The sequence below is a fragment of the Aethalodelphis obliquidens genome, unplaced genomic scaffold, assembly GCF_003676395.1.
Source record: "Aethalodelphis obliquidens isolate GAN/ISIS:26980383/991018 unplaced genomic scaffold, ASM367639v1 scaffold6, whole genome shotgun sequence".
Taxonomy (NCBI): domain Eukaryota; kingdom Metazoa; phylum Chordata; class Mammalia; order Artiodactyla; family Delphinidae; genus Aethalodelphis; species Aethalodelphis obliquidens.
This window is the reverse complement of record NW_020837950.1, coordinates 1,898,033-2,022,582: the sequence shown is the minus strand read 5'-3', so window position 1 is coordinate 2,022,582 and position 124,550 is coordinate 1,898,033. Positions and strand designations below refer to the sequence as shown.

Sequence of the window (124,550 nt, the reverse complement as noted above, 5' to 3'; positions counted from 1 at the left end):
GAAAGAAAGAAAGAAAGAAAGAAAGAAAGAAAGAAAGAAAGAAAGAAGGAAGGAAGGAAAGAAAGAATTGCTTTGCTTGGCTCTGTAAAAAAAAAAAAAAGTAACATACCAAAATGAACTCTTCAGTAATTATACCTTGGGTGATTTTTGTTTTGTTTTGTTCATTATAATTTTTGGTATTTTCTAAATTTTCTACAATAAGCATCTTTACTTTTAGAATCAGAAATATAAAAACTCTTCAAATTACAGATTTGGGCTGTGTGAGACTATACTGAACATTTTTGGTTCTCTTTTTGCAGCATCGTTCCTCCTTCTTCTGTTGAGAGGACCTCGGTTTTTCTTTGAGAACACAGTCCTCCCCATTCCCTCGTGATGTGGATGAAGTGGGCCCCCAACCCTAGCTCCAGGGATGGGCATGTGACCCAGGCCTGGCCCATCCTCATGTTCCATCTGTTTGGCCTCAGTGACTGGTTCTAGATGGGCATGTGACTTAAGCCAAATCAGTACTTCTGCAGGAGATGTTCCTGAGGGCAGAAAAGCTCTGCTTGCATTGGTACTAATGAGCTATAAGTCTAGAGCTGCATATGAGGTCAGGGAAGCAATACAGGAAAGCATTGCTGAAGGATGGAGATGAAAAAGAATCCATGTGTGTTCACACACACACACAAACACACACACACCCCACCTTCGAGTCTGATGACTTTGAGCTCTCAGAACTAGGCAAGTCTGGGACATTATCACCCCTTGACTTTCCAGTTATCTGGGCTAATACAGTTTAGGTTTCTTTGTTTGCATAAACTAGTTTACAACTTCTACAATTGCAATCAAGAGTTCTCATTAATACAATTACAAAAACAATAAAAATACATAAAGTATAATCCATGAAAGGGTCCAGGGCCAATCACAAAACAGAGTACAGAACTGGTCCCACAAATCATACCTGAGATATAAAACATTTCCATTATTGTAAATGTTTCTACTGGACATGATCTAAAGTATAGTTCATTCCCCTGGAAGTTCACTCGTAGCACCTTCTATATGCCTCCTTTTAGTACATAGCTGGCAGGGGGTACTATTAAAAATAGCTAATAACCCTAAAGCCACAAGGACTGGAAGCTCTCTGTTGTGCCTGTCATTAAACCTTTAATTGCTGGATCTGGGGAGATTTGGGGTATCTCAAGGGGGGAGTTGGAGTGAGAGGGTACTAAGGTGTTTAGGGAGGTAGGTTTTTTTTCCAATCAGTACAGAAAGATTTCAATATTCTACCAACCGATGTGGCCAGCCTGGGTATGTACAGGCTGAACACGAGCCCTGTTAACAGATATTATAGTTTCTTATTTGGGTATCTGTTTTTCCTCCTGGAACAAGAAACCCTCTAGGTAGAGACTCTGTCTCACTGATTTTTGTATCGTATGCCTACCTAGGTGCTCATAGGTGTTTTTGAATGGTGAACATGAATGATAGTCCAGCATTGTATAATTCCCTATTGTTTTTTATTTTTTTTTCTGATAGACGTTTCCTGCCTAGAATTAAATTGCAATATGGTCTCTTTTCAGCCACTCTTCTGAAGACTTGTTATCCTCTCCAATATCAGTTGATTGAAGAAGAAAATTGTAAATTTTCTTTCAGGCAAAATGTTGATATTTTTAACACATAGTGATTTTTTCCCCCACTACGAATGATTTTAGAAATAAGTCAAGATCCTAGAAACTTATGATTGCTTTGCATGGTAGGTTTTATCTCTGTCATTTTAAGAAGATGTGGTCTGATGGTCCTGAGCACAGAGCCCTTTAAATTTCAGTTCTCCCACAGCTGTGTGCCTTGAACCATTTGCTAGGACATTGGGGTGTGGGTTCCCACACTTGACTGTAAGAACTGTGGCAGGACCCACACCTGTCTATGAACAATGGTCCTCCCAGTGCCTAGCCCGTCCTCGTTCACAGTAGACACTTAGATGCTTATTGAATGAATAAATAAAAACATTTAAAGAGAGGCGATCGTATATATTGATGAAGTAGTGATAATTTTTAAGTGATTAGCTTTTTTAAAAAATTTATTTATTTTATTTATTTATATTTGGCTGCGTTGGGTTTTCGTGGCTGTGCGCGGGCTTTCTAGTTGCAGCAAGTGGGGGCTACTCTTCTTGTGGTGCGCAGGCTTCTCATTGCGGTGGCTTCTCTTATTGCAGAGCAGGGGCTCTAGACGCGCGTGCTTCAGTAGTTGTGGTTAGTGGGCTCTAGAGCGCAGGCTCAGTAGTTGTGGCGCATGGGCTTAGTTTCTCCACAGCATGTGGGATTTTCCCGGGCCAGGGCTCGAACTCCTACCTCCCCTGAATTGGCAGGCGGATTCTTAACCACTGCGCCACACCAGGGAAGTCCAAGTGATTAGCTTTAAAAGTCACTTTTCTTAAACCAATTTAGGTCCTATCAACATCGAACAGGTGAGCTTTCAATATTAAATAAAGGGGGTGGCAGAGAATTGGTTAATTATAAATTTTGGCTGCTACTTTAGAGAAGAGTCTAGGTGTATCTAAATTATTCCATAGCTTTTTCTTATGGGCACTTCCCATTTCTTTTCCATTCTGAAGATTTCTGGAGAGGTGTTTACTGATTTATTAGAATGCACAGGGAAAGCTCATCATACCTGGGGTCAGTCTTATAATGACTGGGTCTCCCCTCTTTTAGCTGTGTGATCTTGGGCTACTTTTAGAATTGAAATAATATACATATCTGTTCCGCGACCTCACAGAGCTGTTACTGTGAGCATGAAATAGCATTCAGCCTAAGGAGGAACTATAAAACCCCATACAGATACTGTTGTTTCCTTGGGTAAAGCACTTCCTAGGCCGTGAAACTTGGCTTAAGAAGATCATTTTACTATTGTTTTGCCTTGGTACAGGCTAGGGCAGCTAAGAAGAACACAAGAATCCCCACCCCTGTAACTGTCGTCTGATAGAGAGGCAGAGAAACCCTACAGGAAAAAAAAAAAAGGCGCCCAGAAGGCTTCCAGAACAACGACTTTGGGGCAAATGGATTTAAAAACTCGGGTTCCCAGAGTAAACTTCTGAAGGCCCCTTCCCACCCCAAAGCCCCAGTCTCCAGAAAGGTCTCAGCAGGGGCTTGTTGGGCAGAGGCCACACCGACCAATAGAAACCAACTGTGATCTTACAGGTTGAGGAGCAGGTGGAGAAACAGAGCATTAATAATTACCCACGCCTGGGCTCAGCTTTTTACCGCGGCGCCTGGCGCCACGCTTGATCCCCCTCGAATAACAGGAATAGAGAAGAATGTCGGGGCCCAATCCCATCGCCCCCCCCCCCCGTTCCTGTCCCCCGCACCACCTTCCACCACTAGCGGCGTCCAGCCTCCTCCCTCGGGAGCGTGCTCGAGGGGCGGAGGCGGACCTTTATTGTCTGGGGAGCACCTGCCAGGTGGCGGGCCGGTCCCCTGATGTGCGCGTGGCGCCCAGCTTCACAAAGCGCGTGGGCAGCGCCACTCTCGTCCGGGAACCGCCTCTGGCAGCCCTACTATATCACAGGAGAGAAGACGTGGAGAGATGAAGGGGCTCTGGGGTCAGGAGCGGGCGGTGAGGGCCGGTGTGCCCGCTCCCTACCCGCGGGCTCGGTCCCCCGGGATCAGCTCGTCGAAGGAGCAGAGGTCAGACGCCGCAGCCAGGGAGCAAGACCCTGGAGTGGGGGAGGGAGGGAGGGGAGGCGAGGAGGGGCGCGGAGAAGGGGCGTGGCCAGCACGCAGTGGGAGGGCGCTGGGAGGAGGGGCCGCTGCTCGGCGCTCGCAGCTCTGGGGGCCCGGCTTTGCCGCGCTCAGTGCACTTGGGCGAGAGCAGGAACGTGGAACGGAGCTCCGCTCCCAGCGCAGCCACCGCGATGAGAGGCGCTCCCGGCGCCTGGGATTTCCTCTTCGTCCTGGTGCTCCTGCTCCGCGTCCAGACAGGTGGGAGGGCGCTGCGGGCACCCGGACCGCGTCCCTCGGCTCACCCTGTGCCCCCGTAGGGCCCGAACACGTTGGGGTGTGTCGGGAGAGGTGGTTGCCGGCCCTTTGGTGCCGGGGCATTTCAGCCTCCGGGAAGATTCGGGGCGGCCCTGGGACTCTCCTGCGCCCTGCCCTGCTCACCTGCGCAGGGAGCCCCCTGTCGCTGGTGGTGGGCGCACTGAGCCGGGGGTCTTCCGGGAATGGGGGCGGCGAGGGGGGCTTAGGCTGAGCGAGGTGAGGCTGAGGGCAGCGGGTTGCGTGCGAGTTTGGGGATGCTTTTGTGCGGAGGGTGAGCGGGCGCAGAGGCGGGCGGCGAGGTGGTTCGCATGCAGCGCGTTAATCTCCGCCTGGCGAGGCGCGACCGCTGCTTCCTTTTGTTAAAAGTTGTGCGTGTGTGACCGGCGCACCGGAGGACCGGCCCGCAGGTTCTCAGCCGCGCGGAGGGCGAAGTTGGAGGAGAGCCTTTTCTTTGCTCTGCGGCGGCAGCTTTCCAAACCGCGGCGCTCTTTGTGCCCCAGAGCAGGGGACGGACCCCGCTGCCTCTTCTGCTCCAGGCGCCATCCTGGACCCGAGTCGAAGACAGCGTTGTCCTCGGGTCCTCCGGTTATGCCTTTTGCACGGGGAGCGTGCCGCGTGCGGCTCTGTGGCCGCGAACCTGGAGGTGCGGCTCCGGAGACAACTTGGGTAGGGCGTGTGGAAAGCAGCCGCTAGGTTGCAGACTTTTTGCTTTTGTAGATTCTGTGCCCGAGGCTCGCCCCTTTCTGCCGGGTGCCGTTTCTTTCCTGCAACGCGCCTCGGAGCGGCTGAGGGCTGCGTTTGCTTCCTGCTCCCGGGGGAGGCGGGGACGGTCCGCCGGCACCCTGCGGTTCCTGACCGCAGCCGCCATCCACGCACGGCCGGAGTACCCGGCCAGGCTGGCAGGGCTCTGCAAGCCCCTCTACACGGTGTCTGCGACCTGTAATCGCAGGTCCCTGTTTTCTTTGGGAATTTTGAGATTCGCAACACCCCCCATATGATATCTCTACTGAAGAGCTGCCTGAGGTGAGGGGTGGGAGATGGAGTGGAACTTTCTGCAAATCTTACTTATATCTTAAAGCTGTTATGAAAATCCGTTATATCTGCGCGGGAACTTGGGTCTTCAGGTGGAGGAGGATTTGCAGGCTCCTGGAAGCCCTCAGATTCCTGCCCCTTCTCTTTTTTTCTGGGCGTCGCTGGTGCGCAAGCGAGTGCAGGTCACCCGACTAACCCCTGAAGCCCTGCTTTTTCCCAGGTCATTTTTATTTTTTTTAACCTTTAAGGCTAACTTGATGATGTAAGGATAGAAAGTGAGTCTGAACTGGAATTCAAGGGCTCCAAAGGAAGCATCGCTGTGACTATTGTGGGACTCTATCTACTGCTGATCAGTTTTCCCATAAAGTCTTAAGATGCAGCCTTCCCCTTCCCGGTCTTATAAGGCATTGTGAGGGCTTTCCTGTGGGGGAAGAGAGGTAGGAGGGATCATGAATGAGTGTCCGGATTCCCGTGGCGGATTTGACTGCCTAAGCTTCAAATTAGACGTTTGGTCCTTTCCATCTTTGTGCCTTGACATTTTAATTTCAGTGAAGGGGTGTGCAGTGGACCCATCGGGCACACAAGAAAGGTAGACTACACATACTATTTCCCATTTTTTAAATTAAATGAATCCATTGCTCCCTTATTCCTCATAATTAGCCGGCTCCATCGAACAGATTTTTTGGCAAAGGGGATTTTAAGGTCTGGCTCCTGGGGGGCAGTGTGGTGTAGTGACAAAGCCTTGTGCTGCCTTTCTGTTTCTCCTTTTCTCAGCTTCTATTGGCTGTGTGCCGTTGTGCCAGTCCCTTAAATCTGTGGGAGCCCGGGGTCCTCAACAGGGCAGCAAGGGGTCTGCACCATGAAGGATCCTTTGGGTCCCAAATTCTCCTCTTCCAGTGTTATGAGCGTAGACTCTACACTTCTTCTGAACTCTTTCCCTGAATCCTTCCTGCCTCCTTGAAATTCCACTGCCTCCTGGTCACAGCGACCGCTTGGTGGTGTCCTGCTGGTCTGCCTCTGGTTAAAGCAGGGAGATGTGTGTTTCTCCAGTCCAAACATGCTCCCCTACAGTTTCCCTTTGAGGCCTAGGAGGTGCCAACTCTGCAGGACCCTCCATCGTCACCAGGCCCGCCCCGCCCCAGTGTTTACAACTCCTGTGCCCAGCAGGATGAACCTGCAGTGAATAGTGAATCATACCCTCCCCTCGTTCCTGCAGGTGTGAGGCTAGAGTCATCCCCAGCAGCTGGACACATAACATTCTGAATGACTGTCCTGCTGGAAATAACATGATGGTCTTATAAAAGGGAACCCAGATAATTCACTTATCCACTTTCTGGTGTTTCCCACCCACCCACACATTTTTTCTTCAGACTTTATAAACCATTCATGCTGTGCTATTGCAACACGTTTTCTAGGGTGCCTCCAATTTCACGTTAGTGCCAGACCCAATGCTGGGGCCTTTGCCTGCAATTTCCAGTCCTCTCAGCAAGCCCTGGAGGTAGTCTTGTTACCATCCCTACCATTAAAGCTGGAGAAACTGGCTGAGGATAAGCGAGTTCCCAGAATAATCAGGGGTGAAGCCTGAGGTTGGCCCCATATGCCCAGCTGTATTTCCAGTCACATGATTTCTAAGAATCAGTTATAAATTGAGATTTATTTGAAACTGTTCTATATCATATGCCAGGCATTGTTGGAGGTTCTGGGAATATAGGATGGCCAAGATCATTACTTTCCCATTGTTGGTGAAAAAGACCTAGGTTTCCTGTCATACGATGTCTGAGTTAGTGTTCTCAATTTGAGGGAAGTATTCATTGAAGGGGGAGTCATTCAGTGATAGCTTCCCTGAGGCGTTTGTAGGCATTTGACGCTGGGTATGAGGGCTTTAGGTGTTAGCTGTCCTATTCCAGGTAGGGTCCCTCCAAAATGAAGATGCACTGTCTCTAACGTGATGGTGCAAGTTAGTTGAAATTTTTTTCCATCCCCACTGCAAAAAACTAAAAGTGGTCTTAGCATTATATACTTGTGGGGTACCTGTGAGAGAGAAAAGCCCCAGTGATGGGTGACATCATTGGCTGTTTACCCTGGACGAGCACAGTGAGATATAATGGCAGCTCAACACTCCAAGCCTTTCTTTTTCCAAAACAAATGCTCATCAGAAATGTGCCAAGTTATTTTGTGGGCTTCCCTTGGAGCACGTTTATGTACAGATGTTGTTGTGATGGATTTTGCTGCTGTTGTTGACGGCCCTTAGAAGTTGCCCTGAGGATTTTGACTCATTTCCTCAAGTCTCTCCCAGCTGATTAAAGAAGGACACCAGGAAATGAGCCGTGGTGTCCTGAGCGGGAATTCTTGAAGCTGGACTGCAGTGCAGGGACCCCTTCAAAGGCAGCGGTCAAGGCTGCAGCGGCATTTTCTCCAGAATGAATTTAGTTTAAACAGCTGATGGGCTAGGGAAGTGCTTAATGTTGCTTCATTCACATATGGGAACTTTTTTAAAAAGGGGACTGAAGGACGTTTGAAGAAATCCTAAGCATGCAAAATTTCACCTGCAGTCTCTGTAACTTGAATAGATATTTTCGTGGCTGCAAATCCAGAGTGAAGAGGGCCTGCAAGGGAGTCACCAGAGGAAAAAGTTTGAATCTGGGCCGAATCCAGTGTAAATCTTTGTTGAAAGCAGAGGACTTGTGAGGAAGCCTAGCCTGGCAGCTCTTAGTCTCTTGACATTTTGGACCCGAGACAGCCCATCTTTTGACTTCAGACTCTTAATTGCAAACTCATAGCCCTTGCTTGGTTGTGTTTCGTTTGGCCCACCTGATGCTTTTTTAGAAAACATTGGGGCAGTATTTAAAATATGGAGAATTTATATCAAGATCTAGGTTTCTTTATTCTCTCGAAGAATCGAAAACTCCCCATCTTTAGATGGGACCTCTACTCTTTCCATTGCTCTAGACAGTACCACTCTATACTGCCAGTCAGGCTTTTAGGCATTTAGCCTTGGGTCCCGGTGAGCACAGGTGGGACCACGCAGGTACTTAGTGGAAGGAGCACAGGCCTAAGGAATGAAAACAGCCTTGTATTAGTCTGCTGGCTCCATGACCGACAGCTTTGTGACTTCGGAACAAATTGCTTACCCTTGCTGAGCTGCACTCTTTTCATCCTAGTTTTAGCTGTGTGACTTTGGGAAAATTACTTAACCTCTCTGTGCCAGTAAATGTGTGGCTACATATAAAGTTTTTAGAATGGTACTGCCCGGCACGCTCATGGTATAAGCTCAACACATGTCAAGCTCTGTACATATTTATTATCTGTAAATTAGGAATTATTGCTGTCCCTAAAATGGGAATAATGCCTTCTCTAATATGCGTACTCTAAAGATTAGAAACAGATTCTTGTAAAGATACTTGGCACAGGGTCTGGGATGGCATAGGCACCTAACAAATGAAGAAATTCCATGAGTATGTAGAATCTGACTATTTCTCTTTATAATCCTTGCACGCAGATACCAATAGGTACTAACTTGACAGCTTTTAAAATGAAATAAACTTTAATTTTTGTCTTGAGTTTTACATAGCTTTTGACAAAACAGTTGGGAATCACTAGTGTTAAAGAGTGAACAGACCTTTGATTATTTTTTCCGCGGGGGGGGGGGGAGAAAAACCCAGAAGATTTTTTTTCAACATCTTTATTGGAGTATAATTGCTTTACAATGTTGTGTTAGTTTCTGCTGTATAACAAAGTGAACCAGCTATATGTATACATATATCTCCCAGAAGATTTCTCTAGTGGAAACATTCATACCTTCTAATTTTTCCATTCATCTTATGCTTTAGCCTTAATGCTTACATTTTGGTTATGAAATGTGTTGGTTAGGTATTTTCCGCTGCATACCTTTCTGACAGTTAGGTTTTTAAGGCTTTTGCAAACTTTAAAGTTTAAGCTAAATTGTTATTCAGGGCATGAGGCATCAGAGTTAAGAGTTTGGGCTCTGAAGTTGACAAGTTTGTCCAGCTTGGCCTCTTGCCAGCTCTGTGACCTGGGACGAGACCCTTAAGCTTCAATTCCTCATCTGTAAAATGGGGATGATGGCATAGGCCTACTGAAAGGAGTAAATTAGATCATGTATGAAACACACTTTGCATACCGTCCCTTACAGGGAAGGCATGGGGACTCCACCATCAGGCTGATTTTATGTTTCTTTTTCAGCGTTTGTCTCTTAGGAAAGAAATTTGGAAATGGTTTTAAACCAGATTATATAGAGGGGTTTCTTTTAGTATTAAGATGAAGCTTATCCATTCAATGTCTAGGTTTTTAAAAGGTTCACAGTTAGTGTTAATGCATACTTCTCTCCCTGGTTCTTTGTTTAACCTTATTCACAGGCTGCTTTCCACCAAAGGGAATATAGCTTTCTGGATAAAAGTTTAGGAGGCGAAAGTTCTGTCAATGGCCCATTTTCTCAGTGAATAAGTAAGTGTAGCTCACAGAGGGTCCATGAACCCAATATTGCCTTGTAAAGTGGCATTGAAAGCACCTTGAGAAGGGAGTAGCTTTTCCGTGACTATATGAGGCCCTTCCCTAGCTGTGAGGGACCAAGCTGAACTTGTCCGTTGCCATGGGCTGGACACACAGCAGTGCTCAGGCAGTACTGGTTTAACTTCTCTCCTGTTCTCCAGCACTTGTACAGAGCTTTGAACTAGTGAATGCTGAGCCAACATTTCAGATTCAGTTTAACAAAGGATGATCAATCCTTATGCCTTGGTCCTTGTAGGGACTATATGTGTGGGCTCTGGGGGTGGGGTAGGAACAGAGTAAGAGCAGAGCCAACAATTCAAAGAGAGAATTGGTGTCATAAGAAGTGCAAAGTGCCCAGGCCATATTTCACAGGAGAGGAGTTTACGTCTTGGTGGGCATGTGATAGAGATCAGGGATCAGTCCACATGGGAGATAATATTTGACATTAATTTCTAAACTTTAAAAGAGGGTAGAATGTCTGTAGTTGAGGCTTGTGTTGGAAAAAGCTCCTGAAACAGGGAGCAAGAGATTAAGATCTTATTTGAAGATTTTCAGATCTTTCAGTTGGTGTTAGGACTGGGGGTAGAGAATTGGAGGCGAAGAGGCTGGAAAGGTGGACTCTGATTAGCCTCAAGGAGCATTGGAGGGAGAGGGTATATTTAGTGTTGAGTTTGGTCCAGATTCTGAAAAGAACTTTGAAGTCAAGGCTACGGTAGACTTGACCCAGTAGTGGCCCTCCCAGCTTTGCTTGCTGGTCCAGGGCTGTTCGCTCTACTATTCTGTCCTGTTAAGCGCACTCCCCAACCTGCTCCAAAAACTTGGACATCCTCTTGCTGTGGGCAGCCAAAACTAAGGGAGACGTGTGTGTGTGTGTGTGTGTGTGTGTGTGTGTGTGTGTGTTTAAATTTTAGTAAAATGCACATAACATTAAATTTACCATCTTAACCATTTTTTTGGTGTACAGTTCAGTGGTGTTAATTGCATTCACATTGTTGTGTAACCCATGTCCAGAACACTTATATCTTGCAAAACCAAAACCCTCTCTACCCATGAAACGCTGAGCCCCTGACAGCCATTATTCTACTTTCTGTCTGTATGAGTTTGACCCTCTAGGGACCTCATTCCGTATTTGTCTTCGTGACTGCCTTATTTCATTTAGCATACTGTCCTCAAGGTTTATCTGTGTTACAGCGCATGTCAGAATTTCCTTCCTTTTTAAGGAAGGCAGTGTATGTATATGTATATGTATATGTATGTACCGACCACATTTTTTTCTCCATTCATCCATCGATGAACACTTGTGTTGCGTGCCCCTTTTGGCTATTGTGACGAATGCTGTTATGAACATGGGTGTACAAATATCTAACGGAGAGTTTCTGAGGGGCCTCTGTTAGGATGGTTAGGCCCACAGCTGAGAGCTACGTGTTGGTGGGGAGCTGGGCAGAGAGAGGGACCTTCGGTCATACTCTTTTTTTTTTTTTTTGTTTGCGGTACGCGGGCCTCTCACTGTTGTGGCCTCTCCCATTGCGGAGCACAGGCTCCGGACGCGCAGGCTCAGCGGCCATGGCTCACGGGCCTAGCCGCTCCGCGGCACGTGGGATCTTCCCGGACCGGGGCACGAACCCGTGTCCCCTGCATCAGCAGGTGGACTCTCAACCACTGCGCCACCAGGGAAGCCCGATCATACTCTTTAGATGGTTAGGTGGTCTCTGGATGAAGGAGTGAGTGCTTGCGTGTTGGGGTGCATGCTCTGGAAAGAAGGGGGAACACTTAAGAGACATGAGGAAGATAAAGGTGGCAGACTTAGTTACTTTGCTTGGCAAATTTACAGGCATCTTGGATGTGCCAGGCACTACGAGATTGTGGGGAAGGGGAACAGGAACTATTGTGGGTGTGGTAACGGAGATCCGGGGGTGCTGTGGAGTTCACAGAAATAAAGCCAAGAAGAGGAGCCCGTTTGAAAGAGGCCATAAGATGCTGGACTCCGCTATGTTTGTTTATTGATTATTTACAGGCTGCATTTACTTGACACTTAATTTCACAGACACGATGATAGATATAAATGAAAATCTTCTTAGGGTCATGTCCATGTTAAAAACTAAACCTCAAAGGTCACAGACCATGGCTCTATAATATTACAGTAGGATTTGGGGATCCTAAAGAATTGTGTGTTGTGTACCCATCGTGTAATGAAAAGTAAATTTTCATGAAAAGAAGTCGATGGCAGGAAGATAATTCTTCATTTAGTCTCTGCATGAGACTATTTTAAAAGTCTGTTTATTGGTTTTCTCAGAGAACAAAATGGATGTTTTAGGCACAGAAGAGGACGTAGAGTTGATTAAAGCTTTGGGAAATAGGCCCTTTGAGGGCAACTTAAAGAATTGGATTTATGAAGCCTGGAGAAGATAAGGTAAAGGAAGGTTTAGTGAATGACAGTCTTCAAATATTTGTAGTATGTGAGTGAAGAATGGGACAAAATGAGAATAGTTGAAATTGCCCCAGAAAGAAATTGAGGCTTTTTTTTTTTTTTTTTTTAGGGAAAATTCTTTGATTGGAAGGGTTGGAAAAGACTTTATTGTGTTACCAGAGTTATAGGGCCTTGGCTATAGGTATGAGAAAAGCCAAAAGTAATTGTCATTCTGAAATGGTTAGGTCCTGCCCACCTCAGTTGGCTTGATGACCCTTTAAGGGCCCAGCTGAAATCTTTCTAAATAAAATAACCAGCTGTTTTTCTCTCTTCACTGCCTCGGCTGTGGGCTGGACTGTTTCTTATAAATTCTGGGTAGACTCTAACACGACCCTTACAGTTTTTGGTTATATTGAAAATAGCCAATAAAGAACTCACACCTAAAAAGGGGTTATTGATCGATCTATTGGAGTTGGGGACAGTGGATCTAACCACAGAATGAATTGTGCAAGTGCACGATAGCTTAAGCTGAGTGCCAAAATAAGTGCCCAAAACAAGGAAGTTCGAGGTCCGGAGAAATCTATAATCGACCATAATTAGCCCTAACCTAAGAATGACTGTGCTCTGTGATCACCCGACTGACTGTTGATTCTGAGACACAGCCAGCCATGCTGCATGTAGGCTGACAGATCTGTAAGGGTGAAGGAAGTCCTTTTCCCTTGATTACTCAGGGATGGACTGTTCAGTCTGGGGTTTACCCAGCACCCTCACTTCCCTTCCCACCTGTCCCTTCCCTTTGGTCATTTCGTGGTCATGGCTCAGTGGCACGTTAGATCAGCCAGTGGTCCAGCAGGGGAAGGTGGTAGAAATGAAATTGCAATTGGGCAGTCTCTAGTTGATTACATCATTTCACTTGTCCTGTTAACATGCATGATGATTTCTGAGATGTGATCCCTGCCTTCAAGGAGCCTGGGATCTGTGGAAACGTAAGTGCTTGGTGTAGATGTTAACACAGTTAAGATTTGTAATAAGATTTAAATACTTGTGCTGGTCCTGAAGCCAGGACACATATTCATTTGCATTGGGTTGGAGGAATGAGCATCATTTCTTGAGTAGAATGGCTGATTCCAAGGAAGATCTGGGACCTGAGTTAAATCTTGAGGAATGGGGCAGGAATTGGTCAAGGTGTGAACAGCAGAAGTAGAGGTTTACAGTCAGCTGAAAGACTCCCATAGAAAAAAACCTCTGTGGAGACTAGCAGAAGATGAGATAGGATAATTTTTAGGGCACCTGGATGTTTCTTCAGTAACTGCAGTGTCTCCTGCGGTACCATATGTGATGAGATTTTTGTATGTGTCATCTGGTCAAGTAGGTGCTTACTCAGAGAAATAACTTTAAAAAACGGAAGAGTATAGGTCTCACTTTTTTTTTTTAATAGGTCTCACTTTTGCATGATATTACATATATGGTATGCACAATGCAAATCCAGAGAGATCCACGGATGTGTACTTTGAGTTGCTTTTAAGTCCAGGGCTAATTACCCTCCCCTACCTCCTACTCGCCCCCCGCCCCAGCCAAGATCACAGGTTTTGTAGGCTCAACATCTGATAGTAGCAAGAGATGATCTTTGAGTCTCTGCTTCTTAACAAATTTTAAGTATTTATTAAAATGATAAGTCAGGAATGTACAGTCTGCATAAATTCACTTGTTCAACCAACCAACCAACCAACCTGGCAACAAATGAAACCCCCAAGCCTGATAAGAGTCCTGACTGGCTTAGGCCATCTTGGGATTCTGCTGTAGGTTCCCTAGCCCTGCGTTTAGAAGGTCATTAAAAGGTAATGAGGGGTGCTGGTCACTGCCCTTCCCAAAGCAGTGAGCCTTGGGGAGGAGGTGGCTGTTTGTGGCGGGCAGAAATCTTATCACTTAAGGAAAGAGTGTGAGTGATGGTACTTTCCAGGGAATGCCTTGTTCTTGACCTAATGGATTAAAAAATAATAGGGAAAATGAAAGAAGGAGAAATCCTTACTTTTTCCCTTGTGTCTCTTAAGTTCTTCAGTGAGGCAAAACATCCCACTTCATTTGGGTTTATCCCAGGTGACTCACGTTATTTCAAAGGGTGTTATAAAATTCTTGAAAGCAATCAGGGCTGCCAGTAATTTAAATATGATGGCCTATGCAGACTCGTTAGCAGAGGAATTGCTTTGCAGGGTTAGAACAAAGGTGGCGTTGTCACAAAGAACTTTGGAAATTATTTGGTGTCTCTTTTTATTGGAAGGAAGTATTTATAGAAAGGGATCTAATGTAGATGTGACTTCTGAGGAAAACATTTACTAGCGATTTTGCGTGGCATTTGGCTGTTACTCTACTTGGCTAGTGCATGCTTAAAAAAAAAACAAAACTACGGGCTTCCCTGGTGGCGCAGTGGTTGAGAGTCCGCCTGCTGATGCAGGGGACACGGGTTCGTGCCCCAGTCCTGGAAGATCCCACATGCTGCGGAGTGGCTGCGCGTGAGCCATGGCCGCTGAGCCTGCGCGTCCGGAGCCTGTTGGCTCCGCAACGGGAGAGGCCACAACAGTGAGAGGCCCGCGTACCGCAAAAAAAAAAAAAAAAAAAACACTACTGTTTAAAAAATTGAAAATTATACTACTTGGAAAGACTATGGGTACGTTATAAAGTGATAAGTTTTAAAGTTTATAAATGTTAAAATGCATTTCCATCCTAATTTTCACAATGTAGATTTCTTTTTTAACGGCTGATGGAAGATTTGCATTTCAAGGAATGGTCTGGTAAAACTGCATGGACTGGTCTTTCGGCTTTTCGTCATTGTTAAGTCAAACCAGGATTCTTACTCCAAAAATATGTCATTAGAATCACCACTTGAAAACAGTTAATTGGGATGTTTAAAGGTTTTTCTCCTTATTTTAGTATAGTCAGTATATTTACTACAGGGAAATAGTAGACACGTTTCTAGCTCAAGCAAAATGTATCACTTTCATGAAAAAGAACCCCCCTTTCCAGCTTTTTAAAATAAACTAGCATATGTAGAAGGGTTTATGAATTTTTTAGGAAATCTGAACGTGTAGCCTCATTTCCATTCCAGTCTTTTCAAGGGATAGTATTTTAAACGATCACCTTCGTTTCAGAATGACTGCCTTCTAAGAAGGAGCTGGCCAGGATGCCGAAAGAGCTCAGGTAGTGAGTGGCATGCCATCAGGTGAGGACAAATCCAGGGCAGGTGCAGATGGCTTCTCTCTCCATTTGGAAAACTTGGAACAGCAACTCTGGGCATAAAGCTGTAGTGCTTAAGATTTACAGTTTCATTCTGTTAGTCCCTTCAGTATCTTTTAAACGGACCCTACACCTACCAGGAATTTATAGATTTGTTCACAAACAATTATTGATGCAGTAGGGGGGCGAGTGGTATAGCTGTAAACACACCAGGCAAAAATCCTTGTCCTCTTGAGGCTTATGTTCTAGTGAATTCTTTTTCTTTCATGAGTCCAGGTCCGCAAAGAGCCCAGAAGGAAGAAAAAGTCTAGAGTCTCTCAGAGAAAGCGCCTTCCTTTAGATTTATTTCAGTTTCTTATTATGGTCAATTAAGGAAGGATGCAGAGAAAAGCAAGGTTTCTCAGAGGGTTGGGGGACGGGGTTCACAGGGAAGGAGGGACCAGAGGACGCAAAAATGAAGTTAGGTAGGGGTGGGTTGGGGAAGGGCCTGGGTCGGGGCCGACTCAGGAGGAGCTCTGTGAGATGTTGGTCAGTTGAGTCCTGTCCGCCCCGCCAGTGCCCTTGGAAGGGCTGAGCATCACACGCCAGCCTTCCAGCTTGTCACGGCTCCAGTCTTTGTAACTTCAGCCTCTCCAGCAGGTATAAGGATGTACCGATGAAGGATGTACCGAAGGGGGTGGCAGAAATGTCTGCAACGCCGGGGGAACACAGATAGGTGTCTTCACTTTCAGGACTTTGTGGAGCCTTGAATGTGCCAAAGTGCATCGTCCATCTGTGGCTTTAGAACCGTTTTTCCCAGAATAGACCAGAATGCTTTTTCACAGCTGAGAGAGGATGCTTCAGGGGTCCAGGCTGAATGCTCTCCAGTATGTCTCCAAGCACTGGAGGCTCTGCACCTCCTTTTTTTTTTTTTTGCTGTACGGGGGCCTCTCACCTTTGTGGCCTCTCCCGTTGCGGAGCACAGGCTCCGGACGCGCAGGCTCAGCGGCCATGGCTCACGGGCCCAGCCGCTCCGCGGCATGCAGGATCCTCCCGGACCGCGGCACGAACCCGCGTCCCCTGCGTCGGCAGGCGGACTCTCAACCACTGCGCCACCAGGGAAGCCACTGCACCTCCTTTTTAAATTCTTTCATCTGTTTCTTGTTGAAATCTGACCACCTTCAGTTTTTAATAATACCTGTATTTAACTAATGGCACTTCTGAGTCTGACAGAGCGCCATTTAGCCACCGTCTGTTATACTGGGCATGGTGTGTCAACTCCCGTGTTGCTGCAGCCAGCCTGGGTGAGGTGACAGGGTGACTTCATCTGACTTTGCATTTTAGCCTTAGGGTGGCCTTTCAGAGTTCCATGAGGTGATAAGCCCTCCAGCTTCAAATCGGGGACTCCCCCAGATGAGAATTGCCACTGTTTGTGCCCAGAACTGGAAAGTTCCTTCTCTGTCAAGTCTTAGGCCTGGAGTAAGACTCGTGCTGCCTTTAGTATTGATCCTCAGGAAGGAATCCAAGATAAAGACTGTCCAGGGACAGAAAGTGGTACCCTCTTGAGTTATGGGCAGGAAGGCATCCACTGACCACAGCTGGGATTGAAGGCATTAAGGTAGATACTCAGGTGCCTGGCACCATGTCAGTTACCAATTTCGATGAAACCAACAGCTTTAGGTATACAAGTGTGGATGCTTCATTATGAAATCAGTTGCCTTAAAGCACTTGGTTTAGATTTGATGAAAGACTGTAGTGTTTCTAAGCCAGAGAATTCTTTTTATCTGGTGTCATCATCATTGGTTAGCACCTATTGTTTTGGGTGAGGATTTCAGGGCCTAAATTTAAATAGACCCTGTTTAAGTTTGCTATCAGTTGACTAGGAAAGGATTTAAAGAAAAAGGGGGGTGTCCTTTGACTTCTAGGCTGGGTTATTTGAAAACCTATTAGCAGCCATTTTATTTCAAGATGGAGGAATTGAATCTCACATTAACTTTAAAAAATATGTAACTTTAAAATACATAGAAATGTAATTATATATATATTTATCATGGGACCACCTCACACACGGAGAATAGTGAACGAACCCTCATATACCTGTCATCCAGCTTCAGCAGTTGGATCAACACCAGTCTTTCTGCTTCACCTCTACCCACTTCATCCTCCCATTTTTTTTTGGCCGCCCCACGTGGCTTGTGGGATCTTAGTTCCCCGACCAGGGAACGAACCCGGGTCCACAGCAGTGAAAGCCCATGTCCTCACCACTGGACCGCCAGGGAATTCCCTCCACCCTCCCATTATTTTGAAACATAAGCATCATAGAATTGCATCTGTGAACATTTTCAGTATGTAGCTCTAAAATAGAAAGGTTCCCTTCCCTAAACATAATGATAATACCAATGTCACAGCCTTCCAAAGCAATAAAATTCCACAGTGTCATTGAGTAGCCAGGATTCACATTTCCCTTATTGAAAATAAATATAAAGACATATACGAATATATAAATATTTGATAGACTCTAAGCAAGAGCCATATATGGCAGTTCGTTGATATGGCCTTTTAAGTCATTTCTTATTTATAGGTTCTATTCTCCAATGTTTGTTGAAGAAAACTGAGGATTAGTCCTGTGCAGTTATCCACAGTCCGAATGCTGCTGGCTGCATTCCTGTGGTGCTGTTGAACATGTTCTCTGTTCCCTGAATTTCCTGTAAATTGGTCATTTAGAGGTATGATCATACTCAGGTTTGATTTCTTTTTTAGTAAGACGACTTAATAGATGGTGTGTTCCTCTACTATTCTATTTTCTTTCCCTTTTTTGGATATACCGTTGGGTACTTAAAAAGATTTGTGCTTTGTTCTAATGGTTGCGTTTATACTTATACCTTTATATGATACCCTTGGTTCGCTCTTTCTGGGGCTCTATTTTCTATTGGTTTCCTTCTGTGAGTAACAATTTAAATTAGCTAGTAGCCTGTTCTTTCCTCTCCCTTTTCTCCCCTACTTGGGATTTGAAGTAATAGCCTTTTACTATAAGGCCGTCAGCAAGCATATTCTACTTTGCAGATGCTCTCCCTCCCCTAATTTTTCTGATAACTGCACCAAAACTACTTTATCAAAATATACAGCAATCACATACTCTGCTGTCTCCTTTGTTATCACCATTTAATCTTTTTTTTTTTTTTTTTTTTTTTGCTGTACGCGGGCCTCTCACTGTCGTAGCCTCTCCCGTTGCGGAGCACAGGCTCCGGACGCGCAGGCTCAGCGGCCATGGCTCACGGGCCCAGCCGCTCCACAGCATGTGGGATCCTCCCGGACCGGGGCACAAACCCGTGTCCCCTGCATCGGCAGGCGGACTCTCAACCACTGCACCAGCAGGGAAGCCCCCACCATTTAATCTTAGTTCTACAAGTAAATATATGTTTAATGCTTGCCACTAGTTCTTATGTTCTGTCTTTCCTGACATTTTGGTTTTCTGAAGCTCATCCTCTAACAGATACCTCAGGAAGCATTCATGGGAAGTGCTTCCTGAATTATGTTCACAACAGCTTGTCTGTAGCCTTCGCTTTTATACTTAAAAGTCAGGTTGTCTGATATAAATCCTTGGCTCATCTTTTCTTTGCTCAAGGATCTTTAATATTTTACTATATTGTCTTTTGCCATAAAGTGTTGTCAAAGTCTGCTGGCAATCTGATTTTCTTTCCCTCATATTTAACTTGGTATGTTTGCCTAGATACCCAAAGGCCTGTTTTTTTGCCTTTATTCTTTGAAGTCCAGTAATTCTGTAGTGTTAGATGCTCTGGGTTGATTTTTTCAGGGACATACTGTGCTACTTTAGTAAGTACAGTATCCTCCCATATCTGCAAGGGGTTGGTTCCAGGACCTCCACGGCTACCAAAATCCTGGATGCTCAAGTTCCTTATATAAAATGGCACAGTACAGCCGGCTCTCTGTATTGTGGTTGTGGAACCTGCAGACACAGAGAGCTGACTGTAATTTCTTGTAGTGTAGCTTTTGCTGTTTGTTCTAGTCTTCTTCTTGGCTTTTGGAACTCCCATTGTGTGTATGTTAGATCTTCTTTGCCTGTCTTTTTATATTGATCTTTTTCTCTCAAATCCTTTTAATGTTTTCATAAGTCGTTTGAATTAAAAAATTTTTCTCCTTTCCATCTTCTCCTTCTTTTGAGACATTATTCATTTTATTTGCTCTTGTGTTCTTTTTATTTACCCTTTATTTCTGAAATGATTTTTTTCTTTCATTTCTAATTCTTATTTCTTTATCTCCATTTTCAAATCTTCGTTTTCTCCAGTTCATTTCTTTTTTTCCTTTTTTTTTTTTAAAATTGAAGTATAGTTGATTTACAAGGTTGTGTTAGTTTCTGGTGTACAGCAAAGTGATTCAATTACATATATATATTCAATCAGCTCATTTCTGAGTTTTAAAAATTCTGATTTAGGCTGTTCTTTATACCTTCTTTTTATTTAATTTCTTTTAGCTCATTTTTGAAATATTAGGTTATAGTTTTCATTTTTTTTGTGTCTTTCTGGCATGATTTTATTTTCTATACTGGGGATGCCATTCTATTCCTTATTTTTTCTTTAAAGAACGTATTTGGAATTCAACTGCTATTCTTTTCTGTTGTTCGCTATGAGTTTTCGTATACTCTTATTAGAGCCATTATAGCTTTTCTAGCTTCACAGTTCTAGAGTACCCACTTAACATTGTTTTCACAAAGTGGTGAAAAAAATGGTCTTTACTTTTCTACACCTAAGATCTTACTTTTTTTTAGTCTCCGTTCTCAGCCCCTACTTATCTGAACCTTTCCTTTCCTTTGCCTATTTAACTCATCTTAGATTCATCCTTAGCAGTTTCTCCTCAGTGTGGGGCTTTGACCTAGTTTGTTAGTTTATAGGGATCAGACCTCTCCCACCCCAGAACATTCCAGCCCATTAGAAATACATGGGTCACAATCCCCTCTGTACTTCCTAGGGAAGTTGGAACCTGCAGAGTCCTCTGCCAGCTTCTGTGGGTGTCCCCAGAATGGCCCTCTGAGCATTGTAGTGCGTACCTAACGGCAGTTCTTGAAGCTGTTGGTAGTTTGTCCCCACCTCCTTCATACATAGGAGGGGGATATACCTTATCACCTGGTTTTGTGGCTAGGGGATACCTTATCACCTGGTTTTCTTGTAGATGCTATCCATAGGGTTTTTGGTTCTGCTCTATTTGTTTTTACGGTTAGGGTGAGTTGGGGATATTCAATAATTATGCTTCCACCACCATCTTGCCAGAATCTATATGGGCATTTTAACATAAAATTTGTAGACCTTTGGGTCTACCAAGTCGGGATGAAAGTAGCAAAGTCTTGAAACATTAAATCAGTAGTACCTGCCTTTAAAAATAATTTTCTTCCAAAATATAAGAAAGTAGAGAGGAAACTTAATGGTTTTAACTATCTGAAAACTGGCCACTTTATGGGCGACCTAAGCCATATTCTAAGCTTACTGTTTCGTTTTGGTTTTGAATTTTATTAATTTTTTTATACAGCAGGTTCTTATTAGTTACCTATTTTATACATATTATCGTATATATGTCAATCCCAATCTCCCAATTCATCCCACTCTAAGCTTATTGTTTATGACAAAATGTAATAGTTGAAATCATCTGAGTACCAGGAAGCCCATATCTGAGGAAAAGGTGTAAAGAGTGACACACTTTTGCCATTATTTGTTTGGTTTGATATTCCTTGAGTTCTGAAGGAGATAATGCTATTTTATAGTTTTAAAAGGGTTCGACCACATTTACACTTTTAATAACCATCTAGTAAAGATAAAATCATTACTTAATTAGGTGCATTTTTCTCTTTCAGCCTTTTTTTCCCCCAGTGAAGCATTTGCATATCTCTAATTATAGTCATTTGAAAAAAAAGTGCTGCCAGAACTTGACATAATATTAATTCAGATTTCCAAAAATACTAAATTTCCTTCCTCCAACTTGAGTTTCCTCCAGTTGGCCATTGATTTAAGTTACATACTAAAAGGTGACAATTTTAGAATTGGCCCTTTTTTCCTCCTGTATTTAGGGATAGCCATTAATCTAAAGCCATAGAAGGAAGAAGTAAAACTTTCTCAATGGGTATATTGGAAACTTTTTTTTTATTCTGGAAAATAGAGTAAATCATTTTCAGACATTCCCTCTGGTTTTCTACAGAGATTGAGAAGAAATCAATTCAAAATGGGGCTGGTCATTAAGAATTCTTTGTAAACGGGTAGCAGGCTTAATGTATTGCTTGAAGTGAATGTCACCCAAGAAAAATTAAGGGAAAAGTCAACACTCATTAAGCAAATTGACCAGCCAAGTGTTTTGATGAATGTTGCAACAAATTTGAATAAACGAATTTTGTCCATTTAGTGTGCTTTTAGACCAATGTGATTGTTTTGGTCTAATTATTTTTTATTTTGTGTATTCAAATGTAGAATGGCTGCAGAATTTACGATTGCAGCAATTATCTGATCAGCAATTTAGAAAATTGGTGAATAGTATCTGACTACTCACCAAGAAATGCCTGGCATTTGATACGGCTGGTGCAGGACCACATACAGTCCAAGGAGCAGCCTGTGCTCTTTTCTCTGGTTCTCACCCACTGCAGATGAGAGCCCAGAGGCCGTCACTGGCTTAGCATGGGCTGTGGACATGGGCTCAGGGCCCTCGGATGTCATGCACCAGATTGAGGTCTGATGTGCTACAGAAGTTGTATTTGCCACCCAGTGTCACTATTCCAGAGTCCTGTAGCTGTGACTGGTGAATTCTGCAACATTTCCCACTTCTCAAGCTTGGGGATTCGAGAAATCTGTGCCCGACTGGCTGCCAAAGCTTGTCAGGGGGACCCAGTGTGAGGCCGATTTCTAGGTGTAAAAGCCAGGCAGATTTGCTCACTCAAGAAAATCTGTTTTGCAGGTTTGCTTTGAATTCCAAGATACAGATTCTGGTAAAAAAAAATTTTTTTTGCTGCATTAATGCCACGGGTTTCTCCTGATAGCTGCCTGCCTTGTGGGGGAGGGGATAACTGGTCCTCTACGTGGGGTCCTGGACCCGAATGCAAACTCTCCCTTCCCCTCCAGACCAGGGGGCGGGCCCAGCGGTCCCTTTTACCAAGCTGTCCAGGTGATCCTGGTACAGACTAAAGTTTGAGAACCTCCAGTCTTCAATGCAAAAATGATTGGGTTGTGTCACAGCGTTGGGCAGTGATCGTTAAAAATATTAAAGTTCGTGTGACCTCTTGAATGTCAGGCGAGGGTGCAATTCTCAGTTATCTTTCTGTGGCACTAAAAAGATAGATAGGAGTTTCAGTTGGTCCAGACAGGAAAGCAGACAATTGCAGTACTGTGGGACAGTGCCTCGCAGAGGCTGCAAGGGGCCTTCAGAAAACACGCGTGTACCAGGGGGAGGGGTGATGGGAAGGCCCCTCTTGGTGATATTTTAAAGGAATAGATGTGATCGTGTCCCTCTCTGACTAAAACCTTTCAGAGACTTCCCAGTGTTCCTGGAATAAGGTCTGTCCTTGTAGATCCCATCCCACGCCTCCAGTGTCTCCTCTTGATCTCCATATTGCAGATTTCCTGCCTCATCCTTCGCCGTCCGTGCTTTCTTCACTCCTTAAAGATGTCCTTGTTCCTTGGAGCTGCGGGAGCCACCCTGCCCCTCTGCCCACTGCCAGGGGCACTGTGTTTCTCCCTGGTCTCTTAGTGCACCTCAGACCCCAGCTCGCATGTTTCCTTTGCAGTCCTTTCTGACCCCCCCAGGGTAGGTCAGGTCAGCGCCCCTTGTGTACAGTGCACTTCTCCACACTCTGCACATGGTAATTATATAATTGTATAATTATTGGTTTACAGCTCACCCGTGGAGCTAAATATAAATTCATATACGTTCCACGAGAGACCCTGCCTTGTTTCCCTGCTGCCCAAGGGCCCAGCCCATGGCAAGCATTCAAGAAACATTTTTAGTTGAATGCATGAATGTGGGGGGGGGCCAGTCCCATTTTTATCCCTAGGACATGTGGGCTGGTGAATGTATGCAATTTGGATGGAGGCGTCACCTAACGAGAGCGTATTTGTCACCATCATCTAATCCTCCTCTAGAAAAGTGAGTCCCTTGCACAGTGGCAGCAGAATCTTATGATTTGGTTCTAATTTGGGATCTGGCCTGTGGACCCCCCAGGAGAAGTTCTTGAGTATTATGCTTCCAGGGATATGGGAAAGGAGGGAAATCCTCTGACCTTGGAGATGTTCATAACACCCAGGCCGGAAGCCAGCAGCCCGAGTGGTAAAGGTGGCACCTGCGAAGTTTCCAGGGAAATGACTGTTGTCCCCAGTCCCCTCAGGGCTTCCTGCAAGAGCTGCCCGCTCTGCTCCTAGAAGATGATCTTGGGGCAGCTTCTTTCTCCCCACCCACTTTCAGATCTAGTTGGTGGAAGAACAGAGATGCGCTCCTTTGCCTCATTTTGGTCAATTTGTCCTGACCTGGGTAAAGCCAGGGGTTTTCATTCCTGTTCTAGAAGGTGACAGCATGGGAGTTACTCCCAGAGGCGACAGCTTCAAGGTGGGGGGCATTTTACCTCCAGTCAGAAACTACGTAAGCCTTACACTGATAATTCATGGAAGGACTGGCAATGGCACACATGGGTGTAATTTATAAAAATACACGTACTGAGAGCAAGGGCTCAAATTCTTTTTAAAGATGGAGATTTAAGATCTAGAGTGGCTTGCGGGAACCTTGCTTTTGATAGAGGAACTGATAATCTGCTATTTGCCAATTAATTGTTTTTGTTTTACATTTGGGGCTCAGCATACTCTTTTCCATTTTTTTTTTTTTTAATGTGTTTGGCCGCGTTGGGTCTTCATTGCCGCACGCTGGCTTTCTCTAGTTGTGGCGAGCGGAGGCTGCTCTTCGTTGCGGTGCGCTGGTTTCTCATTGCGGTGGCTTCTCTTGTTGCGGAGCACGGGCTCTAGGCGCGCGGGCTTCAGTGGTTGTGGCTCATGGGCTCAGTAGTGTGGCTCGTGGGCTCCAGAGCACAGGCTCAGTAGTTGTGGTGCATGGGCTTAGTTGCTCCGTGGCATGTGGGATCTTCCCGGAGCGGGGCTGGAACCCATGTCCCCTGCATCGGCAGGCGGATTCTTAACCACTGTGCCACCAGGGAAGCCCCTCAGCATACTCTCTTATACCCAGTGTAAACTCTGTTAGATTTAGTGAAACATAATAAACACAGTAAGTTTTGGAACGAACATCATAAACACTATTTCTCACTTGCAACCATTTATTGGACATAAGGTAGGTATAGGATTTGGAGATAATGTATGAATCCTGATGTATCTCACCCCCAATTTATAGATGTCAAAACTCTGAGGCTTGGGCTTCCCTGGTGGTGCAGTGGTTGAGAGTCTGCCTGCCGATGCAGGGGACGCGGGCTCGTGCCCCGGTCCGGGAAGATCCCACATGCCGCGGAGCGGCTGGGCCCGTGAGCCATGGCCGCTGAGCCTGCGCGTCCGGAGCCTGTGCTCCACAACGGGAGGGGCCCCAACAGTGAGAGGCCCGCGTACCGCAAAAAAACCCCAAAAAACAAAAAAACAAAAACAAAACTCTGAGGCTTGGAGAGGTCAGGTAACTTCCCCAAAGTTTCACAACACTCAGCTTGGAATCTGCAAAACGTACACCTTTTCCATTATATTCCTGTTGCCTCCCGTGCTCATCCAAGCTCAGAAAAGCACCGTCGATCTCCAGTCTCTGAGCTTGCTTCTAGACTTTAAAATATTGCTGAATAAAGTTACAGAAGTTGCAAGATGACTACAAAGAACTTCAGGATACCCTTCACTTAGACTGCAATTAACATTTCCCCACATTTACCTTGTCCATGTATATACATATTGGCGTTTCTGACCCGATTAAGAGTAAGTTGCTAACATGCTCCTCTGAAAACCCATCTGGGCCTCAGCCTTAGGTTTGATGAGAACACTGAGGCCCCCCAGGCTGAATTCCTTCTTCTGCCCCCCACCTGTGTGGTCTTCCCCCTGGCCGCTAGGCTGAGGCCTGGCTCCAAAGAGGGACACTCAGCTCACTTTTGCCCTCAGCCCTAGTCCCAGTCCTTTAAATTTAATTCAGAGGCTAAAACCCATCCAACTCCCTTTCTGGAAATTGGCTCTCTCCAGCACCTAACAAACGGAACCTCTTCTATGGCAGGGTAACACAGGCAAACAACAGGGGGCTCCCTGTTTCGTGAAAAAGTGGGAGACCAGGGACTTGCCGCAGCTTGTTATCCAGGGCTGCAGCTAAACTGTTTGGCCCCTGCTAATTCACCTCTCTTTTCAAGACAGTTACCAATTCTGGTAACCTTTTGTCTGTCAGCTGCTTCAGATAAAATTGCTTTTTTTGTTTGTTTGTTTGTTTTTAATTAATACTTTTGTTTTTACTTCCTTTGTTTTAAACCAGCCCAGTGGCTATAAAACAACATTTTGAAAGTGGAACAGAAGGAAAAAACATTCTCTCTGCTCCATGTATGGGATGGAGGGGAAAGTACAATTTCCCTTAACTGACAGTTGTATTAAAAGCAGAATTTAGTATATAATCACTAGTAAAATGTATTGATTTACCCATTATGGTGAAAATTAGCTTAAATATCTATTTAAGCCAAGTATTATTCCAGGCATCTTTCAGAACTAGAAAAGCAGAGAGGCCTTTCAAAAATGTAGGTCACATTTGAAGACAGAGTTTAAAAACCGCCTCAGGAAAACACCTCAAATATCAGGATAAATGGATAAACTAAAATATGATATTTACATACCGTGGAATACTGTTCCGCCTTAAAAAAGGAAATTCTGACCCATGCTAACAACACAGATGAACTTTGGAGACGTTAGGCTGAGTTTAATAAGCGAGACACAAAAGGGTAAGTATTGTATGGTCCCACTTACACGTGGTCCCTAGAGCGGTCGGATTATTGAGACAGAAAGTAGAATTGTGGTCACCAGGGGCTGAGGTGAGGAGGTGATGGTGGAATGGGGAGTTATTCTTGAATAGGTACAGAGTTTCACTTTGGGATGATGAAAAAGCTCTGGGGATAGATAGTAGTGATGGTTGCACTACATTGTGAATGTATTTATTGCCACTCAAAATTTGTATAATTAAAAACGTTTAACATGATATTATGTTATGTATATTTTACCACCAAAAAATGTTTTTTAAATGCCCCAGTTGGCATATATTTATGTTCGCGAGTGTAAAAATATTGACCAGACAATCTCTTGCTTATTGGTGTTACATTTGATGTCATTAGAATGAAATGCTATAGAATTAGAACCAGAGCTTATGGGTGTCGCATATTTTTATTTCTTAAAGTTTTCATTTGCTGCTGACACAAACTCATTTCCCCTCCTGAGCCTGGGAATTGGCATGTTGAGGAATTGTCAATTTCTTGGTTGGAGGAAATGGCATAGTGATTACAGGCCCACACTCCACCACACATGTCCAGGACAGCGCTAACATGAAGGCAGTTTACGCCTGACAGGTCCTTCTGCAGGTCCTTTCAAGGGTCTAGTTGTTGCCCTCTGTAGAGCGTGCAGCCAGGAGGTCTGCTTGGAGGTGAGACGCGCACGCGTCTGTTTTCCTTGGTACTTGGTAGGTCTGGGGTGAAGCTGGCCTTTGACTAGCGAGGCCGACCTTCCACGCTCTTCTTGCCGTGTTCCTTTTCACTTGGCTGTTTATTGTTCTTCAAGTCAAGGAAGTTAATGTTGAAAGCAGTCAGGAGCTTCCCCACCCCAGCTTCACAGATGGTAAGGGTCTTGTTCTGTTGTTTATTGGATTTCAGTCCTTCTGCTTCTTATCTGCTGTTTATTTCATTAAGTGCTTTACAGAATTCCAAACGTGGAAATCTCCGTATTTACAACAGAAGCTGCACTGGGCTATCAGGAAAAGCCCACTGGAAATTAGGACATTCCTCTTTTCTGCTACAGGGATGGATCCTCTTACATTATGTTTGTCAAATCCAGACCTCATCTGACTCCCCAAAGACCCACTTCATAATGGCCATGCGTATCTTTGAGATCAAAAGGGGAAGTCCTGGGTCTTCCCTGGTGGCGCCGTGGTTGAGAGTCCGCCTGCCGATGCAGGGGACGCGGGTTCGTGCCCCGGTCCGGGAAGATCGCACATGCCGCGGAGTGGCTGGGCCCGTGAGCCATGGCCGCTGAGCCTGCGCGTCCAGAGCCTGTGCTCCGCGACGGGAGAGGCCACAACAGTGAGAGGCCCGCGTACCACGAAAAAAAAGGGACGTCCTGCTCCCTCAAACATCGGGTTGTATTTTTCTTAGGGTGACTGAGTAGGAAATATATTAAGTAGCCCTATGTAAGCCTTTGCTGCTTGGGATGTATGCATGTCTAGAAGAAGTTTTGCAATATCGTAAGCTGAGAAGGATCCTCCTTTCATTGTCGAACGGGTGATACATGCATCTCCACACTTACTGTTCACTTCATAAGATATAAGAGCCAGGAATCAAGTTCCATGTTTAGGCCCTTATTTAATTCTGTTCAAACAGTGGTTTAAAAACAAAGCAGGTGATTAGTTATATTATTTATATCATAAGAGAATCACTGCTATTCATTATTGCCATAAATAGTTGAGTACTTTTTATGTCCAGCCAGTTTTGTTTTTTTTTAAAATAAAGGGTTTCTTTATTTTGACCCTATTATGGCCTAACTATTTGATTACAGATCCTAGAATCTTAGGGCTTTTGATGGCCTCTTTTTAGTTTTTCAGCAGAGGAAGCAGACGCCTCGAACCTAAGGGACTTGCCCCCAATTTAGAATCCAGAATTTCTCTATGTCCCCACCATTACATTTTCCCTTCACTAACTGCTTCAGAGCAAAAGTACAGAGTTACACATTTTATGTAAAACGTACAAATATTAAATATCTTAGCAGACACCAAACAGTAATTTTGCTCGTGCCTCCGACCTGAGAAAAGCTTTGACAGATGTCATACCTTTAGAAGGCATTTATTGGAAGCCTGAATCCTTGCTGCTGAGTCCTCTTAGTAAGTTTCCTCAGAAGAATGCAGGACATCTAACATCTCCTTGATCTTGGGTGTGCTTTTCAAACAGGAAAAGCAGCCTGAGGGCAGCTTCTCTTGCCCCCAGATGGCATGCTTGTGAATGGAGAATTGATGGAAAAGAAGGAGTTGAGGGTTCAAGTACAAGGAAGCTCCCGGTTGGGCATCGTTGAGGGATCTGCGTGGGGATGTGCTTTAATAGCAGAGAACGAGGCCTGCGTGATTGGCCCAGGGATCACAGTAACAGCCAGAAAAGCAGAAAATACACATGTTACAGGAAAGGTGTGATCAACACAGGTGATTTATTAGTGCTGGGTTTGTCCATGTGGTTAAGGCAGAAAATAGAGGAGCTGACTCGGCCCCCAGGAGGAAACCGCTCTCAGGAGCAGAGGCCGGAAGGGCCCAAACCACAGGTGAACCCACCCCAGCTGAAAGCCTGCAGAAAGGTGAGCCAGTGTGGGGTGGGAGTTGGGGTGATGTGGCCCAACCCTGCCTCTCCAGAGAAGGGCACCCCTGTTTGCACTGGGGCATCCCTTTTTAGCACCAGGGAGCCTGGTGACTCACACTTGCTCGGACGTCCACGAGAATGTGGGACCCACGTGTGGTAGCACGGCTCCTTTGTGCCACAGATGTTTTTCTGAAAAGAGCGTGTTCAAAGAAAGAGGGGCGGGCTTCCCTGGTGGTGCAGTGGTTGAGAGTCCGCCTGCCGATGCAGGGGACACGGGTTCATGCCCCGGTCCGGGAAGATCCCACATTGCCGCGGAGCAGCCGGGCCCGTGAGCCATGGCCGCTGAGAGCCTATGCTCCGCAACGGGAGAGGCCACAGCAGTGAGAGGCCCACGTACCGCAAAAAAAAAAAAAAAAAGAAAGAGGGGCTTAAAAATAGTGTATTTACCCCGCCTCAGTCACCTCATGGCCACATTCATCAGCCCTTGAGGCCAGGCAGTAGCCGCCTAGGCCTCTCCAGCCAGTCTGTGTTGTGGTCTTCTCTGCTAGTCAGTCCTCTGTGTCCCTAAATCCCATTCCTTCCTTCCTTCCTTCCTTTGCTGTTCTCCCTGGCTGCCTGCGCCCTTGGATACTCATCCCCGCCCAGCTTTTCATGCGAGACCTCTGGCAGCTTGCATGTCTTCCATTTCCCCATCAGCCATTGCCTTTCTGCTCACTGACTTAAGGAGTCCTCCTTCCTCCTCCTCCCTCCCTTCCTCCCTCTCCTCTCCTTGACGTGCAGTCAAGGCTCCTCTTGTCCCACACCCCAGGCCTGCAGTACTGTCAGAGATTCTGGCAGGATTGGGTTCTGGTGTGCAGCCAGGGTTGCAAATGAGTGATATAACTTCCATGACTCTCCATCCCTCCTCCCTACTGCCAGTGACCAATCCTTTGTGCTGAAGGCTTTAGGGCTGGTTCTCTGTCCATTTCTGTTCCGCCACCTGCTGCCATGTCCTCCAAGATTCTAGCATCCTTCTAGAAGTCCCTCCGCACCCTCTAGCCTGGAATTTCCTGGTTCTCTCTTACCAGTCGAGTCATCACCGTCTCTACCCTACTGTAGCCGCCTTGGGCCTTGTCATTTCCCTCTCGGCCCCTCTGTTCTTTGCACTCTCCACTCCCTCCCTGGATGATTTTGTGGGCACCCCGGGATACCACCCCCTGTGTGCTGGTGAATGTGTCTGTGGCCCTGACCTCCCCTGCTGCTCCCACACCCATCAATTTGCAGAACCTTCCAGCTGCCACCTGCTGATCCAAATGCGTCTAAATCAGTTTTTTCCCCCTCCAGTCTGTGGGCAGCCCATCTTATCATAGGTGTAAGCCAAAAACAGGGGTGTCTTCTTTCCTTCCTCTTGCTTCGTTACTGCCTAGATCCGCCCATGCCGAGGCCCCGTACTCACCCAGTAAACACCCACCTCTCCTGTCCGTCCCACACCTCTGGCTTATGTTCTCATCAGCTCCTGTCTGGACCTAGTCTCCTAGCTGTCCGTGTCTCTAGTCCTGTTCTGTCAGTACTATCCTTCACTGCTCCCAGAGGGGTGCCCCCCAAGACACACACCAGTAGCTCCCCATCTGGGCAGGCTCACCTCCTTACCATGACAAAGACCCTACTGGGTCTCTGGCCTCACACCTTGATGCTGCAGGGATTTTGAGTGACACCTGACTTCTAAGCATGCGTCTTGCTGGTTCTGTGACATTTGCTCCTGTGGTTCCCCCACTCGATAGACCATCTGCGCCTGCAGTCTGGCCAGGTCGCACACATTTTTTAATCTGAGCTCTAGGAATCCTTTCTGACCCCTCTTTTTTTAAAAATTTATTTATTTTTGGCTGCATTGGGTCTTCGTTGCTGCGCATAGGCTTTCTCTAATTGAGGCGAGCGGGGACTACTCTTTGTTGCGGTGCGCAGGCTGCTCATTGCGGTGGTTTCTCTTGTTGCAGAGCACGGGCTCTAGGCAAGTGGACTTCAGTAGTTGTGGCACAAGGGCTAAGTAGTTGTGGCTCGTGGGCTCTAGAGCGCAAGCTCAGTACTTCTGGCGCACGGGCTTAGTTGCTCCGTGGCATGTGGGATCTTCTCGGATCAGGGCTCCAACCCATGTCCCCTGCATTGGCGGGGGGATTCTTAACCACTGTACCACCAGGGAAGTTCCTTGACCCCTCTTCTTGCCCACACGCTTCGTTGCCCTTTTTTTGTTTGTTTGTGTGTTTCTTTCTTTCTTTGTGGTACGCGGGCCTCTCACCACTGTGGCCTCTCCCGTTGCGGAGCACAGGCTCCGGACGCGCAGGCTCAGCGGCCATGGCTCACGGGCCCAGCCGCTCCGCGGCACGTGGGATCTTCCCGGACCGGGGCACGAACCCGCGTCCCCTGTGTCAGCAGGCGGACTCTCAACCACTGCGCCACCAGGGAAGCCCCCCGTTGCCCTTTATGTCTGCACTTGCTTCATTGTATGGTCACTGTGTGTGTGAGTTCAGCTTCCCCACTGGGCTGTCATGCCCTGCTCTGTATTCCTGGTCCTCCCAGGACCCAGGCCCCACACAGGCCAAACGGTAGGAGCTCAATTACCATTGCATCCATGAAGACACGTTTCTGAAGTGCTGGCTTTGTTATTGAGCCCTCTCTCTTTGCCACTAATGACTAATGCTCCAGTTTTTCTTTCTCTGTCCTTCGGTTCCCTTCTGTCAATTAGTTCATAATCTTTACACCAACATTGAAATATGCTCAAGGAGCTGCTTTTTTAAAAAAAGACTGTGCTGCGGGATGTCTTTGTTATTGATATTTTGTGATTTTAAACTGACTTTCAAATGGCTGATCATTTTATAATGGTCTATTGCCATTGCTTGAAACCCTAAGCTGTCTCGAATATGGAAACAGATTTTGTATAATCACTAAATATCCTGGACCTAATGTAGTACTAAGGCCTGGCATGCAGAGAGAAATTTTATTTTTAAAAGATAAATACAAATTTGCATTGTACCAAGGAATTGGTTTTTTCAGGCCCCGAACTTAGGGGTATTACAGTGAGAGACTTAAAGGATGGTGAGGAGACTGTGTCAATTACCTACTGTTCATCTCATGTCTAAACCTGAGTAGATTTTAGCTGTGAGTTCTTCTCAGTTGAGTACTTTAAATCTCTATGTTATAAGATTAAAGATATATCTGAACTTTTCTGTTACCCAGAAAATCCTTTGGACAGTGTTCAATTGTGAATTGGAATTCAAGTGATCCATTTAGGACTGTTCTCAAACTTGTCCGTGGAGGTGCATTTAAAGGTTGGAGATGGTCGGGATTTGGGCGGTGTGTTTGTGAGTATGAAGTCGTGAAGCAGTTCAATTTCTTTGAAAACTCATGTTTTCCCCCTGAAAAAAATGTGTTTGATTTTTTCTTTCTATTTTATGCTACATATTATAATATAAAAGGATGTTTACTGTTATTTGTCACTGAGTGAAATTGACCTTCAAGAAGACTGTTAGTGGGCTTCCCTGGTGACGCAGTGGTTGAGAGTCCGCCTGCCGATGCAGAGGACACAGGTTCGTGCCCCGGTCCGGGAAGATCCCACATGCCGTGGAGCGGCTGGGCCCGTGAGCCATGGCCGCTGAGCCTGCGCGTCCGGAGCCTGGGCTCCATAACGGCAGAGGCCACAACAGTGAGAGGCCCGCGTACCGCAAAAAAAAAAAAAAAGAAGACTGTTAGCAAACACCCTAGATGAGGAAAGCACTGCTCTGTAAGATGATGTCTCAGATTATCTTCTTAAATCCTGCACCTCTGCATTTCCTATATGTAGTCATTCCTTTGCTGTGCACTTCGTGAGCACATGCTGTATTCCTGATGCCCTCTGAGGCTTTGAGGCTAGTGATGGCTACAGACCTTGCTTTGGATTCTGAGAGCTCGCAGTTTGGGGGGTGGGGGTGGGTGGGATGGGGTCCTCATAGGATGAGCTTTTCCTCGAATACACATACAAACACGGGCACATGCAAACACACAGACAAAGACTTCCTGGCTCAGCTCCCATGGCCCCTCCCCCTGGAGCTTTTCATGGTCCTTTTGGGCAGAATGATAGCTGCTTCCTTTGAGTCTTGGGACCTGTTTGTGACCTCTCAGTATTTTTGTTTCATTTGTATTAGATTCGTCTCCTACACAAGGCTGAGTTCCCCATCAGCATCTCGTTCACCACCATGGTAATAATTATGCAATAGGTGCACGTTGACATGAAAGGTTTCTTAATGGTTCTGGTGGCGTGGCCTCCCCACAGTGGAATGGGGGCCATGCTGGATCCTCCATGGCGTGGCTTCCTCCAATTTGCGTGGGGATCCAGAGTGGATTCACACTCTCCCTGTCGCTGGGCAAGAGCATTTTTAAGGACTTGTGTGGTTTTCACGGAGCTCATACCTCCCACCCCAGCTTTATTCTATTTCCGGTATCATCTACTTGTTTTTAAAGCCCCATGGGTGTTGTGGGCAATTACTACGATCCTTCCATCTTGATTTTTATCCAGTTTACTCCTATGGGAATACAAAAGTGTGTCAGAAACAGTAGGATATACAAATCATTAGCCCTTTTATTATGAACTGTGGTTGAACAGTATGTGAACCAGAGAGGAGCTGAACTACAATGGAGCTTTGAGCTTTGCCTTATTCACAGCTCTACTTCCCCCAAACTAGAATAGGCCTGTCTATGTAGGGTTTCTTCCCTGCCATTATTTTGCCTGGCTCCTTACATTTGTGTCCAAAGAGGAGAAGGTTTTGAAATGACTTCCTTACTTTTAATCCCAGCTATAAATTCAGTCTTTGCAGCTTTAGACATTTGTGAAGGGTATAAAGACCTTAGGAGGGGAGTTGAGACTCCAGAATGATTAACAGTTGACATGGTCCAACCACTACTGAAGGTGATTGGGGAGCACCCTGTGCTCAAGCCAGTCGCCCCGACTTACACAGGTCATTAAGAAGCTTGTACTGTGGAAGCCCACTCTGGACTCGAGTCTTTTAAGCCACAGATCACAAAAAATACAGGTCTACCTTGAATGGTTTATTTCACTTAAGAAAAGAAAGATCATGGCTTTGTTCTTTTTGATGGAGAAACAGAACTTTTTCTTTGAGTTTTGGTTGACTTTGAGTTTGGGTTGACATGGGAGTTCTCAGGCAGTCTGAGCTGCTGTCTTCCCCGTACACCACACCCACAATATAAGGCCTGCAGTTTCTAATTTCAGTTTCTTTAAACGTAGTGCCTGTGAGAGAGTCAGAATGCAGAATCCACCACCCCCCCCCCCCCCCGCCCCGCCCCGTGTTTGTGAAGTGGAGACCCTCCCCCAATCTTCTCATGTTTCACCCACGTTTAACTTGAAGTACCTGTAGGGTTTTTTCAGTTGAGCCACCTTATAGAGTGTTGCTTAGTTATCAGAGAATCAACAGCCTTCCCCAAACACACACACACATACACACACACTCACACACACTCATTTCATCGATTTCATAACATGTACTTATATATAATATAAAATCAAGTCCAACTTCCATAAACAGGTTTGAGAATAAAACCAAAGGACTCAGATGGTGTGAGGAGAAAAGCACAGATGTACAGGAGAAGAACTAGTAGCCCTGAGCGTTCAAGTCTCTTGGGCAGTAGTCAGTGTGGTTTAAAATTTCTAGCTTATTCAGCCCAGAGCACTAATAAAAGAGGCTTCTGCTGTGAATGGCTACTCTGTATAAGGTAGTAGAGAACTGGGAAGAAAGAGAGCTGGTGTTCAAGCCCTCCAACACAGCTGTGTGGAACAAATAAAAATAATAACAGTGATTAATTTTTTAACGCTGTGATTTAAGATAAACTTGGGGGGCCCACAGAGGCTACTACTAGAGGTCAGAGTGGTCAGATAAGAAAGAGCCCAGGTAGCTGAGAAAATTTGAGGCTTCCCCCGGGCCTTGAAGAATTACTGATTTTTTAAAAACTTTAGTTTTTAAAAAAATTGTGGTAAAACATACATAATATAAAGCGTACCATTTAAAAGGGTCTAATTCAGTGCCATTAAAGTACATTCACAACCATCACCATATCCATTTCCAGGACTTTTTTTTTTTAATCATCCCAAACAGAAACCCATTAAACAATAACCCTCCATTCCTCCTTAGCCCTTGGTAGCCTCTATCCTACTTTCTGTCTCTATGAATTTGCCTATTCTTGATACCTCATATAAGTGGAATCATACAATATTTATCCTTTTGTGTCTGGCTTATTTCACTTAGCATAATGTTTTCAGAGTTCATCCATGTTGTAGCATATGTCAGAATTTCGTTCCTTTTTATGGCTGAATAATATTTTGTTTTATGTATATACCACATTTTGTTTACCCGCTCATCTGTTGATGGACAACTGGGTTTTTCCACCTTCTGGCTCTTGTGAATAATGCAGCTATGAACGTTGGTGTGCAAGTATCTATTTGCATCCTGATTTCAATTCTTTGGGGTATGGTTGAATTTTATACTAGAAGGAGGTCACAGAGGGTATGTTGGTATTTATCGTGAACTATTGTTAAAATCTTGCATTGTTGACTGTTCCTAAGTGCCCTTTTCCTCCCTCATTTGTGCTTCTTGAGAACAAGGACTGTTTCCTAGGTCCAGCACTTAGCAAGGTACCTGGGATAAGTATTTGCTGAATAGGTCCTGGAGTTCCTAGCCCAGAGCCATCATTCATTATAGTACTTGGTCCCCAGAATGGTGGGTTTTGCCATCTGTCATTTTTGGGGGGGCTCATTAATTAACATGTGTTCAGGAAACAGAAAGCAACTCTTGATATTTTTATTAGCCAAACATAATTAGGGAAGTATATGTTCAAATGCAAAGGGTCCTGATACAGATAAAACCCAATTCAACAAACGTTTGTTGAGAACTTGCTATGTACCAGATATATTTCAAAATGTGTGATTCCAGAGCAATTTCAGAGGCCAGTTGGAATAAATTATTGGTATTGATTTTTTTTTTTTTTTCCCTGTGGTACGCGGGCCTCTCACTGCTGTGGCCTCTCCCGTCGCGGGGCACAGGCTCCAGATGCGCAGGCTCAGCGAACATGGTTCACGGGCCCAGCCGCTCCGTGGCATGTGGGATCTTCCCAGACCGGGGCACAAACCCGTGTCCCCTGCATCGGCAGGCGGACTCCCAACCACTGCGCCACCAGGGAAGCCCTGATTTTTAAATATAATAAAAGTATGTGTGTATATATGTCTGTGTGTTTGTTTATATACATATACACACATATATATCTTTTAACAGGAATCTCTAGGTTTTTTTTTTTCTTGTGAGAGCATTATTTGGAGACAAGAGAATAATATCCACAGTCCCATTCTGATATAAGCTCTATTTTCATTTTATAGTATGAGTTTGAGGGTTGAACTTATCATTTATTTTGAAAATAAAACCCTGAATGTTTCTGGTGGGGATTATTTAAAAAATTTATTTTTTAAAACTAACTCTAGAAGTAAAGTGCAAACTAATGATATCAAATTTGGAGGTATCCATAGTAGTTTTTTTGTTGTCATTGTTTTGTTTTGTTTTTCTGCGGTACGTGGGCCTCTCACTGCCGTGGCCTCTCCCGTTGCGGAGCACAGGCTCCGGACGCGCAGGTTCAGTGGCCATGGCTCACAGGCCCAGCCGCTCCGCGGCACGTGGGATCCTCCCGGACCGGGGCACGAACCCGCGTCCCCTGCATCGGCAGGCGGACTCTCGACCACTGCGCCACCAGGGAAGCCCCTCCATAGTAGTTTTAATGGATGAATTAAGCCACTCCCTTTTCTTAGTGGAGCAGCAGAATAGACAGTTGGGCTCTTTTGGGGATAGGTCGGAAGACTGTTAACATCTGTTACAGGAGCTGGGTGTTTTGGAACCTGTCCTTCCTCCAATCTTTTATATGTTCAGGGATTGAAGGGAATCTTTTTTATGACTATGCTAGGGGAAAAAGTACAATTTAGGATCCTTACCCTGAGGGCCCTAAGACCTTGCAGTAGGTAGAGAAGGTAAGATATAGATGTAGACCACTGTGGTACAGCAGTAGAAGCCAAATGGGTGATGGGGCTGAACACGTTAGAGGGATTTAGTGGGGACAGGTGATCACGACCTGGAGTGGTTAGGGAACAACAGCCATGAAGACTGGGCTTTCCATATGACAAAGAGGTGAATTGGTGGAGTAGCTGTGTCCTGGGGACGTGGGCAGAGAGATGGGCATAGCAAGGACTGAAGAGTGTTTGCAGCATCCTTAGCCTAAGGGTCTGTCTGACTGGAGAGGCAGGTTGGGTCCAGAGGAAACAGCTAGAAATTAATCCCGTGAAAATGCTTTGTAAGCCGCACATGATGTCAGTGTTAGCTGCTGCTGCCTCTGTTAGGGGTTTTGAGGCTGGGAGTGGGGTTGTTGAAAAAGTGGTGTTTTAGGCTGATGGGTCTCAGGGTTATGAGGTTGGATGATTTGGGGGTGGGGTGAGTGGAGGCTGGAGGCATGGAGATCTTTCAGGAGAGGGTGTTCTCTCCATGACATTGTAAGTGGCTAGTCTGGGGTGGGACAGCAGGAGTGGAAAGGCATACAAGGATGTGGGGCAGAGGCTCTGGGGAAAGATTGCTATGATTTTACTGCCAAGGAGGACGAAGTAGGCAGAAATCTGTTTGGGAAATGATGGACCCATTCACATCCGTAGGAAGTAAGTCAGGACTGATTGGAGGGAAATTAAGAGATTCTGTTTTTAGAATAATTGTCTCGTATTTATTATGTGTTTTCTATGTGCCTGGGCACAATTCTGAGTGCTTTACATAACAGTTTTATGAACAGGTGCTGTTACTATCCCTACTTTCAAGATGAGGAAACCGAAGCAGAGATGATTGGTAACTTGCCTAAGGATCACCCACTTAGTAAGTGGTAGAGAGAGCCAGGATGCAAATCTGTACAGTCTTATCTCTAGAGATTATCATACTAACTGAAGTAAGTCAGAACGAGAAAGATAAGTACCATATGATATCACTTATATGTGGAATCTAAAGAATGACACAAATGAACTCATCTACGAAACAGAAACAGACTCACAGACATAGAGAACAGACTTGTGATTGCCAAGGGGAAGGGATGGAGTGGGAGTTTGGGATTAGCAGATGCAACCTATCATATATAGGATGGATAAACAACAAGGTCTTACCATATAGCACAGGAAACTATAATTTCAACACCCTGTGATAAACCATAATGGAAAAGGATATGAGAAAGAATATATATGTGGATACCTGAATCACTTTGCTTATAGCAGAAATTAACACAACATTGTAAATCAACTATACTTCAATAAAATAAATTCAAAAACAATTTAGAAACCTCAAAAATTGAGTCAAGCTCTTACCTAGGATGCTTTATTGCTTCACTGTAATAACTAGCATTTATTACAAACCGCAGTGCTGTGTTAAGCTCCTTGCGTGTATTTATCGCATTTGATTTGCATTAGGACTCTATGAAATTAGGGTATTTCTATCATCATTTTCCAGATGTGGAAACTTGGGCACAGAAAGCTCTAGTGGCCTGCCTTAGGTCACACAGCTAAGCCTTGCCTACGTTGGGGTGGCAGGTCTCCGGAAGTCAACAGTATTTATTCAACCAGGTTGTAGTATCTGCATATGCCCTTAAGACCCACTCATGAGAAGATTGAATTGATTGAAATATATTGCAATATAAATTCTTGAGAATTTTTGGATCCAGTTTACTGTCAGCGTCGCTCATATGGACTAGGAAGTACTCCTTTTCTGTTTTTTTTTTTGTCCGTGCCACGTGGCTTGTGGGATCTTAGTTCCCCGACCAGCGATTGAACCCAGGCCCACAGCAGGGAAAGCACCAAGTCTTAACCACTGGACTGCCAGAGAATTCCCGGAAGTATTCCTTTTTTAAAGGGGATAAATAATTGAAATAATAGCATCTCTATTTACCGCTGTGCCCATTTTCATTATTTAATGCACTGTATGACTTTAAAAATAATCCTAACCACTTCATTCCCACATTCTGGCTCTTCCATTTAGATGCTCAGTCTAGAGGGCACAGAGTCTCGTCCATAGAGTCTCGTCCATAGCACTTCTCATACTGTTGGTGCTCAGTAACATTTTTTTTTTTTTAACATCTTCATTGGAGTATAATTGCTTTACAACGTTGTGTTAGTTTCTGCTGTATAACAAGTGAATCAGCTAAACGTGTACATATATCCCCATATCTCCTCCCTCTTGTGTCTCCCTCCCACCCTCCCAGTCCCACCCCTGTAGGTGGTCACAGAGCACCGAGCTGATCTCCCTGTGCTATGTGGCTGCTTCCCACTAGCTATCTGTTTTACATTGGGTAGTATGTATAAGTCCATGCCACTCTCTCACTTCATCCCAGCTTACCCTTCCCCCTCCCCATGTCCTCAAGTCCATTCTCTACGTCTGCGTCTTTATTCCTGTCCTGCCCCTAGGTTCTTCAGAACCTTTTTTTTTTTTTAGATTCCATATATATGCGTTAGCATACGGTATTTGTTTTTCTCTTTCTGACTTACTTCACTCTGTATGACAGACTCTATGTCCGTCCACCTCACTACAAATAACTCAATTTCGTTTCTTTTCATGGCTGAGTAATATTCCATTGTATATATGCACCACATCTTCTTTATCCATTCATCTGATGATGGACACTTAGGTTGCTTCCGTGTCCTGGCTATTGTAAATAGAGCTGCAATGAACCTTGTGGTACATGACTCTTTGAATTATGGTTTTCTCAGTGTATATTCCTAATAGTGGGATTGCTGGGTCGTATGATAGTTCTATTTGTAGTTTTTTAAGGAACCTCCACACTGTTCTGCATAGTGGCTGTATCCATTTACATTCCCACCAACAGTACAAAAGGGTTCCTTTTTCTCCACACCCTCTCCAGCTGACCTTGTATGTGTGCGGGGGGCACAAATCCCAGGCACATGAACCATTCCCCCCATGATCCTGCAGAAGTAGCTGAAAGCCCCCCAGGGGGCTCTGTTATCCTGGTGCCCCAGCCCATCTCACGCAGGTCATATGTGAGTCAACCTTTTGTATTTTTCGTGGCACTCTAGCCACTAATGTGCTCTTCCTCTGGCAGTCTCAGATCTTCCTCTTTTCGTCTCAAATCCTTGCTGTTGGGTTCTGTGGCTCCTGCCTACCTGAGGACCAGAGCTTTTCACTGGTTTCCGTGAACCTAGTTGACCTCTGGTATCTCACTGTGCATGAGTGTCTCCGTGGTATATATCTCTGGTACCTGTCTGTCTTTTCTTTCTCCTCTTCTGATATTGTGAAAATCCAGCCCACTTCTTTTTCTTTAGCCTAAAGCTAAACCTTGTATCTTTGTTTCATTATTCTGACATTGAACACTGTGTACTTTAAGCTCTGGAGTGTAAGGACTGTGTGTCCGTTTATGGGGATTTTCTCCCAGCACCTAACAATGCTTTTGTAGATCACAAATAATGAACAGATACTTGCCTTCATGCTACAGATGCAGGCGTGCACAAATGAATGAATGAATTGGCTGCTGTGAATTTTCTAAGGTTCAAGTTTCGTATTCAGAGTCTATAGTTTATATCTTTAAACTAGTTTCCTATGTAGGAAACCTCTCTAGGCATTAAGTAGGTAGATCAGGCTGCAAACCAACATAGGCCAGGAAATCTCACGATCTGATCATTAAAATAAGATTTTCATTTTATGACTTATTATTTGAAACTTCGAGATAGTCCTTTTTTGATGACCATCACCATATAAGGAGAATTGCATAGAAATAACTGAATTCACAAAGTTTTAAGAAAAAGCCAAGTTAATCATGATCATGTACATTTTGGTTAAAGAGTGACAGCCCAGTAGTTTCTTTTTTAATAGTGTAAGATTTTGTTTTTGTTGTTTCTGGACTGGGTGTCAGCATGTCAGTATCATTGCAATGGCCCATGTTCAGAGTGGAAACTTGACCCCGCTCTGTGTTTAACCCAGCGAAGGCCATGGCATCCAGCAAATCTTGGCTTGCATACCAAGGGTGACCCTCAGGATTAATTGAGGGTTGCAGAAAATAACTTAATTTTCTAGATGAACTTGAGAAACTTTAAAAAGAACTCTCTGCCCATAAATAGCTGGGCAGCTTTGTCCTATTTTTGTTGTCGAGTACACAGAAGATGGAAATCAATATTGGAAGAAATCCTTATTTCGCCTAAGAAAAAGATCACATTCAACACGATTTTCATTTTTCTTGGCAGGCTCTTCTCAACCATCTGTGAGTCCAGGGGAACTGTCTCCACCATCCATCCATCCAGCAAAATCAGAGTTAATTGTCAGTGTCGGCGATGAGATTAGGCTGTTATGCACCGACCCAGGATTTGTCAAGTGGACTTTTGAGACTCTGGGTCAATTGAGAGAGAAAACACACCCAGAATGGATCACCAAGAAAGCAGAGGCCACAAATACAGGCAATTACACGTGCACCAATGAAGGCGGCTTGAGTGGTTCCATTTATGTGTTTGTTAGAGGTAAATGCTCAGCTTTCTTTGATGCTATACTTAGAAAACTTTATATCCTGTCCTTAATTAGGGATGACATACAGATGGCTGAGTCATGGATAAAATATTACTGGCTGGGTCTAGGAAGCATAAGACAAAAATTTTTATTGTTAGTTTCCCCCATCTTTTGATACATAGTGGCTTTGGGTATAACTCCAGCTGGAGGTCTGCAAGGCTGTGTAACTCTTCCTAATGAGATTACAATGTGGTTTAGCCCATTTGTCCTGGTGATGTGAGTAAACCCTGAGAATAAATTAGGCCCTTTGGGAAGGCGGCATTTTAATGCCTTGAGATTCCAGATACTCCCACTTAGTAAAAACATTTCAGGGAACTAAAGGCCTCTAAAGGCCTAAACAGACCAAAGCTTCAAATGAATTGACCCACTTTTAGGGAGTAAATTCCAGAAAAATAACTCAGTTGGCTAAGCACCCCCTGTCCTTCCTAGGTTCTTAATAGAAGTCAGTTCATTCATTTAAAAAATTGTGACCTCTTAGAAACAAAAGGAAAATGTGATGGTTGGATTTCTGAACCTCATCTCATGTGATGAATGCAGCGATTCATCTGTGTTTGTGCTTTTAATATCCTTGTCCGGAGGAAATTTCCTAGGGGGCTAGGGGCAGGGATAAGGGAGGAGTCTCTTTTTGCTGATGTAAAAACTGAAGCACTTAAAGCTTAAGAGACATACCCGCATTATAGGAGGATAAATAGTTTCCGTTCTAGTCCTGGGTTTGTACCTGGCCTGGGGTTGTCCTTGTAACCTCATGCATGGTATTGTGGAAGAGGACCAAATAAACTTATCCTAGATTGTGGATCTGAGCCACCCCTAGAGTCACAGTTCCTCATGGCCATGCTTGGATAAGATTGCCTGCGCTGTCTTTCTCATGTAATTGTTATCAGGGAGACAAAATTGTGCAAATTCTAGTTCTGTCAAGGGTTAGTAAAATTGACTCTCATGTTCTCTGTACAGAAGGTTGCCGTGAAACTGACGCTGCCTCTCCTTAGTTTATCTTTTACTCTTTCCTGGGTGGGTCGCTGCAAAGAAAGACGCGCGTTGAAAAGCCACAGCTAGCCTCCGGGTTTGGTTCCATAATTGTGGAGCCAACCATGTTCTGTTCTTTGACATTCAGGAAGGTACTCTGTAATTTCCAGGTGGTAATGAAGTATCATTCTGCTTATTAATAGGGTGGGTAGACAGCTGACTAAATAGGGAAACTGCTGCATTAGCCAAATCAGTCTCACAGGGCTCACAGATTTTCTTGATGGGGGACGTCATCCCCAATAACTTAGGACTATACTTAATTATTACCAATTTAAGATGTTTGGATGCTTAAGTAATTTGTCTTAGACAGCAGTGAAGGAAATTGGGGCATTGCTGTAGGAACTATGACTCAAGTGACTGAGAAAGAATAGATGGAAAATTAACCAGCTATAGCCTCGAACCATATTTCAGCCATTATGAGATAATTTGTTTGCAGAATAACTTAGTAAGGCTGGGAGGTGCATAAGTTGTTTTGGAAAACTCTTTGAAAATTGGTCAAAATTCTATGATAAGTATATTTCAATTATGTCATTGATTTTTGTGGAACACCCGGTTTACGGATGGAAAGGACAATTAAAAAATATTTTAAGTGTAATCTGTGGGCCCAACCCTGTATCTGTATTATCTTTACACAGTAGAGGCGGCAGCATATTGTGTATACAGAATGAGGTTTGTATTTGCTTATATGAGATCCCAGTCGACCGGAGGCTTTCCCAGTCCATGCCTGGTGTCCTGGCATAATTATTAAGAGTACCCCTTTCAGTCACAAGTATCCTGGTTTGGACGATCAAGTATTTGCCGTAGCATTTCTGAAACTCATAAGCTCCCCGTTTGCATATCAAGTTATTTGATTTCTAGAAGTTCTATTTATACATACCTTTCAAGGAAAATGAATAGAGTGGGGCCCACGTGTTATTTATACTGTGTGGCCCCCTGATGGTTTTCTAGATTCTATTCAGAAGCTGGATGATCCTGGAGACTGGGAACTCTGGAAAGAGGCCCCCGCAGAGGGGTTAGGGTTTTGTAGGAATGAAAACACTGAACGACAATTTTATGATGATTCAGTTTTGTTCATTTTCAGTCTTAATTGTACTCTATTGTTACTTATAAGCTGATTGAAATTTATCTTAATGAAGAAAGAATTGTGTGGAAAGTCCCTCTGCTCAGGGTGTTCACCGGGTGGTTCTTAGGAACTTTCTGAAACCCGTGTTGTTACAAACAATGGAGATGCTGGTAATTCTCTCACTATATAAGGAAAAACATCTGGACCCCTCCAGCTCATTCTCCACATTGATGTACTCTGCACTGTTACTACTGATTATCATCCAGGCTTCAGGCTGACCCATGGGGTTCCCATATTCCTTTCTTCTTAGCACATCTTGAGTACTGATAACATGAGTTAGTCCCCTTTTTAAACATTTCTTATTTTTTTCCCTTTCGTCTCATTGAATACCCTCACATGACTCCTAGATCGTGGTCATTTTGCCTCCCTCTAAACCTCTATGTTCTTCTTCTTTTTTTGCGGTACGCGGGCCTCTCACTGCTGCCGCCTCTCCCGCTGCGGAGCACAGGCTCCGGACGCGCAGGCTCAGCGGCCATGGCTCACGGGCCCAGCCACTCCACGGCACGTGGGATCCTCCCGGACCGGGGCACGAACCCGCGTCCCCTGCATCGGCAGGCGGACCCTCAACCACTGCGCCACCAGGGAAGCCCTGTATTCTTCTTTTAATTCATAGACTCTTTCCCATGCTTCTCCCTTAGTCTTGGAGGCATAGAGTACATATTTGACTTTGAAGTCAAGCACACTTGGGGACAAATGAGGCAAGTTATTGTATCACCAGAGGGAAATTATTTCACCTTTCTGAACTAAATAGGTCTTCTTGCTTGTTAAATAGATTAAAAAAAAAAACCAAAAACATATGATTAATTCGGAAACTGGTACAACATGGAAGTATATTTGGACACTTATCAAAAAAGTGATAAAGGCTCACACAAAAGTAGAAGTTGTGTCAATTAGATAAGATCAAAACAAATTACAGATTGGACAGTGGGTGGGAAAGTCCTGAACAAGGTATAATTCCACTTTTTCCCACCCTATTAGATACCATCAGGCTGGCTTATTCTTGGCCCAGTTTCTTTGGAGTGTTACCTGCTGTAGAAAAAAAGTAACTATTACAATAAAATATTCCCAGAGCTTTAAGAGTTCAAATTGTGGTATCGGTCAGACCTGGCTTTGAGTTCTGTCTTGCCATTTCTGGGCTGTGTCACTTAAGGAGAGTCACTGTTTTTGAGACTTCAGTTTATCGATAAAATGGTGATAATGATAGCGCCTGTCGTATAGGGGTGTATTGAGGATGAAATGAGAGTGAGAAGTGTGTAATGGTCCAGGCTTAGTGCCTGACACATGGAAAGTGTTTACTAAGTGTTAACTCTTCCTTATTAGTATGACTCGGATAAATTCTACTTTTGTTTGCAAAGAATAAAGTCAGCAGCCATTTGGGCCACTAGGGATTGTTGTTATGAGCGGCAATATTTTAGATTTTTATAAAATGTTTTCAGTGTCTGTGACCAGCCATTCAAACTACTGATTGTTGATATGCTGTAGATCCTGAGAAGCTTTTCCTGGTTGAGCTTCCCTTGTACGGGAAGGAAGGCAACGACACGCTGGTCCGCTGTCCTCTGACAGACCCAGAGGTGACCAATTACTCCCTCACGGGGTGCGAGGGGAAACCTCTTCCCAAGGACTTGACGTTTGTCGCTGACCCCAAGGCCGGCATCACGATCAGAAACGTGAAGCGCGAGTATCATCGGCTCTGTCTACACTGCTCGGCGAAGCAGAAGGGCAAGTCCGTGCTGTCGAAGAAATTCACCCTGAAAGTGAGGGCAGGTACGGGCCCTTGTTTGCTTTCTTCTGGGAGTCGGAGCATCCTTTGGTCTAAATGAAGACTTCTCTCTTCTCACTGGTCCAACTCAGTATGTCACTCAGGTAGCTTCTTGTATCGTTTCGCCCAGCCTCAAAATAATGCTGGCTGCTTGTGAATACTTTATTTCACAGCCTCCATCCCATGTGTTGGGTCCATGACCACCTCCAGCTGGGTGTGTCTACCAGGGATGGGCATTCAGATGGTCCTGGGAACGGTCTTTAAACCTACTGACATCAGGACATCCCAAAGTTTCATAATTGCACAAACTGTTCCTTCCAAGAGAAACTCATTGGGAAGCCTTAGTTACACTGAAAAGATTAGCATACAGATTATTCACTCCTTGATTTACTATTGGTCTATGAATTGATTCCTCCTCAGCTATTTAATTTTAATACCTTCTCAAACTATTCACAATCTGAGGAGGAAAGTACCAGCTGACTTTGGACCTTGTTCTTAACGTGGCATTACGTAGACTATTTTGATAGCTGGAAGATACCCAGATTTTTGTATTTCAGAGATCATCTAACTCAACACCAGTTGGCATTTAGCTATTGAGTAGTTTTTATTAAGGCTTTTGGAAAAGGATGCTCTTTGGAATTAAGGCAAGTTTGATTATTTAAAACCTGTGATTTTAAGAAATAAGACGTTATTTTTATAGCACGTGGGAAAGATGCCTGTTTGGTTAAAAGAATATAATTAGTTGTTGGTCACATTCTCATGAAACCAGCAAGTCAAATAAAGATGAATGCAGCTTCACTATGCCAGGGCTTCTACCTATTTCAAAATAGCATTGCTCAGGATTATCATAATCTCAAAGTAGACAGTCTATCTTTTTCACTCGGTGTTAATGAAGTTACTTGAGGGATGTACAATTTCATTGCTGATGTCTTCAAATATACAAGTAATACAGATCGGTTAGTACCCTACTTTATATCTTATTTAAAAGACCACAAAGTGAGCTGAGGAAAAACGGTAAGTTAAAACGTTATGCTATACTACAGCCAGTTATTTGAGGGCCACGTTTTGTTTTATTCTAGCCATCAGAGCTGTGCCTGTTGTGTCTGTGTCCAAAGCCAGCTATCTTCTCAGGGAAGGGGAAGAATTTGCAGTGATGTGCTTGATAAAAGACGTGTCTAGCTCTGTGGAATCAATGTGGATAAGGGAAAACAGCCAGGTGAGTGGATTGTTTTCTCCATTTGCCTCAATGTATCATTCTCTCTGTGTGGGAGAGTTGAAGGTTTTTCTTTAAAAGAGTCCATTTTTAAAAAAAAATTATTTTCTTGAAGTAGAGTTGATTTACAATGTTGTGTTAATTTCTGCTGTACAGCAAAGTGATTCAGTTATACATACGTATACATTCTTTTACATATTCTAGAAAAGTCTGTTAATTGTCCTGGGGATGGCTCAGCTGGTGTGTCTGTCAGAGGTGGAACTCTCTGGAGTGTGTACAGATGATGTGTATTTACCCCTTTCATTGCACCATAGGTAGATGTGTACATTCATTATGAGTAACAAAGAAATGTCATTTTGTAAATTTATTTTGAGAAAGTCGTAGAGAAAACTTCAGACTTGTTATTACTCCATGCTGTTTCTTTGAATGACTTTTGTGGGGGGAAAAAAAAATTAATGGTTCAGTGAGTAACTACCTTGATTTTTAAAGCTACTATGGCAACTGTTCAGGCCAGATTATTTAAAATATTGGGGAAAGTTGCCAGTTTTTTTCCTTCCATATTAAAAACATAAATCAATGGTCTCAGATGTCAGCCAAGAAGCCCTTCCCTCTGCCACAGAGAGGCCTGTCCCTTTGAGAGATTTCTTTTTGTATGCATCTGATTTCCTCCTTTGAGCCTGCTTACCCGAGATCAGGTTGCTAATGGTTTTCTATTTGTTTTAGTCGCTATTAATAAAATGGTTGTCATCAATCTGAAACATTTGGACACGTTTAGGTTATCATTCGTTTAACAAATGCATATTGAATGTCTACTGTATGTCAGATACCGTGTTAGGCATATCTTAAAATTAAATAAATTTTAGCCAGTTATATTTGAAGGTTTTTCTCCCTCTCTAATACTCATATTAATAACAAGGTCTTTAAAATGTCCGGTTTCCCTAATATCTTGCCTTAAGATTCCCATTGACTGAGTTTTTTTTTAAAGACGCCAACTATACTTGAACATTTGTTACTTTTTAAAAATAATTTATTTATTTATTTATTTATTTATTTATTTTTGGCTGCAATTGGGTCTTCATTTCTGCGTGAGGGCTTTCTCCAGTTGTGGCAAGCGGGGGCCACTCTTCATCGCGGTGCGCGGGCTTCTCACTATCGTGGCCTCTCTTGTTGTGGAGCACAGGCTCCAGACGCGCAGGCTCAGTAGTTGTGGCTCACAGGCCTAGTTGCTCCGCGGCATGTGGGATCTTCCCAGACCAGGGCTCGAACCTGTGTCCCCTGCATCGGCAGGCGGATTCTCAACCACTGCGCCACCAGGGAAGCCCGTGACTGAGTTTTTAATAATTTTTGTTTGAATGATCTTGGCCAGCTAGTTAATTTGCTATCATGGTAGTTTTTCTTGAGTACACAAATGCGTATTACGTTGGAAGAAAGGAAATACTGTCTTTTCATCCTCCTCTTCCTCTTCTTCCGCCTCATGCTCTGTATTCAACATTGGCAGTTTCATGCCTGTTTAGAGAATCCTTTGCTAAACAAGTAACTATGGTGATTAGCATAATGCAGACCGTTATGATGGCGTTCATGTAGACCTGTGATGGATACCTTGCTAAGTGAAGCCTGCCATTAACAGGAGAATGGAACCAGTGGGTCAGAGAAACAAGTCCTGTCATAAAACCAATAGCTTACACACGAATTTTTGACTAACCTTATAGAGCACAGTCCCATATTAATTGCCTTTCTATGATCCTTGATTTCAGATGAGAGAACAATTTACGGGGTGCGTAACTGAGCCTCTCCATAACTTGAAAATTAGCCTTTTTGAGATGAGAATTAAATTGCCCCAGGCAGTTTGATTCTGAACCACTTTTTCCCAGGAGTCCTGCATGCCATTCCCAATTAATCCGCTGGTGCTGGTAGATAAGCCTGCAGTGTTGGGAACTCTTTGGGGAAATCCCAGTGAGCACCTCAAAGGGTTAAGGAAGAGCAAATCACATGCAAACAATATGTAATGTGTGACTTGCAGATGGGGCTCATGGCTGTATGCCAGGGTTCCTCCATGAATCTTTTATTGATATCCTTTGGCTTAATTTGGAATACCTAGCACTGTTATAGCACTATCAGATTCTTTCAAAAATCCATAGTATTTGATCTGGATCATTTAGAATAAGTTTAATTCACAATGAAATTTAGGGTAAAACAACTCTTGTAGTATTTTTGCAACTGTTTGTTTTAAAACGTAAGAGAGTCTTGGAGTTTATTCAACACTGTGAATCTTGGTTAGCTTTTCTAAGGCTTCTAAACCCTCATATTTTTGCTTGCTTTTATTATGATCTTTGACAGTATCCTAAATTATGGCCTTCGGGTTTGGGTGCTGATGATGTATCAATTATTAACAAACTATTCCTTCTAGCACCAATGTATTCATTGTCCTGTTTAGCTCCCTAAACAGGGACTCTTGGGCTCTTGCAGGAACTAGAAGGAAGATACCGGGAATCTAGAATATAGTCTGTGACCTGTCCATTGCCACTCTGCCTTTGCCGAGGAGAAGTCTGTATGATGGACTGGAAGAGGCCAGAGAAAAATGTCACTTCCCCTTTGTCTCTTCTTAACAATTACTCTTAGGCAGGAAAATGTCAGCTTTCTGCCAATTATTAGAAGAATCTCTTAGAAGGGATTATCTTCAAGTCGACATAGTGCTCCAAACCGGAAAGACCTTTAAAGACCTTTATTCTCTCATTGCTTTTTAGAAACAAAAGCTTAGACCATAGTGGCATCCTTGACTTGGCCAAGATCTCACAGTTAGTTAACCAAGCAGGTTTCTCTTCTTTTTGATTCCAAAACATTCAACTTTGGCAGTCAGCTTTTATGTATGCTTATTTTAGTGAAAAAAATTTCCAAAAATATAATAACATGAGAAAAAAAGAGAAATAGCTATAATTCTACCACTGTACATTAGCAGCGCTGTGCAGTAGAAATAGAATGTGAGCTTCCTATGTAATTTAAAATTTTCTAGTAGGCACATGACAGAGTAAAAAAAAAAAAAAAAAAGTAAAATTGATTTTAATGTATTTTATTTCACCCAATATATCCAAAATATTTTATCATATAATTAACATTTAAAACAATTTTTTTAACATCTTTATTGGAGTATAATTGCTTTACAATGGTGTGTTAGTTTCTGCTTTATAACAAGAGTGAATCAGTTATACATATGTTCTCATATCTCTTCCCTCTTGTGTCTCCCTCCCTCACACCCTCCCTATCCCACCCCTCTAGGTGGTCACAAAGCACGGAGCTGATCTCCCTGTGCTATGCGGCTGCTTCCCACTAGCTATCTATTTTACGTTTGGTAGTGTCTATATGTCCATGCCACTCTCTCACTTCGTCCCACCTTACCCTTCCCCCTCCCTGTATCCTAAAGTCCATTCTCTAGTAGGTCTGCATCTTTATTCCCGTCTTACCCCTAGGTTCTTCATGACCTTTTTTTTTTTTAGATTCCATATATATGTGTTAGCATACAGTATTTGTTCTTCTCTTTCTGACTTACTTCACTCTGTATGACAGACTCTAGGTCCATCCACCTCACTGCAAATAATTCAATTTAGTTTCTTTTTATGGCTAATATTCCATTGTATATATGTGTCACATCTTCTTTATGCATTCATCTGTCAGTGGACATTTAGGTTGCTTCCATGTCCTGGCTATTGTAAATAGAGCTGCAATGAACCTTGTGGTACATGACTCTTTTTGCATTATGGTTTTCTCAGGGTATATGCCCAGTAGTGAGATTGCTGGGTCATATGGTAGTTCTATTTTTAGTTTTTTAAGGAACCTCCATACTGTTCTCCATAGTGGCTGCATCAATTTACATTCCCACCAACAGTGCAAGAGGGTTCCCTTTTCTCCACACCCTCTCCAGCATGTATGGTTTGTAGATTTTTTGATGATGGCCATTCTGACTGGTGTGAGATGATATCTCATTGTAGTTTTGATTTGCATTTCTCTAATGATGTATGATGTTCAGCATTCTTTCATGTGTTTGTTGGCAATCTGTATATCTTCTTTGGAGAAATGTCTTTTTAGGTCTTCTGCCCATTTTTGGATTGGGTTGTTTGTTTTTTTGATATTGAGCTGCATGAGCTGTTTGTAAATTTTGGAGATTAATCCTTTGTCAGTTGCTTCATTTGCAAATATTTTCTCCCATTCTGATGGTTGTGTTTTCATCTTGTTTATAGTTTCCTTTGCTGTGCAAAAGCTTTTAAGTTTCATTAGGTCCCATTTGTTTATTTTTGTTCTTATTTCCATTTCTCTAGGACGTGGGTCAAAAAGGATCTTGCTGTGATTTATGTCATAGAGTGTTCTGCCTATGTTTTCCTCTAAGAGTTTCATAGTGTCTGGCCTTACATTTAGGTCTTTAGTCCATTTTGAGTTTATTTTTGTGTATGGTGTTAGGGAGTGTTCTAATTTCATTCTTTTACATGTGGCTGTCCAGTTTTCCCAGCACCACTTATTGAAGAGGCTGTCTTTTCTCCACGGTATATTCTTACCTCTTTTATCAAAGGTAAGGTGACCATATGTGTGTGGGTTGATCTCTGGGCTTTCTATCCTGTTCCATTGATCTATATTTCTGTTTTTGTGCCAGTACCATACTGTCTTGATTACTGTAGCTTTGTAGTACAGTCTGAAGTCAGGGAGCCTGATTCCTCCAGCTCCATTTTTCTTTCTCAAGATTGCTTTGGCTATTCGGGGTCTTTTGTGTTTCCATACAAATTGTGAAATTTTTTGTTCTAGTTCTGTGAAAAATGCCAGTGGTAGTTTGATAGGGATTGCATTGAATCTGTAGATTGCTTTGGGTAGTAGAGTCATTTTCACAATGTTGAGTCTTGCAATCCAAGAACATGGTATATCTCTCCATCTATTTGTATCATCTTTAATTTCTTTCGTCAGTGTCTTATAATTTTCTGCATACAGGTCTTTTGTCTCCTTAGGTAGATTTATTCCTAGATATTTTATTCTTTTTGTTGCAATGGTAAATGGGAGTGTTTTCTTGATTTCACTTTCAGATTTTTCATCATTAATGTATAGGAATGCTAGAGATTTCTGTGCATTAATTTTGTATCCTGCTACTTTACCAAATTCATAACATAAAAATTTTTGATGGGATATTTTACACTACTTTTTTCATATTAACTCTTTAAAATCTAGGACATATTTTATATTTGCAACACAACTCAATTTGGACCTACTACATTTCAAGTGCTCAGTAGTCTCAAGTGGTTAGTCCTTACAAATGCTATATTGCCCACATTTTTTTTCATGTTTATTTTCTCTCTCCCCTCATGCATATGTATTAACACATGGTTGCTGTCTTAAGGTACACTCATTTTATGCTTTTTACATAAAAGAAGCATTTTTCTTATTTTCACATATTCATAATTTTGATACCTGGTATACATTTAGGTCATCTGCAATTTTTCACCACAGTAAATATCTTGGACCTTTTGTTTTCTATTGAGTTGTTTCCTTGAGATAAATTTGCTGGAGTTGCTCAGTGGTCTGAACATGCTTCCAAGTTGCTTTCCAGAAGGACTGTTCGGATTTACAGTACTGTCAGAATGGTCTAATGCTAATAGGTTCACCATAGCCTGGCCAGGGAATCACCCTTGATCTTGTTCCATGTCAATATCAGCTCCTGTTTAGTTTCTTTTTTAGTTGCTTCCCTCCCCCCATCGTAATAGGAATGTGTTCATGTTACAGAAAATTTGGAAGATGCAGAAAGCTCTATGCTATTCCTTTTAATCTTTTCAGAGAGTGGTTATAGTTTATATTACGGTTGTTTCCACATGACGTTTTCCATACGAGAAATCTCTCCATGTCTTATCTGCAGATAAATATTAACAGTGGCATGGTGATATCACAAGAGTAAATGCACAACCTTTTCTCTTCAGCTCATGTGTAAATAATTGGGGATTTTGTCTTATATGTCTTATATACTTTAGAACTCCCTTTAATACTTGCCAAAATTCTGCTGGGTAAGAACTATAGGATGAATTTTCGAGTTAGTCTTAGACACTGTAAGTCTATTTTTATTCATGAAAATAATATAAATGTTAATAAAATAGAACGATTGTTACTAGTGATGTGTTTTCTTTCAACCAGTGGGATGTAGAATAGAAAAAATATATACATAACAGGAAGTATTGATAGGATATAAATATGGTGACTTTTAAAATATCAGTGTCCTGTATTATTTCTTATATAAGAACTTCTAAAATTTGGCACTGTTAAAAAATATTTAGCACTGCAGAGAATTTGGAATTACGTATGCTGTGGTTATTAAGAAATGAATTTTCATTTTTTACAATCATCAGTAATAACTATCTTTCAATATAATCCTGTAATATGAAGTGTTCCAATGACAGACTTGTCATGATGTTTTATTATACTTACTTAAGTAGTGTATAATGAATGCTAATACGGAGAAGTTAATTGCTGCTATTTTTAATTTATCTAGGAAAGATCCTGAATATAAATTTTATGGTAATCTTTGATTTTTTTTTCCCTCTCCTTCTGAAACCAGCAGACTAAAGAACAGGTGAAGAGGAATAGCTGGCATCAGGGTGACTTCAATTTTCTTCGTCAGGAGAGATTGACTATCAGCTCAGCAAGAGTTAATGATTCTGGCGTGTTCATGTGTTATGCCAATAATACTTTTGGATCAGCAAATGTCACAACAACCTTAGAAGTAGTAGGTAAATATCTCTGGGAATGGATAAATTACTGGCATAGTGAATGAAGGAATTACTAGATAGTTTCCTTTTTACGTTAATGGAATGTTGAACAGATTCTTAGGGTTTTTATTATTACTGAATGAATGGATGAATATATGAAAGAAAATGATCTTCGTAGCCTCTTCCAACTAGAGCACAAAAGCAAATTCTACCAATTTAATAGAGGCAAGTGGAAAGTTGTAACCGTGAAGCTGTTTGAACATGTCATTCTCTGCTTACCTCCCCTACCTCAACAAATACAATGTAGGTTGAGCCTATCCAGAAACTCTAGTCCTTGCTGAATGACTTGACTTTGGAAATGGATGGAGACTTTTCTCTGTGGAGGAAGGCATATGCTTAGAGCTTAATGTATTTCTCTGAATCTTCTGGTGAGGTTCCTCAGCCTTTTGGTTTATTGTTTTATGATTCATGGGCTCTAGTCACCCTTTGTAGCAGGAAGGACTGAATTGGCTTCTCCTCCTCAGTACACCCCTGACCTCACCCTGTCCTCCAGCCTTATAGGCTGTAGCATAAACCTTCAGGAAGGCAGCCCACCAGGCATGGGTCATTGATTCTACAGAGCATAAACTGAAACATAGTAACCTGTGCCCTAACCCCATCATATCTGGCATACACAACTGGTTTAGTCTTCCATGCTTTAGAACTTACTGAATATTTATTTCCCAAGCATCTACTTAATGAGATCAGAGTGTGATATTTTGAATTACTGAAAATAATAATAATTTTAAAATTACTTTGTTTATACTTTTCTTGTCTTTTTAGTACTGTTTGCATTTAATCTATTTTCTTGTCTTTTTAATGCAACCATATTCTCAGCGCTTGACTTTAAGTACTTGTAGGGTGGTGAAATTCATCATGAGCAATAATAAAATGATGTGATATTTGTTTTCATTTCTCTCCTTTCCCCCATATTTCTTTAATAATTTATGTACCAATGTTAGAGGTCTGCGATTTATCCCACAATAATCTCATATGATTTTGGCGTTTCTGCCCATGTTGTAATGGAAAGTATCTCACCAGACTGAACGTGAAAAAGACACTTTACTTGCAATTACAGAGCCAGCCCAGAGAAAGGGTACTACTCTGTCCCTAAATGTGATTGTGAACCATTTATTAATTTGAATAAAAGGCTATGCTTTTAAAATATTAAACTCCATAAGTGCTAATTTGCTAAGTTGATTAGGGAGCATGTTGATATATCAGCTTCAGCTCCAGAAAGCAATTAGTAAGGATGTTTGGAGCTTATTGTTGTATGTAATCAGATTTTTAAAATCCATTCATCAATTTCCAAGAATATAACTGTATAACTGGAAAGACTGGAGGCCGTGAAACCTGAATCTGGCTTTGTACTATTTCAGGAGTGGGTTGGGATGGGACAAACAGTAAGAGACAAAGAGAAAAATAATTTCTTTAGGGGCTGGGAGTAGGATTTGGACACAGTGTGGAGTGGCGCAAAAAAGGCTTCCGGGTGGCCCCAACCTGGTTTTGAGTTGGAGCTCTGCCACTTAACTTTCAAATACACCCCACTTTAACTCTGCCTGCATTTTCTCTTCCAAGAAACATAGCCTCTAACTCCCAAGGCTGTGGAGGGAGAAAGGCCATATATTTTGCAGATGTGCCTGGCACAGTGTTTGCCCTTGATTAAATGTTAATGTCTCGTCAATTTCTTAAATCATCCTCTGTAACAAACCCAGGTGGGGTTCTTTGAGTCTAAAAGTCTTATACTTCATGAATTTGAAGCTGTGTCCTATTATAGGACATAGAACTATATTGAGCAAACTGGACTATAGAAAACTCAGGAGAACTTTAGTATTTTGTACATGATGATAGGGAGAGAAATCAGTGGAAATATCGTTGTCTGTGGTGTTTGAATATTTTGCATTGTGCGATATCTTTGAATTTATGATCTTGAGTACCTGAAAATTTAACGTAACATTCAGACAAAACATTTATTTCCTCAAAATTAATCTAAATTAGCTTAAAGAATGGCAGGGGTGTACCATTTGTGATTCAGGTATTAGAACAAAGTGGTGTTTTAATTTCATTTGGATGGTTTTTGATTTTCACCTGAAAAATATTTTTTCCATTGATACAAAGGACAGTTTGACTCCATTTTTTTATTCTGAATCTGTAGGAAACTAAAGGAGAGTCAAAGACTCTCATGTCAACCTCATGGGGGCTATCAATATATTTAACCAAACAGTGCCAAAGACAATGGCACTGTTTGGTTAAATGACAATATAAAATGTTATAATTAATTTTCAAATTTTGAAAAATAAATAGAAGATTAAAACTCTTCCATAATTCCACTAACTTGATATAAGCTTTTTTAGGATTTGGTATATGGTTATATTTTTATATGCAACAGGATTTTAATTATACATACAATTTTATGTTCTCTCTCTTTCTCATTTAAAGTATGTGGAGACTCTAGGCTGTGCAACAGTAAAGAGACCAGCCTTGGCTTCTTACAGACCTGTATTCACATGTAGGCTCTGCTTTGGGTCGCCAGCTATATGGCTTTCCAGGACTTGATTTCTTTTTCATCTGTGATTAGGGGTTACAAGCGTTCTCTTTCAGTATCGTTATAAGTTAAATGTTTGTCATAATTATTAAACAAAGTGTATGCTAAAGAATTTAAGGCAGTTCTTGGCACATAGTGAGCCTTCCATAAATGGAGGCTATAAATATGATATTGGCAATTATTTTATGATGGTCTTTTTCAAGCTCTTCCTTGTATTGATATTATTATTATTATATAATAATTTCTAAGGGCTGATTTATTTACTTAGCCAGTTCTCTATTTTCTCATTTTTTAAATTATTATGACTAGTGTAAATAGCACTTCTTTTTGCATGTGGCCATCTACCTCACTAAGAAGAGTTCTCTGGATTAAATTGAAAAGTAGATAATTTTTAAAAATCTATATCGCTAAATGCTTTCCACAAGAGTTGTACCCATTTACAAAGTGTAATTCAGTGTGCTACTTTAATTACACTTGCAAAATTATGGAGTTTATTTCAGATTAGTTTTACTATTTTTCCATAGAGTGGATATACATTATTTTTTAACAGCTTTATTGAAGTTTTGCTACTTTCAATATGTGAAAAGGAATGCCTTATTTAAATTAGCAGTTTATTTTTCCTTCTATATTTTTATGTCCTCTTTTTCCTATTACCTTAATTAATTTTCCTATATATAGATACTTTCTGAAAATGTTTATGTATTTAGATTTGTCTTTTAGGATTTTTATTTCTTTGGTTGCTTCTAAAAAGCCTAGAAAACTCCCCTCGCCCTCCCCTCCACAAAGTTTTGATAGAAGTAAATTCCGTTGTTTAGTTAAAAATGTGGTTTAATTATTAAAATGCTGTCCTTGATTCATTTGTGATATATGATATGATAAGAAGATCTAAGTTTATTTTTCTCTAAATACTAAATGACATTCTTGCAACATTTTTATTAAATATCGGGGCTCTCTTCCCCTTCTTGATTTATGACATCTTCTTATCACATATACAATTATATTGGATCTGGGTATGGGCTAACTATTTAGTCCAAATACTTGTTAGCCTAATAAACATCAGGACTGGTAGTTCTAGAAGACTTCTAAGATGGTGTTAGATCTTTAACAGACTTGCTTAAGAGACAGAGATAAGAGAATAAACATTTCCAACGTGTGTCCTTTCTCACTTTATGACCGTGATTCTCCAAGAGCAAAATAAAATGTAAAATGGTTAGTCAAAATTCTTACTTGTCATTGCCAATTAATAATGGAAATCAGTCAATATCTTTATAATCCAAAGGTGAAGTTTTGTTATTTGTCAAGATTTTGGGGATAACAGTTTCTTTCTGTCTCATTCTGCTGTGATTAGATAAAGGATTCATTAATATCTTCCCTATGATGAATACAACAGTATTTGTAAACGATGGCGAGAATGTGGATTTGATTGTTGAGTATGAGGCATATCCCAAACCTGAACACCGACAGTGGATATACATGAACAGAACTTCCACTGACAAGTGGGAAGATTACCCCAAGTCTGACAATGAAAGTAACATCAGGTAAGAAAAGGGCCTTGTTTGGGGAATTACACGTTCCCCCCACCCCGTCCCCTTGGCTTACCGGATCCTGTTTCTGTGACCCGTCAGTGTATGAGAGGACAGCTGATACGGAAGGAAGTTTGGGGCTGCTTCCTGAGTCGTCATCATTTCATTTTGCTGTGTGTTTAGAGCACACAGAAAAGTCCATGCGTGAGTTTTCTTGTTTGTAAATTGGAGGATAGTTCTCTCCTAGAGTTCTGAGGGTAGTTCAAAGCAGTGACTAGCATATACTAGGGACACATTAAATAATTCTCTTCAGAGAAAGAGAAATGTTAGTGCCTTTAATCATTTTTTTTAAGACTGTAGGAAAACTAAGAATCATTAAGCATCTTTGGGCCAGGCAGTGAACCCAAGTTTCTTTTACATCAGACCTCTCTCTCTCTTTTTTTTTTTTAAATTTTTACTTACTTACTTATTTATTTATGCCTGTGTTGGGTCTTCGTTGCTGCGTGCGGGCTTTCTCTAGTTGCGGTGAGCAGGGGCTACTTTTTGTTGCGGTGCATGGGCTTCTCATTGTCGTGGCTTCTCTTGTTGCGGAGCACGGGCTCTAGGCGCCTGGGCTTCAGTAGTTGTGTCACATGGGCTCCGTAGTTGTGTCTCGCGGGCTGTAGAGCACAGGCTCAGTAGTTGTGGTGCACGGGCTTAGTTGCTCTGTGGCATGTGGGATCTTCCTGGACCAGGGCTCGAACCCGTGTCCCCTGCATTGGCAGGCGGATTCTTAACCACTGCGCCACCAGGGAAGCCCCAAACCTCTCATTTGATCCTCAAAACACTTATAATAAAAACAGTAGCAATAGTGACATTTCATGTAAGCTGTGTGTGCTTTTTTCCTGCCATGTGCTGTTCAAAGTCCCTCATGTACATTAACTCAATAATTTTGGTCCTCACAAATCCGATGAGGAGGCACTCTTACTTCCCTTCTTTCTATAGAAGAGGAATCTGAGACCTAGGTGTGTTAATCTGAACAAGAGCCCAAGGCTGATAAGAGGTAGGTGCCTAGATAGAGTTAGTATTTTTTCCTAGTCAGGAGCTCTTGGCTGTTGTAAGAGTGTGGATAAGAAAGGATGCTGTCCTGGGCCTCGGTCTAAGGGTTGGAGAGAAGAGCGTGGATTGGGAGGTGTCCAGGATTCCTCCTTAAAGGTGATCGAAGGGCTAGGAAAGAGGCAGGAGCTGAAGATGCTCTCAGGAGTCTGGTTGTGGCAGCCAGGTTGGATGGTAAGAGGCAATACTATTCGAGGGGGAGGGGAGAGGGAGGGGGCAAAGGCAATGAGCTCAGCTTGGGGTTTGTTGAATTTGAGGTTGACTGTGGGATCTTGAGCGGGGATGTTCAGGTAGAATGTATCGTAGGTCGGGTTCCCTGGATGCAGCGCCTGCGGGAGGGATTCACAGGCAAGGTCTTCATTAAAGGAGAGAGAGACCTGGCGGGGAGTTGGGGGGAACAGGGTAGAGAGGGGAAAGGAGAGAAGAAAGGGTGTGGGTGAGCCACAGTCCAGTCACAGGGACACTCTGGACTGGGAGGGTGGGACGTGAGCATAGGTCTGTAGAGGAAGGAAGACATAGGACAGGGAGGTCTGGACTAGAGGTCAGGATTTGTGAGCAGACAGTAAGTAGTTCAGGGGAGCGTGGATTGCCCAGGGAGCACATGCAGTGTGAGAGGAGAGACTGAACCACCCACCGCGTGTCGAATCGGTTGTGGGGGTCAAGGGGCGCCCAGGGTGCTCCGTCCATGCTGGAGTCCGTGTCAGTAACGCCCCCGATGGTGGTACCGCGTGCTCAGTTATCACAGCCATCTACGATGTCCTTGCTGTGAAACAGAAGGTCGAATAGCACATGCTGCAGAGGACACTGGGAAGAAGCAGCGGGGGGGGGGGGGGGGGGGGAAGGAGGAAAGCCGGGAGACAGTGGTGTCACAAGAAGGAAGGTGAGGGCAGCGGTATTGACCTTGCCGTGTGACCCTGAAGCATCTGCATGGAGACACCTACGTGGAGATGCCTGCCAGCCTGGCGTTTTGCCAGGCAGGTGCCGTTAAAGCAGGGCGGGCGAGTTCAGGACACCGATGAGAGGGAGGTTGAACAGAGGACCAGGGCAGAGAAGGATGCGGCCGTGGGGACAGCTCAGGAAGCGGAAGAGGCTGCCATCTCTGTGAGGTTGCCTTTATGCCGAGAGAGCCTTTCCCCACTCTGTATTCTCACACGCCAAGCATCTGTCCCCAATGAAATATATGTGTGTGTTCTTGTTTGTTAATGTGGATCTTGTTAATACTGAATTAAGTGGGGCATATTTTTCCAAAATAAGCGTGTATTTTCAGGTAGAAACTGATAAAGCCACACGCCCCGAGGCAGGCCATCCACAGGTGACTGATGGGTTGTCCTTTCTTTGTAGATATGTAAGTGAACTTCATCTAACCAGATTAAAAGGGACCGAAGGAGGCACTTACACGTTTCTCGTGTCCAATTCTGATGCGAATTCTTCCGTGACATTTAATGTTTACGTGAACAGTGAGTAGAACGAATGGCTGCTTATCTTTTTATTTTTTTATTCTTTTAAGTTGTGGCTAGTGTTTGTAACAGCTGCTGCACTGAGTTCATTGTGTACTGGGTCAATAACGTTTCATGATAATTTGACCTTAACAAAGACCTCGTGGTTTGGTGGTTGGAAGACTGTGTACAAAAACCAATTCCTTGTCCTACATTTCACTAACCACATGACCTTGTAGCTGGTGCTCAGATGCTGGGTGTTGCCTTTGAAGTCAACAGAGGAGCCATAGAAGTTAAAAATAGCAAACAGTTTGAGGGAGAATGTATTCTTACTGATTGTTGAAATGGGGAGCCGGAGGTTGAATAGGAGCTAGATTATGGTATTAGGTGGGAAAGAAGTGCTATCAAGCCCTGACAAACAATTTCTTGTTACAACGCTTTCTCTTTCGGGTTGGGGTATTTTTTTTTTTTTTTTTTTTCGGTATGCGGGCCTCTCACTGTTGTGGCCTCTCCCGTTGCGGAGCACAGGCTCAGCGGCCATGGCTCACGGGCCCAGCCACTCCGTGGCATGTGGGATGTGGGATCTTCCCGGACCGGGGCACGAACCTGCATCCCCTGCATCGGCAGGCGGACTGTCAACCACTGCGCCACCAGGGAAGCCCACGTTGGGGTATTCTTTGTGTGAGATGAATGCAGTATCGCTCAGCTCAGTGGGTCCCTACTGCGTGTCACGTGGAGGCTGTGGGAGAAGGGCACAGGTGGTTTAGGGTGGGGGAGGATGGCAGTGGACGTGGGAACCTGAACACCTGAGCCCTGTGTGGCCCACATCCCACAATGTCTTGGGGCAGCTTCTCTGCACAGAGGCTGATGCCTGGGGCTGTGCTCACCAGCTGGGACTTTTGCCAAGTGTAGGGCCCGCTCTTGGCTCTGCTCTGGGGCCCCCTGCATTTCCCAGGAAGGGTGGCAGGTGCCTGCCACACCACACCAGCCAGGGGACCAGAGGCAGGAGGTCTCAAGGGACCAGCCCAGAAAATGACCATCGGAATTAGCCATCCGGGGCATGGCAGGGAGGGGCGGGGGGGCGTGAGGAGACAACCTGGAACATTCCCTAGAGAGCAGCTTAGTAACAGTTTGTGTGTGTTGGGGTGCAGGATGGGAGCCAATTCCCTGTCCTCCAGGAGCTTATTACTTGCTGCATAGAGTGATTTTCCATCGTTCCTTCACTGATGCAGCCGCTCACTGGCGTGGTGGGGTGGTGAGCGTGATCCCTTTACAAATGAAGACAGGAAGCAGCTAACAAGTGACACTCAAGACAGGTTTCTGATTGCTAATCTGGAGTCCTTTGTCAATTCCAGCATTTCCAAAATCGTGTTTCCTGAACAAGGTGTTAACGTGTATTTAGACAAAGATCATCACATCTGCATAAACATTTTTCTTAACTGCAGACCTTCTCGGCATCCTTCATACGCTAACGTGTATTTTGCCTGCCCAGGAGGAGGCATGGAAATGAGCATATCTCTCACATTTGTATGACCACAGAACTCTCCTTTTCCAAGGGAAACACGTTAATTAACATCTCAGTTCCCGGGAACAGTTTTGATTGGCCTGCAATTCAAATATCTCATTGGCCTGCAATTCAAATATCTCTAGATTAATTCAGATGTTAATCAGAAGAGTTTAGTGTATTACACATGGGCAAAACTACCTGCTTACTGTTCAAGTAATTGAAGAGATGATTGCAGGTAAATCAGTATCCTTGCAAGCGTCATATCCGTACTGTCCGTACGAAACTTTATTTAGGGTGTTGTAGTGCAGTACTTCTCAAACTGTCTGTGGTAAAGGACCTTTTGTATTTTTAATTTCCAATTCCTTCTGGATCAACACTTCTTATAAAATACAGAAAGAACCAGCCACTAGAAAAGTGAGATGGAAAAGAGCAAAGATATATGAAATCCAAGAATGGATTTTTTTTATTATTAGATTCAACAGATACGATTAAGTCAAATTGCTTAGTCTCGGTTTCTGTGCTTAGGTCCCCAGTACCAGTAGATCATGGACATGGCCTACTCGACAGGCCTCACTTTGAGAAGCTTAGTAGTTGGGAATTTTATATAGTCGTGTCGTTTGCATTTCTCTTTCCCTGGCTTCAAGGTCCAGGGTGCATTAAGATCTGTCTCTTTCCCCCTTTTTCCTGCTTCCATTTGCCAGTGTGTGTGGTCTGCCAGTCAGTCATGAGTCACTGACCTTAGAAAGACATCTCTGAAGTCACCCTTACTTTTCTCAGGGTGACAAAATTGCTACCTTTTTACTTACCAGCCTAATTTGCCATCCGATAGGATCGGTGTTAATGACCTCTGCTGGTGAATTCACGCCTGTTTGAAACTAGAGAGGAAATGGCCTGAACTGTCCCAAATGATCCCTTCTTGGATTCCGTGTTAGCGCAGGAGGCCTTTTCTATTGTATATTCTGGGGCCTGGGTCGCAGATACCTCCCAGCACGTACTGAGCTCCTGCTTCATGGCACTGGGCACACGGATGAGGGTGTGTAGTGTCTGCCCTCGTAGGTTAAGCTCTTCAGGGAGTCTCTTCATTGATGTCAGTTTATTACAAACACTAAGCTGACTATAAAGGCATTTATTTCACTTACCTAACATGTTGGATTTCTTGACCTCCAAATGCTTTGACAGAGGTAGCATTTTTGTGTGAATCTTTTATCTGTTTCTTATGAAGTATGTCCCGATTGCTCTTCACAGATATAGTTAGCTAATTTCTTTGTTAACTTTATTTTTTGGATTGAAAAAGAAAATTCTAGTTGATGTATCATGGGGCAAGATTTTTTTTTAATGTTACATTTAAAATCAAAAGCTAAAAATAGTTTTAAAATTTAAACTTGGACCAGTTGTGTCTATTTTGACATACCATTTTAGCTGAGCCAAATTACATATGTAGATCTGCTGCATGTTTTATTCTGTAAATAAGCTTAGCCCCAAGGGTGAAAGGAACTGTGCTCTGCAAAAACTAGAATGAATAAAAATCAGAATAATAAATGCATGCCATTAGTGTAGGAATTCAGGCTACTTTCACTCAGTGACAGGGATGCATAATTGCTTAATAGATTCAGCTATGAGAAATGCTCAGGAAGATCCTTGATTTTGAAGAGTTAAATGTTTGGTGGTTGAAGAACCCATTTGTTTTGAAAATTCCACATGTAGATTTGAGGATATTGTGCGTGCGTGTGTGTGTGTGTGTGTGTGTGTTTGTGTTCTAATCACTTACGTGTAGCCTTTAAGAGAGAAATATGTACGTGTTAAACTTGAAAATGTTTTTTGTTTTGGCGGTACGCGGGCCTCTCACTGCTGCGGCCTCTCCCGTTGCGGAGCACAGGCTCCGGACGCATAGGCCCAGCGGCCATGGTTCACGGGCCCAGCCGCTCCGCGGCATGTGGGATCTTCCCAGACTGGGGCACGAACCCGTGTCCCCTGCATCGGCAGGCGGACTCTCAACCACTGTGCCACCAGGGACCTCCTTGAAAATGTTTTAATACTGTTTTTAACTTCTCTAACAAGCCATGATTTACGTGGGTCTGGTAAGTAGGCTCACTGACATTAAAGGTGGTTTATAATGGCCAGAAAATGAAACCAAAAAATCAGTGATTCTTTGCATTAAACTTGCATTACTATAATTAGTCTTGAATTGCTTATTGAAGGTGTATACAGAAATCAGATTCTTAGTTCTGAAAAGAAGTTTGATATCTTCGGTGAAAATGGCCATTTGTTTCCCTTTCAGATCAAAATCGGGAGGAAAATAGAGTTCTAAGAACTATAAAACTACCCAAAAGTGCTTTCTTAATAGGCGCTACTCTTTCCAAAATTCCTGCAAATGTTTAGAAAAAGTGACATCACCAAGATTCTGTAGGTAGCCTGTGATAATGGATTAGAAACCTAATGGTCTCTTTGGTTACAATCAATGTCATACAGTAAAGGTTTTTATCAGATCCAGGACAAATAAGAGGCCAAACACGTATTTTAACCCTGATTATCCACTTGGCCCCCCTGTCTCTCTCTCTCTCTCTCACACACACACACACACACACCACATTTTCTTTATTCATTCATCCACTGAAAGAAATTTAGGTTGTTTCCATACCTCGGCTGTTGTGAATATTACTGCAGTGAACGTGGGAGTACTGATAATCCTTCGAGATAACAGTTTTGTTTCCTTTGAATTTATACCCAGAAGTAGGACTGATGGATCACATGGTGGTTCTATTTTTAATTTCTTGAGAAACGTCCATACTGTTTTCCATAATGGTTATACCAATTTACGTTCCCACCAGCAGGATACAAGAGTTCTCTTTCTCCACATTGTTGCCAACACTTGTTTTCTTGTCTTTTCGATAATAGCCATGCCGACAGGTGTGAGGAGATATCTCATTATGGTTTTGATTGGCCAGTAACTTAAAATGACACTAGTAGCATTATAAAATGTTATCTGGTAGCATTTCCAGATCAGTATTATGAATTTAAAATTTGTAGCAAATGTTATCTGGGAGCCATAAATAGATCCCTCTCCAATCTCAAAGGTCTATCCATTAATGACAGACCTATCAGTTGAGTGAGAGTATGGTGGTACTCAGGTGGTGGTACAGCAAGGCCATCAGGACAAGTAAGGTCTAGAGAATGAAAGCGCTTGCCTTTCATCTTTGGGATTACACGGAACACAGGGAATGTTAAGCTCGATTGGATATCCAAACAACTGCTGAACTCTACACCAAATTAATTCTCTAAATCACCGATTTCCCTCCATTTATGGCAGAGTGTTAACAGGGGATTGAAACAATTTAAGGAAATGCTAAATACTGTATTATTTCTAAACCACGGCATCATATACTTAACATCCTGTCTGCTGTAAGCGATTATTTATAGATCATACAATATACCCAAATCGGTCAAAGTAATCAATCATCCAGAATGAGGCTTCTTCATGGGAATGTTTCCCTTTGACCACATCTACAGAATCTGAGCTGCTTTTTATGTATTTTTTTATTTTGGGTCATAGTTAAATCCAGTTATGGATAGCTAAACTATCCTTCTTCCAGGGAGAAGCCACCCTAAGTGCAACACTGTGCAAATAAAGCACACGTGCAGCCCACCATTTGCCGTAGGTGAGGGTAGACCTAACAGGACAGCCGTGTAGCTAGATGGCTTTGGACAGTCTGCCAGCCAGCCAGCCAGCCATCTGGGTCATCCACCTGGCTGGAAGTTTCAGTGACTTTATCCAGGGTGAAATAATACCCGGGGTGGCCGTGCCAGTTTGGGGGTTTGGGGCACCTTTCCAGATCCTCATGCGTCAAGAGAACAAAGTTACTAGGACTTTGCCTTTTGGGAAGGTGGAAATGTCTTCCTACCTCTTAACATGTTAGCCTTTCTATTTCCATTTTTTAAAGATGATAGGGCCTTCCAAACCTTTGGGTGTCCAAACCATACTTGCGGTAGAGGCTAAATTACTGCTAACACACTTATCATGTTTTACTTGAGAAGCTTTGCTGTTTAGTGTTTTTCTGTTTTTTCTTTTCTTTTTTCCTTCTAGGTGGATTCTATTAGACCTACTCCTATACTAAATTACTGGAATTCTTCAACATTAAATAAAGCTAGTGCTAAATAGACCTCCTTTCTCTGATTTATTTACTTGCTTTTGAGAGTTTGCTGTAAGGCTACCACAGTAACCAGAATGTAGCCTGGTTTGTGCAAACATTTGTATACATGTGTTTTTAGATTTAAACAATTTTTTCTTATTATAAAAATGTTATGTGAAGGATGGGGTAACTTGAAAATACAAATAGGCAAAAATAAGAATCAAACAAGTTTTAATTGTACCTTTTGAAGTTTATTTACATGTTATGGATTACCAGTGCTAATATATCTCATATATATCTTTACAGACCATTTTTAAAACTTCCTTTTTTTTTTTTGCGGGGGTGGAACAAGAATGAGGTTCTTTTGCTAACCTTGTGTGCTTTGGTGCTGAGCAGTGAATGCATTGTAAGCAATCTTCCATACCATAATGTTTCTTCTACAGTATTGCTTTGGTAATCTCACTGCATGGCTATTTCATAATTTCTTTAACCCGTATCTGATACCATTTTGAGACATTGTGGTGTGTGAGGGTGGGACTCTGAAATGATGTGACTGAGTTTTTAAAGAAACCAACCAAATGATTATTTAAAGTTTATAATTATCTTGTTTAATCTCAAATGAGCGACCTCAGCTAAGTGCCTGGAAGTTGATAAGGTTATCTTCTGTCATCTTTCATGCTCTTATGTCTCGAACATATGTCACGGAAGATACACTGTGCTGGCTTGCAGGACAGTTCCAAATTAAGGAATAATTTTCAGATCTTCTTAGTATGGGTAGTTAATCTATGTAAAAATAGTTTCTTATCTTTCTACATTAATTTTTTTATAGGTGATTTGAGATACTTGACAGTATCTAAAGTCTGTTTTTATTTTCTTTTCCTGAACTTGAAATGAGTTTTTGTTCTTAAATTGCTTGGGAGTTATGAGTGTTGTTTTTGATGTGGCACTTTAATATCTCCTTCTTATGAAGAGGATCTCTGTGGATGCAAGAATTGCTGTAGACATTTAAATTGGAAGAAAAAAGGAATATCATGGCAACCTACTTTAGAGTTTGATTCTCTTATATTTTGAAAAAATTTAGGAAACGTGTTGGTATCATTTTTCTTTCATGTCTCATTAGAAAGTTGGTCTGGTGGGGTCTCTTGGTAATTTGGAGATCTGTTAAAACGCTGAACCAATTGGAGGACAGGTAACCCATCTAGATCGTTAGGCCCTTTTTTGGTGTGGTCTAGCCATTATTTCATGTTTATGGTGGAAAAGCAGAAGAGGTTTAGGTTTGGAACCATGTAAGCTTCAGCTAGAATTGACCCTGGACTTGGGATATACTTTTGTAAAAATAACATGAGTAGTCCCTTTCATATTAGTGGAACTTCTGCTCTATGGAAATTTCCTTCCCAATTGAGCCACATGTGTTCTTACATCAGATTAGCCCCCTTCAGTTACAAATGTATACAGCGTCATCTATAATGTAGTGGAGATTTAAATTAATCCAAGAATAGGTACATAATCTTTCCATGGGCATTGTGTCAGTAACCCTTCTCTTTCACTTCTGAATTATGTGGCACATTGAATTCACTAGTCATACAGAGTAGAAAAATAGCACTTTATCACATGCCTGCACTCCTTGGCAGCAGGGAGGGTTGCATTGTGATATGTGTACACATCCCCCCTCCGTCTAGGTCACCTAGCGGTGAGGAAGGCATTCTGGCTGAGGAAGGCTTTCTCCAAGTAGTTTCATCATTTTTTTTAAAGCTAACTTTCAGGATAGGGAGATCTTTTTTGATGGCTGTTTAGAATAAGGATTGGCAAACTATAGCCCTCTGGCCAGATTTGACAAGTATCCTGTTTTTGAATGGCCCATAAGCTGAACATTTCTTCCTTTCTTTCTTTGGGGTGGCGGGTGGGTGGTAGGAATGGTTGGAAAAAAAAACCACCAAGATTTGTGAGATGTGAAAATAAAAGTCAAATTTCAGTGTGCATGAATAAAATCTTATTGGAACACAGCCTTGCACATTTGCTTACATGTCTCTGGCTATGTTTGTGTCAGAATCGAGTATTTGTGAGAGACCTATGGCCTCTAAAATGTAAAATATTACTGTTTCACCTTCTACATTAAAAATTTGCATACCTTTCATTTAGGACATCAGTTCAGTAGGAGAATGATTTTTTTTTTTTAATGATAGACACTCTGCTAAACAGAACTGGATGTAGGACACTATAGTTGAAGTTTTGTTTCATTTGTTAAACAAATTTCTATTAAAGTACCCATACACCAGTTGCTGGATATCTTTAAGAATGTATAAAACAAAATGTATTTTCTTTAATTTTTTTTTATTGAAGTATAGTTGATTTACAATGTTGTTTCTGGTGTACAGCAAAGTGATTGAGTTGTACATACATATATAGTACATATATTCTTCTTCATATTCTTTTCCATTATGGTTTATTATAGGATATTGAATATAGTTCCCTTATAGGACCTTGTTGTTTATCCATTTTATATATAATTGTTCGTATCCAAAATGTATTTTCAAAATATCTGTTCTGGGGATTTTTTTTTTCAAGTATTAAAAAAGTATGATACTCCTTTCGTAAGTAAAAGTTAACCTGAGTTTTTTAATACTTCTATTTTAGTTGATTTAAATTCCTTTATTATAACGATATTATGGCAGGAACGTAGATTTGACTCAGACCCAAACCATGATAGTGACAAATTGCTACAAATCATTGCTGTATTGCCATTAAATATCATGGGACCTACAACTGTAAAAACATACTCATCCGTAAGATCCCTCTTCATTTTGTCTTTTGTTGTATGGACACTTAAGTCTGTGTTCTTTGCTGATTAGAGAGTGTGGGCAGATACGCATTTGTAGCAGGAGTTGGTGGAGGTAGTTAAGTTGAGCCAAGAACTATACTCAGTGCTTCCCCACCAGTTACCTGTGCACCTCCTCCCACCCACCCCCCAGCTCTTGTTGTCTGTGCTGTGTTCTTTAAAATTCGATTTGTTCTTGCCTTCCGTATGGACACGATGTTGGTGAAAAGGAATATTTTGTAAGATCACATATCTGTGGGGTAAGTCAGGAAATGGTTGGGATTTTTAATTGCATGAGCAATAAATTCTCAGAAGAGTTATAAGCACTCTGAAATCTGCCTACGAGCTGATCAGTGTTGTCGGAGACGCCAGATGACTGAGGTCCACAATGCTTTGAAAGGAGACAAGGCTAATTTTTATCTCCACGGGAAATACATAGCTTATACACCTCTTAGGCTTATCTAAACCTCCAACTTGGGAGGAATTAAGGAATGTGTCATTTGGTATACTGCTGATTGCAGAATATCTAAGGAAACACAGCTCAGATTTAACCTGGAGAATTGCAGGGAGTTATGTGTCTTTAAAAGCAAAATGTATATTTAATGCCTTAGACGGTGCGTTGAGGCACTTACAAAATGCAGATGAGCCCAGATTTTCATTTTTAGGAATCAGAATTATACCTAGCTCATTCTTTATGCATTAAACATTTTTTTTGTAGTGCAACTTGCCATGTACAGCCCAAACTGGACTCATGTAATTTAGCCTTTTCACAATGAGGTCTCTTGTCACCAACATTAGGGACAGGGCTGGAATTAGGATGAGGCAGGAGAGATGCCTAGGTTGCCAAATTTAAGGAGGTGCTCGCTCAGGGTGCCAACCTGTATTTGCAAGACCTAGAGGGTGAGAAGCTTCTTAAATTCCTCGCCTTAGGTGCTCTTCTTGCCTCACTCTAGTCCCAGCCCTGATAGGGTCGCTTGAAGATTCTCTAAAAAAGCCCTTTGCTTGGTCAGATGCTCAACTTATTAAATCTCTGGAAATGGGGCCCAGGAACGTGCATTTTAACCTCATCTCCTCATGCTTCAAATGCACACTGAAGTTTGAGGAGCCCTCAGAGCTTGGTTTGCCAGCCTCAGGTCCAACAGGACAAAAGCTGCTCTATTAGCCTTAGATTAGGTTGGGATAGTAGCTTAAACATCTGCCTAATTAACCAGCACACAGGAACAAGTAGGTCAGCCTGACTGTGCCTTTTGCCAGCCCTGGCCGTTGTATAACTGCTACCAGGTGTCATGCTAGAAGGCTTGGATCTTGTAACCAAAGCTAAATGCAATTGATTATGTAATTTTCAGCTGTTCCAATTTTTTTTAATTAAAAAATGTCTTATAGGTTTGTTATTAGCTATGTGTTCACTGTCAAAAAAGAAAAAAAATTTAGAAACAAAGTCAAAAGAATGAAATAGAAACTATCCATAACCCTGCTACTCAGAGATAACCACTGTGAACGTCATCAGGCATCCTTTCAGCCCTTTCCCCCGTACTGAGTAATATTTAATTCCACTAAAAATCCATCATGTAGTGTTAGGAAGAATGAGTGACAAAAGGAAGGTTGGTATGAGGAGATCTGTCTTATGAACTTGATTCCCATTTGAGTCCTATCCAGTTATCTTTACTGTCTATGTGTAGACCTTCCCCTCTCATCATTAATCTCAGTATGCAAAAAAAAAAATCACACAGCCAGGTATATGTGTGGATTTCTTATGTCATTGGCCCACTGTTGAAAACATAGTGTAAATCCTGCCGCTACACAGGAAAATCACCATTAGGCTGTTCTTCCAGGTCCCTTTTTGTGACTCTAATTGAATTCCTTTGGAGTATGAGGGACTTGTGCCTCTGGGGGGACTTAATCATTCAACAGCTCTTACTGTATGTCTGCCATAGGTCAGACTCTGCTAGGAGTCAGAGGTACAGTCAGTGAGACATGGTCCTTGCCCTTGAGAACATACAGTCTGACGGAGGAGGAGACACACCAGGGTATTGTATAAGCGCGTCAGGTGCTCTAAAGGGCTTCAGGAGTAGGGAGGCGAGACTAACCAACTTGGCTTTGGAGAGTTGAGGACGGCTTGGAAAAGAAGATGACACTTGAATTGAGTCCAGAGAGACCTGCCGTATGGTGCCTGCAGTCTTCAGCAAATAGCATTCTCCTAAAGTTCCCCTGCTTTCTGTGTTACGTCCTACTTTTCAGCCCGATCACACAGTTGCCCATGATAATTAAATGAAACTTGCCAGATGGATGCTTTCGCAAGACGATGGCTTGTCTTCTTGCTCTATTTGTGAAAGCTGGCATTGGCTCCAAACTCTCAAGGATGCCCCTACCTTGAGACTGCTTGTGGATTGTTGCTCTTTTGTGTGTATTAGCCAAATGGCCTGCGCATCAGCAGGGCCAGGTTGAATGACAGGTGGGTGTGCCATGCATGCAGACACTCTGATCCCTGCCAAGCCATTTGCCTGCAAGGAGGTGAGGTGCTGAGAGGTCGTTCTACAAAGATGTCATTTATCAGCTTATTTCCTTCCTTCGAGGAAATAAGCTTCTGATCTGTCAGTCTTTTCCTCTGACCATGTATATTTTTCCTGTCAGTTGCAACATAATCAATGTCAAATTCCCAATGCATCGGGTTAAAACACACACGTTATCATGCTTATCTTGAAGCAGTTTTTAGATACTGAAGAGAATATTTAGAGTGGCAAATACAGTTAACCTAACTGGTAGCAAACTTGACTAACCGAGGAGGGTGGGTACTCTGAATAGAAAAGAGTAACTGAATAAATGAATAACTAATAAATTAGTAATTAATACATTTATTGTTTCGCCTCTGTGAATCATTCTTGGTTCTTTGTGTGCGCCATCTCATTTAGTTATCACAGCATCCCTATGAAATGGGTACTCTTGTTATTCCCCACTGGACACCCGAGGAGACTTGGTGGAAGGCAGAGAACCTCTAAGGGTCAGAGCTGGGGTGCAGGTCTGTCTGCCGCACGCGGCCGCCTGTAGCTCTGTGCTCATGCTTGGCGTCGGCGCATGCGATGCTGTACCGGGGATGCAGGATGAGCACGTCACCATCCCTGCCATCAGGTGCTTACAGTGGAGCTTACTCATTCTCAAAGGGTTAGAATCCTTCAGATATATTACCAGTAGAACAACTGTATGTAAATTCATCTTCCGTTCACTTTAGAAATAATCTCAAGAATTTGCAGTGCTTTAGGGCACCCTTGATTGAACATCAGTTGATTATTATAGTTACACAGAAATGTCAAATTAGAGCATTCCTGCTGATGATACAGTTTACTTTTTCAGTGATTATACTCAGGTTTAGACGTATGTATAAATAAAACTCTTGAGCTGGTTTCCTCTTCTCATTTTCTGTTCCTGTTTTGTATTTGAAATAAAAGTTTGGAGTTAAAAGGCCATATTGGGTTTTACTCTTATGTTTTGACTTCTCTGTAAAAGGGTGATTCAGCTCCTTATCTGCACCACACCCACGCCCCCCAAAAAGGGGAAGTATTCTAGTTCCTGCAATAACTTGAAATTCCTATGAAAGTTTCAATAATTTGAAATCCTGATGGCAGGAAACCTTTAAACCGGATTTCCACCTTTAAGATAGTTGGGAATCCTAGAATCCTGATTAGATGCCGTCTTTCAGGTTCCCCCTCACTGGAAACAGAAACCCTGTCCGGTGGTCCTGCGACCTCAGCCATCCCCGGGACAGGGAGATCTCAGAGACCCCGGCATCCGTAGGATGGACAGTCCACATGGGGACTGGGCAGCTCTAACCGGGAAAGCCTTTCTTGGTCAGACCCTCACATCTGCCTTCCCTGTGCCTTCCACTCACTGGTTCAGATTCTCCCCTTTGAACAACATGCTCCTCGGGGTCCCCTTCGGCCTCGAGAAAGTTTTTGAGGATTCAGAAATAGTGGAGTGAGCCTTGGTGAGGTTTTCCAGCAGTCTGACATAAGGCCACTTCTCTCTCCCTGCAGCAAAGCCAGAAATCCTGACTCGTGACAGGCTCATGAATGGCATGCTGCAGTGTGTAGCAGCAGGATTCCCAGAGCCCACCATTGATTGGTATTTTTGTCCAGGAACCGAGCAGAGGTGAGATGATTATTTTGGGTACTACTTAACATGCATAAGGAAAGGACTGCAATTCACTTGAATTTCAAATATGTTTTCAGATTTTAAAAAAACCAAACTTTGTTTTGATTAATTTTTTTTCTATCCATGTGGCTTTTTAAAGGACATAATTGCTATATTTTTCTTGGTAGACATGAATTTTGTTTGCTGAAACATGATTACTGAATGACTTCTCTATTTTGGTGGTTATCTTCTTAGATTTATCATGCAATTTCCACCCTGCAGGTAGATAAAGCAATTTTCCAGGACAGAGTAATTAGATTTCCAATCTATACACAGGAGGTAATATGTGTGGGAAATGTGGCTGTAGTTATCATGAAAAAAATTACCTCGGAAGTTAATTGCCAAGTTACCAAAAAGTAATGATCGCACAATTACCACATACATGCGGCGTTTGGGAGCTATGTGTTTTAAAAAGGTTTTCTCCTTGATTGAGGTGCCCAGGCCCTGAGCAGAGCACATCTGGCATTGTACTTCCTCTCCCTCACAATCCACACTTAAACCTTAAACTGTCCTTTCACATTACCTGGAGATGAAAATGGGGTCAGCATTGCTGTTTTTATCCATCAAATGCTATTTTACACTCAGGCCAGTGTAACGTCACGATCATTTAAATAGTCAGGATAATAATAGAAATTTCATTTTTCACGGAATAGACCTTTTTTATCAACACCAAGTTGGAAGAGGTTACATAGGATTGTTGTTCTCAGCTGAGTTTTAGTGGAGTGTTTTCTTTGGGGAGTAATAGGGGGTTCAAGACCCCTGGAAAGTATGCCCACAGGGAAAGCAACCACAGTAGTTTTAGACATCTGTTGAGCAAATATTTATGGAGTTCCACCTCTAGGCCAGACATGGGTCTGGTGAACAAAACACCTGAGTCCCATTTGTGAGTTTATATTCTAATGGGCAGAGATGGGCAGAAGATGAAATAAATAACTACCATATGCAGGTGTTAAGTGCTAAGGGGGAAAGTAAAGAGCAAGGTAAGGGAATAGAAAATTGCCAGGCATATGGGCGGGATAATTTAAAATAGGGTCATCTGAGCCTTTGCCACCTGGACTCCAGCCCAGCGGCATGATCGTACCTCGAGCCGTAGGGTCCTCACGTCTGGTGTTTGGCGGCTGGCCCTGTCTTCATCCTCATAGACTTTACTGCTTTCCTCCTCCACGCTCTTCCTTTTCAATCCTTCATACGTTCTTTCACCATTTATTTATAAAAGGCTACTGTGTGCCAGGATATGAACCAACCGTCTTATTGAATTCATCTCTGATCCTTTCGATAACCCTCCAAGATGGGTATTACCACCCCAAGTTTGCAGCTGTAGGAACTGAGTCTTGGAGGGTTTAAGTACTAGTCGGAAGTCAACGGAATAGGTGTTTGAGTCCAGATTTCGAACCCACATCTCACTCTGAAACCTCTTTCTTCTTTTCCAAGCGCTTTTCTTGTTCACGGTGCCACAGACGTGCTCATCCGTCATCACACTCTTCAGTTGTAAAAGGAGATGTCTGATTACAAACCTCTGACTTAGTTTTAAAAGTATGCCACATCCAATGTGTTTGATCGATTGATTCTTTTTCCTAGAGTAAGTCCGCACTGCTGTTTTTTTCCCGCTAGATGTTCTGTCCCTGTTGGGCCAGTGGATGTGCAGATCCAAAACTCATCTGTGTCACCGTTTGGAAAACTAGTGGTTTACAGCTCCATTGATGACAGCGCCTTTAAGCACAATGGCACGGTGGAGTGCAGGGCTTACAACGATGTGGGCAAGAGTTCTGCCTATTTTAACTTTGCATTTAAAGGTAACAGCAAAGGTATATTTCTTTTTAATCCAATTTAAGGGGATGTTTAGGCTCGGCCTGCCATGTCCATCATGATTTTAAGTCCATTCCATCCCTGGCCATGTCATTTCTGGTAATAGTCACATTGCACATTTGATTGTCATCAAACTTACTCAGTTTCATCCTGTGCTAGTTTGTTAATAAAATGTGTGCAGTAACCATGTACTATATGTATTTTATGCGTGCGTGCACGTATGTATGTGTGTGCATATGTATCTGTATAAAATTAATTGTGTATTTCCAACGGTTTCTATTAGGAAGGGGTAGAGAAAGAAAATAGGAGAACTAGACTTACTTTATATCCAAACAGAAACAGAATTGGGACAATTTAAAGATTTAAATTCAATGAAACATTATTTAAGTTGTGACTTAAAATCAGTTATTTTAACAGATTGCCAGACACCGTATCACAAAGTTAACATTACCTTTTATGGAATCATGTTAGTGAGCTATTTCTTTACCATCTTGAAAATTTGATTCATGAGTGACCAGCTCTCCTAACATAAGTTGAACCATGCATGTGGACGAATTGATGAATTGGTATGAAGTCAGAAGACAAAGGAACTAGACACCTACATTCTTAGGGCTCGGTTTTTGTTTCTTGAGTTGGCAAAGATGAGTGCCAGAAAGTGGTGTTTGTTCAGTTTTTGAGTAACGAGGGGAAGAATCTTACATTGTTCTTCATCATAGGTTTTTTTTCAGGGAGTGCAGTGAAAAGAACACTTGAAAAGTGTTTTTCTCGGTTGTGAAAGAAGCTCGATGTTCAGTGTAGAAAATTTGGAAAGTCAGGAAAACATAAAGAAGAAACTATAAGATATCCGTAAAGGAAACACTTTAAAGTTCAAGGCAGGAATTTGAAGTGCAAAGTTCACCGAGATGTCGCTTTTCACTGACAAACAGCGTAACGTTATTCTTGTGCTATGGAAATCGCAACTTCTTTTCCACAGTCGTCTGGTTTAAAGCTGTTATTTTAAAAGATTCCTTTGAATAACAAGAGTATGATAATAATCAAGGCCAGGAGCTCAGATGCAACTGGTTTGCCTTCTGCCGTGATGGGCAGTAAGGTGGGAGGTGGGCGAGTTGGGGGCAAGGTGGTCGTGGTGAAGGTCCGACCCCACTAACAGGTTGTGATTCCACGTTCCTCCTTCATTTTAGAACAAATCCATGCCCATACCCTGTTCACGCCTTTGCTGATTGGTTTTGTGATCGCAGCTGGTATGATGTGTATCATCGTGATGATTCTTACATACAAATATTTGCAGGTAACCATTTATTTGTTCTCTGCCTTGAACGCTGTAACGGCTGAACCATTAACCATTAAAAGATGATGCCTCTTTCCCTTTCTCCCTCCACCAGAAACCCATGTATGAAGTACAGTGGAAGGTTGTTGAGGAGATAAATGGAAACAATTATGTTTACATAGACCCAACGCAACTTCCTTATGATCACAAATGGGAGTTTCCCAGAAACAGGCTGAGTTTTGGTCAGTATGCAACAGGGGCTTTCCACATAACCTTTCTGTGTACACATAACAGTGACTTTAGGGAACCCCAGTAGCTTCCTTTATTTTATTCCACCTGAAACAATAAGTGTTTTTTGTGAGATTTCACCACCTTTGATAGATTTGGCATCAAGCGCACTTTAAGGAAGTGTATCTGGACAAATTTGTCCCAAATCCTTTATTGGTTTTGAAATGACACAAATAGTCCTTCAGTCCCACCACACCATTGCCACTTACTTCCTTGTCGTCTTTTCTATAGGGAAAACCTTGGGTGCCGGCGCCTTCGGGAAAGTTGTTGAGGCCACTGCATACGGCCTAATTAAGTCAGATGCGGCCATGACTGTTGCTGTGAAGATGCTCAAACGTAAGTTCCCGCAGGCTACTGTGCGTGCTCACCACCAGTGTCACAGATTTGTCTTTTTTTGGGCTTTGTTTTTTGGGTTTTTTGGGGGGGATATAGTTGTTTTACAACGTTGCGTTAGTTTCTACCATATAGCAAAGAGAAGTAGAGTTCCCTGTGCTATAAGCAGGTTCTCATTAGTTATCTTTTTTTTTTTTTTTTTTTGCGGTACGCGGGCCTCTCACTGTTGTAGCCTCTCCCGTTGTGGAGCACAGGCTCCGGACACGCAGGCTCAGCAGCCATGGCTCACGGGCCCAGCCGCTCCGCGGCATGTGGGATCTTCCCGGACCGGGGCACAAACCCGTGTCCCCTGCATCAGCAGGCGGACTCTCAACCACTGCGCCACCAGGGAAGCCCTAGTTATCTATTTTATACATATTAGTGTATACGTGTTAATCCCAATCTCCCAGTTCATCCCAAGCCCCCCCCCTCCAGATTTGTTTTTTGCTAAAATAAGATGTTTCTAATTTTAGCAAGTGCCCATTTAACGGAACGCGAAGCCCTAATGTCTGAACTCAAAGTCTTAAGCTACCTCGGTAATCATGTGAATATTGTGAATCTTCTTGGAGCGTGTACCATTGGAGGTAAGGCCATGGCCAACCTGACTCTTGTTATGGGTCAAATTATCAAAAGATGGGAGATTTTGATATGGTTTTTGACAATGCTTGATTATAAGCTCCTTGCAAGATTTTGACCCAGGCGGCTAACCTCTTGCTGGATTCCTGCACCCCACCACCCAAGCTATTGTACTTTAAGAATGTATATTTCAGGTTTTATCATCATGGGGCAGGGCAGCCCAGGACATACCCTAGTTACAGTCGTGTATGTCTCACCGACATTGACCTCTTGAATACCTCGAGAATGTCTCATCTCCTCCAGAAAGCTTTTCTTTTACCTTGTGAGCTTTTATATTTTGCTGGATGACATTTAGCCACTAAAGGGTTAATGTTCATGTACATACCGTCATTAAAAATAGTCCTCTAAGCCTTCCAGCCCTCAAATATACACCAAATGAGCAAACATTTCACTTCTATAAAAAAGAAATTTCCAATTCGGAAGCAGTCATTAGTCCTCTCATCAAGGCTTTCTGGGATGTTGCCAGAAGGCATTTTGGTCAGAAGGAACAAAGATGTGTAAAATGAGCCATTCCTCAAGGTCTGGAGAGACCCACTGTCAAGTTGACAGGGTTATATAATTTCTCAAAACAGCCCCCATAAATGTTGCTTCACCACATCACCAATTGTTCCTGAGAGATTTCTGCCCGAGTTAATTAGTTGCCTGTTAACTTCAGGGCTACAGTTCTTTAGGCGTGCACAACACCAAAAAAAAAAAAAAAAAGTTCGACAGATAGGCCCTGGAACACAGGCGATGCCCTTGTCATTTCAGGGTTTCCCCCACCTCCTCGTCTCAGCTGGTGGTTCTGGTGGTTGGTTTTCCTATTATGCCACAGTTTTGTGTGTGTGTGTGTGTGTGTGTGTGTGTGTGTGTGCTCATCATCATTTCCATAATAACGTTACCAAGAGGCATGGAGCCCCCACTGTAAACAGAAGTGAATCAAAGGTTTCAAATAGCAGGCTTGATAATAATATAACAGTGAAAGCTATAACTCTTGTCTAAAACCAGCAGTCATGCCTGGCCCCTGATCACTTAAAAATTCAGGTAAAAAGGTTACTCTGCTGCTTTTTGCTAAGCAATGTTAATAGATAGGATGGTACTTGTACTAAGTAGGCTTAGCCTTGAACCTGAGTGTGAATGGCCGTGATCACCCTTGGGTATTTTTATGGGAGGCTGGATGGTCTGTATATCTCACCTTTTTCTAACCTTTTCTTAAATGCTCGTAGGGCCTACCCTGGTCATTACAGAATATTGTTGCTACGGTGATCTTCTGAATTTTTTGAGAAGAAAGCGTGATTCATTTATTTGCTCAAAGCAGGAAGATCACGCAGAAGCGGCGCTTTATAAAAACCTTCTCCATTCAAAGGAGTCTTCCTGGTAAGACTGATTTACATAAATAGCTGTTGACAGGCAGTTCATGGAGTCCTGAGGGTTTACAATCAAGGTTGATTCTTTAAAAAAGTGAACCTGAGGTACTTGGAGGTACAAAATCAGAATTATTAAATCATTTAAATGTGATGAACGGTTTAGAAAGTTCAAATGGTGTTTTTAAGGCTTGAAATAGTGTTGAACTTAAATTTCTGTTGATTCTTAAAAATGCATCTTTAGTGTTTTTCTAAGCTTTAGTTCTATTCAATTGAGTGAATTCTGTGCCTATTTCTCTTCTCATCGTTCTGTTCTTGGTGTCATTCTCTTTATGCTGTTGAGCCGGGTACCGTATGCCTCTTTACAGTGAGACACTGTTTATAGGGAAAGTGGAAAAGGCTGCCAAATTGTCACGGTAAATTCCTTTAAAACCTTTAACGGAATGGCAAAGAGCTCCAGACAGCTCTCTGCACATAGGTTTCTCTCCATCTACCTCTGAATTATTTCTGTATACCTTACCCTTTCTTTTCTTAACTCATGCTCTCAAAGGCACAACTGCTCCAGCACATTTTAAAAACTTGTGCCTTATTTTCATCTCTTTCATCCTTGATACCATTCTGAACTTGAATGATGTGTCAAGGGCTTCAAGTTCCTTTAAGGAGAATCGGTGTAGTTTACAACCAGAATAGAATTCTGTGCCACGTCTTGCCTTTTCTTTCCAAGTGTTGTTAAGATCTGCCATTTAAGATTTCCTAGATCACCCTGCCCAACAGAAATCCTAGTAATTGTGCCTAATCCCTTATACTTTATATTTCTGCAGTTGTGTGGTGGGTTTCCTCTTTCCTTTTTATTTACTATATCCCCTACATTTTGAAAAGGCAAGACTTGTCTCCTAAACTTAACTCCAGGCCCTCAAGGAGACCTTGGTAAATATTGTTGATAGGCGGTTACCTCCTAAAGTGTTTTTCTATACCTCTGGCTAAAGTTTTAAATCCTAGGTGAAGCTTTTTAATTTTTTTTTCAATCCTGTAAACTTTGAGTAGTGACAAGTGGAAGTAAAATACAGTATAAACCAAACCATCTTTTGTTAGTTTCTCTAGTGCACATCCTCTTTATATGAATAAATGAGCCACTTTGCCTTATTTCTAAAACCTTGGCCCCTTGTATATTTTTTAACTTTCGGAAGTAATGGCCTAAATTGTTCAGTCCTGTGTAGTGTTTTCTGTGCTTTGGGATCCCATATGGGATTGGAACCACCAGCACACTCTGAAGGAGATTGTTGTCATGGTGTTTCTATGCTAATCAGAAGCAGGAAGTACTAGAAATCTTGAAGACTCTCCAGCCAAATGTTGCAGATTCAAGAGGTCCAGATGGTTCAGAAAATCATCCAAATTATTGGTGTTTATCTGAACCAAACTTGGTTTTTTTAACCCTTCTTCCATCAGTTGCTATATGTTAGTGATCTCTGTCTTCCCCCACTAATAACACATCTCAGAAGCTCTGGTTCTTTGTCTTTTTCATCTTGTCTCTCTTGAGGCTAATTTAGAGAGTTTGAAGTAATGTGGGATAATGGTTTTGGTTCTCTGCTTCTCATTAAATCCCTGGCGTCAAGAGATGGGAAATTTCTGACCTGAGTTCCATCTACAATTGAACACAAAAAAGGCCATCTAATTCCTGGGGATTGGACCCGAATGTTGAATATTAAAAACTCGTATCTTACGGAACAAGATTTTCCTTATTGAGACTTGGCAATGCTTTCTTTAAATAAAAGCAGCCTCTTATGTTCAAAAAGGGATGGGGAGGTAGAGCCTGGCCCTTGTGTGCTCCCCCATTTCCCACTTTATTTAATCATGATTTGATGCATGTTTCATCTCTCCCAGTGGTGATAGTACTAATGAGTACATGGACATGAAACCCGGAGTTTCTTATGTTGTACCAACCAAGGCAGACAAAAGGAGATCTTCGAGAATAGGTGGGTACCTAGCAAGCAATAAAAACAACTTCATTGACAGAGGGTTTCTCATACCACTGTGGAATCGAACACCATTCCTGTAGTGACCGGTTCTCCTTTAGGATAGGATCCAATGGCCTAGGATCCATTGCCACAGGATCCAGTGGCAATGCCAGTGGTCAATGGCAGTTAAGGGTTGCAAGTGGATATTTGGGGTCAGAGCGTGTGTTATTGTATCTGAGCATTTTACTGCATATATGATAACATGCATATCAAAATATATGAAATACATATTTTGCATATAAAAATATGAGACTTTTGTATTCATCCACCGTTCTTGTTCCCTGAAGATTTTGTAACTTAGCCCAGGATTGGGAATATTAGCTTTGTGATTCAGTACCTACCTGTCCTTAACATTGGGGAGGTGATTTGCCTGCAAGTTCAACATCAGTTCCTTGATTACCAGCCCTTGGAGGTATTGTTGTCACTGTCTTTTACTGTCCTTACTTGAAGGTTTTAATTGCTAGGAAAATCCCTTCTCCTCCTACCAGGTTCATACATAGAAAGAGACGTGACTCCTGCCATCATGGAAGATGATGAGTTGGCCCTAGACCTGGAGGACTTGCTGAGCTTTTCTTACCAGGTGGCAAAGGGCATGGCATTCCTCGCCTCAAAGAATGTAAGTGAGGGTGATTCTCAGAAGAGTCCTCTCCTTGCCCCCGTGGCCCCCAAGGGGCATTTTAGAGCCATAGTTAGAAGGCAGAGTGTCATTTGAAGTGTGGTAACCAAAAGCAGAGGAAATACAGTTTCTTTATGTTCTAACTGCTGTCTCTTCGGAATTCATGTTCTCATTTGTAAGCTTTAAAGTGCAAGCTTGTCTAAATAAGCTTTCTATGAATATATTTTTTATATGCAATGAATTCATTTAAAACTTGGCTTTTAGGATATAGGAGCTGCTCTTAGAAAATAAAGAGAGAATTATTTGATCAGCCAAAGGAGGGGGTACCTCATGTAGTTGCAGTGCTCAGTGAAGCATATACTTGGGTCTTTTTGAAGTTAGACCTCAAATATTGCATGTATGGTTTACAAAGTGCAGAGGAGTAAGGAATCAAGAGAGAGCGATAAACATTTGATCAGAAGGTTGGGGGTGGGAAGAGAATGATGGAACCAAAACAAGGAACATGGTCTCCGGAAGGGTGAGAGGAATTCCTTAGGAAATGGGACAAGCAGAATAGAATGAGGTTACAGAACCTACCCTTAAGTTATCATTGGTGACATTTCCAAACAATTACCAAACTCAAAGAGGATATAGGATGGCTGAAATAAAGAGCCTCTTCCCTTTGTCCTTAGGAGGTATCAGATTGAAGTTGTAGACATTTTAGAAACTCTTTAAAAGGACATTCAAAGAGAAGCATGTAAAATGAGTTTTCCGTTTAAAAAAATGATGGGACTATTTATAATGTATTTTCCTATGAATGAAAGTAGTCCTAAGGAAAAAAAGAAGCATTTATTCAAGTTGGTTTTGAAAGTGATTATAGTAATTAAGGTCCTAACAATGTGAAACACAAATTTGAACATCATTCAAAGTGTAATCTAGATATTTATTTTTGGTGCACTGAATAGTTTAAACGTAAAGCAAAAGTATTGGCACTGTGTGACATGAGCAGCATTCTAGTATTAAACATAGCTTTCACTCTTTAAAAGTTTAAAATAAATGTAAATGGTTTTCTTTTGTCTCCCACTCTCCTAATAGTGTATTCATAGAGACCTGGCAGCCAGAAATATCCTCCTTACTCATGGTCGAATCACAAAGATTTGTGATTTTGGTCTAGCCAGAGACATCAAGAATGATTCTAATTATGTGGTCAAAGGAAATGTGAGTACCCACTCTCTCTTGACAGTCCAGTGAAGGATTTTTGTTTCAAGTTTTCTTAAGTATTGCTTTTTAGGATTTTCATAATGCAAATCCTACCTTTGCGGTACCATGCATTTTAGCAGTCAAATTAAGTGTACTTTAGCAAAATTCCGATAATAGAATTCCTAATTCTAATTGTGTAATTATGGAGCATGTGAAGGAAACAGAAATAGCCTTAATTTTCATTATAGCCTGAGAATAGCAATGAACTTGATTTTGTTCAAGTGAAACAAATGTGGACCTGAAGGTCACAGCAGGAGAATTTTATTCTGAGATTGACATGCTATGTGAAAAAGATAATGTTAAGTCTAAGATAATGTTCAGAGTTAGGTATATAGAATGTTGAATCTTATAATCAAGAGCTTATTAAAGACATTCATAAGGAATAATTGGCTTACGGAACATAGTGATTTTATTTCAAAGTGCTTTCATTGCCAGTTTTCATTGTATCATCAGGACAAACCCTTGGCATTAGAATGCAAGTCTTCACATTTTAAAAGTTGGAGAAACTAAAAACAGTGTATTTTAGTGATATTTGTCTGAGATGACACGGGTCAGTAGAGGCTGAAACCGGAGCCTATGATTTCTAGAGGAATATCCCATTAGTATGGGAAGCCAATAGTCTTGAACATATATTCTTCTGTATCTATTTTCCCAGGCCCATACCTATGGTCCAGAGCTGTTCCTGGAGGTAGCTCTTGTGTGCCTTATAATGATGTAATATTTCCTTCTCCATCACTATGGCATCTCTGTGGGTGGGCTGTACTAGACTTGTTTCTTTGCAGAAATGTTCCTGGATTTACTTCCTGATGATAGCATGCGTTTCTAGTAACTCCCTAAGGCTAGGAGTGTTAATAACACCAAGTCCTCTCCGTCCTGGTACACCATTGGAAGGAAGAATGAAAGGTGGTTCTCTATCCAGGCCTTTGAGTATTGACAGAAGGCTACTGGGTTCTGGACCCAGTCTTGCTGAGTTCGAACCTGGTTCTATCATTTAGTGGTTGTGTGATATTTGGCAAGGATTACCCCGGCACCTCTGAACCTTGGTTTTTCTCCTTTTGGTAATAATACTGTCACCTGCCTCGTGAAGTTGTTGTGAGGATTAAATGAGTTAATATACATAGTAGGGTATTTAGAATAGTGCCAGGCACACTGTGGCTAATACTTATATGAGGCACTTATTATTATGGCTAGATGTCTTATTTAGAATCTAAGTAATCATGACAGTGGTTATGCTGCAGCTTCTTAATAGCCCATTCTTGGCTCGTGACCTTAGTTGGAATTAACAAGGATGGGTCAGGTGGTTAGGTCCCACCAGGCTTCAGATTGTGGACTCCAGCTAAGCCAGTTCTACTAACCAGTCACAGATATCACCCTTCACCAGGCTACTGGGTAAGGAGACCTAATGGGACAAAATTAAAAGCAGGGAAACTCACACAACATGTTATTGGCCCCAAATTTACATCATAGTCATCTGAGACCTCCTCGTTGTGTCAGTTTCTCTGAAAGTTCTTCACACACGTTCTTGGTCGTTTTTGTGCTGTGGCCCCTATCATAGGCTGGTGACAGCTGTGGATCCCTTGTCAGAACACTGTTTTAAATGCATAAAATACATAGGATACTGAGAAAAGCCATTAAATGGAAATGAAGTTATTAAAATATTAAAAAGTACCTCTGTGATATTCATTACACGTGCTTCTTTGTTACACAGAATAACATGTTCTAACTGTCTGTGGGTCTAACAACTACTGTAATGTCTAAGTGATGAATATAAAACTGTAATGTGAAGGTATCTATGTTACTGTTGGTGACAAAGTCACAGGCACTGCTAAGACCTGGTGCTTTATTGCCTGAATTTATAATTTAAGGAAATGCTCAACTTTAGTTAGTCAACACAAGAATGTAATTTTTTCCCTTCCAAGTTCACAAGCTCCTGAATTCAAGACACATTGTAAATCTCAGGTTAAGGGCCTCTATAAGAGTTTTAGCATAAAATCTGGGAGGGGATACTGGAAAGCATTTTTTTTTTTCCTACTGACTAAAATAACTTTAAGACCAGAAAAAATTGTCTTCCCAGTTTTCAATCCTAAATGGATTAAGCGAAGGATTGATTTAGCTTTTTACGGTAAATTAAGATCCAGGAATTCAGAAATGTCTCTAAGAGGACTAGTCACGGAAAGTTTGGCTCGAGGTTAGCAGGAGGAGTTCAGGATGTGAAGTTCAGCCATTGAATTTCAACCCCAAATCTGCCACTCACCACATTGGAATAGTCATAGTCAGCATATCCGCTACTCTCTATCACGTGCTTGCTTGTACAGGGCAAGTTTTCAGACGCTAGTGAGTCAGCAGTACCCAGCTAAGCACTGGTATCCATATTATCTCATTTGACCCCCAAGACAACTCATGGAATTTGAAGTATTATTTTTGCTTTACAGAAGAATATCCTGAGGCTTAATTATAGATGCATAAGTGACTTTCCCACTGTATTAGTAAGGGATAGTTTTGGTTGCATATGACAGAACACCCCCAAAAAAGTAAAACAAATATAGGAGTAGCAGGCCGGGCCTGGTGTGGAGGTTCCATGATGTACTAGGGGGAGCGAATTCCTCCACCTTTGTTTCTTTTTTTTTTTTTTTTTTTTTTTTTTACCATCCTTGGTGTAGCCCTTATCTTCATGGTCCATGATATGGCCATGAGAGAGCCAGCCAACACATCCAGAAGAGACAAGAAGGAAAAGGCCACAGGGCACATGCCAGCTTCATTTTAAGGAAGTTCTCCTAAAGCTGTCACACAACACTTATATACCTTAGTGGCCAAAACTGAGCCACATGGCTGCACGCAGCTGGGAAGGAGCTGGGCCATGCAGTCCTTACCGTGGGAGGCCATGTTTCTATCAAGGGAAAAGGGTAAATAACATTCAGTGGTAACTAACCTCTGTGTTACACAAGGCCAGTGGTGGAGCCAGGGTTAGAACCCATGTATCTGTGTCTGACTGTCTGTGCTCCTATCCACCACACTGTACAGACTCAATGTCCCCATCTTGAAAATGGGGATAGTATACAGTTGAGCAATTCAGGGACGAATCTCAGTATAAATTAGAGCCAGCCCTCCGTATCCACGGTTCCTCTGCATTCTTGGATTCGACTCACCGCAGACCGTGTAGAATTTATTATTGAGACATATTCATGTGTAAGTGGACCCATGCAGTTCAAACCCTCGTTGTTCAAGGGTCAGCTGTACTTGTGATCCACCTATTTCAGAGGCAGTCGGGGTCATCTGAGGTTATGTGGGTGGAAGGCCTTCGTGAGATGCCCGTCAAGTTCTCACCTCCACCTCTCAGCAGAAGCAACAATTATAGGAATATATTCTGTTCCGTTTTTTTTTTGTTTTTTTTTTTGAGCTTCATAATTAACATTGTTGACTCTGTTATGCTTCCATTGCAGGCTCGGCTACCTGTGAAGTGGATGGCACCAGAGAGCATTTTCAACTGTGTGTACACGTTTGAAAGTGATGTCTGGTCCTATGGGATTTTTCTGTGGGAGCTGTTCTCTTTAGGTAAAACGAGCCTTGCCAAAGCCTCCTCGATCAGACTTAGAGCATCTTCTTTAAGGTGTTGTCAGCGTCCTGCTTGCGTATTGTTACACTGATTGCAAACTGTTTGTGCCTCAGGAAGCAGCCCCTACCCTGGAATGCCAGTCGATTCTAAATTCTACAAGATGATCAAGGAAGGTTTCCGAATGCTCAGCCCTGAGCACGCACCTGCGGAAATGTAAGGGCCCGGACATTCTTCCTTCAGATAATGTTTCCCCTTTTATTTTCCTTTTTAAAGACAAGCTCAGATGTTGAGGGTTTTCACTAGCACAGTTTAAAATGTCGCTTGGTTCCTTTTTTATGACATCTTGGTCAAAGGTCGTTTCTGTAGCTGATTTTCATAATTCTTGTCACCAAATATACAGAAAGTTTTGGCAGCATCTCATAGACACAGTTTTATTTTATGCCCATGTCATTCACTATGTCCAGTTGCGTAGCCCTGGAATTATTTTTGAAATTGCTGCATGGCATACACCTGAGGACCAGTTAAGGGCATTGAGGAGTGATAAATGGCCCTCATTTTGCAGGTATGACATCATGAAGACTTGCTGGGATGCTGATCCCCTGAAAAGGCCGACATTTAAGCAGATTGTGCAGCTGATTGAGAAGCAGATTTCAGAGAGCACCAATCACGTGAGTACACTCTAGCCGGGCAAAGGACCTCTGCTCTCTTGGTTCCAAGCGTGTCCTTCTCAGGCTCTGGGGGTGAGGACTAAGCTACCCACCCCTTCTCTCCTTGGCTTGGGCTGTAAATTGGGCTTTGGGTAGGAAAGTAAAGCAATGGAAACAGTTTCTTTTTACCCAAGCCCTCCATTCTGGGCCAAGGGCTATGAAATAAGGAGGTGAAAGAGTAGAGGGCTTGGCACTCAGAAGTGTGGACATAGATGTTTCCATAAGGACTTGCCACATTTCCTCTTCCACCCCAAGTGCTGGTCATGGGGTCGGCATGCGCTCTGCCTCACGTGTCAGGCTATTCAGCCTTTGGAGGGTTGGGGTGATGTGCACTAGAATAAAATCAGAGAAAAGACAGCTTGTTGCTGCAGTAAAATAAACCTTCTGCTCAAGAAAGCATAGCCAGAATGTGGCAGATAGCTGTCATGGCCACAAGCCATAGAGAATGAAGACGTTGTTTGAAGTTGGGAGATCCCTCCCAGTGATTTGAGGAGGGGGGAAATCAAAACTCAAATCCATCATTTCTTTGGCTTTTAAGGAAGAATGAGTGATCCTTACTTTGACTCAGATTTTTTTTAACCTGCTTTTTTTCTGGTTTGTGTGTTTAGAACTGTCTTTTCTTCAGCATATACCACTGATACTTTTGGGTTGAAGCTTGCTCTTCCGGGTGTCAAAGCACATTTTGAATTAAACAGCATTTCACACCCAAGAGCCCGGTTCTCAATGGAAGACCCCCGGAAGGACCACCGATTTCTTAGTGACTGACATCAGCCTTTGGATTGGAGTTGGCTGTAGAGATTTATACACCTTTTATAAAAGTTAGATCATTCTCTTTCCCAGATGTGTCCCAGCAGAAAAGCACATTTTGCACCATCACTTCTTAGGTAGTCAGACCTTGGGGAAAATGAGGGATAGAACAAAGCTTGTCTTTGGTCAATATGATTTGGTTCTTGGCTGTAAGGTCTTGTAAACCTTCTGGCTTTAGGAGTCTTCATAAGTTGTGGTTCTGAGGCTGCAGACGTGCCCCTTTGTTGCTGTGCTCGTTATGGGGGCTGGTGTATTAACTGCGGACTTGTTTTCCTCAGATTTATTCCAACTTAGCGAACTGCAGCCCCCATCGGGAGACCCCCTCGGTGGACCGTTCCGTACGGATCAACTCGGTGGGCAGCAGCACATCCTCCACGCAGCCTCTGCTTGTCCACGAAGACGTCTGAAACAGAATGCACATCTGGGGGTCGGTGTTGGGGGGCTCCCCGACAAGAACGGCCCCCATTCTTTTGGTTTTCATAATGGTTATTTTGTTTTCCTTCGACTCGAATCCTCCTCCAGGGTAATGGACACCCCACTGTACTCCTGTCTTTATGAGCATACTTTAGTGGCCGATGTTTTCTGTCATCCGCTACCATTGAGCTGCATATGTTCCCAATAGCAAGCTAGCCCCCGTTAACGGAATAACTTCAGACTTGGAGAAAGGGTGGGTGGGATGGGCTATAGACACCCTGAGTCCTTCCCAGGGCTTCTCCAATTTCTGCCTGAAAAGTATAGTTGATAGTTTATTTGAATACATGGCAGTAGTCACCTTCATTCCTCATAACCATCCGTAATGATACGATGATGCGGCAGGATTAGAAACCGAAAGCTCATCCCTTGATGTGGAAAATAGAATGTTATTCAAAGGCAGAAGCCTATGAGTATCTGGGCTCAAGAAATCTAGTATTTCATGCTGGGAGTGAGACGTAGGCCTTGGAAAAATGCTTTCCAGGCACGAATAAAGACTGCTGGGTGTGAGCCTTTGTGGTCCTGACCTGTTTTCTAAATAGAGTTCACAATTAGGGAGCTGAATTGGAGAGAAGGCCTCCCCAGCCTGCATTTTGTATATACTCATCTGTAAATTGTACAGATTCACATATTTGAGGGGGGAAACCCACACGATGTAGTTTCTGGATACGATTCTGGCTTGAGTCTGCTGTGTGTAGGGATAGCTGAAGAGCCAGACAAGTTTGAAGGAAACCGTTAGTGCTTTTTTTTTTTCTTTTTTAAAGAAAACACATAATTGCCAAGCACAGTCTTAACAGAGATCTCCTTTGTAGCCGATGAACTTGCTGTAGAGATTGTCCAGAACAAGCTGACCAGCTTCAGAATGGCATTGTGTTCAGTGGATTTGATGCCGTTTGAAAAAGTGACCGATTTACTGCATGACTCCGGCAGAAGTGACAAAACAGTACTGTCTCAGTTGGATTCTTCTGTAGCCGGAAGTAAACTTTAAATTCAGCCTCCATCACAGACATGTCCTAGACACTGGGCCAGTATCTATATAAGTGTGTATGTGTGCGTGCGCGCGTGTGTATGCTTGTAGACAAATATTTTGGGAGTAGTCTTGCCTTGAGCCCAAGAGGGTCCTTCAGTACCCAAGAAGTCGCTTGGCTTTCTTCAGCAGAGCTCTTGTTTCACTCCACCTAGCTGTGTAGAGAAGCTTACCAAAGCTTACATAGAGGCATATAGGAAGTGCAGTGCTTAAGGACCTGCTGATTTGCAATCCACCTGCACTTAAGGCACTCTGTTATTTATACTCAACATACTCTACCTGTTCCTTAGACCTTATTAATGCTACTTTCCCACTGAAACAGATTTAAATTTTACACTTTAGGCTGTAGCCTGGATATTACTGTTAGAGTTTACCTTTTTTTTTCCTACCCAACTGGAAGAGATCCATGGGTACATGGCAAGGTTTGTGTGTTGTCTCGTGAGATTCAGGTATGCTGCCCTCACGGTTTTCTCCTCCTAGGTCTCTTAGCTTTCATTTAGAGAACTGTGGCCATTTATCTGGAAGTAACCATTTGCACTGGAGTTCTATGCTCTCGCACCTTTCCAAAGGTAACAGGTTGGGGCGTTTTGTTGTCACGTAAGAAGTTGTCGCTGTTTGCCATACTTTGAAAATTTCCTTTGTGTTTCTATTGACTTTGATTATAGTAAGAAAAATGGTTGTTAATTGTAGATGTCTAGGTACTTCAGGGGCACTTCACTGAGAGTTTTGTCTTGGATATTCTTGAAAGTTTATATTTTTATAATTTTTTTCTTTTTTTTTTTACATCCCATGTTTCTTTGGCAGTGGCTTAATGTTTGAAATTATTTTGTGGCTTTTTTTGGTAAATATTGAAATGTAGCAATAATGTCTTTTGAATATTCCCAAGCCCATGAGTCCTTGAAAATATTTTTTATATATACAGTAAGTAACTTTATGTGTAAATATGTAAGCGGTGCAAGTTTAAAGGATGTCGATGTTCTATGTTTTTTCTCTGATATGTTGTCCAATTGTTCACAGTTCTGAAGAATTCTAATAAAAGTGTAAATACATAAATCAAGTGGAATTTTTAATTATTTCAGACTCAGGGAAATTAAACTTGAAAGTGTTAAAGTGCATTCACCCTGACATTAGAACGGTTTGTACCTAGGATGCGTAAGATACACGCGAGGCTACCAGATTGCTAGGATTTATATACTTAAAGATTCAACAGACATCTGTTAAGAATTTGTATGTGCTGTATTTTCTCATTTTCTCTCTACAGCCCAAGGTCTCCATTTAAATTGAGAAATAAATGTAGAACACACTGAGATGACTGCACAGAGCTGTGATGATTATTAGGTTGACTCATGTGAAATGACCATCCTGGTTAGCAGCAATTTTATGTGGTTCAATCTAATATAACTGGCATGTTTCTTCCTAAAAGAGATTGTCTAAAAATTAACATGAACAGTAAAGTAATTCACAAGGTTGACATGAGGAATCCCAAGAACGTGGTTTGTATTCTTGTTGGCGTGGATTTTTAACATCCCTTCTGACATGTCCATGTTCCACCCTTTCATCTTCATTCTCACTTGCTTCTGGAACAAAATGAAGTTCTATCACTTGCTTGGAGGGAGGTGACTTGTGCCTTTTAATTTGGTACTGTCCTTTGGCTGGAGCAACCTTTGTGATCAGCAGGGACTGTCCAGACCATTGGAACCTGCATAGAGCCTGAGTGTTACTCCAGCTTAAAACAAAGAATCACCCCGAACCACAAAATCCTATTAAAAATGAGTTAAGCACACAAAACACCATCAGTTTTATTTTCTTTTTTGACATGGCATCTGCATCTGCAGAAGTAACTCCTGGAAGGAGAGGGAAAAGGGGTGAACGGTGAACTGTAATGAAGAAGAATCCTTTTAAAATCAGGAGGGAATGGTGTGGCCAGAAACATCAATAATCAATGAAAAACAGACCCACAACTCAGTCAAGCGTTTTTCCATTATATTATTACTGACAGGAATGAATGCTAATTGACCACAAAACAAAGAAATCCTTTATGAATGGTTTCATTGTCATTTAGACTTTCTCATGTGTGTGTAATCAAGAGTTAGAAGCAATCCCTGGCCCTTATATTATTAATGTAGCTGTCACCTTCATTGGCCCAGCTTTTAATCACAAAGTAGATGCTTGGTGTCCAGTCTCTCACTGGGTTCAAAGGTGCCAGCCTTGTCTCGACCCCTTATTGCTCTGTGACATTGGGCAGATGAACTCCTGAAATCTCATTTTCCAAAACCGTGGTAACTGCCTCAATGTACTAAAATGAAGCTGTCAGACCACCTTGTTCACATGCCTATTACATAAATAGCATTCAAAAATGGTGACTTTTGGGCTTCCCTGGTGGCGCAGTGGTTGAGAGTCCACCTGCCGATGCAGGGGACACGGGTTCGTGCCCCGGTCCGGGAAGATCCCACATGCCGCGGAGCGGCTGGGCCCTTGAGCCATGGCCGCTGAGCCTGTGCGTCCGGAGTCTGTGCTCTGCAGCGGGAGAGGCCACGACAGTGAGAGGCCCGCGTACCGCAAAAAAAATAAAAAAAAAAAAAATGGTGACCTTTGTCCTGGCTGATGAGGCTCGTTAGGAAGGAAGAAGATACTCCCGGTTACCCCGCATAGAACTCTACGGTCAAAAATGTGCTTCTACCTGTTGTCTTTCTCTAAAATGCGAACAGTACCATACTAGTTTGCTGGTGAAAATTGACTTTGCTATAGAGATTTCTGTGTTTTATTAAAATCCCAACTTTTTAGCCAGGAATTCAAGGCTCTCTATTCTTGCTCCAGCCTTCTCTCCACGCTTCTCTCATGTTACCCTCGACTCATAAATATGCCCCACTCTTCTGCTTCCATCCATTCTGACTTTATGTTGTTGTCTCTTCTCTCCCAACAAGCCCCCTACCCTTCAAGACCAGGGAAATAAACTCAATTGGAAGTTGCCTTTGAATCCCCATGACATTTGGTACCCATCATTTTTATTGCTCTTATCAATCTATTCTGCCTGGTATTGTAATTATTTTGATTTTTTGTGTTATCTGCTCCCCACCGATACTATAGTCAGTGTTAAAATTAATTAACATAAAATACCTATATGTGGTGGGTCACTAGTTTCTCTGGTTATCATTCACTTGTTAAAATTAGACACTCCAGAGGTTAAATTGCTCACGAGTTTGCAGGAGGTAAAGACTTGCCCAAGTTTGCTTAGTGGTATGTGAAGTCTCTGCACCTCCGTGGTGGCAAGTACCTGGTCTTCCCATGCTGGCATCGAAGTCTCAGCTTTCTCCAGGAAGCCTGTACTTCGCAATTGGAGTTAGCCTGAGGAGAGACTTACCCGTAACCCTTAAATGATCACTTCGTTTCATTGTGCCGATTTCAGAGCACTCTTTTCAATTATTTGATTATTTAGAACAGTGCCTAGAACAGTACCTGGTCTGTAGCAGACACTCAATACTTGCTGAATGAATGAAGTTTTATGCTTCTCCTTGGAACTTGCCCCCTGGCCTGCCCTCACTGGTTCTCCTCCTCTCTGTTTTCCTCCATCACCCCTTCAAAGGTCAGAGTTGCACAGAGTCTGGCCCTTCATGTCTTTTCATCTGACATCTCCCATCAAGCCCTAGTCTGTTTCATCTCATCCCTGGGATGTGGCCATCACCTACAAACAGACGATTCCAATTCTGTCTCTAACATTTCTCCCCTTGTATATACTAGTGTTGCCAGATAAAACAGAGGACACCCAGTTAAATGTCCCATACAATATTGGCGACACATAGATGCTAAAGATGTATTTGTTGTTTATCTGAAACTCAAATTTAACTGGGTGTCCTGTATTTCGTTTGCTAAATCTAATAACCCTTGTCTAGATTTTGGGAATATTCAAGGTCCAGCATGTGGAAGAAATGAAGAGTTAAAGTGATTGTAAAACACAGAGGAGGAACTTTATTTTAGTGAAGGTCTGTAGGTGGGAAATCTTGTTTTTGCTGTCTAAATTACTTCACCATCATTCTTGAAAGATATATTCACTGGATATAAAACTCAAGGTTGGCAACTTCAGCATGCTTATTTCCATGCTTTCTTCTGGTTTCCATTGTTGTTGAGAAGCCAGGTCAGTCTATTGTTCTTTTGAAGATAGTTATCTTTTTTTCTTTACTGCTTCTAACATTCTGTCTTTGGTTTCACTATTATGTATCTAAGCTCGAATTTCTTTCTATTTATCTTATTCGAGATTCTTTGGACTCTGAATCTATGCATTGGTGTTTTTCACTGATGCTGGCAAATCCTTAGCCCTTTTAAAATTGCCTCTGCCCATCCTGTTTCAGTTCTCCATGTAGGATTCCAATTCATTGCATCTTAGAGCCCCTCACTCTGCCCTCCATGTCTCTTAATCTTTCATATTTTCCTTCTTTTTGTCTTTCTATGCTGCATGCAAGGTAATTTCTGTTCTTCCTGTCATCTGAATCCCCCTTCAGCGCCTGCCTAGGGAGACTTTTTTTTTAGCACCTTTATTGAGGTATAATTAACATACCATGAAATCCACTCATTGTAAGTGTACAATTCAGTGATTTTATTAAATTTATAGAGCTGTGCAACCATCCCCATGATACAGTTTTAGAACATTATCCCAAAATTTTATCTCATGCTTGTTTGCAGTTAATGAGTATTCAGATAATTTAAATGAATTAATTTTCAATAATTCTTGCCTTGTAAGATGACGGCACATTTTTGGCGCTCACAGCACACGCACGCAGTCATTTATGTCTCTGGGATCTTTCTAGATTAGCTGTTTCGGTCATATAAATAACAGTGACAATTGATAGGTTGCCTTGTTTGGGTATTATCAGTGATGATGATGCCAATGGTGATGAAGATAATGATGGCTACCAGTTGTTGAACGCCTACTCTTTACCTGGACCTACATCGGATGTTGTATGACTGTTAGCATCACTGATGCCATCTTGGGCCCACACAGTTCCTCCTGTTCTTCCACTGTCCCTACCCAGGATTATGCTGTGCGGTAAATCACTTCTTTATTGTTAAGGGCTTTGTAGTTAATAGATATCGTTTACTAATCATTACAACCAGGTGGCCTCTATGCTCTGGTAGTCTCCAAACCATGATGAAATCCTTTGTTGATGTACTCCCGGCGCCCATGAGACTAGTAACCCATTCATAAATCTTGACTTAGGAATGCACTCCCTGTTTCCAAGCACGTACCCCCATACCCTAGGTTATCTATAAAAGTATCCCTGGCCCCTCGGCAGTGTGGAGTGCAGCTGCAAATATTCTAGATCATTGTCTGCCCAGTCCACCCCGTGAGTAAGCTACCCTATGATAAACTGATCCGTTGATTAAATCGAGCTGCCTGCCTCATTTTTCGGTCTCAAGATAATTTCTCATTTCGATGGGCATTTTTTGTTCTCCCTGTCCTCCAACAGATGTTTTACACATTTTACCTCATTTAAGCTTCAGAATAACACTAGGAGGTAGGTGTGATTTATCTCCGTCTCAAGGTGAGAAAACTGCCTCACCCTAAACCTCACAGCCATGAGCAGCGGAGTTGAGAGGCAAGCTCTAGTTTGTTTGATCTCTGAATCCGAATCACTATAAACTAGTTGGTGTATAGGCAAGCTCCTTACGGTCTTTCTCTGGGTTCTGGATGATGTTTTAGCCATTTCAGTTCCCCTTCAAAAATACAAGAAAATGTAGAGAAAGCAAATCATCCATTTTGCTCCCTATTACCAGCTCCTCTAAATGTTGGTGAGAATGGTGGTTGAAGTCGAAGTTAACGTGAGGCTCCAGGATCATCTGTTGATTTCCCAGGTTCATGATCTGCCCCCTCCCTTATGTACCATGGGACCTTCCTCATATCCTTCAAGAACATTTTTGCCTTTATATTTCAAAGAACAGTCTTGTTCATTCGAGCCTTGTGAGAAAAACAAGATGTTGGGTTTGCAGAAGGGGCTGGGGTCTGAAGTGCAGAGAGAGGCGTTGGAGAAAGGGCAAATCAAGAATTGCAGATCAGTGAGCGTGTAGGTGAACATACCACCTTGCCTTTGCTTCAACAGTTGTTATTGTTGCTTATAAATTAAGCTGTCGCCCATATGTCTCCTTCAATGTTGATTCCACTTTTGTTGGTTAAATGCAGCTTTTATGATGTGGGTTCGACGGAGGGGTTTAACCTCACAAGGGCTGGGTCCTCAGGGTAAAGGTTCCTAATTGAAATAAATGTTCTCAAGTGGCTCGTCTAGATGTCTCCGTCCATGGTTGGCTTTGAAGTGTGCATGCTTTTTCAGGCACATCAGCAGGACCCTGGTGTATTTTGTGAGACTGACTTTTTCTTTGTGGTCTGTGGCTTAGCAGCTGCCCTTGTTCTATAGGTAATGAAGAATGAGGACAGGCAAGCACTCTTGTCGTGGTTGCTTGTCTCAGAATGTATTCTAGGGCAGCTGAAAACACTGGTGTTGACACAACAGGCTCCTGGGCCTAAAGGCCAAACCGCCCTTAAATGGCATCATTTGCCGCTAATCAGGGTACGCTTTATCCTTGGGGAGTGTGTGGTCTAGAAAACTGGTATGGGTAAACTGACTTTCTCCACTGCTTATATACAAATATTCCAGTTGACTAGGATGTGAAAACAGTTTTCATTGGGTGAGCTAATCAATCAACAACTACTTGGAGCGACTGTTGGGAAGGATACAGGGACCTCAAACAGGTTGAGTGAAAAAGAATGCTGCTGTTGATTAGTTATGTCTGCCTAGACATTGGTATGGGGAATGCAGTATATGTGCTAACCCATACAGCATCCTTATATAGCTCTAATTATGTTCTAAGCGCTTTACGTACATTAACTAATCTGATCCTCACAACGACCCTATGTAATATTTTATAGATGGGGAAACAAAGGCATAGAGAGAACAAGTAGCTTGACCAAGCTCATTAGCTAGTAAATTGCCAAAGCAGGATTTGAATCCAGGGAGTCTAGCATCAGAGTTTAGGTTCTGAACCACTGTGTCACACTGCCTCTATTGTCCTATTATAATCAAGTCAGACTACCTGGGTTAGCCTCACTCAGTAAAAGCTTCATATTTTTTCCTGGCATCACATACAAGAAGGAGTCTTCTCCACCATGATACTTACTTACTGGACTTTGGGGGTCTCTATGGCCCTTCCTTCCTCCCAGGATGACCAGGACTTAGATATCTGACCTTGCAAAACGAGATGGCTTTTTTAAACAGACAGTGAAGGCGGAAGTCCCCAGGTGCACACAGCATGTGTGGGTGACAACCACAGGTCCAGGTAAACCCAGGTCTCTGAAATGAATAATGTCTAAAGGCGACAGGAAAAGTTGAAGATAATTGTACCATGGAAGGTATTCCAAGCCCGTCACTTGCCCTACCCATGCCTCTATTTACCACTCAGGTGAGCCTTTTTCCTTTCACATAACCATTTATCAAGCACTAGGCACTTAACTTGCATTATTTCATCTTATCCTCGCAACAGCCCTAGGAGGTAGGACTTCATCTGCATTACACAAGTGAGGAAACTAAGACTCAGGGAGTGTAAGCAAATTTTGTTTGACTCCAAAGTCCTTCTCAATGGAATCAGAAATTTACAATTTCTTTTGCTGGGGTCGCTGCTGAATCCCCAGTTAAATGGAAATCCCAGTAAGCAAAACATTCAGTGGCAATGGGGTCCCAGGGACCCGCCTGGCAGGCTCTTACCCTCCCTTTCCCACAGCAAGCCCCCAGACTCTCTAGTCCATCACAGACCACATTTGGGAAACGCCTGAAAGTTCCCTGCAGTCTAGCAGCTTAAAAATCCTGTCCCAACTCTGGACTGGCCGACGATGTCTCCTCCTGCTGGAAGATTTCCTGTCCAAGGGCACTTGGGGAGCACTTCCCAGCCATTAAACAGAGACTCCTCTTTTGACTCAACAGAAAGATACTGGAGGAAGTACACCTTCCTTGTCTGCAAGTTTTCCAGTCTTCTGCAGCACAAAGGCTGTTGTTTTCAAATTAACTGTTAATCTCTTAGGTAATCGATGTTAACTTTGATATGGTTCCTTCATAACTTTCTATTTCATACAAATATATCTCTACCTCTATCATCTATCTGTCTCTCATCTCTCTCTCTGTATATATATTTCTTGTTCTTTAAAGGAATGGGATTATATATTCTGCAACTTACATTTTTAATTTCCACTGTATCATGATTATCACTCCAGATCACTACATGTAAATGAAACTTATAATTTCACATTGCATGGACATACCAAAAGCCTGGCATTTTCAGGTAAGAAACATCACGTTAGCTACTGGAAGTTTAAGACCTTATATTTGGGGCCCACTTCTAACAAATGTAGAGGTTGGAATGCATTTGTTTGTTTGGGTTAAAAGCAGAGTCAGGGGGAAGTATGTGATAATAGATTTTAGTCCGTTTATTAGATAAAGGTAATCCACATGTGAAGGCCTAGAGCAGTGCCAGGTAAGGTGCATGTGCTCATTAAAGGTTAATTAAATCTGAAAGTATAATATCCTCCAGTAAGTAAAAAAGGGCTGAGAAAGTAGAAGGTATATTAGTGTGCCTGGATTGATTTTTATTCAGTGAATTTTAAAAGGAAGATTATTAGCTTTTCTCAGATGTCTAAAGGAAATTGGAAGAGAAGGAGTTATTTTCCAATTACACATATGCATCTACAGTTCATTTGCCTATGATTAAAATAAAGCCAGACTGGAGCTTCCCTGGTGGCACACTGGTTGTGAGTCCGCCTGCCGATGTAGGGGACACGGGTTCGTGCCCCGGTCCGGGAAGATCCCACATGCCGCGGAGCGGCCGGGCCCGTGAGCCATGGCCGCTGAGGCTGCGCGTCCGGAGCCTGTGCTCCGCAACGGGAGAGGCTACGACAGTGAGAGGCCCGTGTACCGCAAAAAAAAAAAATAAAGCCAGACCACACCAGGGTTACATTAGATATTCACTGCTCAGACAACAATGGGCTATCACTTTCTCTTTGAACTGTTCTCCAATGATTCTAAGTCCCCTACCCCCAAGAATGTCAATCCTTACCCCTGTCTGGGCTGATTAGTAAAGCTTTAGCCCTCTCTTAACCGACGATGAAAACAACTGCATGCCAGGTACTTTCAGGCCGTATAACCTCCAACTCCCTGACATTCTGAATCCATCAAAATCCTAGCTGATGGAAACAGTGCTTATGCACAATTGTCTAAAGAATAATCAGTTAATCTCTCCTCCCCTAGGAAATGCAAGTTCTGTCCATGAACATAAGAATGTTATGTGCATGGACGAGACTATATTGTACCATTGCCGAATTACACTTTGGGATATTCCATCAGCTTCCACCTTAGATTAAGGAAATTGTACAAAGAACATTATGGTGATTAATGTTTGGCGTTTGGAGTTGAGAAGACCTGAATGTTAATCCCAGCTCTGCCATTTATTAGCTCTAAGACTTCAGGTGAGTCATGTAATTTCTCTGAGCCTCGGTTGCCTCATTTATTATATAGAAATAAGAACAGCTCCTAGCTCACTGGCTGTTTGTAGAATTAAATGAGATAATCCAGGTTAAGTGTTGGCAGGACAGTACTCAATTCATGGTCTTCCTGGAGCACCTGGAGGGCCTGGCTTTCCATTTCCTCCACCCTGTGGGTCTCAGACAGTCTCCCCACATACGTCCCCAGCCTCCCTGGCAGGTCCCCGCTTGCCTCCCCACCCTTTCAGGAAAAACCTAGCATAATGCCTTCTATGAATCTAGGCTTTAAAAAAGGAAGGCTCCAAAAGGGAGGGGATGTTTTCTTCCAGCAGCTTCTGCCTGTCACACAAATTAACCTTCTAACGAATTATACTGCCACATCTGAAAATAGAGTTTTTTGACCTGTCAAGTGTTTTGCGAGTGCACAGAATATAACTCAGGGCTTCACTATCTGTCTAACCCGTCTGTCGGCTGGTCCCAACCAGCAGCAGCACATCAGCTGTGGGCCCTGCCAACCACATGCTCGATAGTACACGGCACCGTCCCCATCATTGTTTTTAGTGGACTTGTATTGATTACAAAAGAAGCGGGACATAATGGAGGAAACTTCTCCAGATCTGTCGAATCCCAATCCCACCAAAGGCTGCTCAGCGCCCAGGTGCCTTCTGCTGGGTCGTTTAAACTCTGTGTTTTAACAGAGTTAAAACAGCTGTGGGGGGGCGGGGGGGGGGGGGGGACTCACCATCTTCGAAATGAGATGGTCACAATGTATCAGCGATTTCCAAAATACTCAGTAAACAGGAGGATGGGAGTGGGGGGGACTTTGAGTTCCCACCCTTGGTTTAACCAGAACTACCGGACGTTTATCTGGTCCGTATATCTGGTTAGAAGAAAGATGTCTGCTACCCAAAGCAAGAAAAAGGTTGTAAAAACCACTGGCTTGGTTGATCTCTGGGGTCTGTGATTCTGTGAATGCAGCAGAATCTGCTAAGAATGGGCAATGACTTTGCTTTTGTGTGTTGTCCCACCCAGGCCCTCTCTGAGATGTGAGCAAATAACAGGTGCAGCCCCAGCCATGGCTTCAGAACCCAGACACACAGTGTCAGGACTGAACCCTCTGGGATGTGCACGGCTTCCTGGGAAACATAAGTTTTGGAAAAGTGCCTCCTAGCCTGGCTTTGGCGGTCCGATCGCTCTCCCTTGCTTGCCTCACCCTCATCCCCAATCTTACCTTGGGCTGCGCAGGTTTGAAGTAGATGCATCCGGTCTCAGACAGGCAACTGTCAGCTTTCTCTCTTGGCTACCTTAGCTGCTGCTTTGGCGTTTCCCTACTAGCCAAGTGAAGCCTGCCATTCTAGAACCGGAGGCACTAGCTTCAAAGTCACAGCAGGTGATATTAATTAATCAATCATTGACCCCCCCCCCAATTATCCAACAAACATTTTCCGAGGACCTCCCCCGTAGGAGGCTCAGGACTGGGTGCCAGGCATACAGGGATAAACAAAGCGTGGGCATCCCTGGTGGTGCAGTGGTTGAGAGTCCGCCTGCCGATGCAGGGGACGCGGGTTCGTGCCCCGGTCCGGGAAGATCCCACATGCCGCGGAGCGGCTGGGCCCGTGAGCCATGGCCGCTGAGCCTGCGCGTCCGGAGCCTGTGCTCCGCAACGGGAGAGGCCACAACAGTGAGAGGCCCGCGTACCGCAAAAACAAACAAACAAACAAAACAAACAAAAAACAAAGCGTGGATGGTGCCTTCAAGAAACGTCTGGGCTCCTGGAGGAGATGGATCACACGTGTACAACCCAGTACCAGGGGATCAGGGTACACACAGTGCCTTGGGAGCACAAAGGGCTCAGTTAGCTTTGCCTGGGGAATTGGAAGGGGAATCATGGTGCGTGGAATATAGTAGCTCCTCAGTAAATATGCACTGAATGAGGGGGTGTTTGAGAAGGTGGACTTGCTTAGAATTGAATCTCAGCTCCTTCAGTTCATCAGACATGAGACTTTTGGCAAGTTACGTAACCCCTCTGTGCCTCAGTTTTCTCATCTGAAAAACAATGGGGCTAATAGTACTGACTTCACCTCACAGAGTTCCTATGAGGATTAAATGTCAACACAGGTGAGGTCCTCAAATCAATGTTTGGCACGCAGTCAGTGGGTCAGTGCCGATGACCGTGGGTACTGAACAGGATTGGTAGGGTAGAGAAAGGAGGGGAAGATGGGATCCAGATTAAAAACGCAGGAGTTCCTTTCAGTAACTCCCAGAGGGAACTTGCTCTTATCAGCATTCAAAAACAAACAAACATGGGCTTCCCTGGTGGCGCAGTGGTTGAGAGTCCGCCTGCCGATGCAGGAGACGCGGGTTCGTGCCCCGGTCCGGGAAGATCCCACATGCCGCGGAGCGGCTGGGCCCGTGAGCCATGGCCGCTGAGCCTGCGCATCCGGAGCCTGTACTCCGCAACGGGTGAGGCCCGCGTACCAAAAAAACAAACAAAAAATACAAAAATACCTGGCCCAGGATCTACAGTTCCCTAAATTTGTCTTCCCTTCCCCAGCCTCATCCTCTTCCCCAGCTCTCCCTTACCTTTTCTTTCCTCCTTCACCTCCCTTCCTTCTCTTTTTCCCTTGCTCCATCCTCTTTTCTTTCCCTCTGTCTGATTTTTCTCTCTGCTCCCTCCTCTCCTTCCCTTCAACTCCCTTCAGCCCTCTGATATCTGCTCTTTTCATCCTCCCTTTCTCCCCACCATCCCTCTCCCTGTATCCCTGGTCTTCCTGCCCCTACCCATCCCAGCCCAGCTGGCCCTACAAACATTCTCCAAAGCATGGAAAACCAGACCCTCCTCTGCTCTTCGTCCATCCCTCTTCCTCTAGCAAGCGGCATCAGAATAGAATGAAGGCAGACCAGAGCAAAGAAATAAATCTTTTTTGTTGTTGTTATTGTTGCTTCTCAGGGAAAAGTAGCCCTGGGTGCCCTTTCTTGCCAACACAGCCAGGGCTCTCTTGATGACATTTGTAGCTTGGGGTGATCACGGCTTTTGGCCTGCTAACGTTTTACTGTCAAACACTCTAGCAGTTTTCAGGGTTTAAATGGCAGCAGTCGACATGGACAGAACCACCCCTGCTGACACCCTGAGGGGGACAAAGCTTGGCTCCACAGAAAGACAAAATTCACGAGTTTACTGCACTCAGAAATTAATGCTCAAGCTTGAAGAGTGATCCCTTCTCACCGAGAAGTCTGGCCTGGGCATCTCCCTTGAGGGAGATGCCCTCAAGGGCATCTCCCTCCCTTTTCTCTATTCTGCAAATGATTCCTGCACATTGGTCATGTGCCTAACACCATTCCAAGCTCTAAGGAGGCAGCACTGACAGGACAGAAGGGAGAGGGGGTCCCTGCTCTGCTGGGATAAATTCGAATGGGTGAGGTAGACCATGAACGAGTAAAAGCATGACCAATAAACTTGTAGGTAGTTACAAGTGCAATATAGAAAATAAAATAGAGTAATTAGTAAACGCATCTTGGTGGGGAAGTGTTCGCTTTAAATCGTACAATCAGGAAAGTTCTCCCTGAAAGGGATCCGTTGAGCTGAATCTTTAATAACATGAAGGAGCCTCCACGTACACCCGGGGAAAGGCGAGCAGCAAAAACTCAAGGTGGGAAGAGTTTGGAGAAAAAGACCCAGAGGGATGACGTGTAGGGACCTAGTGGAGAGGTGATATGTGATGAAACTGGATAAGCAGGAAACGACCGGGTTTTATCAGACACATTTACAAGTCCCTTTGTAACTAATAGTAAGTAACAGAGACGGATTGGACGATTTTATCAGAAAAGGAATTTATTGAAAGGAACTTAGGTAGCCCACAGGATTGTCAAGGACATATGTGGAAAAGTGACAAGAGCAAGGGACAGCAGCTGGACACTGACATTTCTAGTGCTACCATCCCTGTCACTGGACACTTCCACTGGACAGCAGCCAATGCCACTTTGGCTGCCTTCCAGAGAGAGTCCCTGCAGTCACTGAAGCAAGCTTCAGAGAAACAGAACCAATAGGTTGTAGGATGTCTATCTATTCTATTGTATTCTAGAATTAAGTCACATGATTATGGAGGCTGAGAAATGCCAAGATCTACACTTAGCTGGCTGGAGAACCGAGAGGTCCTGTGGCATGAGTTTCAGTCCAAGTCTGAAGGCAGGAAAAGTCTAATCTCCAAGACACTGTCCCAGAGCATGGCATGGAAGAGATGCCTATCTTCATGCAAATGACAATATAAAGTAGACATTACAGGCATGATTATATTACAGGTATGATTCAGGAGAGTAGGCAAGATTGGAGATAGCAATTGGCAGGATGGGCTTGGGAGCCAGACAGCTTTGCTTGGACTTTTGTTTCTGCTAATTACTAGTTGTACGATCCTGAGCAACTTGCATAAGATCTTTGAGCTCCAGTGTCCTCAATTATAAAGCAGGGTTGTATTCGTTTCCTGGGGCTGCATTAGCAAAGTACCACCAAACAGGTGGCTTAAAATAACAGAAATTATTCTCTCACAGTTCTAGAGGTTTGAAGTTAAAAATTAAGGTGTAGGCAAGGCCAGCCTCCCTCCGAAGGCTCAAGGAAGAATTCTCCCTTGCCTCTTCCTAGCTTCTAGTGGTTGCCAGCAAACCTTGGCATTCTTTGGCCTGCAGCTGCGTCACTCTGATCTCTGCCTCTGACATCAAATGGCATTCTCTTCTCCCCTTTCTGTATGTCTCTGTGTCTCTGTGTTCAATCTCCCTCTCCTTTCTCCTATAAAAACACCAGTCACACAGACCTACTAGAGAATGGACTTGAGGATACGGGGAGGGGGAAGGGTAAGCTGGGACAAAGTGAGAGAGTGGCATGGACATATATACGCTACCAAACATAAAATAGATAGCTAGTGGGAAGCAGCCGCATAGCACAGGGAGATCAGCTCGGTGCTTTGTGACCACCTAGAGGGGTGGGATAGGGAGAGTGGGAGGGAGGGAGATGCAAGAGGGAAGAGATATGGGAACATATGTATATGTATAACTGATTCACTTTGTTATAAAGCAGAAACGAACACACCATTGTAAAGCAATTATACTCCAATAAAGATGTTTAATAAAAAATAATAATAATAAAATAGAAAAATAAATAAATAAAAATAAAAATTGAACTACCATATAACACAGCAATTCCACTCCTGGGTATAGATCCAGGAAAGGAAAAAAAAAAAAACCAGTCACTGGGTTGGGGCCACCCGAATCCAGTATGACTTTACCTTGGCTTGATTATGTTTGCAAAGATCCTATTTTCCAAATAAAATCACAATCACAGTTCAGGGGTTAGTAATTCAACCTATCTTTTGGTGGGAACACAATTTATCTCACAACACGGGATACTGTTTTAACTACCTGGTCCATAATAGTTGCTCAATAAATGATTGCTCCTATTCTTTCCGTTCTCTTTGGTATGGACTCCATGGGAAGCTATGGTGATGGGGTAGTTCTGAACATACTGGTGGAAAGCAACAATGACAACACACATGCTTCCTTAGCACGGTAATTCTGGATCCGTAAGAGTTAGGGAAACAAAACTTTTAGAACACTACTGTCTTTGTAATTAATTGTCACTTGGAACCTTTTGCATTGTGCTGGCATTCAGTTGATAAGCATTTGTAAATTAAATACTGGTTGCATTTTATTGTTCTTACATTGTTACATTCTTAGGTTCCCTTTTGGACTTCAGGTAGCATATATTCTCTCTACTTTTCAGCACTACACTTGGTGCCTAAAACTGGGCTTGGCACATACATAGGAGCTGCTCAATAATTGAATTAATAAATGGTGTGAAAAGCTACTCAAGTGTCCCAGACATTACATTTTCTCAGACTTAAGCGATATTAAAAATGACTCGCGAATCGTTGCTAATTCTCCTGGCAGGAGTCTGACAGGGTTACTGGGGACAATTTTTTCATTAACTTTCACTGTATGGCTGGGATTGGCATATTTCTCAGTAACATAAATGGAATAGAATGGGCTGTGCAGGATGTTCAGTCGTTGATTTATTCATAATACTTGTAAACTCAGAAACCATGTCAACTAGCATCAGTGCAGTGAAGTTGTCCAATAAGCCAATGCATTTTGAAAACTTTTTATTTGGAAACGACTTTGAATTTGGAGAAAATATGCAAGAATAAGAATAGCATATAGGGAATTCCCTGGCAGTCCAGTGGTTAGCACTCGGCACCTCCACTGTAGGGGTCACAGTTTTGATCCCTGGTCAGGGAACTAAGATCCTGCACGCCAGGCGGCACAGCCCAAAAAAAAAAGAGAATAGTATATAGTAAAAAAGAATGGTATATAAAACACAATTAATATACTTGACCTGGATTTACCTGTTGTTAATACTTGCCCCATTTACCATCTATTGGCTCTTCTCTCTCTCTCTCCCTCCCTCCCTCCCTCCCTTTCTCTCTCTCTCTCAGTTGACCTCATACCTTTCATAATTGGACTCCTTTTGTGTAGGATCAGGGATTGCATTTAGCCATTGTGTCTCCTTGGTCTCCTTTGATCTGGAACATTTCCTCAGCCTTCTTTGTCTTGCATGACACTGATATTTTTTAATAATATAATCCTTCCTCCCCCTTTTTAGTAGATTGTTCCTCATTTGGGGTCTGAGTGACATTTCCCCAAGGTTAGATTCATGGTCGCATTCCAGGCTGGATTGCTACTGAGTGATGTCATGCTTGTCTCAAGATGCACATCTGAAGGCAGAGGAGAGCCATCTGTCCCGTGTTGGCAAAGCAACTTTTTAAGCAACATTTTTGTTGAAGCATAATATACATACACAAAAGTGCACAAATAATCGATGGACTGCTCAATTGGAGATCACAAAGTGATTGCACCCATATAGTCACCACCTAGATCATAGAACATTAGCAGCACCCCAAACCCCATCCTGGGTCTCCTTTCAGTCACTCCTTCCTCTCTCCCCCTTCCCAAAAGGTAATTGCTAACCTGACTTCACATATCATAGATTAGTTTTGCCTATTTTTGTATGTTTACAAAGGGAGTCATATATATGTTTTGACCCATTTGTCTTGTTTGGCTCAACATTATGTTTGTAAGATTCATCCACATTATTGATATAGTTGTAGTTCATTCATTTTCACTGCTGTGTAATATTCCATTTTACTTTTTGTTTAATTTTTATTGGAGTAGAATTGATTTATGATGTTGTGTTAGTTTCTCCTGTACAGCAAAGTGAGTCAATTATACATATACATATATCCATTCTTTTTTAGATTCTTTTCCCATATAGAACATTACAGAGAAGAGTTCCCTGTGCTATACAGTAGGTCCTTATTAGTTACCTATTTTATATATAGTAGTATACATTGACATATACAATCCCAATCTCCCAATTTATCCCTCTTCCCTCCTTTTCCCCCCGGTAACCATAAATTTGTTTTCTACATCTATGACTCTATTTCTGCTTTGTAAATAAGTTAATTTGTATCATTATTTTAGATTTCACATATAAGGGATATCATATGATATTTGTCTTTCTCTGTCAGACCACTTAGTATAGTATGATATTCTCTAAGTCCATCCATGTTGCTGTATAATATTCCATTTTAAAATACAACACAGTACATCCATTTTACAATTGATTGACAAATTGAGTTGATAGTTTGGGGCTATTAGTAATAGTTGTAATAGTTGTTGAAACTAAGCATGTACCTCTGTTGGGCACATTCCCAGGAGTGCAATTCCTGCTTCATAGTCTTTGAATACGTTCAGCTTTAGTAGATATTGCCAAACATTTTTGCAAAGGGGTTATATTAATTTTCGCTCACACCAGCAGTGTGTGAGAGTTCCCATTGCTCCACATCTCACCGAACACTTAGAATTTACTGACTATAGTTTAAAGACTTGGCCAATCTGGTGCATTAATAACACAACCTCGTTGTGGATTCAATATGCATCTTCCCTACTGAGGACCTTTCCTTAGGCCATTTGGTCATCGACTTTTGTAAGCTTCCTGTCTAAGTCTTTTGTGTATTGTTCTACTGTTTTTTCTGAGATTTTCTTATCGATTGGTAGGAGGTCTATGCATAGTCTGGACTAAGTCGTTTGTTGGTTTTCTATATTGCAAATTTCTTCTATTCGGTGGCTGGCCTCTTCACTCACTCCCTTAATGATATCTTTTGATGAATCAGAGATTCAATGCAGTCTAATATAGTAATTTTTTCCTTTATGGTTATTACTCTTGGTGTTCTGTTTAAGAAATAGTTTCTTCTTTCAAGGCCATGACAATATTTTCATATTTTATCTTCTAGAAGCTTTACCTTTTACATTAAAACTAGAATCCACCTGGAACTGATTTTTGTGTGTGGTGTAAGAGTCAAGCAGGATTTTCTTCTGTATGGATATCTCATTGTCTTGGCTCCTTTTACTGAAAAGAGAATGTCTTCCCCTCTGCTCTATTTTGCCACTTTTATTGTCAATAAATGATCCATATATGTATAGATTACTTCTGTGCTCTCAATTATGTTCCTTCAGTTTATTTGTATATCCTTGTGCAAACATTACATAGTCTTTATTACCAGAGTAAGTCTGGATGTCTGATAATCTAAGTTTTCTAAATTTGATCTTCTTCCCAATTTTTCAAGGGGCTATTCTTGACCTTTTGTATTATCATATAAAATTTAGAATTGGCTTATCAATTTTTAAGGAAATGACCTATGGGAATTTAGATTGGCATTGCATTAAACTTGTAGATCAGTTTGAGGAGATTTACATCTTTATAAAATTGATCTTCTGGTTCATGAAAATTGGCATATGCTTCAATTTATTTAGGATTTCTTAAATTTCTCTCAGGAAAATTTTATAATTTTCAGAATGTAGATCTTGAACAGATTTTATTATATTTAGTCCTAGGTATTTGATTGTTTTGATGCTTTTGTAAATGATATTTGAAAAAAATTTTATTTGCTAACTATGACTGGTATATAAAAATATTAATAATTATATTTAACAATCTTACTAAACTAACTTATTTATAATTTATATGAAGATTTCTTGGGTATGGATACAAATCACATCATCTGTAAAAACTGACAGTTCTATTTCTTGTCTTTCAATTCTTTTACGTTTTATTCCTTTTTATTACATTATTGCATTTATTACATGATATTGGCTAGGATCTTCAGTATAATGTTGAATTGAAGTAATAAAGCGGGCATTCTTATCTTGCTCTTGATTTCAAGGTACAGTTTCTGTAGGATTTTTGTAGCTACCCTTCACCGAATCAAGGAAGTGTACTTCTATTTGTAGTTTGCAAGAGGTTTTTATTTTGCATTAGTGTTCAATTTTGTGAAATGCTTTTTCTGCTTCTATTCAGATAATTTATATTATTTCTTCCTTTGTTCTATTAATGTAGTAAATTGCATCTATTGATTTTCAAATATTAAATCAACTTTGCATTCTTGGAATGAACCCAGCTTGGTCCTGATGTATTTTCTTTCTTATATTCAATTTGCTAATAATCGTCTTGGGATTTTGTATCTATGTTTATGAAACACTCTGACCTACATTACAATGTGCTTATTAGGATTTACTATCAAAGTTTTGTTGGTCTAATAAAACAAGTTGGGAAATGCTCCCTTTTTTTCTATCCTCAGGAAGATTTTGTATAAGATTGATGTTGTTTCTTACTTAAATATCTTAAATATTTGGAAGTATTCACTGGTGAAGCCATCTGGAAGGTTTTAACTACAGAGTCAATGACTTTAACAGATACAGAATTGTTTAGATTTTTCTATTTATTCCAGAATCAGTTTGGGTAGGTTTTGTTTTTCTAGTTGTCATTTATCTAAATTTTTTAATTTATTGGCAAAAAATTGATCATAATATCCTTTTATTATATTTTCAGTGTCTGTAAGATAAGTGACAATCACTTTTTCATTCTTGATATTGGTTGTTTGAGCATCATCTCTTGTTTTCTTAATCAGTTATCAAGAAGTTTATAAAGTTTTTAGTCTTTTCAAAGATTCAACTTTTAATCTTTCGTATTATATATTGTTTTTCTTTCATTCATTTCTGCTCTTGTCTTTATTATTACCTTTCTTCTACTTTCTTGAGTTTTAATTTGCTCTTTTTTTCTAATCAAGTCACTTAATTTCCAAACATTTGGGGGTATTTTTGTTATTGATCTCCAGCTTAATGCTTCAGTGGTCAGAGAGCATACTCTATATGATTTCAGTCCTTTGAAATTTTTGAACTTTGCTTTGTCGCTCAGTATTTGGATACATTAAATAAATATTCTATGTGCATTTTAAAAATACATGTATTCGGGGCTTCCCTGGTGGCGCAGTGGTTGAGAATCTGCCTGCTAATGCGGGGACGCGGGTTCGAGCCCTGGTCTGGGAGGATCCCGCATGCCGTGGAGCAACTAGGCCTAGGCCCGTGAGCCACAGCTACCGAGCGTGCGCGTCTGGAGCCTGTGCTCCGCAACGGGGGGCCGCGGCTGTGAGAGGCCCGTGCACCGCGATGAAGAAAGGCCCCCGCTCGCCGCCAACTGGAGAAAGCCCTCTCACGGAAACGAGGACCCAACACAGCCAAAAAAATAAAATAAATAAATTTAAATTAAAAAAAAAAAGTGCTCCAATAGCCTAAAGGAGTTATTTAAAAAAAAAAAAAATACATGTATTCTACGATTGGGTATAGTGTACATACGTGTATGCTCATATGAGTATGTATGTATATACAAATGGTCAACTTAGATCCATTATCCACTTATATATTTACATCTGTTATATTTATAAATTAGGTCAATTTTATTAGTGTTGTTCAAATCTTTTATATCTGTATTAATATTTCTGTCTGCTTATTTTATCAATAACTGGGAAGATGCGTTAAAGTCTCCCACTGTCTTTGTGAACCTTTCCATTTCCTCTTTTAGTTGTGTCAGATTCTGCTTTATAAATTTTGAAGGTTTGTTTTTGCTCCTGCAGGCAGTTAGATTAGGGTTGGATCACCTTAATCCAATGAGCTGATTTGAAGCTGGGTCTTTGTGAGCGCTAATCTAGCCCCATTTATCCTTCGCAGTTAATATTGTGTAATATTTTTGAATAATTCATATATTCATCAATTTGATAAATATCTCTTGCATGTCTACTATGTGTTAGGCACTACAATAGGTGCTGAAGCTTCTGTATTCTTTTAGAGTTATAAACAGCATGCAACTGTTTTTGAGAAGGAACCTCCAGCACCAAGGTGGCTATTTCTTATTTGGTCTCCTCATGTCTCAGGATTTTCCATCCTACATTCCACTGCCAGAGGAATTGCTATGAAGCCTCTCTTTCTTCTCACCATTTACACACTCAAAAACCTGCCTTTGTTTCCCAGTGCTTGAAGAATAGAAGTCCTTTTTTCCGCAGCTGGGAGGATCTAGGAGGGACTACCTTATATCTTCCTCAGAGTCTTAACAAAAAAGTCTTACCCCGCGTTTGATCTGAGTCAGTGCCTTGGATTTGATCTTTCCTGGAGAACATTTCTTAATTTCTCAGAACCTTTTTCAGATTGGAAAAACTATTTTGGGATCTCTTGTATTTCCTCTAAATTCTGCTTGAAAACTGCACAGTTCCTTCTTTAAACCCTCTCTTCTTATGTTACCATTGGCAGCTTGATGAAACAAGTTGACGCTTTTTTAACATTCTGCCTGGAAATTTCCTTGACCAACTACTAACTAATTACATACCCTTTCTGTCTTCCCCGTGACAGCGGGTGAGAGTTTTGCCAAACTTTCTGCAACTGCTTAACACAGGTCACCTTTTCTCTAGGCTCCAGTAAAAATTGTTCTTAGTGTCCATCCAGCCTTTTCTAAAAGTATTCTCAAGGCTCTTCTGGTACCTACCTGCCGTTTGGTTTCAAAGCCACCTATTTTAGGCTTTTGTTACGGAGCATCCCATTGCCGGTAGCAATTTCTATTTCTGCTATTTATTTATTATTTATTTATTTATTTATTTATTTATTTTTTTAACATCTTTATTGGGGTATAATTGCTTTGCAATGGTGTGTTAGTTTCTGCTTTATAACAAAGTGAATCAGTCATACATAAACATATGTTCCCATATGTCTTCCCTGTTGCGTCTCCCTCCCTCCCACCCTCCCCATCCCACCCCTCCAGGCTGTCACAAAGCACCGAGCCAATATCCCTGTGCCATGCGGCTGCTTCCCACTAGCTATCTACCTTACTGCGTTTGTTAGTGTGTATATGCCCATGACTCTCTCTCGCCCTGTCACAGCTCACCCTTCCCCCTCCCCATAACCTCAAGTCCGTTCTCTAAGAGGTCTGCGTCTTTATTCCTGCTTTACCCCTAGGTTCTTCATGACATTTTTTTCTTAAATTCCATATATATGTGTTAGCATACGGTATTTGTCTTTTTCTTTCTGACTTACTTCACTCTGTATGACAGACTCTAGGTCTATCCACCTCATTACAAATAGCTCAATTTCGTTTCTTTTTATGGCTGAGTAATATTCCATTGTATATATGTGCCACACCTTCTTTATCCATTCATCCGATGACGGGCACTTAGGTTGTTTCCATCTCCGGGCTATTGTAAATAGAGCTGCAATGAACATTTTGGTACATGACTCTTTTTGAATTTTGGTTTTCTCAGGGTATATGCCCAGTAGTGGGATTGCTGGGTCATATGGTAGTTCTATTTGTAGTTTTTTAAGGAACCTCCATTCTGCTATTTATTGATGCTTAACAAATCACTACATAAATTGGAGGGTAAAAGGAACAATAATTTTTAATTTCTCATGATTCTGGGGGCTGACTTGGCAGTCTTTCTGCTTCACATATAGTGTCAGTTGTGCCCGTAGTCCTGGGGGGTTGATGACTGAAATCTCCAGACTTTGTTCTCTCACATTTCTGGTAACTTGGTAGGGACGGCAGGAAGATTGGGTTCTGATGAGATGCTGGGATGGCTGGGCCGTTCTCTCACTCTCCACATACTCTCAGGACCTCTCCCGCTGCACATGGTCTTTCCGGCAGGGTAGCTGGACTGGTTCCAACTGGCTCTTTATTTCTATTCATTTCATTTATTAAATAAATGGCACTTTATTTCTCATGGCCCACAGATGCCCTATGAAAACTTTATTGGGTCCCAGGTCATTTGGTCATTTGGTCCACAATCAGTGAAAAAAGTAACAGGAGAGGAAAATGCAGTCAGCTTTTCTAACCTCTGGCTGGAGATTAATTCGTCAGTTATTAGAGGATTACTTGGGACGTTCCTGGCCGCTCTTAGTTGGTACATTTTCTAAAAGTATTTCTCCTTCCTAAAAGTGAGTGAACAAAGGAGTAGAGGCAAAGGAAATGGGAATCTGTAGAAATGGATTTGTTCGCAACTCTAAGAAAAGGTTTGGTAAAGTAGAGTGGCTATTAAGTAATTGATGTCTTGGTATTTCCTCTGGATTTAAAAATACCCTGTATTTATATAGCTCTTATTTTTAAACTAGCAAAGCACTTTATCTTTAGCCTTTTAATATCCCCAAAAGGTTAAAGAAGATGTTTTTGTCTTAATTTTTTTTTAACCATGTTTTCTAGTTTCAGGTGTACAGCAAAGCAATTCAGTTTTATATATATATGTATATATATATATTATTTTTCAGATTCTTTTCCATTATAGCTTATTACCAGATATTGAGTATAGTTCCCTGTGCTATACCGTAGCTCCTTGTTGTTTTTCATTTTAATTTTATACATCTGGTAGAAGATGAAGATAAGCTAAATAACTCCCCCAACATTATCCAGATAATAAAACCATCCATCTATCTAGTCATCAATTAATTTTTTAAATTATTTATTCTTTCACACATATTTATTGATTACCATTATTTATCAATGGTCAATTTCAACTTATATTTCTTGATTACCCAGGTTTCTGGGTATACAGTAGTAAGAGACCATTCATGAAGCCTGTATTGGAGTACATGAGCAGAAATTAATCAAATAATTACACATATTCATATTTGATTATGCCATGTAACACATAAAAGGAGCCATGCATGCATGTTTTAGGAATACATGATCTATCTCAGGGGGTCAGAAAAAGCTTTCCTGAGAAGCGACCTTGTGGTAGATGTAGATGGAAAACTAGAAGAACATCCAGGCAGAAGATAGATTGTGTATAAGACTCCAAGGCAGGAAAGAGCTGTATACCTCTGAGAAATGGAGTGAAAGTCCGTGTGGCCAGAGGTTAGACAGCACGGGCCAGGGAGTCATGGATGTGGCTGATGGGGCAGAAGGAGACCATATTCTAGGGGCCTTTACAGGTTACACGTATGAGTCACATGGCCTTAGGTAAATCCCTTAACCTTCCTAAGTCTCAGTTTTCTTAAAATGGGGATAATTTTCAATATGCTAAAGCTCCAGCCTTGACCTCTCGTCTGGGCTCTAAGTCCTTTAGCGCAACTTGTCATGTTCATTTAGAAGTCCAACTGGCACTACAACGCATTTCCAAAACAGAACTGTTGATTCCTGAAGCTGCATCCCTGAAACTTCATCCTCCTCTATCTTCCCCTATTTCAGTGACTCCGTCCATCACCCACCCAATTGCTCACGTCAAAATCTCAGGAGTGGCACAGTGGTTGAGAGTCCGCCTGCCGATGCAGGGGACACGGGTTCGTGTCCCGGTCCGGGAAGATCCCACGTGCCGCGGAGCGGCTGGGCCCGTGAGCCATGGCCGCTGAGCCTGCGCGTCCGGAGCCTGTGCTCCGCAACGGGAGAGGCCACAACAGTGAGAGGCCCGCGTACTGCAAAAAAAAAAAAAAAAAAAAAAAAATCTCAAGAGTTAGCCTCCATTTGTCACCTTCCTCACTTTCCGTATAAAATAAGTCTTGTTGGCTCTGATGCCAAAACAAATTCCAAATCCAGCCACTTCTCACCATCTCCCCTGTTCTCACTGTAATCCAAGCCTATGCTTTTCTTCTCATCTGGATGATTGCAATTGTCTCTCAGCCGTCTCCCTGTCTACTCTTGCTCTCCTAGAATCCATTATCCACTCAGCAGCCAGAATGTTCTTTTTTTTTTTTTTTTTTTTTTTTGCGGTACACGGGCCTCCCGATGCCGTAGCCTCTCCCGTTGCGGAGCACAGGCTCCGGACGCGCAGGCTCAGTGGCCATGGCTCACGGGCCCAGCCGCTCCGCAGCATGTGGGATCTTCCCGGACCAGGGCACGAACCCGTGTCCCCTGCACCGGCAGGCGGACTCTCAACCACTGCGCCACCAGGGAAACCCCAGAATGTTCTTTTTAAATGTATATTTCCATGTCATCCCTTTACTTGAACACTCCTACAGTTTCCCACTGCAATAAAAATGAAATACAAACTCCCTACCATGACAAATCCCAGATGAGCTGGTCCCTGCCTGCCCTCCACTACTGTCTGCTGCCACTTTGCTCACTATGCCCCAGCCACATTGGCCTCTGCTTCTCACACATGGCAAGCTCGCAGCTGATCTTTATGTTACTGGATCCTTCTCATCGCTTAGTCTTCAGCTAAAAAAATCACATTCTCAAAGAGGCCTTCTATTCAATCTAAATGAGGCCCTCTCCAGCCTCCTACTGGGTAGTCACCGTCTCATCACCTTTTTAGTTTCTTAATAGCCACCACCATTCTCTGAAATTATCTCATCCATTTACTTATTTCTTTCCGACTCCCAAATATAAGCTCCATGGGAGCAGGACCTCGTCCATCTAATCCTCCTTACCTGGTGTAGGGTCTGGCATGGAGTGGGGCCACAATACACGATACAGTGGGAGCGATTTGTTGGGCTAATGAATGAATATGTGAATGAAACCGCCTCACAGGGGTATTACTAGCCCAAGAGCCAGGATCATTTTGCCTGGACTGCATGTTCTGGGACACACTGAAAGCAGCTAGTTCTTGGGTTACGACCAGCATTTTATTAGTGCAGACTCAATTTCAACTTTCAAGGCCCCAAATCCATCGCTTTCAGTATGATTCAGGGACTGTTCTCAACATCATAATCTATTTCAATAAACTCATCAGAGCTGAGATATTCCATCTTGATGTGCGAGTTCCATAAAAATGGGTAACTTGTCTCTCTCTTTCTGACTTACTTCACTCTGTATGACAGACTCTAGGTCTATCCACCTCATTACAAATAGCTCAATTTCGTTTCTTTTTATGGCTGAGTAATATTCCATTGTATATATGTGCCACATCTTGCCAACGCATATATATGGAATTTAAGGGAAAGAAATGTCATGAAGAACCTAGGGGTAAGACAGGAATAAAGACACAGACCTACTAGAGAATGGACTTGAGGATATGGGGAGGGGGAAGGGTAAGCTGTGACAAAGCGAGAGAGAGGCATGGACATATATACACTACCAAACGTAAGGTAGATAGCTAGTGGGAAGCAGCCGCATAGCACAGGGAGATCAGCTCGGTGCTTTGTGACCGCCTGGAGGGGTGGGATAGGGAGGGTGGGAGGGAGGGAGACGCAAAAGGGAAGAGATATGGGAACATATGTATATGTATAACTGATTCACTTTGTTATAAAGCAGAAACTAACATACCATTGTAAAGCAATTATACTCCAATAAAGATGTAAAAAAAATAAAAATATAAACTAAATACAGCTCAAAAAAATGGGTAACTTATACCCATGATCAATTTTTGTGTATATTTCAGTTTATAAACAAATATAAAAGTCCTCAGGAAAACCCCTGGGTAAAGGGAGGGAGGGAGGGAGGGAGAGAGAGAGTTGGTCCTGCGTTCCTGGAGGCCGCCCAAGCCCCGCACAGCTGGCCTTGGGCCCAGTGTAAACTGCGGACTGCTTGCCCAGCAGGTGTGGGCCCACCTGAGCTGGATCAGCCTCAGCACATGCTTCTCTAGGCAGGACACACCGTTTTGCAGATTTCAGTTCCAAGTATTTGTTCCCAAGCTGGTGCCGTGTCAACACCACCTTTTCTTTTTTCTTTATGGCTCCTAGTTGGAGAAATACTTTCAAATACTCAGCCCAAAGTTCTACTCATTGTTCAGGCTCACAAGAAACATCCTGGATTAGAGCCTGGACTCTAGAGTCTGACGATACTGGGTTTGTACCCTGGCTCCGGTGTTTACTAGCTGTGTGACCTTGGGAAATTACTTAAACTCTCTGTAAACCAAGAAGAAGGATATTAGTAGTAGCCAACTTTTAATGGACCCTCACTTAGTGCCAGGCACCATGCTATTTACATGTATTTTTCTCTCTTAATACACACAAGCAACACTGATTTATTTTAAAATCATCATTTTCATCTTCAAGACGATGGAATCCTTTGGTCATTAAATAACTCGCCAAAGGCCATAAACCTGATACACGAAAGAGACCGTTTGAGCCAAGGTCTGGCTCATGTGCTTAAACAGTGATGCTCCCCTGCCTCCTAATAGCACCCTTCTCATTGGATTGTTTTACAAATTTGATAATGTTCCTAAAGTGCTTAGCACAGAGCTAAAGAAATGTTCAATAAATGCATGTTATTATGATTTGTATTCTTCTTCTTACAGTTTCCTTGTGAAGTTTTCCTTGACTCTTCCTTGACCCCTCAGTGGCCCCTTCCTCTGGGTTCCTGTCATTTTGTACCTATTTCCCTCTATCCCATTTGAACTATTCTTTGTTTACCCAACCTGTCTGCCCTGCTGGCCTGCAATCTCCTCAAGGCAGGAATTTTGCCTTATTCATTAGCAAGCACGGTGTTAGGCGCAGCATAGGGGCTCAGGGAAAACATATGGAATAAACAGCAGTGAGAAGATGGACTTTATAATTCATGGACGGTAGCATCTGAGAAGCCCCAGACTCTTGAAAGAGAGCCAGTTTTGGACCTGCGGGCAGGGAATCATGGCTTGGAATAGAGACAGGCAGAGGTGGGGGGTGACTGGAGGGAAGAATTAACAAGAGACAATGCTGGCGAGGTAGCCAGGCCTCTTAGGCCATGTGATGGCGTGGATTTTGTCTCAAGTGCAATGGGGAACAGTAGAGGTGCTTGAAGCGGGAGAGCCGTGTGATTGGGTAAGTTTCAGAAAGATTGCTCTGTGTGAAGTGTTGAGAATGGATGGGGGTGGCGTGGAGCAGAGGCCAGACCAGAGGCAGGGAGCCCACTTAGGAGTCCACTGCAGTGGCCCAGGCAAGAGACGATGGGAGCCTGGGTCAGGAGAGGTCCTGGAATGAGGTTTCGGGGTGTTAGAAAAGAAAGAGTTGATTCCCAGTGCCCAGCAGACCCTGGGGCTCTTCACAAAATTTCCCCCCTTCAATACCAGAAAAGAACCCCAAATAGCTATTTGGAACACCACTTGTACTGTGGATTATTTTCTCACCTGTTTCAGAAGCCAAACCATGGGGAATGGAGAACTCTGGATCTAGCCTGTTCTGAGGCACTCTGTTCGTCTCAAAATACTGGAAGGTATTAGAGAACTTCTCGAAGGTTCCAAGGATGCTGATGCCCAGGTCACCAGTCTGCTCACTGCTGAGAAGAAGGAAGTCAAAGGAAAACATATATCCTATACTTTGGTCTCCACAGGTGACTTCTACCTACTCTGATCCTTCCCACAGAAGATGACCTCTGGCCATCCTGACATTTCCCCTAACATAGTTACAAATACTACTGCTTTTTCAAATCTAGATCAACAAAAAGGAAGAAGACTTTCATCAAAGCCCCTGAGAAAAGTTTTAGGTTACATCGGACACAGCCCTTCCTTCGCTAAGCATTTAAGAGAGTGATGTCTACCTTAAGGATGGATGAAAACCATATGTGTCATGTACCTGCAGAACTTTTCCATTTTGCGGTCCCTTAAAGAAATCACCAGCCACTCTGATCCTCCAAGGGCATTTGCTCTGTCGATACACATGCCCCTCGGGTTTCCCTTTGGCTTTGTGCTTTGGAGGAGAAGTCAGTTAGGAAAGAGGACAAAAGGTCAGACAGGAGGTGGTTGAGTTTATGAAGACTAAGTCAGCAACATGAGCCTGTAGGCTCAGTCAGGGGACCAGTTTATTCCTTGGGGCATGAGCTGGGTCAATTTCTCTCCTTACTGAACCTCTGAGTGCCCTGGAGCCCAGTTACAAGCCTTGTAAAAATTGCCCACGTGTTGTCCACATTTGCTTCTTCTGCAAGTTTAGCTTGGTAGACTGGAGGGAATGCCCTTTGCTTCAAAGAGATGATGCTGGATCTAATGTTTGAAATTTTATAATATGGTTTAATGATCTATGAAGCATTTTGTATACATTATCATATATCTTCTCCCTACAGATCCTGTAACATGGTTATTATGAAGTCCATTCACAGATGAAAAGATTGAGACTTAGAGAAGAGGTTGAATATATTTCCAAAGGTCACATAACAATGAGGTGGTTGAGAAGGAATCAGACTTAAGAGTCACTCAACTAATCAAGTATTTCATCGGTACCTAACGTGTTCAGACAAGGTCTCAGGCACTAAGAATACAATGGTGATCAAAGACATAAGGAATTTTCCCTTGTGGAGATTACAGTCCAGTTGAGGAGACACTCATGAGACAAAGAAGTACTCAAAAAAATAGAAAATGATCCATATGAATGAGGTCTGAAGGGAAAACACAGGGTATTAGGAGAAAGTGTAGCAAGGAGGTAATTTAGATGTGGTGTGTGTCTGTGTGTATGGTGGTGAGGAGGGATGTGTGTATCACTGAAGACCAACTATAACATTTGAGCCCTGAGAAACAAGGGGAAGGAATTGGAAGAAGAAGAGGGGTAAGGGATTTCAGCAGGAGGTGGCAGCATGTGTAAAGACCCTTAGGCAGGACAAACTTGGTGTGCTTGAAGATCTGAAGAAGGCTGAGTGAGTCGGTTTGGAATGGAGCGAGCCAGGAAAAGAGAGATGTTAAGATGAGATCAGATTATTGGTAGGTTTTGCTGGATCACAGAGAGCAGTTAGCCATGGGTTTTATTCTAAATGTGATGAGAAACCATTGGGGGATTTGAAGCAGGGAAGTTGACTTGGTTTTGCACATTAAGGTGATCATTCTAAATGCTCAGTCAAAATTAGATTGTAGAGGACAAGTGTAGAAGCAGGGAGACCGATTACGGGGAGGACGTTGCAACAATCCAGGGGAAAGTTGATGGCCCTATGTCTTTAAATCCTGGAATTTTGTGTTATGGTGTGTGCTATTATTGTAATTCTAGAGACCTGGCTGACAGTGGAGAAGGGGTGTCATTTACTACATTTTTAAAATCACCCTTGAGTTTTCTCTACTTACTAGGTGTCGAGGGACAACAAAACCATTGACACATTCAAGGCTCGGCAAAGATTGCAACCACACTGTTCCAGGATTAAGAAAACCATCTCTTCGTGATCATAAAATGCCATGCAAATGACATTTGGAAAGGAAACTGACTACCAGAACGTTTACTAACTGATCCTCACTCAAAAAAGGACACTATCATTTTTACTAGCTTTATGACAATGAACAAGTTACTTAACCTCTCTGAACCTAATTTACATGAACTGTGAAAGAAGGATAAAAGTAGTACTTTTCTCAAAGAATCACATTAGAATGACATTAGATTAAGAATTAGATCCATATGAAGATTAAATGAGATACTACATGTAAAACAACACAATGCCTAACTGAATAAGCATTCTGCTTTCAATAAATAATAGCTATCATACTTAATAATAATGATGCCTTTAAAGTGTAAATGGAATAAAATTAGGTACCAGCATTACTTCCATGGAATAATTAATTTCTGTCCCCAGGCAAAGTATTGACATATGTAGCTTAACTTATGAAGCATTACATTTCCCATCACCCCAAACTTTTAAAATGCTTTGAAATTCTTGGATGAAAGACATTATAAAAACATAAAATATTATTATTCCAAAGAGAAAGTTTATCCTACAGAGCGAGACTTTCCCTAATGACTATAAGCCATCTTTAGAATAGCCCATTTTATTATCAAACTGAACAGCTGGCAGTATTGAACACAATTACAGATTCTGCTTTAAAAACCAAACATTAATTGGATTTCTGAATGGCATTTGAACTACAGAAAGAGACAATTCTTCTAACTCTAAAACCTACTTCCTTTCAGCATAGCACAGGAGTTTTACATCTTTGAGAGTCTCCTGATGGCTTCAGGTAAGTCTGGAACTAAAGCATTAGATTCTCAGTGGAGGCAGAATGTATCAAATATCAAATGCACGGGGCTGCCATTTATCTCTTTCCAATTCTGCTGAAATGACTGCCCTTTGAAAAATCTGTCTGATGAGAGAGTACTGTAGGGGAAATTCCTGTAAGTATCATTGTTTCTAAACTTCAGTGGTCTGACCTTAATTCAAAGACAACTCAGAAGTCCCTATACTTATCTGAACTTCGGTGTGTAACCTGTATGCCTCCTTGACCCACGTGGCTCAGTTTATACAGAGACTTTTATTCAAGGATTTATGGATCAAACAGCCAAAGGTAATCAAGAAGGAAACCAGGCTCTAAATTGTATCTCTTTAAAAAGAGGTTATGAGGATCCGACTTATAACTGAGCGACACTACTCATCTCCCCTTTTTGCTCCCCTGAATCTCTTGCACCACGTATTACTTTGCATTCCCAGTCACTAACAGCCCCTCTTCCCACAAAATGCTTCTCCATCTCATTTAGCCTTTTGTCTCTCCCTCAGTATTTATGTATTTATTTATTATTATTATTATTTTTTGCGGTACGCGGGCCTCTCACTGTTGTGGCCTCTCCCGTTGCGGAGCACAGGCTCCGGACGCGCAGGCTCAGCGGCCATGGCTCACGGGCCCAGCCGCTCCGCGGCACGTGGGATCCTCCCGGACCGGGGCACGAACCCACGTCCCCTGTATCGGCAGGTGGACTCTCAACCACTGCGCCACCAGGGAAGCCCTCTCCCTCAAAATCTAGATTAACTTGGTTTCTTTCTCTGCCTTCTTTCCCATAACGTCCAACTTGCCATCTTCTTTTTTTCTTTGCCCGTTATCCAGTTCTGTATTATGGATGTCCAGGGATTCAATTGACAGAGGCTAACTCTCCACAGGGAGCCAACAATCTTCCACCTTAATAAGGGCTTGATCTTTGGTCCTGTGATCTGCCGAATATTGCACTGGAATATAGTGCGCTGTGGACATGGGACTTGGATCATTAGGTTCCTTGTGGATTATATTCAGTCCCAGTTTGGATACAGTCCCCTTGTCCTCCATGGGAAGGAATTGAAATGGGACAGGGAAGGAAGGGTGGAGGGCAGTGTGAGCGAAGCTATGTCGATCCCAGTGGAAACTTAGAACTATGGAAGATAGTATCTGCCATCAGAGCTGCTGAGGAAGGAAAGAAATGGAGCAGAGGGAAAGGAGTAGGGGAGAAAAGGGATGATAAAGATTGTAGAGGGTCCCGGGGGCTGGGGCAAGAAGGGGTGAAGAGAAGAAATCAGGTGCAGAGAGAGGTGAGGGACCCTTCCAGAAAATCTACCATCAGGAACTTGACTGCTTCCGACAGCAGTCACTTGATTCATGATCCAGGGAATTGAAAGGATTACAGTACCTTAGGTGATATGTCAGGAGCAGGTGTCTGATGGGAGACTTGAGACTGTGATCAGAAATGTTTCTTGGCTGTTGAATAGTTGAATTAGCCTCCTGGGAATATGGCCCCAAATAACGAGCAGGGATGACACTCTTCTCTGTTATCTACACCCATTTGATTATGCTTCAGAAATACGCCAAAATCTCTTCCCCAGCTCCTGAGACATCCAAGCCCAGAATATCTGTTTCTGTGGCTGAGTTATAGAGATTAGGCTGAAGTTTACTTAGACATTGCCTCTCATTCCAAAGGAGGTCAAGACTCCATGACTGACATGTTTTGGTGGACTGCTGGCATTTTTTTTTTTTAAGGTTGGAAGAAACCTTGGAGATCTTACTAAAAACTTTCTTCCTTTTATAATACAAATGGAAAATGAGGGGCAGAGTGACAATTAAAAAAAAAAATCGACTTCTGAGCTTGCGTCCATAGTTCTGCATCTCTGGAAGAGGTAGAATGAACTCTGTGTTGCCTCAAGCTTGATTAACAGGACAGGACTAACAATGAATAACAGAGGGCAGAGCTCTTCCATTTCTACCCCCAGAACAATGCAGTGACAAGGACAAGTGGGGCAGACCCACTTCACAGATGAGGAAACTGAGTTCAGATGGTTGAAAATGCACAGATAATAGGGAGAGAGACCTCCCTTCAGACAGTCCAGATGAAATGTGGATGCCACCCTAACAGGCTGCTTCCTTCTTACCTGTGTGAACGGTTTTCTTTACCCGAGTTCCAATCTCTGCAGCGCTGCTGAAATTGAACAGTTCCAGAGTGGAGCCATGTTGACTCATCAATGCTTGGTTTTAATATTGACCACAGAGAGGCCTTCATAGTGTCCGCCAGTTGAGAGAATCACTCAAAGGCAAATTGCACAGTAGAGAGACCATTCAAGAGTCAGGGAGGAGGTGACTGAGAAGGAAAAGAATCTTCCTTCCTGCTTCATACCTTTGGTTGCTTCTTCCCCCAGGGTGGTCCTTTGATGCCCACTTTAGTGAGGGCATCAGGAGGAAGGTGGTACAGTGTGGTGGTACCACGCATTGTCATGCTGCTGGCTGATGGGTAGCCAAATAGGACAAGGCAAATAGCATCCTTCCCCTACTAAAGACCTCTCTTTCATTCGTACTGCCTAAACACCCCAAACGCTATGTATGAGCTCCAGGAAACCTCAAGAGGGGTCTGGTCTGTATCTCCTTTGATAACGGTTTCTGCACATGTGATAGGGTAAAAGCCTTAATAATATATAAATATTCCCAGTATGTTTCTTACCATCATCCTCCACCAATGAAGAGGATGCTGTCTTTGGCGGCTCAGTTTTTTTCCCTCTCCCGTTACCCCCTCAGGGGACCAGCCCTTACTTTACCATAGATTGTTCCAAAGCTCCCCAGACTACCCAATGTGGCATTTAAATATTTTCCTTTCCTGACTCTCCAATCGGTCTGCTTCTCCCAAACTCCTTACTTTCTGCTTCAAGTTATCATCCTTTTTTTCCTTTTTTAAATCATTAGGTCAAAATTCGCTTTCGTTACTGGACACACACAAATGAGGAAAACTTGGCGACTTTTTCATCTGTTCCCAGCCAAGCATAGTTTCATGACAGCTCAGCGCTGGTAGTGGGAAGAGCCTCAGAGAAGGATCCTCATCCAATAAACCTGGGCTATTGTTTTTGGATCACAGGCTGTGAATTGATTTATTGTTTGAAGTGATGAAAAAGGGTGTTTGGAGACTCGGAGGCGAGTTTCGCTCTGTGGTGATGCCTCTGCGGTCAGGAAACAGTTTTCTGAGCAATTCGGAGCTAGGGAATGTGGGGTTATTTTGGTAGCTGTCAGCAGGAATTGGCTAGAATCTGTATGTTAAATGAATACAAACTGCCTATTTAATTATTTAACAACTAGAACAAACATCCCACTGTTGGCAAGTGAAAAACAGCTAACACTCAAACTCTGTAAAATCCCATCTCATTAGTTCCCATGATGTGATGTGACCCTGCTCACACCACAGTCCTGCCTTCAACCCTCCAGGGCATCTTATCTCGATTTTATTGGAGTTTTTGCTGGAATTGGAGTACAAGTGTCCTTAAGCAAGGAAATGCTGGGGAAATAAGAGCAAGTTAACCTCTAAATGGGTTCCAAGGCAACCACTGTGTTGAAACTTCACTTGGGTTCCACTGGCTGTTTTGTTTGGTTTGTTTCCTTCTGCTTCTGCCAGATTGTTGACATCCCTTGTTTTCTGGAAACTGCTGAATTTGAGCAAGCAGGGGCAGGAAGTCTCTCCTTAATTTAGGAAGACTACAACAAGAATTCGAACTTGTTATTTTTGAGAAAATAGCTGTGATAGTATGTTGATTTTACTAGTTGCTTAAAAAGACCCTCAAGGTTAATTAGATAGCCATCTAGAAACAGGCTGAGCTAACTAGAATTTGTGTGGCCCGAAGCGTTGAACACTAAGAAACTATTTGATTCTAGCCTCTACCTCGGCAACCTTTTTTTTTTTTTTTTTTTTTTGCGGTACGCGGGCCTCTCACTATTGTGGCCTCTCCCGTTGCGGAGCACAGGCTCCAGACGCGCAGGCTCAGCGGCCATGGCTCACGGGCCCAGCCGCTCCGCGGCACGTGGGATCCTCCCGGACCGGGGCACGAACCCGTGTCCCCTGCATCGGCAGGCGGACTCTCAACCACTGCGCCACCAGGGAAGCCCTCGGCAACCTTTTTAATTTACTGTGTGCGTGTGTGCGCGCATGCATGTGTAAATATAAATAAAACTTGCTTGTGATAAAATAAAAATTCTGCCATGTTGTATACACATTTGGAAATTTTGGAACCTAGAAACGCCTGATAAGCATTTAATATGGAAAAAATGGCTATTTATAGTCAAGATGAATAGACTGGCTGACGTGAATCTATCAAAGTGAACAAGAAGGTAGAGGGAAGAGGAGACAAGCAGAGAAACGAAGGAAAGGAGAGAAGAGAGAACAGACCACATCAAAACTAGGAGAGCTCTGGGCACCAGAACTAAGCATTGTGCTTCTTGCTAGTATCTTTTTGCAACTTCTAAGGGCAGCAAACAAGCTGGACGCCTCGTCTGCACGCAGATTTCCATTTTTATAGTGCGTCCCATTCTTAGTGTTTAGTAAATTGATTGGGCTTTAACCTCGTTTTCCATGAAGCCCTACCTTTTGATTTGGGCTAAGAATTACGATTTTGCTTTGCGAAACTGGAACTTTGCGGAGAATCTCCTGCCTCATCCATGGTGAAACCCCAGAGCCAGTGGTTTTTATTTCTACATCCTCAGCAGACACAACGTAGAGACTGTAGTTAACACCTGCTCATCCTGACATCTCAGCTCAAAGGCCCCTCCCTCAGGCGGGGCCAGACCCCTCTTCTTATACTGATACATTCTCAGGACCCCTGTGCTTTTGATTTGGAGCATTTACTCCAGTCTCTAATTATATATTTAGGTTGCGATTATTTATGTCATGGTTTCTTCCCGGCTAGATCGCAAGTTCCATGAGAGCTGCGGCCATACCTGTATCTCTTACCCTTGTTGAGACAGCAGTTACACAGGTCCTAGGATGTAGTAATTGTTCGATAAACATTTGTTGAATGAATGCTATACTACTATACATAAGCATGTATGCACATAGTCCTATACTGTAGGAGGCATAAATAGAGTTGACCCTTGAACAATGTGGAGGTTAGGGGCGCCAACCCCCCCCCCCCAAGCAGTTGAAAAGTCTGTGTATAGCTCTTGACTCCCCTCAAACTTAACTACTAATAGCCTTCAGTTGACAGGAAGCCTTACCCGAGAACATAGACAGTCGGTTAACACGTATTTTGTATGTTATACGTATTGTA

The 124,550-nt window shown here is 42.6% G+C and overlaps 1 protein-coding gene across 4 annotated transcripts; it reads left to right on the top strand.

The window, feature by feature from the left end:
* The first annotated feature begins 3,787 nt into the window (after positions 1-3,787).
* On the top strand, positions 3,788-89,604 carry KIT (KIT proto-oncogene, receptor tyrosine kinase). Of its 4 annotated transcripts, none has more exons than XM_027102927.1 (21): positions 3,788-3,950; positions 40,971-41,240; positions 44,915-45,196; positions 46,271-46,407; positions 52,982-53,153; positions 57,065-57,254; positions 59,676-59,791; positions 72,248-72,362; positions 74,016-74,209; positions 75,392-75,498; positions 75,593-75,719; positions 75,997-76,101; positions 76,611-76,721; positions 77,979-78,129; positions 79,998-80,089; positions 80,620-80,747; positions 81,822-81,944; positions 85,427-85,538; positions 85,653-85,752; positions 86,102-86,207; positions 87,332-89,604. In XM_027102927.1, exons 1-21 carry the CDS (start codon positions 3,884-3,886, stop codon positions 87,458-87,460), a joined length of 2,934 nt encoding a protein of 977 aa, XP_026958728.1. In that variant the 5' UTR covers positions 3,788-3,883; the 3' UTR covers positions 87,461-89,604. The 4 variants fall into 4 exon arrangements, with proteins under 4 accessions (XP_026958728.1, XP_026958731.1, XP_026958730.1 ...); XM_027102930.1 differs by having other exon boundaries at positions 3,801-3,950; positions 52,985-53,153; positions 74,016-74,197; XM_027102929.1 differs by having other exon boundaries at positions 3,816-3,950; positions 74,016-74,197.
* The last annotated feature ends 34,946 nt before the right edge of the window (positions 89,605-124,550 follow it).

Bases quoted from the DNA above. Each gene is read 5' to 3' on its own strand.
- KIT (XM_027102927.1), top strand. From the start codon at position 3,884: ATGAGAGGCGCTCCCGGCGCCTGGGATTTCCTCTTCGTCCTGGTGCTC. The intron at 59,792-72,247 runs GTGAGTAGAACG...CTCTCCCTGCAG, and splicing joins ATTTAATGTTTACGTGAACA to CAAAGCCAGAAATCCTGACT. The intron at 81,945-85,426 runs GTGAGTACCCAC...CTTCCATTGCAG, and splicing joins ATTATGTGGTCAAAGGAAAT to GCTCGGCTACCTGTGAAGTG.